Source organism: Cupressus sempervirens, chromosome 3 (assembly GCF_028749045.1).
Source record: "Cupressus sempervirens isolate cs-2001-9-10 chromosome 3, ASM2874904v1, whole genome shotgun sequence".
Taxonomy (NCBI): Eukaryota; Viridiplantae; Streptophyta; class Pinopsida; order Cupressales; family Cupressaceae; genus Cupressus; species Cupressus sempervirens.
In genome coordinates, this window is record NC_143120.1 from 657306513 (window position 1) to 657450691 (window position 144179).

A 144179-nucleotide genomic window follows, 5' to 3' on the forward strand; every position below is an offset into this window, starting at 1 on the left:
AAGAAATTCCAGATGAAGGTAAATGAGAAAATATCTAGTCAAATAGCACTTTATCAAGTAGAACTAGCAAAGAAGGTTGAGAATATATTCTCACTATACTCCAAACCGTGTGATTCTTCATACTTCACACAAGAGACTAGCTAGAGGATATTGAGCTTGGAAAGGAACCTTAAAGTATCTAGCATGTAGCTACCAAAGGATCCAACTCAAACTGAGAAGAATTTTGCCACAACGCTTCACACACAAAAGGAATTAGTTATACTCACGACAAATGAGGCAAACACCAAGGCCAAGCTAATACAAATCTAGTCTGTCATAACCCCTCACATGGAAGTTTTACACAAAGAAATGGCCTATGCAGAGAATGTCTTGAAGAAAGATCCTAATCTTTCTACATTGAAAGGCCTAGTACACCTTGTAGCAAAGACAACCATCCAACTTAAAGCACTGGAAATTGCATTAGACAATTGGGATGTTGCTCTAAAGATCATAATGGAGGTAAAAAAATATTTTTTGGCTAAGTATTCAATTCATTTATAGAACCCTTTGACATAAGTGTCAAAAAGGGGGAGATTTAATAAATTTGGGGAGATAATAAATGAGACCCAAAGGGGGAGATAATAAAATTTTGAGTTTTGAGGAGAGATAAGGAGATAAAGCCAAAAGGATATAAAAACTGCAAGGGAAGATGTGTGAAAGGGGGAGTAAAAATAGGGTAGACATAAAAAAAGTAGAGCATAATGATAAGGTAGTGTGTGGAAATAGCATGAGTCAAATCCAACATAAGGAGTTTTGCATATAGAAATGGCACGTCAGCTCAAGGGGAGTTACAAGTTTTGAGGTATATACTCTTCTACAAAATTTTGAACAAGTTTTTGAAATTTTGTACATATGTTGAACAAGATGTATATTGTACTCATAAAGATCAGATTCATAATGTTTAGTTAAGTTTTTTTGACACTCATGTCAAAGGGGTAGATTGTTGGTCTCAGATTGGTTTTGATAATTGCGTGTCAACACACTTACAAAATTTCTAAGTTGATTGCAAGTATAATATAGATGTCAAGCTATAATATGTGTTCAGTCAAAAATTCAATAGGTGCCGAGTTATTCAAGTGTCCAGTGACAATTGATGTTGAGTTACTATAAGTGTCGAGTGAGACAGAGTTACTATAGGAGTCGAGCAAGACAGAATTCCTATATATGCCAAGCATCAAAAATCAATAAGTGTCGAGTAATATAGAATCAACATATGAGTTTTTGCCTTCACAAACTCAGATGTAAACCATTTTTGAGCTGACTCAAGATGAATCTCAAAGGATCTAAGAGATAAGATTAAATTTGTCACATTTCCTATGTAATCAACATGCAACTAATTAGAAAAATGGAGAAAGCATGCAACCAATTAGGAAGTATGGAAAGAATTGAGTGGGAAAGATGGATGAATATCAATTGTAGATTCATACCTAACCCTAAGTCTCAAAAACCTTTAAAAGGAGGTCGAAACCCTATAATTCAAGAGTGTGTGTAAGAGGTCATGTGGGAATGAATGAGAGAATGCTAGTGAATTTTTGAAGGAAGTTTTAAGGGGTGTAAGGACTTAGAGAAAGAACAACATTGCATAATCAAGTTGATCAGAATAGAGCATCAGCACTACGAACAGAGTTATATTAGATCAGGAAGGATCATATTAGATTGGACAGAACAAGGATATGGAATCAACAATTGAAGATTTTAAGTCATTAGGTCAATACATTCTACTATACTTTCTAGCCATTGTATTAGGAGAATGAAAATCCTATGATGATAGGTTGGTTTACCAGCCATATTGTAAATCCTTAACAGGGTTATAAATCCTTTAACAGGGTGACATTCCAAGTGAATGTTTGTAAATCCTTTAGACATGTCACTTTTAATAGGGTGTAAAGCCTTTAGTAGGGTAGGCCTTGGTTGGTTTACCAGCCATATTGTAAATCCTTAACAGGGTTATAAATCCTTTAACGGGGTGACATTCCAAGTGAATGTTTGTAAATCCTTTAGACATGTCACTTTTAATAGGGTGTAAAGCCTTTAGTAGGGTAAACCATTAATGGTGGTCAAACCTTGTAACCTTAACCAATTACATATTGTTGCAATGATAAGTTGTGGGTGTCATCCCCACCTCAGTTTTACCTTCTCATTTTGGAGGGTTTCTAGGTGATCAAATATTGTGTTATCTATTTTCATGCATGTCTTTACTTTCATGTTTATTAGAAGATGTTAGATGCATGGATTGATTTTGGTTTAAAAGTTTTAGAGGTTAAAGTTTGTTACTTTTGATTCACCCCCCCACCCCACCCCACCCTACCCTCCCCAAGAAGTAAATCTTCCCACTTGTAAATTCCAACAATATGTTGATTCTATTGACAAAATCCAAAGGAATGTTCACTGGTCTAGTTCTAAGGATAAGAAGAGAAAGGCTTTAATTGCTTGAGATCAAATTTGTAAGCCTAAAATGGATGGTGGTACGGGGATCAAGTCTGTTAGAAGTATGAATAAAGCTCTACTTACTAAGCAGGGTTGGAGAGTTTATCATGACAACAAGGAGTGGAGTACTATTTGGAAACATAGATACCTCTTTAATGCTCCTTCTTTATCTAATTTTCTTTCTTATCCTAATTTTTTATCTCCTTTTGCTATATGGGGAGCTCTATAGGGAGCTAAAAATATTTTAATCAAAGGTTATTTTTGGAAAGTGGGTAACAGGTAAAAGATCAAGTTCTGGGAAGATGTATGGATTTTGGATCATTCTCTAATTGAGGATTATGAGGATAGAACTCTTGTTGGCAGATGTAAAAAGACTTTTGGTATTCTTGTGGAGAATTACTAGATTAATAATGAATGGGTTAGCATTGTTGAATGTAATAAGGCTTTTTATAGTATCCGGTTAAGTTTGAATTCCTTTAGCCTTTATCCTCATATTGAAGATAAAATGGTTTTGGGTTTTGAATCAAGAGGTTGTTTTAAAGTCTCCTCTATTTTTATAATTGAGTAAAAGGGATTTAGACCTTTATGGACTAAAGCTTGGATTAAAGGTCTTTTTCCTAAAATAAACATTTTCTTTTGGATCTTGCACCAAAATAAAATTTTAACTTTGGATAATTTGCAAAAAAGAGGGGTTAATGTGGTTAATAGATGCAGCCTATGTAAAGAGGACTTTGAAGACATAAATCATCTTTTCTTAAATTGCAATTATAGTCAAAAAGTATGGAGTTACATCCTTAACTAGTAGAATTTAGATTGGGTACAACAAAATAATATTGATCAATGCTTCCAAAGTTGGACATGTCCGTCTAAGGAGGTTAACATTGGTTTTTTGTGGAAAATTACTCTTCCCCATCTCTGGTGGGGAATTTAGAAAGAAAGAAATAATAGAATTTTTAGAGACAAAGAAATTCCTAAGTGGATTCTTGGTCATAATATAATTAGAGCAATCAAAGAAAACTTCAATTCTCACAAAAAACTAAGTGATGATTTCCAAGTCAATAATCCTATGTAGACTAAAGGCTATAAAATCTAAATTGATGATTAGAGGCAGAATATTAAATGGGAATCTCCTCCTATGGGTTGGATTAAATGTAACTTTGACAATGCTGCTAAAGGCAATCCTGGAAAAGCTGGTTATGGAGGGGTTTCGAGGGGCCATACTAGTAGAATTGTTGATGCTATTGCCATCCCAATTGGTATTTCTACTAGTCATAAAGCTAAAGCAATTACAATGATGTATACTATGAGGTTGGCTGTAGAAACTAGTTATCAAAATCTTTGGATGGAAGTAGATTCGCTTAAAATTATTAAAATGATAACAAGAATCTGGTTACTTGGACTATTGAAGGAAGTATTATGGAAATCAAAAACCTTATTAACAAATTTGATAATGTTATATTCTCCCATTTTTTTGAGAGGGTAATTTAGTTGCCAATTGGATTGCCAACCAAGCTATCTATCGGGAAAGCAAGTTGAGGTGGCATGCTAACCTATGCAAGGATGTGAAGTAGATAGCGATTGTTAATTATGACAGGACACATGCTAGAGAAGGAAAGATTTCCTAAGATTGGAAAATTTATGAAGAAGATTGGTGGGTTTACAAAAGACAGTTCAAGATTCCCTAGAAAGTACCTTTGCGCTATAATGACTTGTGTTTGGCATGTAAGTAAGGTTATTAGCTCCTCGACAATCTTCAATACTTTATTACCTTTTCTAGTTTTTGCTACTATGGTGTTTTATAGAGAAAATTAGGTTTTCAAGATGGGCGAGGAACCAAGAAAGAAAGAGCCGAGCAATTGCAGGGTATGGAAGGCTAAGGCCTTTGTGTGGGAGATTTTTCAAAAAAGTAAAGTGGCGACCTACATTAAGAGACTCCATGGGTATAAACCTCACATTATAGAAGCCTTCTTCAAAAATTGGTTTGAAGATAGGGTTGCTTTGCATGGGGTCATGCTGAAATTGATTGAAGAATTAATTGCTGAGGTTACGAGACTTCCTATGGAAAGGATCAAATCTCCGGTTCAGGAGAAAAGGAAAGGGTCTAGTAGTGAGCTCCACTCTAAGAGAATTAAGGTGGAAGAAGGGGCTAGTGTTAGCAAGAAGGTTTTCAAACATAAGAGAACTAAGAAACATCTTGAGGAAATTACTAAATCTGAGAATTCAGAAAATGATTAGAAAATGGAAATGGGGGATCTTAGTTCTAACCTGGATAGCTACTTTGGGAGTAAAGGGGTGTCTACTAGTAAAGAAAATGTGGAGGGAAGTAAGGATATAAATACAAACTCAAATGTTGGGTTGGGAGCCCTCGGGGAGGATGATGATAAATAAAGTGATCACCTTTCTCATAATGCTAGTGAGGAGAAAATAGAGGAGGATATGGGTAAGAAAATTGAAGATAAAGGCCTTGTGGGTAAGGACAATAGCTAGAGTAAAGAAAAAAACAAGGAAAGGATGAAGAATCTGGACATTAATACTGATACCCAAATCAATACCATGACCACTTCTGAGCCTAGGAATGTGGTTGATAGGAGGGATGACTCTTAGGATGCTAAACTTTCCTTTCTTCACGCTGCTAAGCTTAAAGAAAACACTTCTTTTTAGAGTGATTCTTGGTTTTATAATGAAATAATGGTTCTCAAGAAGGAAATGAGGGTTATGCAAAAAGAATTGGATGTTGAATGCACCAAGAGAACCTAGATGGAAGTGCAAATTGGTAACATTCCTAATAAGCTTAAAGAATATGAGCAAGAGCTTCATTACCTTATAAAGGAAAGTGGTCAAAAAATGGAATAGGTCACTTCTACTCTATGTGTCGTGGTGGCTAGTCTAGGTAAGAAGAGTAATGAGGAGATAATGTCTCCTAGTAATGCAAGGATGGGGAGTCCAAGTGGACCTAGTAAGAGAACTAGGCAGAGAACAAGGAAAAAGATTACAGAGACTCTTGAGGCTCATGTTCTTTCTTCGACTAACATTATCCAAAGTACTACATAAGTAGGTAAAGAGGTGGCAAACATTATCAAAGAGTTGCTATAGGTGTTGGCTATGGAGCGGATGTGTTGGTTGCTGGTCTAGGCAATTTTTCTAGTTTTTTCTTTTTGCTTTCCAACTTGTTTAAATCTAGGTTCTAGGTCCTTGTAAAACTTGGTCATTTTTTATGGTTTAAACTTTTGGTTTCAGGTCCCTATAAAACCTGATTTTGATGTTTTAAACTTTAGGTTTCAGGTTCTTGTAAAACATGGTGGTGCTTTAATGTTTATCTTTAGTTTTTTGTAAAGGGTTTTGGGTCCCTTCAAAACATGCTTTTATCATAATCTAAAACTATGCCATTTTAACCTACCAATTTGTTTTCATCATTTTGTTGAATGAGTGATTGAACTTAAAAATATTTTGCAAAAATCATATCAAAAATAAAAATAAACTTGCAAAATTATTTTGACTATCATCACAATCATTTCAATTTCATTTCTAAGGGGGCATATCATTAATATAATAATGAAAAACATCAGAATCAAGGGAATCAAATAAAATTTTCAAGATAGGGATGTTGGACAGAAAAATTTGAAATCATTACTGGGGTGTGTTAATCAATCAACAAGGTAACATATTAGAAGTTTATCATCAAATCAGTAAAGCATTAGGCTAAACATCAATATCAGTTATTAAGAGTGAATTAGGTATTAGTAAATCAAATGATCATACATTCTTTGAACCAATGTGCTTCACACATCAGTTCAAATTGGGACATTTGTAGAAGACCTAAAACTAGAAAAGTGATCAAATCAAGGCAATATCAAATCAACATGATTAATTCAAAGTCATCAAATCAATCAAATATCAAAAAATTATGAGCAAAATTAGACTTATTGATTATTAAAGCTAAAGGGGATTAAAATTAATCAAAACAATTAAGTAGTTATGTGATTTATTTCAAGTAATTACATAGTTCATGCTTAAAATATTAAACATTAATTCCAACCCATTCCATGGGGGCATTTTCTAAATTAAATCAAGTAAAACATTTAAATTAATCTTAATTTCCATCACCTACCACATGAGACAAAATCATATCAACTGATGGGAATTAAGGAAATGGCTCACATAGATCACTCAAATTCTTTACAATTTATACCATTCAATATGGTTTTGCAATCTTGATCACTCAAATTGTCACATCATCCCCTCATTTGAAACTATTTAAATGTAAGTGAGTAAACAATGTTAACCTAACTCTACCTCCTGCCGTTGGAATTTTCTATAAATAGGGAGGTTATTTTAGTACAGTTCATCCATTATCTAGTGCATTATTACTATAAGAAATTTGCATTCAAATTTAGTTTCAATTTAATAATTTATTATAATTTCCATTGTCCATCATAGATTAAATCTACTTTTTTCTTAATTTCAATCATGAATTAGCTTAATCTTGCATTCTCATTCTAGGAATTGTCACCAAGGATGCTTTATAATATGAGAGCATTTTAGTCTTCCTAGATAGAGACACATGAGACATTCTTGAGAGTTTAATTTGATAGTTTATTTCATGATTCATCTTTAGTATAATGTCCCCACTAGTGAGGACAATAATACCTGTAAATTTAATGTTAGAATTTATACAATAATAAAATATATTTCACTATTCTACCCTCTATCCTAACCCAACCTCAAAGACATCTCCAACATCGGGATCATTAACCCTCTTGAGAATCCTTGGATGCCTAGTTCTTCTCCGTCTTCTATGAAGTGCTTCCTTTAAGGTCCTTGTAAGAAAAGACATTCACTATTTAGGGCCTTGACACCTATGCATATGTTAACATATATGAAAGACCTTATAACCATATTAAGATCACTCTCTTCTCAAAGGGACTCTCTTGATCTAAACTATTAGCCACATTAAGATCAATCTCTTCCCAAAGGGACTCTCTAGATCTTAAGCTATTAACAATATTAAGATCACTATCTTCCCTAAAAATGGACTCTCTTGATCCTAATCCATTAACCATTAAGTCACGTGTGTTATCCATTTCAAATTACACCTTAAAATATACATATTTATATGCATAAATTATCCACAAGTATGATTCATTAATATAAATAAGTTTATAAACATAATTAAACAAATATAATCCATATACATACCTTTCTTACCTTCTTCTTTGCTTGGTACATGTGGCTCTATCATTAGAAAGCCCTTCAATGAATTAGTCCTTCTAGATTATCTCAACTCTATATTTTCTTTCTAAAATTCTTCTTTTTCTAATTATAAGGAAATGATAAAATATATACTTTTTGTTTCTTCTTTTCCAAGAGTCACAACCTTTCATATTACAAATCCTTTGAAAAGTCACAACACTTCATGGTTATAATCCTTTTGAAAAGTCACAACACTTCATAATTAAAATCCTCTAGAAATATCCTAATACTTTATAATTACAACCTTTTTGAAGAGTCTCAACTATTTATAATTATGACCCTTTCGAAGGTTCACATCCTTTCAATATCATAGATACATTTTCAGAAAGTTACTTCCTTATTTTCTTCATATTACTTTCCTCTTCCATTTTCCCCTTTTGAACTCCTATCTCCTCTTTTTTTTTCCTCCTCTCTAAAATAAACTTTCCTCCCTTTTATATCTTAATTTTAAGGAGTTTTGCCTACTTTGTTAAATATCTCGACTTTTCATTAGATTTAATTAATTTATATTATTCTATGTTATATTATTTATTTACTTACTTATTTGTGTTTATTATTATTTATTATTTAATTCTATTTATAAAGTTAAGATACTTTCTACAATATTGTCTCTTGTATTTAATTTTATTTCTTTATTTATTCATTTTGATTATTATTTTTAATTATTTAAAATATCATACTAAATATTATTCCATTGATAATATAGATTAAATAATGATTATTTCCAATTTTTATATTTTAGTATTAGTTTAAATATAACTATTTAATAACATTGTATTATTTAATTATTATTAAAATTCTATCTTAAAATAGGGATATGTCAATCCACCCTTCCTTAAATTTCTTGTCTTCTTTTGAGTTGAAATATATATATTTCTTTTAGTCCAAATTCTTACATTGCTATCATGGATATGTTTGAATCCTTTCCAATAGTCATTAACTTTCTACATTAGTCTTTCATATAATTTATTTTTCTAGATCCTCTTTAACCCTATAGGATGAAAAAATCATGCCTTGATACCACTATAATACCCCCGCTAGTGAGGAAAATAATACATGCAAAACCAATGTTATAATTTACACAATAAAAAAAAATCACTATTCTACCTTATATCCTAACCCAACCTTAAAGACGTCTCCACATTAGGATCAATAAACCTCTTGATGATCCTTGGATCCCTAGTTACTTCTCTGTCTTCTATGAAGTGCTCCCTTTAAGGTCCTTCCTAGAAGAGACATTCTCTATCCAGGGCCCTTGACACATATGCATATGTTAACATCTACAAAATATTTCGGCCTTATAGTCATATTAAGATCACTCTCTTCCCAAAGGAACTCTCTTAATCTTAAGCTATTAGCCACATTAAGATCACTTTCTTCCCAAAGGGACTCTTTTGATCTTAAGCTATTAACAATATTAAGATCACTATCTTCCCTAAAAAGGGACTCTCTTGATCTTAAACCACTAACCATTAAGTCATGTGTGTTATCCAATTCCAATTACACTTTTACATATACATATGTATATGTATAAATTATCCACAAGTATGATTCATTAATATAAACAAATTTATAAATATAATTAAACAAATATAATCCATACACATACCTTTCTTACATTTTTCTTTGCTTGGTCTATGTGGCTCTATCATTAGTCAACCATTCAATGAGTTAGTCCTTCTAGATTATCTCAACTCTATATTTTCTTTCTAAAATTCTTCATTTTCTAATTATAAGGAAATGATAAAATATACTTTTTGTTTTTTCTTTTCCAAGGGTCACAACCTTTCATAATACAAATCTTTTAAAAAATCTGAACACTTCATGGTTATAATCCTTTCAAAAAGTCACAACACCTCATAATTAAAATACTTTGGAAATATCCTAATACTTTATAATTAAAATATTTTTGAAGAGTTTCAATATTTCATAATTATGACCATTTCGAAGGTTCACATCCTTTCAATATCATAGATACATTTTCAAAAAGTTACTTACTTATTTTCTTCATATTAGTTTCCTCTTCAATTTTTCCTTTTTGAATTCCTATCCTCTCCTCTTATTTTTCCTCCTCTCTAAAATAAACTCTCCTCCCTTTTATATCTTAATTTTAAAGAGCTCTATTTGTTAAATATCTCTTGACTTTTCATTAGATGTAGTTAATTTATATTATTTATTTACTTACTTATTTGTGTTTATTATTATTTATTATTAAATTATATTTAAAAGCTTAACATACTTTCTACAATATTGTCTCTTGCATTTAATTTTATTTATTCATTTTAATTTTTTTATTTTTTAACTATTTAAAATATCATACTAAATATTATTCTATTGATAATATAGATTAAATAATGATTATTTCCTATTTTTATATTTTAGTATTAGTTTAAATATAACTTTATTATCATTATTTATTTAATAACATTGCATTGTATAATAATAATTTAAATTCTATCTTAAAACATGGATATGACATTTAGTTTGCAATAAAATAATTAATCTATCTAAAGTTTTATGAATATACTTTCCTTGGTATATAAGAGTATTTTGGGAATAACAACCTTGCCTAGTATAATGTCTGCAAGTTGTCCTAAGACATGCATAGTCTGAGGGTCCTTTCTCTTTCTACCAATCTTCTTTAATAGCTTTACCAGATATAGGCGCATCTTTGATTATTTAAAAAAGTTTAATTTTGACACAAATGTGTTTGAGTTGATCAATGATGTCAAAAGTTGATTCTTTTTTGTCTTTTCTATTTGATCTTGCAATCTTTGTGGAAATAGTGGTTTCGACTTCTTAGGAGGTTCAGATTCCTTAAGAAAATATGTTTGAGCAAGAATAGGAGCTATGTTGCTTGGTTTTGAGTCATCGGGTTGTATCACATTTATAACAAGATAAGTTGGTGTAGGCAATGTGGTTTTATACCTTCGATGAATATCATTGATATTCAAAGCTTAAGCATGGTTTTGATTAGGATATGTAGAGAAAAAAAGGTTTTTTCTTATTTCAAGGCTTATTATTGGGATTTTGATGAGGCTAAACATAAAACTACATTGACATGGATACTTAACATTGGCTATAAGAGGTGGCATAAATGTTGGCTATTATGGTCAAGGGGGTAGCTGAAAGAATCCTTGAGGTTCATTTTTCCTTGGTTGATCTCCTCTTCATTTTATATTTTGTTTCCAATTTCCTTGTGGTGGTTTTCATGACCCTTGAGGTAGTTGCCACTAACTCTGGACGTGTTGTCAGTTCCCTAAAGGATATTTCCATTGAGATGAAGTCTTTCGATAATTTGGCCATTGAGACAAGGAGTTATTTGAAGGTTGGGATGATAATTAGTCATTGATTATTATATGCATTGGAATAAGGACCACTAAAAGTTAAAGGTTCTTTTAGTCTACCTTGTCTTGGAGCCCATGACCTCCTTTGTGCAAAAAATAATACTTGATCATCATCTCCTTCTATTGGCTTGAAGTGATTAGGAAATTTCATAGACCCCAAATTATCCACCATATTTTACATACAATCCTTATTCTTTTGTTTACAATATTGGGGATAGAATTCAATCAACATGATCTCAACTTCCATATGTTTCTTTTTAGCTTTCATGGTGTTCAATTGTGTTTCCATATTGTTTGATAATGTTATATTTAAAACTTGACAGAAGATTGGTTTGAAGAAGGTTGTCATTGATTATTATATGCATTGGAATGAGGACCACTTAAAGTTAAAGGGTCTTTTAGCATATGTTGTCTTGGAGCCCATGACCTCCTTTGTGCAAAAATAACACTTTCTCATCATCTCCTTCTATTAGCTTGAAGTCATTGGGAAATTGCATGGGCCCCAAATTATCCACCATATTGCATATACAATCCTTATTATTTTGTTTACAATATTGGGGATAGAATTCAACCAACATGATATCAAATTCCACTTGTTTCCTTTTAGCTTTCATGGTGTCCAATTGTGTTTCCATGTTGTTTGATAATGCCTTGCTTAAAACTTGACTAAAGATTAGTTATCTATGTCCTTGATACTCCAACACCATTTTATTTACCTATATTATGTATATATCCTCTTCCTTTCTTGACAAAAACTCTTGAATAATTGAGAAATATCTTCTAAATATCATCCCAAGATGATTGAGTGATATCTCCTCCTACCATCAGGTCAAGGCTTTTGTACATCCTTCATTCACTTCTCTTTTTGTGACTCCTTGTTAAGCTCATGACAAACAATATTTTGTAGGCAAAATAAGAATCTTGACATATAATGTTCCGTGCTTTCATCCTCTTTTAGTATCATCTTAAAAATGTCATCTCCGCTTAAATCATTTCCTTTGTAATATTCTTTGTACTTATTTAAGAATGTAGTCTTCATTTCATTCCAATCATGAACAACATATCTTCCTAGGCCCACAAACCATCTCAATATTGACTCTTTAAGAGTTTTAGGAAATAATTTAAACCTATGGGCATCACAATGTAGTCATAGCTTCTAGAAAGGATGCCAAACACAAATAGAAAGGCATCGAGATCCTTTGTTACTAAGTCATAAAACTTGGGAAGAGCTATATAGGGGATATTCTTGAGGTTGTTAATGTCACATGTGTTGATTAGTGATTGGAAATGGTAATTGGGAGGATGATCTTCCATTCTTGATGGACCTCTTGGTTGATATATTACTAGGACTTTCTTATTATGAACTTGATTCCAATTGATAGGAGGATTATTGTGTAGGTTGGCCAAGATTTTAGCAAAAGGATTTAGGTCAATAGGTTCATCAAAGATATTTAGTATTGTGTAGGTTGGCCAAGATTTTAGCAAAAGGATTTAGGTCAATAGGTTCATCAAAGATATTTAGATGAAGAAGTTGGTAAGTCTTGTGCAACATCAATAAAGGCTTCTTCTTCTTTTTCTTCTTCTCCTTTTCCTTCCGCTTCTCCTCCTTCTCCTCCTTCTGCTTCTTCTCCTTCTCCTCCTTCTTCTCCTTCTCCTCCTGATCCTTTTGCTCCCTCTCCTGTTCTCCTTCTCCTTCTTCTTCTCCTCCTCCTCCTCCTCCTGCTCCTGCTCCTTCTCCTTCTCCTCCTTCTCCTACTGCTCCTTCTCCTTCTCCTCCTTCTCCTGCTCCTTCTCCTCCTCCTGCTCCTTCTCATCCTCCTACTACTCCTTCTCCTTCTCCTTCTCCTACTACTCCTCCTCCTCCTCCTCCTCCTCCTTTTCCTTCTTCTCTTCCTCCTCCTCCTCCTCCTCCTCCTCCTCCTCCTCCTCCTCCTTCTCCTTCTCCTCCTTCTCCTACTCCTCCTTCTCCTTCTCCTCCTTCTCCTACTACTCCTTCTCCTTCTCCTCCTTCTCCTACTCCTTCTCCTCCTCTTGCTCCTCCTGATCCTCCTCCTCTTTCTCCTCCTCCTTCTCCTACTGCTCCTCCTCCTCCTCCTCCTCCTCCTAACTAATTGTTGGGGTTATTGGAAATAAATCTTCCCAATGCATCTCTTCCCCTTCTATTCATGTAGGTGAATTGAATGAACTTATCTAAACTTTTGACAATGAATTCTAACTAACTTTAATTTGAAAGGAAAACATGGAACTAACTTAATTTCTATAAATGGTTGTAGTAAGTCCTTAGTTTTACACCATCCTTGATAAATAGTGCAAAAAATAATTGACTTCACAAAGGAATTAATAGCTAGGTTCATAACCAGACTCAAGGATTGAATATCCCATATGATAAACCATCTTTCTCATCATGAAGGCTCATTTAATCTTCAAGCCCAAGGAGATATAATTGAAATGGGATTGTGCAATATATGCATTGAGTGCTAACTAAAGCCATACTATCTTCTACACTATAGGAAATAAATGCTTGAAAGAAACTTTCTCTATAGCCACAATAAAGAAATTATTTGAAAGTAACTTAATTGAAGTATTGTTGCTAAAGGAAATGCTAAAATTGAATTCACTAAACTATCTAGAACAATTCTCAGATTGAATTAGGCATGAACTACTTTGCCTTGTTTAGTTGTAGGAACACCCAAAATACCATACTAAAACCAAAAACTATAGGAAAATAAACTTACACTACTAAAGATTACTCATTTAAGTGTCCCCTTTGAGTGAGTATCCATAACTCAATTATGCAATATAGTTCTTCAAAACCTAATTACTACATTCACGTGGACATAAGTCTAATTACACTCATGAACTTAGATAAAATCATAACATGTTGATCACAAAATTCACTGAGTAGTACTTATTTATGAAGAAAGTTAACTACTAACTCATCACATCAAAGGAATAGATGGATGCACTTATTACATATAAGAAGTAGGAGTAAAATATCCATAAAGAGAGGAACAAGACCAAATTTAATAAAAATATCTAAATCCCACTACTTCCTAGATTTTCTCAACATTAAGGGCATTCATCTTGACTTGGCCTCAATATGGTCATTGCCAACTTTTACTCTCAAACTAGTTCTAAGACTTCTCTTTTAGTTGCAAGATTGAGTCTTCATGTTTGACTGCTTGGGTGCTCTACAAGATCATTCCTCTTTAATGAATATGACATGTTCGGTAATATGTAACTAACATTTTTGCTATTGGTAGCACAACAACAAGTTCTTAGTTCCTTAGATGGACCTCCTTTAACTTATGATGACATAAATCAATGACATGAGGGGCTCCCCTTATAACTTGATCTTTGTAGAATTGGGATTAAATGTTAATGTTTTCTAGGATATAGACAATAATGCACATGCAAATCTTATATAAAAGAACTTAGGAAAGCTATAGTGAAACATTTTAGGGAAAAAAGTTTCATGAATTTCTTAGATTTACAAATCTATGATGCTATATAATGTTATATGTGATGCTTTTAATTCTATATGTAATGTAAAGAAGGGAAACTTTATATTAAATAAATATAAATTTTATCACTATATAAGAAAGCTCTTACAATATTTTATTAATCTTTCTCCACTTATATTTGAAGATAAGAAGTTAATGGGACAATGATCTCTTTCATGTGTGTGCTTACACCCAATATAGATTACCTTGCAAGGGCTTGACATATTTATTTTATATAATATGTGGTTAAACATTTTCTTGTCACAATAGCATGCACTTAATAAAGCTCTTAGTTTTTTTTTGTGGGCCTCCACTAATCTGTGTATCATATTGAGGTAAGTCACTTTCATGGTTTCAACAAGTTTTTTTTAGTATGCATGTGGTTGGATCATTTTTTTGTTATGTTTTATTTCATTCTAAAATAATTATGTTGTTATCCATTAAATGAATGCACAAACCTTGGGAAGCTTGTCCCACACTAGGAAAATCAAATATTAGAGTGTTGAAATATTGTCCTGAAGTCCACTTTCAGTCATGTATTATGAACCAACTTAAGTAGGAATTGTACAAAAAATGGTTACAATTCATCTCATTCTTCTTCTTTTCCTTTTATTTTTGTTGTGGTAATGTTTCTTAAAATTCATGCAAACTCTACCATATTGACATCCACATTGTTGATATCAAGTCACAATTTGTGCAAAATATTGAGGTAAGTTACTTGCCATGGTATATGGTGGCTTTGTTTTTTTCAAATCTGTATTGACTGGCTCTTTTTTTGTTATATTTTATTTCATTTTAAAACAATTCTTTTATTATCCATTAAATGAAGGCATCAATCTTATGAAGGCCTTTCAAATTGTGAAAAGCAAATATTAGAGAGTTGAAATATTGTCCTCAACATGAAAAATGCAATATTTAAGTATATTGTCCTAATTGATTGTCATCCTATTTTCATTGCACCAACAATCTTTACCATGTTATACACAAGAGCAACAACTACAAATTTTAGACCTATTACAAAGTTCTCTACACCTATCACTATTACCACATATTTTGCTGCTAATATTGAAACACTTTTAACTCCAACCATCACGACATTCATGCCCTCCCTCTTTACTTCTCCAAGAAATCTCAACTTGTCTTATGAGAATAATTAGGCACAAACTTCAATTTCTTTTACCTATACTAGAACTCCTTTGCTAGTTAAATTTAATGCCTCACCAAATCAACTAAACAAAAATTAATATCTCTTAAACATACTAAGGGAAAGTCCTTAGTAGTCGCCTAGGCTAATTTCGTGCACCTAGAACTCCTAAGCCATAAGTTAGATTTTGATGATTTTTTTTTGTGTAACTTTATATGTGAGTTAAGAGCTTAATGCTAAGGTTTCAACTTCTAGATATTCACAAATCTCTTTGTAGAAACCGTCAAACACCACATCCTCAAAAATAACATTTCAAAGTGCCACTTGATTCCCACTATGTTCTACACCAATATTTGTTCACTAAAAAATGTTGGCCAAATGTCCTAGTAGTTTTACTGAAATGTCCCAATAGTGGTGCACAAACGACCCAATAACTAACCAAAAATAAAATAAAATGATCGACTACTATTACATATGTGATTGACTATTAATACAAGTATTATAATTCTTGAAACTTCTTTAATGTTAATAATTAGGTCTAAACATGATAAAAACATCAAGATTATCAAACCCCTAATAATTAATGGAGGCTTTCACCTAACTAAAATGTATTTTTCCACAAGCATAACCCTGGCACTCCTTATTCTTAATTTAGCCGATAGGCTATTTGTGGGAACTTTGTTCCCGAAAATTAAATTTTTGACGAAAAATTTGCAAGTTGGCCAAGAAAGTTGTCAGTTTGGCCGAAAAATTGAAAATCCTTCCTATTAATTATTTACCGATCTCCCTCCACTTTTAACTCTTGTTTTGATATTTATTAGTTGTTATCTCCACTTTTAACTATTGTTTTTCTTTTTCTATTTATTAGTTGTGATCTCCATATTAGCTCATGCAGTGATCTATTCATTTAACTTTTGATTTTTGAAATTGATTTAGATTTTAGTTTTAAAATTATTTTCTATATTAGTTTAATTTTTCCTATAAATATTATTTCTTAGTTTTTGTAATTTATTTAGTCAATAGAATATTTGTTAGACATTTTTTTTCGTATTTCTTTTGTTAATTTTTCATAATAGATTTTTTGATGAGTTTTTTTAAATGATTATTTTTTTCATATTTGATAAATTTAATTTAAATAAATAATATTTATTAATCTATTTAAAAGATTTTAGTAAATATTATGTTATTTAAATTAAAAATTACTAATAATCTACTACGGGACCAAACAATTCGTTGATATCTTTGAAAAAGACACCCTTATCCAGTGGGAAGAGTTAAAGAATAAGTTTTAACCTTCCTGATTCTCATAAAAAGACTTATAATATGATTGTTAAGGCTAGTAAGGATATCCCTTCTATTTGTCATGTTGCCTCTAACAGTCATCTGAAAATTAAATGGTTTGGTGGTATCATCATCTCCAAACTCAAAGCCAAGGATATTTACAAAGTTATCAATCACAATGAAGATATTATTAGTCATATTAATAACATTTGGTATACTGATCTAGATACTCTCGCTTAGAAGAAATGGTTTGATTATCTCTGGAAAAGTTCTATTGATCCAAAAATTATATGTTTTAAATGGTCGCTTATTCTTAACAAACTTCCCATTAGAAGCTCTTTCTATGATACTGATTATTGCAGCATTTGCAGAATCTCGGAAATGGGAAGACATATGTTATTTGATTGTAGTTTTGCTAAAGAGGTTTGTTTAATGTTTGGTATATCTATTCCCTCTACCTTTAATATTTTTGAAATTATTATTGGTTTTATTTCTAATGCAAAAAAAGATGTTAACATGTTTTGGGACATTCTCTTAGCTAACATTTTGTGGCAAATCTAGAAGTGTAGAAATGAAGAAAGGTTTCAAAATATACCCAAGTTGCTTACTGAGTCTTTTTGAAGTTTCATTTATTTTAAAATTTTTTCATAGGTCCAAACTACCATGAAAACCAACAATTCAAAGTTTAAAAGGTTGCTTAAAGATGGTCATGCCTCGTTCTTTGCTAATGAGGTAAAGAATAAGCACTTATGGAGGCAACACTTGGATAATATTCACATTTTCAATCAAATAGTTAAGCTCATCAACAAGGAGGTTAAGAGGACTTCCCATAGCTTCATAAGCGAAATGCTCTACATGCTGAATCAAATTCAAGATCAGAAGAACATGGTGTGGATGGAAGGCTCAATGGGTTGGACAGTGTGGATTGATACGTTTGAAGATGTGCTCCATTAATTTCTCTTTCTACTCGTTCTCTTTCTCTTATTCTCGGGTTGTATGTGAGGCTTGTCCTCTGCTCTTTTTTTGATGTGAGGCTTGTCCTCTAATCTTCTAATACTTTGCGAATTTATTGTATGATTTTGAACTTCCTATACTTAATACAAATTTTTTTTTACTAATAATCTAATTTGTTCACATAAGATTATATTTTAAATATCCAATTTAACTGTTGTTTTTGTTAGTGTAGTTTTTTATTTTTTCTATTTTGATAGGTTTTTCCTACACTTTTAATAATCTCGCTTAGGTTAATAAAGCATGTCTTATTAGGTGAATGGTTGTGAGGTGTCACCTTCCTACATGTGAGCATCAATTAGCTATCTTGGGAAGATACTTTGCTATCTTTAGTCCGATAGATGGTTGCTCCTTATTGGTTGGTGTTGCCACCTCCTCCCTCTTCCTAGCCTATATAAGCATGCTACCTGACTTGTATTTGTATCTCTTGTTTTTGCACCCTCTTAATACTATTTTGCTTCCAGCATTTGCATTACTCTCTTGGAGACTAACTCTATGATGCTATTTTGATTTTGTATCATTTGCATTCATAGTTTAGATATTTACTCTTTGCACTAGTTTTCTGGGTTATTAATCTTTTCAGATTCTAACAGTTTTTCTTTTCTTATTTATTTAAAAAAATTTACTTATGATCTCCATTAAACTTTTGACATTTTAAATTGATTTAAGTTTTAATTTTTAAAATTTCTTTAAATTAGTTTATTTTTTTTTAAAATATTTTTTTCTCAGTTTCTATAATTTATTTAGTCAATAGAATATTTGTTAGAGATGATGTTATTTTTCATATTATTTTTTGTATTTCTCTTATTAATTTTTCGTAATAAAATTTTTGATAGACTTTTTTTTTAAATATTTGATAAATTGAATTTAATTGTAAGATTTTGAAATTATTGATCAATTTCTTAAGCAATATTCAAAATTTTTAAATATTATAAATTTTATATCTATGTTTTAATTTTTTATTTTTTAATTTTTATATTTTCATTTAAAAAAAACTTATATTTACATTATTTAATGTTCATTTTACATTTTCTTTTAAATTTCATTTCCTATCGGCACACTTGTTGCATGTACAAAAGCATAGAGTGCTAGTATTAATGTAAGTCTTAATAAGTCTTGATTACTTTTGTCCAAGCTAATTTGTTCCTTTCCTTTGATTATAAATCTTCCATCGAAGGAAAGGTTTATTCCCTAACAGTTAATTTCGCACTTGCATTTATACACCCAGTTAAGAATATGAACTCGGTACTGAACGAGGATGAAGTTGGGGAATATACAGCTCTGTGAAATTGCGGGAGGTTCCACTGAAATTGGAAAATTAAAAGAAGGGAAATTGGTTAAGATACAGCTCCAATTGAAACTATATTCAACAACATCGATGTTTAAAAAACATGGTTCAGTAACAAACTGCTGATGGTTGGCTTGCTAGTAGAAAGATACCAATCCGCTTCGGGCCTGGCATTACGAAATTACATTAATTATACAGCGGAAGCATATTGAACGAGAAGGGCTCAAATGGAAGCAAAATGAAGATAAAATAACGAAGCTGCCTATAACTGGGGTTTTGCAATAATTCTTCTACTGTCGGAAAACAACCAGGAAGTTGTAGATACGGCGAAAACTCCAATTGGGGATGTCTCCGATCACCAAATCCAGCCACCCAAATACCCAGAGTATTCGAAACTGGATGTTGCAATTTATCAAATTTAGGCATCCAGTACTTAGATCACCCAAAAGCAAATGTGCGAGTTTACCAAAACACCAATTTTAAGTGCCCAGCTGAAATTCCATTAACATCCCACTCGCTATTGAGTAACATCTGACAGCTCTAAAATTCTTCTGTCAATTAATTGTAAAAGTTGAACTCAAATCGGTGTGGAATGCAATCTGGCTGTAATAACAGTATTAATCAGAGTAATAGTAGTACTTTAGAAAGGAGGAAGATCGAAGAAGAATCAGCAATAATCTTCATTGTCACCATGACAGGCACTGACAAGGCACCGAGCGGTGAGGAGAATTGTTTGAGTTTTACTGTGAAAGACATTAATCGTAACCCTCTACCTGGGTGTTTCGAACCTTCTTCTATCGCCTTCAGCCCCGATGACAAGCTCATATCTTATCTCTATAGCCCTGACAACACCTTAAATAGAGATATCCTTGCCTTTGATCCTTCCAGTCGCAAGAAACAGATGCTTTTGAGCCTCCCCGGCGGAGGATTTGATGAGAGCGTCTTATCTAATGAAGAGAAGCTGTGGAGGGAGAGGCTCAGAGAGCATGGGCTGGGCATTACATGCTATGAATGGGTCAAGTCTAGTCAGTCTCCTCGCATTATGGTTCCTCTGCCGAATGGGGTAATGTAGTTTTTTGATTTCATATTTATTTTCTCCCATCCTGATTTTTAATTTTATTTTTCAAAATTTGAATTGCGTAGGCTTATCATTATTTGAAGGGCTTATTAGACATTTACAATCAGGAATAATAGCCTTTGTAAAAACGGGTCTGAAAGTAGATTGAAATCGTTGTTTTCCAGTCTATCTCAAAATATTTTTGACAAAACTTTTTTTTCTAAACTTTATGGACCATAAAACTTATAATTAGGTAAATCTGGTAGGATTGGTAAATGAGCCTTATGTTCTCCTTAAACGTCATTGGAGAGTTCAAAGGTAATTGGATTAGAGTTAGACCATCTATTATCCTCAAAACATAATTATTCCATGAGTTGATTTTGAACCAGTTGACACTCATGTTAAATTTTAAAACTATCCATTATGACATATTTAATGACTCCGATATCCTGTTAGAATATAACTAGAACAATTTATTAGTTTTGAGTTCAATGTTTTACAAAATTGGAACATAGAGTCATTTGGATTAAGTGCATATGGTAATCCATTTTTTACTCTAAATCACCTCTAGGCTTGGTAAGAATTCTTTGGTTTGTCTGCCTGTGCCTGGGTTTTAGTCATGAATATATTGTTTAATGATTTATTGAATTGCTTTTGAGCGGTGTAATTGTTAGGTGTGAAGTCCAATGGTCATGGACAATTCAATTTCTTTGTCTTTTCCCTCTCCCAGTTGTCTTTCATTTTCTATTTAGAGACATTCTGAACTAAGTGGATAATATAATATGCATCAGAGTATGCCGCTGTAACTGAGAAAGAGAAACAGGGTTAATAAAATAGAGATTACCCTGCTTTTCCCATGGATTATGCCATTCAAGGTCAACCAAGTAACTTTGTGTGTTGTGTGTTCTCTGTGCAATTATTGATCACTTAAATTTTGAGTTTGTCTATTTGTGTATCTGATCTTGATTATCGACAGTAATTATGTTCTACATCACTAACAGTGATTGGTATTTTGACTTTTGCTATACTGCAAAACCATTGGTTTGAAATTTCACAGGTAAAAAATCCTAACAATTGAAGATGAATCATAATGCTGTCATCCATCTTCTAAGACCAAACCAGTAATTGGATCGATGAAGTCTTCTGTAATTGCCGGTCTTCTGTTTTTAAGTCTTACAGATTGAAACTTTTTCCGAAGAGAACTACAGAAAATTGTTCTACATGTTGTGATTTCTTTCTACATGAGTATTAATTGTTAATTGAATTTTGTAAGGATATATACAGGGTTTTTGGATTGATAAAATATGTAATAACCCCAACCGGTTATAACTTCAACAAACACCAAATTCTATTATAATTCAATCGTTTGACATTTTGTCAAACACTTGGCCATCAATCTTAATAGCCCAGAATGAGTCATAACCAATCCAACCCTATGCAGATAATTTGCAAAATGTATATATCTTCCTTTTTGCTTATACTCATTGATTTTTCACAAAAATGTATAAATGTGAATGAGAGCTATGCTAAATTCGAACAAGCAGCTAAAGACAAAGGAATGAACAAATAGCAAATTCTTATTCAAATTTCACTACCACATGTACAAAGAAATTGGAGTGACCTGAATCTGTAATCATGGACTTGTAAACAATGGTGTCTAGCTTCAAATCACAGCCCAAGGAAAGTTGCAGATAACTGTTTTTCAAGGACTTCACTGAATTACCCAGGTTAGTGTCCAATATTGCCAAACTGAAATGCTGCCCAAATGTATTGCAGGATTTGACATAGGTGACCAAAAATGGTGTCTACAGGTGCTGAATTCACCCTCCCAGAATTTGCAGAACATGCACTTTATTCCCATGCTGACCAGCAACTTCCTAGACGTCTAGAATATAAATAATGTTGCAGCTTGAAGGTGCCAGCAATGGTGCCAAAAGTAACAGAGATATAACAAACCCACGGTGGTAGTTTCCGATCACTCAATGTCCTAGCAAAACCGCATGATGTGCAGCCCCTGAATGCAGATAATCAGACACCAAAGAAATGCCAATTTGCTGGAAAACGTTAATGCCAACAATGCAGATCCACACTATTTTTCCCAACACAAATATCGCCTTCTTAGCACAGAGAAATAAGAAGACACTCTAAGTCAGAATTAATATATGATTCAATTCAACATACATCAGCATTGAACTGAATGCAACTTCCAATATCAAACCTTCAACGTTTATCACTTCTTAGTTACAATGATGAACAATAGAGTTAGGCAATTTTAGCTATACCTCAGCAGCTAACTTGCAAATGCAATTCTCTGAATTTTCAAATCCTTAAATTTCAGCAAGGGTCATAAAAATCAGAACCTCAGGAAAAAGCCACAAAGGCATCAAAAGAAAATAAAATAATCAAGCATGCTTTTTCCAATGAAATGAGCTCATATGTATAATGCTTTTGTTGACAAAAGTTTCCAAAAGAATTCAACTTCTGAAATTGTGAAAGTTTCCCAAAAGAACTCAACTCTTGAAACTTTCCAACTTAACTCTTTTAGCAACATTTAATATTTGAATTGGGCATAATATTAATGAAATAAGTGGCCCCTTCCAATGATGACACAACCCTCAAGTGATATTATAAAGTTAAATCATAACTTTATAATAACTTAAATTATAACTTTATAATAATTCATTTAATGATTTAATAATAATTTGGCCACTAAAAATATTATAACTCCCAAAATACTTATCATTTAAATATGTCGTCTGAAATAGGAGTCACACCTATTATTTCTCCATGTGACCAAATGCACTTTCTAAAAATAGAAAGGGTCCATCCCAATCACCACCCAACTTACCACAAATAGTAAATACACAAAACTAAGCCCAAATGAAGTTTAATCTGAGCCAAACGAAGACCAACCCGTAACTTATTGAATTGTGGAGAAGATAAGACCCTTCAAAGCCAAGCCACTACCTCAAAAGACCCTCTATCCACAATAATTAACCTACAAGGATCACAATAATAGGCTAATCTCTCAAACTTTGATACTGGCAAAAATGGGGACATTACAGTCATCCCTCCCTAAGATTGCTTGTCCTCAAGTAATCCCGGAGCAAAATGAACATCACAGACCACCTGGATCCCAAGGGTAGAACTGTATACTATCACTGCTGTGTACAAGCAACTCCTGTAGCACGAGTACTCAAATAATTGACATCAACATCAGAATCATCTGAAAATTGACTCTAGGCACTGAGGAAGGCACCAACACATCAAAACTCAACCCAACTGAAATACCAACTCTATCCACACCTAAGTCCCCATCAAATTGACACTCATACCCAACTGCACTGCGGGGATGGTAACAACCATAGATACCTGAAACACTAATATCAATTCCAACCTTTGCTAAACTATCTAGAGTATGTAGATACTGGAAGTGGTCTAACTTGCAGTTGTTAATCCCATCTGCAAAAGATGGTGCTAACCCATCCCATAATGGATGGTATGAAATTGGAGCCAACCCCCACCAATGTGAAACCAAATCCTCTACCTGTAGGCCAAAACAAAAATGATGAGCATACTCCACTGTATAATGCCGGTAAGAAGCTCCAATCTCTGTCAATGGCTCATCATTACCAAACTAGGAATCATGATATGGCTCCAATCTCTGACTTTGAACTATTGGTTGGGCAAGATCATGGGCAACCCTCTTAGCAAACCCAACCTTAAAATCTCTATGGGGAAGCATGGTAGACAAAATCTCTACAATCTTTCCCACCAACCTCCAAATAGCACGAGAGCCTCAGATGAGAGTACCCTTAGGCACTCTATATGAATCCTCCCGCACATCCGAAGTCTCCAAAAGATACTCCATGAAAGACTTTGTGTAGTAGAAATTATATGTGGAAGCATCAACCTGCTCCCATGCAACTCACAGCTGATCCCTCTGAAAATGTGGCATTGCCAAGTGTCCAATGCTATCAACTGTATGAGATGAAGAAATAGATTTGCTTCTAGCAGAAGGAAGCAAATCATCATGAGAGTTTGACTCCACTAATACTGTTACCTCATTCATACCTACTACACCCATATCCTGGACATATGCGTCGACCACATCATCACGCCCCACATCCCCAAATGTGGAAGCAAACTCACCACCAACCACAATATGTAATTGAATTGGGTCTGGGGCTGGTGTTGATTGTACCTGCTCTAACTCCACAATAACCTCATCCAACTGTGACTATGACTCCTGAAGCACCAACTGAGTACAGTGAAGAGAGTCCAGAGTCACCTCAAGCTCCTGGGTGAGCTCAACCACCTCCTCCTCTTTCTCTAACAAAGTCTCATAACAGGTGCTACCCCACCCGAGAAGCTAATCCCTATCAGCAACTAACTGTGAATAGCTATGCTTCAAGATATTGACGGCCTTTCGAAGTGCATGGACCTTTGCTAGGGAAAGACTACTATCACTATGCTCATCTGACACAGGAGCACCTCAACCAGATGTAGCTAGCATCTGACGGATAGCATCATAATGCTCAAGAGCTGAAGAAATGTCGCTATCACTTACCTTTAGCTAACAAGTCACATGATGCCTCTGCAACCCTTGACTCCTATGCAAGCTCTTTCTTACTAATAGTACTGCGATAGAAAATTGAATCAAAACTTCCCACCACAAGATCACTCATATGTGTGCTATCGTCCTCGCACAACTCTGCCTCTAAGATATAACTACTATGTACTTTAACCTACTCCTCATCCAAAGAAATGGAAGCCCTCACAATATCAATCTCCTCACATGTCTCAGCTTCCACCTCAATAGTAAGATCGTGCAAACATTGATCCTGGGACCCATCCAAAATCTCCTTGGAGTCATCACCCAAAATTTGACAAGGCGTGTCATACCCAGTGCAGCTCATAGCATCATCAAATGGATCATTAGATGTGTCCATACTATTTGCATCCTCATTTCCCTATAAAGCCTCAGCTACTGACACTTGACATTGCACACATGACTCAACATCAAGCTGTGAATCAATAACGCTAGAGCATTAACCCACATCTACTGACTCTGTTGTAACACCCAAATCACCAACATCATAGCTGAGTGACTCCATACATGCATCGGTCCCACCTGAGGAAGCAACTGCCTCTTGTACTGGAGCAACACTATGATAACTTACATACAAATCCCCAATAATAATCCTCTCCTTGAGAGAGCCAGTAGTATCAATGGTAACAACTGCATCGACTGTCTCTGCACTAACTACGACTCTAGGAGCCTCAACCGGCTGAAGCTTAGTGTCGCTATCCTCCGCTGCCACTGAGACAACCGCATATCCCTATGAAATAAGTCCATCAACATTGCGGATAGGACTAGTAGGTGTTGTACTACATATAAGTACATCTGCATTGTGGACACCTGTCGGGGAAAACTCAAGCCTCCTTTTCGCCGACCTTTTAAAGGTGGAAACCATGTATCTTGCGACTCTCTCAACTGTCTTTGGATTCGACAAGCTCTCCGCCAACCTTTGTTGATGAAGCTTGAGTTTCTCCACACTCTCCCTCAAGGCATTTAATTTCCCTCTATCTTCCTCACTTCTCCGCCAGCTCCTAGAACTACTAGGCCTTTGGTATTTGTCCATAGCTGGAAAAAGCTAGAGTGATGGTCACTCCCAAAACAACAGTAGATCTAAAATAAAAAATATTTTCTTACCTCACAGGATGGCAAAAAACCGCTTTGATACCACTGTAATAACCCAACCGGTTATAACTTCAACAAACACCAAATTCTATTATAATTCAATTGTTTGACAATTTGTCAAACACTTGGCCATCAATCTTAATAGCTCAGAAATGAGTCATAACCAATCTAACCCTATGCAGATAATTTGCAAAATGTATATATCTTCCCTTTTGCTTATACTTATTGATTTTTCACAAAAATGTATAAATGTGAATGAGAGCTATGCTAAATTAGAACAAGCTAAAGACAAAGGAATGAACAATTAGCAAATTCTTATTCAAATTTTACTACACATGTAGAAGGAAATTGGAGTGACTTGAATCTATAATCATGGACTTGTAAAAAATGGTGTCTAGCTTCAAATCGCAGCCCAAGGAAAGTTGCAGATAACTGTATGTCAAGGACTTCACTGAACTACCCAGGTTAGCATCCAATATTGCCAAACTGAAATGCTGCCCAAATGTATTTTAGGAGTTGATGTAGGTGACCAAAAATGGTGTCTACAGGTGCTGAATTCACACTTCCAGAATTTGCAGAACATGCACTTTATTCCCATGCTGACCAGGGGCTTCCTAGACGCCCAAAATATAAATAATGTTGCAGCCTGAAGGTGCCAACAATGGTGCCAAAAGTAAATGAGATATAACATACCCACGGTGGTAGTTTCCGATCACACAATATCCTGGCAAAGCAGCATGATGTACAGCCCCTGAATGCAGATAATCAGACACCAAAGAAATGCCAATTTGCTGGAAAATGTTAATGCCAACAATGCAGATCCACACTATTTTTCCCAACACAAATATCGCCTTCTTAGCACAAAGAAATAAGAAGACTCTCTAAGTCAGTTAATATATGATTCAATTCAACATACATCAGCATTGAACTGAATGCAACTTCCAATATCAAACCTTCAACGTTTATCACTTCTCAGGTACAGTGATGAACAATATAAAAGTTAGGCAATCTTAGTTATAGCTCAGCAACTAAATTGCAAATGCAATTCTTAGAATTTCCAAACCCTCATACTTTTGCAAGGGCCATAAAAATCAGAATCTCAAAAAAAGCCACAAAGGCATCAAAAGCAAATAAAATAATCAAGCATGCTTTTCCCAATGAAATGAGCTCATATTTATATGCCTTTGTTGACAAAAGTTTCCAAAAGAACTCAACTCTTGAAACTTTCCAATTTAACTCTTTTGGCAACATTTAATACTTGGCTTAGGCATAATATTAATGAAATATATTACCCCTTCCAATGATGACTCAACTCTCAACTTAAGTGATATTATAAAGTTAAATTATAACTTTATAATAAGTCATTTAATGATTTAATAATAATTTGGCCACTAAAAATATTATAACTCCCAAAATACTCATCATTTAAATATGCCATCTGAAATAGGAGTCACACCTATTATTTCTCTGTGACCAAATGCACTTTCCAAAAATAGAAAGGGTCCATCTCAATCACCATCCAACTTACCACAAATAGTAAGTACACAAAACTAAGCCCAAATGAAGTCCGATCTGAGCCAAACGAAGACAAACCTGTAACTTACTGAATTGTGGAGAAGATAAGACCCTTCAAAGCTAAGCCGCTACCTCAAAAGACCCTCTATCCACATTAATTAGCGTATGAGGATCACAATAATAGGCTAATCTCTCAAACTCTGGTACTGGCAAAAATGGGGACATTACAAAATATGTACCATATCTTTAGATATATATTTAAAATGGTTTTCATTTTGAATTTCATTTGAAACTAATAGACACATTGAGGTATTTGATTATTGATTAACAACTCTTGCCCACTTGTACAATCACAAATTTTGTATTATAAAACACTATAGGAAAACTCTTGCAATGTGCAGTTTGTTTGTTGGTATTCTTCATGATTGGGGTTGAAGGAGTTTGATTGGTGACTGCCTCTACGTTCAGAGTATCACTCATAGCATTCATCCAATTGGTTTCAATTCTTCAGATATCAAACCTAGAGAATCTAATGCTCCTATATTTTAACAACTTGTTGTGTAGTTTTACATCATCACCCCACTGAATGAGGACCCCCCATTTTTTCATCTAGCTATGAGTAGCAACTTGATTGATGTTTAAGTGTTGAATCGAGTTGGTAAAGCAGGATTTGGTCAAGTCTTCAAGTCTGGGATTAATGCAAGGGAAGCTGAAATAAGTAGGAGCTAGAGTTAAGTGAAGTCAAAGTCAATTTCAATCTAGGGGCATAAGGGAAGGATGAGTTTAACTTATACAATTTGAGTACTCCTCAAGAGAGGGCGGAATCTGCCCTCTCCCGAGGATTAAAATCTCTACACCCCTGAATTTCTGACAAATCCTTTGACTCCATGAAATTCCAAATGCCACACCTTGAAGCCTTGAGAGATTATTTGCGCATAGAAAGTGGGAATCAAATAGCATGGTGAATATGCTTGGGCTTGGGCAAAGGCTCGTGAACCAGAGGAGTTTTTAACAATTGAGGAAGAATCCTCTCACACCACTAGAACTTGCTTTGGTTAGAGCTTTTTATTCTCTCTACTATAATCTCGCCACTTACCCTAGACTTTTTCCTCTTGATACCTGAATCCCTACCTTGATACAAATGGAATTCACTCTTTCTTTGGGGTGATTTTAAGGCAATTAAGTGAGTAGGCACTAAGTCTGAAACTATGCTGATTGGTGAGGAATTGGGCATATGGGCACGCTTATTTTATTAAGTTTAAAATGATAAAAATCCTCCCACATGGTTCGATTTTGCTATGGGGAGAGGATAAATCCTCCCAACTACCAACTTTGTGCCGTAAGTAGCAACAAGCACGACGAACATTGAAATGAAAGAAAACCCTCTCACCATGTCGAAATCCATCCTCCATAGAGGATTTATCCTCTTGAATGGACAAATTCCGCCACCTCTTCTGGGATTACTTAAGCACCAAAACACATGGTATTGAGCTTGGAGGTAGCACATAAATTTTTTTTTTGAAAATATTTTCCAAACCCCTAGTCTAAGTTGGCTTACACAAGTGAAGAATTAATACAGCTAAAATTTGATTGACTTGACTAAATGCCAAGTCAACCTCTTCCTAAGAATGTTTTTTTTGTCCTCGCCTATATAAAGAAGTTAGCCATTCATTTTTACTCCATGTCAAAGGCGATCTTGTCTCTACATGCATAGCAATGGACCCCCATATTTAGAATTTACTGAAAAATTTCATCAACAAGGCAATAAATTGGCCTTTCCAATAGGTTGCAAATTGCCCCAAGGAGATGCCAACAAGATCTTGAAGCATTTTTGATCTTCAATTGCCTTTTCCTCATGATCGAAATTGGAATTCCTTTCTTCCTATAGCAAAATGCCAAACATTATGGTATCAAAAAATTAAGACAAGGAGGATTAAGATAAATTAAGGAAAAATTGGATGCAAATAGTTGAGGGATTATTTAAATTAATTTGAGCTCAATTCATTAGGAGCCTCATTGAAACGAATTGAAAATGTAATTTGGGGGACTTTATTCATCTTGATGGAGGGAGTGAATTAATTGTTATAGACCAAATTGTATATCTTTCTCAATTTTCTTAAATTAAGAGAAGCTCATAAAGTCTTTTCAAATTCAAGAAATGGGAAATCTCACAAGGGCATTAAAGAGGAAGCATTTAAACACCCAGCTTGCTAATTTCAAGTTAAAATCCTAATCCCTACTATTCGATCACAATTTAAACTCCAAGTCATTGAGGATTTATGATGGTAGGAAGGAGGTGACATCTAGAAGAATTTTATTTCTTTAAATTCTAAGTTTCTTTGTTTTGTCTACTTTCATCATCTCACAACTTTAATATGTCTTTATCTTGTTTTGCAAGGTGAATTCAAAAGGGCGAGGGAGGAAGCTAGGAGATCTTCATGATTTCAAGCTATCAAGAGACAAATTTAGATCAAGATCTGGTGCAATTCAAGTTCAAGAGCAGGAAAGAACTGGCTTCATAAAGACCTCAAGGAGTCCAGTCAAGACTACAATTTTAAATTGCAAGTTCAAGTTCGAGGATGAAGATTAAAAGGTTCATGTTCGCAAATTTATATCAAAGCCATGAGGAAAATTTCAAAAGATGGAGAAGATTCAAAAAATGAAGCAATTCGGGAATATGAGCCATTGTAATCATCCTTAGGAGATTGATAGTTTCTGAAGAGTTAATCAAGGTTAAAAATCTTGACGATATTGAGTATCAAGAGATATTTTTTCTTCATCAAAGATTAAATAGATCCACATGATAGGGATGGTGAGGTGGCTGAGTTGTCTCCTCCAATCAAAAAATTTCAATTTCAAGAGCTAGCAATCAAATCACGTCAAGTGTCCAATTTTCTCATTGACTGGAATAGTCATTGTAATTTTCTCATTGGCCCATGATGTGGCATCCTCATGTAACTGGTTGTAAATTTGACAGCTCTAATTAGGGTTTGTGGGATGAAATCTCGACCCTTCATTGTAAATGAACATCTATAAAAGGTCAAGACCTTCTCATATTGTAACTCATTAGTTTAGGAGGTGGAATTAGATAGCTAGAGTAGAGTAGGCTAACTAAGAGAGAGACCTGGTCAAATTGTTTCTATGATGCTTTCAAGTAATGGATAGCTCATTGTTGGTTCTTCTTGATGAATTACTTGTTGTGGCTTTGAAGTGTTGCATGGTTTCCTCAATCTTTCACTTAGAGTAGATTTCTTTTCGTGTTGAAGTAGTTTAGTTAAATGGAAGTTGTTGCGGATGTTTACTTGCTTAACTCAAACAAATCTAGGCCATGAGCCTCTTGCTGATTGTAACAACCCTTTATTCCGAGCCTTAACTAACACTAGCGAATCAATGAAATACAGTTACTAGTTCACATTCATGAGAAGACAATTATAACAGTTATGTTCATGTGAAAGAGATTAATAGTTACAATTGGTTTAACTGAATTATCATAACTAACAATGGAAGGCATCATCAATAAATCTAATAAGCGTATTTAAGTTTTCCATACCCTAATCTTGAAATCAGAATCTGCCTAGGGCAACATTTGCAAAACCTAGGTTAGTCCACATATACCACTTAGGGCACACATAGTTAAACTAATGTATTGTAATGACCAATACCATTTGGGGCATCAAATACCATTGTATCATCCCTTTTCCTACTGCTAGTTATGGCAATAACATATAGTTAAAAGATACGTTCATATTCATAATTCACATAAATGAGAGGCAAATATAACAACCATTTAGTAAGCCTATCTCATGCATGCAAATACATTTCATGATCAATTTGTAAAATCAACGGATTTCCTAATACATTTAAAAGGAAACTGATTTCTAATCATTGTAAGGAAAAATTGATTAAACAATATTAATCATTTAACATTTCTTCAACTTGAGATTTCAAATATTATAAAAGTAAATACTCGTTACCAAAGGATATTGACTGTAGATCATGCCTCTATCTTGTGCAAGCCTTGACATCTGATGGAGACGAGAAGTATTATTAGGGGCTTAGCCTCCCAAATTTGGACCCTTAAATATCCCCACACAATCTTAACCGAGAAAGGCCTTCCCTACTCGGAAATAGACATGGGACACCTTGTCCAGCCACTGAGCATCTTGGTATTAGAGTATCAACCCATCGCTCGACTAGACAACAAGCTCTGAACATTGGACTATCATGAGGTGACTTAGTTATTTAAAATGTTATATTACTGAATTCATGTAGGAGTAATTCCACTATTCATATGCTATCGGTCCACACTCTTCATTTGGATCTTGCTGGTCATCCTTGGTGAATCCCAGTGTGGTTGTCTATAAATCATAACCAAACTCTGTTTACTATAGACAAGTTTTACTTTCCCCTGTCCGCACTTATATTAGATTGATATCAAAAGGATCATTGGCATTTCATTATCATTGTTAACAACTCCCTCTGATTATGCCTATTCTTATCTCAGAGAGATATGAACTATGCCAGTATTTAAAAGTCTCACATAGATGAAGTATTTCTCTTTTATTTATAGATTTTGGAAAAGAAAATACTATACAACAGAGGTATTAGATTTTATTTTATGAATTTAAACAATCAGCTGTGAAGTCTTATCATCCAATCTTGGACCCTAGTTCACCTGGTTATGATATTACCATTTGCTTTCTATATGCTTAAATCAAAAAAATTATAAACATAAATAAAGGAAAGAGATAGTGTGCAGAAGAATGCAGGACCTGGCTCGTAGCAAGGATTTAGTTACCCTCGTATGCTGGTGGTAGCTTATACTGTCTAGTGCAGTTCCCAGACCAGAGTATACCAAGCCTTTTAGCAAATCACAGGTCTCAACATGATGCAATACACAATTACAATCAACAACAATGTTATGCAATTCTCTCATATAAAACTTTAGCAATAAAAGTGCAAATCGCAGGTATGTGTCAATAGCATTATGGATGCAAGGTACTGATATGAACAATGGAAAATGCACTTGCAAGTCTCAAAATAGAGCAATATGCAGATATCAGTTTGAAATCGCAGGTATCATAATGAATAAAAAATATACATTCACCCAGTATGGATGCAATTCTCATTGGTGCATCCATGACTCCTTGAATACAAATCTTCGATAAGAAACAATGATGACTCTCAATGCCATCGCAGGTATGAATCCAATGACAATATGAAGCAAAACGCAGTGAAAAAAGACACAAAACAACCATCATAGGTATAGAATGCGTTTGCTAAAATGAAGGAAAATTGCATTTATAGAGGATGCTTTCCATTTCAATTGCATGTGTGATACAAGAATGGAGTTACGAGCAAAAAAACAAAAAAGGTGGCAGTGTAGAAGTTATAAAGATCAAAGAGCTATCAAAACATGTGGCATATTTAATATTAAAAAAAAGGTCATCGAAAGGACATAAGGCCAACAAAATAATTAACAAGGTGACCGCTCAAGGCAAAAATATTAATCCATAGTCAAGGTGGAAAATAATAATAATGTCTTACTATTAACATCAGGGTATCTATATACCTATATATGTTTGTATACGTATACATGTACATGTGTAAACCCCAATCTTATATTTTTAATGTATACATCAAATATCTAGTATGCGTATATGTTCTTATATATCTTAATTGGTCTACGCATATACATATATAGATGTTTGTGTATGTATAGATATTTAGGTATCATGGTGTTGATATGTTAGGACATGCTTTAACACCGAGGCTTCAACCAAATATAAAGGTGAAACTTGTTCATAGTTCAATTTATGCCTAGTGATTTCTTTTATTATTAAGGGACAAATTTAACTGGTTAGCTCATGGTCGTCCAATGTACACTCTTGCTTGTCTAGCCATTTTCCTTTAGCCATAGTGGTTCACGACTCATACCTATCCCCTTGTGCCTGATTCCCTTCTGGCAATGCTTCCCCCCCTTCAACGTGCTCTTGTAGAAAAGAAATTTTCTACGAGAATATCATATTTCTCAATATAATCATAATTAGTAATTACTATAACAAATTATTATTCATAAATTATCACAACGGCTAACCACCATATTACTTCATCTTTCCAAGATTTCAAATAATAATAACAACGATTAACGATTAACTAACGAGTCATGTTCATATGAAATTATAACAATGAATCAACTTCCCATTTTACATGATCAAAACTAATTTAATTTGTCAACTGACTTCACATGAAATCTTAATGGCTATATGAACATTTTTTTTAAATTGAGCCAAAGATTGGGATGTAACATTGATGGTAGGAGTGCCTTTTGTGGCAAGCTGAAGATTGAATGCACTTAACTTTAATTGATGTCCAATCTTTAGTTTGCATCCATTTGATGGGATTGGAGAGAGGATATTTAATTTGAAAACCATTAGATTGTTCCTTAGAAGCTTGCACTAGGTAGGTGGAGTCATCAACAAAATTACATCTATCAAGTCATCCATGATATTGTGCATTCATAGTTAGGAGTAGATGTTAGCCATTTTTAAGATTGGGTTGAAGTGGAAAGGTTTGAAGATCAAAATTATATTTTCATTGCACATTGTGAAGCCAAATCTATAAGAGAAAGAGTTGATCTCCATTGAATGAATAACGTAAGTCCCTTTGTGATAACCAACATATCATATCATAAAATTGCGTAAGTCCACAATTAAGAAAAAACCTTGAAGTCATTTCATGATCTTACTTTGCAAGCTTAGCATGAGAGATGACCTTATATCAAGAGAGGATTGAGTATTTGGTGTTTCTCCATGGAACATTAAGTGTTTGATTTTGCATGTTGTAGTTGAACAAAACTCACACCAACACAACATAGGGTCGAAGCAATCAACTTAATGAGCAAGGATTTTCTTCACTAGTTTCATTCTTCATAGGTAAAGTCTTTGGTTACATAATTTTATAATTTTAATGTTATTTTGGTTGTTAGTGTACATATGTCTTATGATATATAGTTATTGGGATTATTGTTCAATATGAACTCTTAATGTAGTACCTTCTCACTCTACTTTCACAAGTTAATGTAATTTAAAGTATTGTTTCTACAAGTATATAGCTTTGAAGTAATATCTCAAACTTTGCTTAACACAAACTTTTCATATGCATCACTTCTATTAAAGTATTGTTTTTACGAGTATATAGCTTTTAAATAAAGGTTGCACGGGGACGGGCGTAGAAAATCCGAAACTATGAGTCATGACAATGTTTTTCCTAAACAAGAATAATGATAAAGTTTGCAAAATGTTTTCTTTTCAGTTTCAGATTTGCAATATGTTTGTAATAATAATAAATGATAAATGAGATAGATGCATAACAGAGAGGGCAGACTTTAAACATGAACATGAAGAGCATAAATTATATAACAATGACATATTGCAAATGATAAACTTCTGACTTTAACAATGATAAAATTTACTGTTAATCAATAATGTATCAAAGTTTCAAACAGATTAAGTATTGAATTAAGCTTGATAAACAACAAGCTGATACACAAACAAAAAATTGAAACAACATCAGAAATATTAATCAAGATCTTTAGCTATGATGCTCTCCATTGAGTACCCCATACGTAAGGTATGTGTACCTGGTACTTAGGGTACGTGTACCCGGTACTTGGATATGGGGGTACATGTCCCAGGGGTGTGGGTACATGTACCCATGCAACCTAGTGTTAAAATAATATCTCTAACTTTAAAATAATATCTCTAACTTTGCTTAACACAAACTTTTCATATGCACCCCTTCTACAAAAGATCCTCTTCTTTGTGCTAAATTATTAGTGAGGGATTGTTTAGGAGGTGGGAAAAATTATAATTCACTACGAATTCAAATATTTGAGGTTAAAGTGATTTTAGGACATCATGTGTTTATTTATTTGGAAGATTGGTTGTACAACTCTTCAGTTCAAAAAAAAATATTCCTAATCATCTTAGTTAAGTTTGATTGTGAATGTATGTGTATGTGGCCCTACCATGTGAGGCTTGTTGGAATTTGTATACTGTATCTCTAATAATGATAGACCTTGGCTTTGCATCCACAGCTTCACCAATCTACATCATTTTTCTTGAAAGTATGAATGGCCATGTATTCGTAAAATATTATTAAGGATATTTTAATATCTTTTTCCCATTTAATCTAGCATTGTATTTGACGATGTCATATGCAAACAAATCTTGAAATAATGCGAAATGGTGGACTGCCATTTTTCATGCACATGAAATTGTTCTGCAAACTTTTCCTTCTATTTTCAACTTTAATATTTTGAAGTAACAATGTGAACATTTCAAATTATTGATCTGCACATGAAATATAGCCTCATCAGAGACAGTAGACTTTTTTTCTTCACAAGTAAGTTTAAGAAAAATTCTTATTTTCCAATTTAAGGTAAATGCACACATTTCATAAATGACCAAGTGTAAGTTACCATTTTGACTTTTTCAATTTAGCTATTTTGGTCTCAAAAAATGGTCAACAGCTCTCAGATCCATCTTCAATTGTTATCTGTCTGTTCTTAAATATTACACAATGAAATTCTCGAAAATTTTGACTGTCACAATGTCTTTCTGCACAAGTGTTTATTACATATGAGTTTTGCAGGAACATTTATAGGTTGATTGTGTTGACAATTTATGTTCTGTAATACAGATTTATTTCCTAGATGCTCCAAGTTCTGAACTTCGGTTGCGACTGCCAAGCACGTCATGGTCTCCGATCATCAATCCCCAGCTCTCCCCTGATGGCACCATGATAGCTTTTGTAAGAGATGATGAGATTTGTGTTATGTCTGTATCTCATGGGAAGCCAAAGCAAATAACTAATGGTGCTAGAGGAAATCAGAAGGTGATGACTTTTGATAATTCAGTACCTAATTAATGTATGGATAGACTAGGTCATCTATTAAGAATTTGAATATTTTGACTGTAATTATAGACACATTTGAGGGATGCTTAAAGTCATTAGACCAAAGCTCCATTCAACCTGATCCGTGTGCTGTAGGGTCAAAAATATCACAACAGTTATTGTGTGCAGATTGCTAATGGTTTTCACGCCAAATTGAAAAAAACTACTCTCTTTTTAATCCTTTTTTGTGAACTTGATTTTTCCTTTTCATCTGCTGTGAATTTATAGTCTTTGACAATAAAAAATACCAATTCAAATCCATGTCAAATGCTAAAATTTGTCTGATGATGAATTCGGTACACTTGGAGAGGATACCTATTTCAAATTAAAGATTCAATTTTTAAATGAATATGTGTTTGTATGCTTGGTGGCAATTCTAGGTTGTTTATGTTGGCATGAAATGATTTTAGCTACAATTCCAATAGGGAGTTCAAAAAGGAGGCCAGGTTTTCTCCTTTGAGGTTTATTTGATAGATGATTAGTGTTTCGTCATTTATTGAGAGAAGCTGCTAACCATGTTCTTATATTAAGTAGCACAAGACATGTACAGATCACTTCTAAGTCTATCAAGAAATCCTATTTCAATTTATATCTATTGGTAGTCGTATCATAGGCAGACTAAAACAAGACAGATACAGAAATCTACAGTTTATATCTTGGTATTGTTTATGAGCAAGGTCTAAGAATTGCAATTGATGGTCACACCTCTTCATCTATATTTGTCACTCCTAGCTTTTGTCCTATCATCTTCAAATATTCCAACATGTTCTCTTGTTGCTGCCTATCCTTTCTTTGTTAAGCCAGGTTGTCAAAGCTTATGTCATTGGCATGTGTTTGATGTTCAATCAACTGTAATGCTGTGAGCGATAACCAGTCCCTGGCCTAGTGAACATGCATTATACATCTCCTAGCAACTTGTGGGAGTGGTACTCAATTACAATTCTTCAAGGTTAAGGGACTCCTCTTAGAAACATATTTCGGATTTGTCCTCTATCCCACTCCCAATTTTTTATAATTTTCCCTTGTTATGTTATTCCAATATAGAATATTTGTCTTCTAGGCTCTCCTAAATTAGTTTCAAGATTGCCATAAATAACTTGAATTCCTTTTCCGTTGTCCCTTGTGTCTTTATGCTGACTCGTCCCTCTTAGCTTTGGTACAATTTTATTCAAACAAAAAAATCGTCTGTCATTGACATTGCAAGAATGCTTTCTACCTTAAGTTTCTTGTATACCTTTTTTTTGAAGGCATACAGATAAGGAATGGGTTTGTATATGCGTTCCCTGTTGGATCTTGTTTGGGTATGCCCAAGTATAGTTGGTAAACGCCACCAAAAAAAACTAGCTTTTGGTACATTTAAGCTCTGCAAATTGTCTTTTCATAAAGTGTGTGATTACACCTTACTATTTCCGGCAAGATCTAGTATGAATAACCATAACAATTGATTTTCATGGTGTTTGTAACAACCAGTTTTCTCGGGTCTTAATTGACAACTAACATACTCAAAGAAATACAGTTATTACTTCAATTTCATAGGAAGACAATTAAATCAGTTTCGTTCATATGAAAGAGATTGACGGTTAAAATCAATTAAACAAAATTTCTTAACTAAGAAATTAAAATACCATCAATGAATTTGCTATAGAAATTAAAAATCCACATACCATGGAATTTGAACTGATAAATCATTGTAAGAAGGCTTCTACAATCACCCAAATTAGTCCACAAATACCACTATAACAAAAGCATATAATGACTACCATTCAATACCGCTATATCAAAATCGAATGACGATTACTATTAAATACCACTATATAAAATTAGGGTATCACAAACCACTATATCAATTAGGGCACGATTACTATTGGATCATATAGGGCTTTAGATACCACTATATCACTTAGGGCTTCAATTACCATTGGATTATTTAAGGTATCATATACCACTGTATCACTTAGGGCTTTAGATACCACTGAATTAATTAGGATTTTAGATACCACTGAATTAATTAGGGTTTTAGATACCACTGTATCATTTAGGGCTCCAGATATCACTATACTGTTCCTTTCCTTCTGATTGCTTAACTGTGGCAACAACTCAAGATTAGAAGCTATGCTCATATTCAATATTCATATAAATGAAAAACAATCCATAAATCTATCTCTCGCATCTAAGTGTAAAAGAATTGTAACAATGATATAACTCAATTAATCGTACCTTCTTGCATATACATCATAAAAGTGATAATATTTGTTTCCGACAAACAATTGAATGTATAGCTTATCTTTGTCTGTTGTACGTCCGACAACTTGGGGAGAGGTGAAACGTTGTCAGGGGCTTAACCACCCAACCTCAAATCTTAACTTATTCCCCACACAATCTCCAACGAGAAAGGCCCTTCCTACCCGGAATCGGACTTGAAACATCTATCATCTCCTGAGCATCCTAGTATCTAACCACACTACTAGACTTGACAGTAGGAGTTACAATAACAGGATCATACATGAGCTATTAAATGATATTATTCTAGATTTAATATATCATATTTGACTTTTATTTTATAAGTCATTGCAGACTTCATCTCACCTCTTCACCCTTTTCCATGGCTATACAGTCGGTGAATCTTAGGTATTTGGATCTCAGAGCTATTGGCTCTATCTATTGATTCCCAACAAATTCATGAATAACATATATGTTCTAGCTTATCACAATTTGTGATTTGAAAAGGATATTCTTGAAGATTGCAGAATTTATTGTTTCATTAATTAATTTAATCATATCTAATTTCTCTTCTGCGTTTTTGCAGATTCATTCCACCTCTTCACCATTTTATGGTTTCTTTGCTGGTGAATCCTAGGTGCCTTAAAGATTATGATCATTCTGTTTTATTTATACCTCCTCACCATTTCATGGCTTCATTGCCAGTGAATCCTAGGTGTTGGAGAATTTAAGAGCATTTTGTTCTTTATGTCATGGATCAAGACTAAATGGTTAATGCCATTGATATTCAAAATAATGGTGATGGTTTATATAATCATTACAATACTCTACAGCTATCATTTCGACTTCTTAGTGCTGGTTGTAGTATTCAGTAATTAAAGATCAGCAAAACTATATGGAAATCATGAGAGCCATCAGCAAGTATTCATATTATAATCTCAGGTCTATCGTTAGTCTTTCTTAACCTAGCCAACTACAATCAGAATCATAAATCAGAAAAGATGGGAGTAAAATACATGACAGAAAAATAATAGTAACCTGTTATGTATGCGATTGGGATTTTGATTGGAACTTGGCCTCGTGCCATCCTCTAACCAATATTTTTGCTTGGCTTAGTGCACCACCCGCTCGTAATTCTAATGTGATTTGGATATTTGCAGGGTCCGACGGAAGTGAGGAATAATGGTGATGATGGGTGTAGCAGACTGAATATGCAGTAAACGCAGTAGAAGCATGGGGAGTCAGCCTGAAACAATTCGATTCTTATGACGACTTGGAAAGTATGAACTCGACTTGGAATGTAAAATAAGATACGCAGCAGGAAAAATGACGATGATATTTGAGGTCTTGGTACAACTTCTCTTAAAGAACTAGCTATGGCTTCTCGGCTTCTATCGGTTTAAAAAGATTATAGCTAATTCAAATTCCAAATGTTTTGATTCAAATACCAAGTATTAAATCGATTTATCATGCCAAGTGTTAATCGGTTAAAAACAAAGAATATTAAAAAGGAAAGAAATAGAGTTGGAAGATTATAATTCGAATATTATTATAATTCAAATGTTATTATATTTCAAATATTATTATAATCTTATATTTATACATGTACATGTAAATATGTTAATAGGGTGACATCATTTTATTATTATAATAAAATGGCGTCATCTCATTTTTATATCTATATGTACATATATAGATATATCTATTATAACAATAAGGTGAAGGTCAAATTAAATCCTTTAAGGTATGTTTCATATTTTAACCCAACTATTTATGTTTCTCAATTTATTTATTGAGATAGTGCATGCGGGTCCCATAGATGTATCTTGTTTCAAGTCACTAGGTCCTCAACCCATCTGCCTAGTGATGGTGATGCTCCTATGCCTAACTCTTTTCGGACAATGCTTCCACCCCTTTGATGTGTTTCTTGCAAGGAAATTCCCCACAGTTAAATTATATTATCATTATAAATTATTTAATTATAATTAATCATAACGTTTTCCATCTTCTCAATTCCGTGAATTCATGATAAATGATCAACTAGCTTGTTATCTTCATTTGAAATTATAACGACTAACCATCTTATCATTTTGCAAGATTGTAACAAATTAAACTGCCAACTGACTTCATGTGGACCTCAACGGCTATATTTTAAATTAGGTCAAAAATTGGGATGTAACATACCATTCTCCTTGTGGTTCATCATCCTTGATGAACTTGAAATTGAAACGAACATTATAAAGGAGTATTTAAAATTGGAATGTAACATACGATTCCCCTTTTTGTTTCATCGTCCTCAATGATCTCTGCAAATTAAACACTAATAGAATATTCCAAATACACACACACACACACACACACACACACACATATATATATATAGCATCGTGATATCATTTCTTTTCAAAATCAAAATCATAATCGAAACTCAAGATCCATTTTTACTTCAATGTTTCCAGAAAGATAATTGCATGATATCATAAAATTAAACACGTACTCACCTAAGTTCACCTTACCATACTTGTGGTCATCTTAGCATCAATTGAGTTGATTCTATTTCATATTCCTGTGATACTCATGTAGACACTCACCATATCATTAGTTTGATTCCATATTGAAATCTTCATTTAAGAGAATTTTTAGGGTTCAATAACTCAGAGCAAGATAAGTATTCAAAATTGGAATTCTTCAACTAGCAAGTTCTATATCATAACTTGATCATAATTTAAATCACTTATAGATACATATGACACTTATTAATGGGTAGATCATCCTTGCAAACTTTCAGATCACCTAAAAAAGAGTTTATAGATCCATGTTTTCCATTTATGTAACCTCAGCCTTCTTGCCCATCTTAATCACAATAACATTTCATTAGAGTAATCATCTCATGATAGAATATACACCTCATCTCCAAAACAATACACAACAGTTCAATATGTAAAGTCAACGTCGCATGTGTATTATACATGTATAGTAGTGTGTCAAAGGGTAAAAACAACATCTGAGACAAATTCTCATGAGTAGCTGATCATTCATTTGTTCCATTTGTATGACCTAGGCTTTTATGCCCATCTCGTGAGAAGTTTGCATTTGTAAACAAGCATTGATAGTTTCAATTATTCAAGTGTGTTTACTCCATGCTGGAGCACAAATGATCTTGTCGTTTAATCAACATCAGAAAGGATCATGATTCACTATTTTGTTTTCCTTCAATTCAAGTTCAAAATAGATAACAGTTTATTTCTACCATTTCATAAGAACAAGAATTTCATTGCATAAAGTAAATGCTGAGAACATTCAACTGAAAGGAATTATTTAGCCATCATTAGGGTTTTGATAACATTTTATCAAGATTATAGAAGCTGTTTTGGATTGCACAAGCTTTGGCCTCGGACCATACTTATCCCACACATTCTAACATATTAGAAAGACCCTCCCTACCTTGGGATTGGGCTTGGGATGTTCTTCAGTCCAGCCATCTGAGCTCGTGGGTGATTTGAGTGCCCAATCTGTTATACCCATATAACTGACGTCTACGGACATCAAGTGATCATAGAATGTCACATATACCTATAAACTACCTTGGCCAAGGATTTCTGATGGGTGTATGGACCCGATCACTATTACAATAATAGATAAGTCGTCTATTATTAATTAATGGTTATCTATTGTAAATATCTTAAGCTTTAGTTTGCTTTTGTTCTTTGCTTTCTCTAGAATAGAATGTTTCTATTCTTTACGATCATTTCCTAAGGAAACATCGTCTCATTCTTTTGTATATATTGACCTTTTGGTCTCTGTTAACATCAAGCAAGTATTTTCCAATTACGTCATAATATGGTATTAGAGCAAATACTTCAAATTTTTTTGGAAAAATTATAATTTCTATTGAAATTATTTGTTAAGTTTTTCGAAATTGCTTCTGGATTTTCACAAACAACTTGGCTAGGTTTTCTATTCGTACACCCAATCACGGCTAGGGTTTCTGTTTGGCATCCATTTTTTGAAAAATGCGGGTTGCATCCGTTTTTTGAAAAATGCGGGTTTTGGTGTCTGGTTTTTCTCTGAAAAATCACGACCAACAAATCAGTGGTGGTATTTGTCGTATTTGGGTTTTTCGGCAGATCCAATTTGGAGATAGGTTTGCAGTTTTTGGTACCGTTTTTAAGATCTGTGGCCTACATTTTTTGACCTGCATTTTGACCCGCATTTTGGTGTCGTTTGATGCCTGAACGGAGTTTGGTTTACCACCAATCTTCATTCTCCCCGCTGTCAAAGCCCTAACGCCTATAGTTTGAAACAAATCGAGCATTTTCAGTGCTGCAAACACCATTTTTTTGCAGATTCGACCTCCATGGCCACCGCTTGATTTTTTGTCCAAAACCCTAATTTTTGGGGTCAATTTTTTTTGTTTTTAGATTCTTGATGGGTTTCTCGAGAGCTCAATTGGGTTGTTTGTTTTTTCTGGGTGCCTCATTTTTTGTGCCTCAATTTTCAAGCTAGTGGATCCAGAAACCGACAGCATATTCCTTCTAGATTTTTGAGCACTCTTCTAGGTCACTCTGATTCTTCTGGGTCTTGCGTATTTTTGCTTCGAAGAACACGCCTTCACAAATTTTCACGATTTTCCATTGAAAAATGTGCCATGGCATCTTTGATGAATATTCTGCTCGAGCATAACTCCAAATTCAATGGTCGCAATTATGGAACCTAGAAGCAGCACATCATCGCAATTTTTGAATATCGAAACACCGATCAACTTGTTCTAGGTGTTACAAAGCGTCCGACTTCTCCGGGTCCTGATCAAGATACATGGAATTTGAATAATCGAGAGGCAGTAATGCTTCTCAAATTATCTGTAGCTGATGATCAGCTTTCTCAGATTCCATCCGACAAGATAGCGGCTGAAATCTGGACACATCTCAAAGGTCTTCATGAGACTTCCGACAAGAGCAGAGCCTTCTTTCTGAAAAACACTGTTTTCTATTGTCATGGATGAGTGCATCATGCTCCAGGCACACCTGAATTGGATTCAAGAAATCTGTGATCAGCTACTTGCCATCGAACGCAAGATGGAGGAAGAGGATATTGTGGTTATCACTCTTCAGAGTTTACCAAAATCTTATGAGCATTTTATCAAGACTCTCAACATCACATCTACTGGTGTTGATCTAAAGTTCATTGATCTCTACACCTTACTATAGCAAGATTAGTGGAAACAACAGTTTGGTAGCAGCTCCGTTTCCACCTCCACAGAGCAAGCTTTTGCTATGAAATCCTTTCAGAAGGATAAAGGCAAGTTTCAGCAGCCATCTCAGCAGAAGTCTTTTGCTCCAACTTCCGATGGTTCTAGAAAGAAGAACATTCAATGCAACTACTGCAACAAGTTTGGTCACACGAAGGTTAAATGTTGGAAACGCTTAGCTATACAGTCTAAGCAGTCAGGTTTGTAGCCCAAAGCGAACAGTGTAGAGCACACTAAGTAGGCAAAATTTGCCTTTTACACCTTCATGGCTAAAAGACCTGCAGATCATGTGAAGTCATTTGCCTGGTACATTGATTCAGGTGCCTCTCATTATTTCACTCATCGCCGAGACTGATTTACTGACTACCAGCCTTATTCAAACTTTGTTAATTTTGGTGGTGGAGAAGAGTACAGGGTTGTCGGTAAAGGCGACATTTAGATTCAGTCTGCTGGAAGGAATCTCATATTCCTTGATGTGTACTACGTTCCAGGGATGGAACTAAATATACTCTCAGTTAGTCAGCTATTGCAACATTCTCCACACTTGTCAGTCACCTTCAGTTCACATCTGTGCACCATCACTGATCGGGCGACTAAGTCAACTATTGTAGTGGGTCTTGAGGATCATGGTCTTTTTAGACTTTTTGATTTTGGCGATTCTCAGGACTTAGCTATGGCTGCTCGGCGATCTTCTATCAGCACACTTTGGCATCAACGATATGAGCACTTAAAAGTGCATTCTCTCATGGCTTGCTCGGGATGAGCTTGTTCTTGGATTGCTAGAGATTCAGACTCAATAGCTTGGAGTTTGTGATGCATGCCAGGTTGGGAAGCAACATCACACACCTTTCACGAGTGGCGATTCTTGGCGAGCTTCTTAAGTACTTCAGTTTGTTCATGCCCATATCTGCAGCTGTATGGCCACTCCTATTCTTGGGTCCAAGTATTTTCTATTGTTTGTAGATGATTTCAGTAGAAAAATGTGGTTGTATTTCCTTAAAAAGAAATCAGACGCATTTACTGTATTTCAAAAGTTTAAAGCCTTAGTTGAAAAGGAGTCTGGGAAATCTATTATTACTCTTAAATGAGACAATGGGGGGGAATTTTGTTCTAATGTTTTTTCTAGCTTCTTGGATACACATGGCATCAAATGCCAGTTAACCACACCCCACACCCCACACACCACAATAAAACAATGTAGTTGAACGTCAAAACAGGACAATCACCGAGATGGCTTGTTCCATGCTCGAACATAGACATGTTCCAAAGCAGTTAACAGTGCAGTTTATTTGTTGAACCGGTCACCCACAGTGGTGGTCAAAGGTAAAACTCTGGAAGAGGCCTGGTCAGGTTGCAAGCCCAGAATCAGTCACCTGAAGGTTTTTGGCTCTCTTGCTTTTGTTTGGATCCTTGGTGCTTCACGCACCAAGTTGGATGCCAAGAGTCAAAAACTGATACTCGCTGGATATAGCAATCTTGGCAAAGCCTACCGCCTGATTGATGTTGAGACATGTCGTCTCATCTACAGTTGCAATGTAGTCTTTGATGAGCAGCAAGGGTCATTCATGCCTGTTTCTCCTGTTCCTGATCTAGCAGACCAGCCTATGATGGCTCATGATTTGGGAGTTCGGCTTCCATTAGGTCCACCTGATGAGAGGGCTCCAGTAGCTCTTGTAGCTCTAGTTATTCTAGGGATACCTATACAAACACTTTCATGTAACATACAAATATTCATATCAAATTTTGAACTCTTAATAATCTGAAATAAGTAATTGATTCCATTTCACATGACAATGATTTCTACCAACTGATTATAACTGAAAAGAAACCCTTTCCAATCTAGCTGACTTCACATGAAACAAAAAGAAATAAATAAATAAATAAATAAATAAATAAATATATATATATATATATATATATATATATATGTATATGTATTGTTAACAATTTAACTATTTCTAACTGATAACATATTCAACCGAAAATAAAGTAGCAATTAATTATATCAACTGAAATGCTTATTCAAGCATGAAGATGCCATTGAAGATCATTGGATGAATGCAACAAATGACTACGATGTCCGCATAAGGGATTATTGTAGGATGACTTTGTATTTGGTAGAGAAGGCTTTGAAGATAAAGATTCCATTAAAGATTATGCAACAAGATACAAAAGATCTTCTCGACCTGTTGTTTAATAGAGATAAGATTGGTGATAGACCTATAATGAATGTCAAGATTGATAAAGAAGAAAACTTGGACATTAATCACAAGGCAAGGCACATCATTAAATTGACAAATGAATGGATCAAGAGACCTTTCAAACTTGATCTAATTCCTGAGATAGTGATCTTCCATGCTCAAGCCCACCCAACTAAAGGCGGAGGAGCAAAGGTCATAGTGCATACATTTACTGCCTAGTCACCAGTAAGACCAGAAATGGTGCACCAACTTGACAGACCAATTGGGTATTATCAGGTGCAGAAAGGTAAAGGTAAGGGCAAAAGGAAGAGGAATTCTCCTCAATAAGCCAAGCTAGAAGAGAGAGAAATGCAGGTACCTCCATAGCAAGGAGAAGAAAATGTACAAGGGTCAGAAAATGTTGAAACTACAAAGACCCAAGACAATCCTCAAGTATCACTAGCTGAGCAAGGGCAAGGAGGAGATGAAATGGAAATACAAGAAATACCTTAGCAGTAGGTACAAGCCTCCCCCTTCATGCCTAAGAAGAGAAGAAAGATTAAGACTCTAGTAAAGAGGAGGCAAAAGGTGATCAAGAAAGTGATTCCTTTCCCATCAGTCCCCGTACCTATTCCAGAAGAAGTAGAAGAAGAGGATGATGAGGATGAAGAGGATAATATACCTTTGAATTGGGGAAGTAAATGCTTACTCTATATAGAAATTAAAATGTCTAACTATTCTTCTAAGGGTTAAAAAGAAACATACAATAATAACAAAAGAATCCCTTTACCTCGTTGTCCAAGCCTCGGCATTGGTGAGAGGAGAAGCATTCACATAGGCTTAACCTTCCAACCGTGGACCATTACTTATCCCCATACATCCTAGCTTAATAGAACGACCCTCCCTACCTTGGGATTGGGCTTGGGATGTTCATAAGTCCAGCCATCTGAGTATTCAAGTGGTTTGAGTGTCCCAGCAGTTATTCTCCAAAATAACTGAAGCATCTGGACAAACAACAAAGATCACATGTTCGGCACATTTGCCTATTTCTACCTTGGCCAAGGATTTCAAGTTGGGTTCGTAAGCCTAATCTCCACCACTTGACTTGACAACATAATTCATTCTAGGAACATGCATGAGCTATTATAGTATTTGTCTATTATTCAATAAATCTGATTTCTTTCTTGTTTGTGTAGGCTATCTACACCTCCTCACCATTTCAGGCTACCATGCCGATGATTCCTAGATGTTTGTGAGTTTTATATCCACTATATTTACTTTACACCTCTTCACCTTTGATGGCATCATTGCCGGTGAATTCGTTGGTGTTTAGAGTTCATGATATTACTCTCATCTCTGTATGGTGAAAATAAAAGAAGAAAGTAAATTTGGGCAGGATCTTTTATTCATAAATATCATTATAGTTTCTTTTCCCATACGATGGTTGACACAAATTCATGGTTAAAGATCAACAGTGACATGGAACAGGCTCTACGTATTTAGAAAAAAAAGTAAATATAAAACATTCTCCATTCGGTATATATATAAACTTTCAATAGGATTTAATTTCTCATAATTGTATTAAGGAAAGACACTGACTGGCAAAGTGTTAAGAACTAAACATGACCGGAATCAAACTTGATTGACAGAACACAGAATGCCTTACATGACTTTAACAACTGGTCTTCTTGCTCCCGCAGTTAGAGAAGATAGTCTCTGTCCTCCTTGAGCTGAACCTGGGGTTAAAGAAGCTGGAAAGGGTTGAATGGATACGGAAAGAAATAAGTCATAGAATTGGTAACAAACTCGGATTCTCCTCAAATGTATAGCAGGTGATGGAAAGCCACGAATTGCAGAGAGGAATAGGTTATGGGTTGTAGAGGTATATAAAAAGTTATATATCAATACTGTCGATGAGACTTTATAAAAAGATTGCTTGGCTCTTCGGCTACCTACAGTTACAAGAAGCCATTTGAATGCCAATAAGTCGAGTTTATTAAAAAAAAGAAGAAAAAGAAGGGAAAGAAAATAAGAAGTTAAAATAGTTTTTATTATTATTTTATTATTATTATGCATCCTTATGTACATTCATGTGTATGTATTGATAAAGTGGCATCATTAGATTATAACTTATAATTTATTGGTGTCACCTTATTTTTATATACATATGTTCGTATTTGAGAGTGTATAATAATGATTAAATAATAAATTCATTAATAATTCTTCAAAGGTATGAATTATGTTTAATTTATATTATTTATTATATTGTTTCTCTAATAGCTCATGCGGTTCCACAATGCAACATGTTGTCAAATCCTAGTATCCTTATCAGGGTAGTCTTAGGTCAAACTTGTTGATTCTGAAGACCGGACCATTCGACTATCCCCTTCCAATGATCTCGTTTAACAATGCTTTCCCTCTCTTTAGTCTTCTTCCTGCAATCACTCAAACAAACATTCTCACTAAGACATTAATTCAAAGATACATTAATTGTTAATTCAAAACCATTGCCGATCATCTAGTGACCGTTATAGATTTCATCAACGTCTATAGTAACTAACTCATTTCACATGATTATGAAAATAACTCATTATCAGTTGATACAACGTATATAATTTAACTAACTTACATCACATGATGAGGAAAGAAATAAATTGATACGTCTATAATTAACTAACTCACTTCACATGATTAGGAAAGAAATAAATTGAAGCAATGTCTACAATTAACTAACTCACTTCACCTGAAAATAATTCGTTAAACCAACGGCTATGATCAATTTAAAACTTAAGGCAAAATTTGGGATGTAACATACCCACCTCCTTAGATTTTTCATCGTCCTCAATGAACATAATAGCAAACTTAAGTAGTACTTAGTTATAGAGAAAGAAAAGAAATATTCAGTTTTCAATCTCAGAGAAAAGATAGGGATATCTTTGAAAAATATCATGATAACCCTCCCAGGTGGCATTATCTTTAGCATACTGGTCCCACTGGACCTTGCACTACGTTACTTCCCGATTTCGTAAGCGTAGCTTACGCACCTCGAGTATTCTAAGCGGTTTTACATCTACCTCTACTGAGAATTCTCTGGGTGTTCTTTTGGCATCAGCATAACTTTTCTGTCTGCCATTTGCTTCTTTTAACCTTTGACAAATTTGAATTACCTGTCCCTCCATCTCCTAAAGCATTTTAGGCCCAACAATGATTCTATTTTCCAACTAATTCCAACTCACTAGAGTTCTGCATTTACGACCGTACAAGGCCTCAAAGGGTGCCATTCTAATGGTAGACTAATAGGAGTTATTATATGCAAATTCTACCAGGGGTAAGTATGTTTCCCATTGATATTGTTGGTCCATACAATATACTCTTAAGATATCTTCTAATACTTAATTTACCTGTTCTATCTGACCATCTATCTCAGGATGATAGGCTGAACTAATATTCAATTTAGTGCCCAGCGTTGTAAATAATGTTTGCCAGAATCTGCAAGTTATCCTAGCATCACTATTCGAAATAATTTTCTCTGGAATTCTGTGCAACCTGAAAATCTCTTTTATGAACTTATGGGCAATCTCGGGTCCTCCATCAGATAAATTCCCTATTATGAAATGAGCAACCTTAGTCAATTTGTCAACCGCGACCAAAATAGTGTTGTGTTGATTTCGGGTCATAGGTAACCCTTGTACATAATCCATGGATATCACTTGCCATTTCCACTCGGGTACTTCATTTGGGTGTAATAGGCCTGTTGGGTATCAATGTTCAGCCTTTACTTTCTAGTATTCTAAACACCCTGCTACAAACTCGATTATCTCTCTTTTCATTCACTTTCATAAATATAAAGGTTTTATATTAGATAACATTTTTGTTACTCCTAGATGTCCTAAATATGGGACTGAGTGATATTCACCTAAAATCAGTCTTCGGAGTTCAGGGTTGTTGGGCACATAGATTTTGTGGTGGTATCTTAATAATCCATCCTCTTCTAAGCTAAACTCTAAATACTTAGGATCTTGCGGGTCTCTAATAAGAGCCAAGCTGATTTCTGTATAAAACTCATCATGCTCCAAGTGTCGTAAAATTTGGTCCCTCAACCTAAAGTTTACAGTAGTTATTGCCGAGATGTGTCTTCTCTGGCTTAGAGCATCTGCCACCTTGTTTTCCTTACCTTTAATATAACTTATGTCGAATTCATAACCTACTAGGAATTCCAACCACCTTCTTTGCCTAGCGTTAATATTTGGTTGGGTAAAGTTATACTTCAAACTGTGATGATCAGATCTAAGCTCAAAAGGTTTTCTAATTAAATAATGTCTCCACATTTGTAAGGCATGCACAATTGCTACTAATTCAAGATCATGAGGTGCGTAATTTTGTTCGTAATTTTTCAGTTTTCTAGATTCATAAGCAATGACTTGTTCATCTTGCATTAACACACCCCCTAATCCTTCTTCGGATGCATCTGTTATAACTACAAATTGCTTTTGTGGATCAGGTACCCTCAGAATAGGTGTAGTCGTCAATTTTTCTTTCAAAAATTCAAAGGCTGATTGACACTTCTCTTTCCAAATAAATTTCTTTCCCTTTCTCTGAAGTGAAGTGATTGAATAGGCTATCCTTGAAAATTTTCTGACAAACTTTCTACAGAATCCAACTAATCCCATAAAGCTCCTAACTTCGGATACATTTCTAGGTATGGGCCATCCTTAATCGCTTTTATCTTAGATGGATCCATTGCTATACCCTGAGCTAATATAATGTGCCCTAGATACTGAATTTCCTTTTGGTAAAAAACACACTAGGAGCATTTCCCATATAGTTTGTGTTCTCTTAGTCTTTGCAGAACTATTTCTAAGTGCCTCTAATGTTCTTCTTCGTTCTTAGAATATATTAAAATGTCCTCTATAAAGACCAATACAAACTTGTCTAGACGATCCTAAAATATACTATTCATTAAATTCATGAAAGTTGTTGGGGCATTGGTTAAACTGAAAGGTAACACTGTAAACTCATAATGTCCATACCTGGTTCTGAATGTGGTTTTATGTATATCCTCATCTTTTGTTTGAAGCTGATAGTATCTTGACCTTAAGTCAATTTTTGAAAATACTGTTGCACCCTTCATTTGATCAAAAAGATCATCTATCCTTGGCAATGGGTACCGGTTTTTGATGGTGACTTTATTAAGCATCCTGTAATCTATACATAAGCTCATGGTTCCATCCTTCTTCCTTACAAACAACATTGGGGCTCCCCATGGTGAGACAATAGGCCAAATCATTTTCTTATCTAGCATATCTTGAAGTTGAATCTGTAACTCCATTAACTCTGTAGTTGTCATTCTATATGGGGCTCGGGATATGGGTTCCACTCCTGGTATCAAATCTATGGTAAAATCAAATGCTCGAGAAGGGGGTAGTCCAGGAAGTTCCTTAGGAAACACATCTTGATAATTCTTCAAATAGGAGTATTTTTCTTCGAATGACTCTTTTAACTTTTGTCTGATTTCCCCATCTTCATAAATGTAGTCATCCCCATATGTGGTTATTTTAGTTTCCCTTGTATCCTCAATCCTAACTACGAAAATCTCACAGCCTTTCCTCCCATATCTCTTAAGTTGCATTGCAAAATTTTTTTTTGATCTAATTTCATGTTTAATCCCTAAAATGCTTGTTGGTCTACCTTGATCATCCACACAATTTACAGTTACTTTGGCCTTATGTTCACTGAGCCAATTAATTCCTATGATAATGTTGTATGACCCCAGGGGTGCTACATATAAGTTCAATTCCGTACAGAAATTCGGGAAGTCAACCTGAGCTTCAAATAGGCATTGCTCCACCTTAGCCCTTGACTAGTTTGCATACTCGAGAGTCCATAGTTTTGCCTAAAACTAGATTTTTTCGGAAACCTACTTAACAGCCTAGGTGATATAAAACATTTAGATGCTCTAGTATCAATTAATATGGACACAGAGTTCCCATAAATCTTACCCAAAGTTACAATGGGGCCTAACTGTTGCTCTGCTTGTCTATTATCCAAGGCTGCATGAATCCTTTGCTGAAAGGCTTGTTGTTGCTGTGGTGCTGTGGCTGGCTGATGTTGGGTTTAACTGGGCACTATTTCAAAAAATGATCTCCTCCACAGTTAAAACATTCTCTTGGTGGTCCCTTCTTCTCATTATTCCTATTGTTCTTATTCATATAATAATTGCTTTCGGCATCTCTTGCTCCATTGCTCTTTAACTTAGGTTTGTTGCTTTTGTAGTCCTTAAATTGCTTTTTTTGAGGCCTGAAATCAATACCGTTTGAGTTCCAGGTTGTCTTCTTTTTGTTGTCTCAAATAGAGTCGTCCTTTCTGATCTTGTGTTCTTGTTGAACACCCTTTTCTAGGGCCTCTTCCATGGTTCGGGGAGTGAGAACATGAATAGCTCCTCCTATCTTATTGTTCAATCCCATGATGAATTTCCTCACCTTTAAATTAGTGTCTTGTTGATAGGGTGGTATGTATTTAAGCAATCAGGTGAACCTCTCCCAATACTTATGTACTGACATGTCTCCTTGCCTTAAGTTTTGCAAGTCTAAAAGCTTCTGGTCATAGAGGGTTTAAGGCAACCAATGTTTCCGAAATATGTTCACAAATTTCTCCCAAGTAATTTCAGTAGTCCTTATGTTTTGTTCGACCTTGGAATTTCCCCACCAGGTTGCACCTTCTCCGATAAAATGATATATTCCCCAAACTGCCTTTGAGGTCTCAAAGAAATTCCTAATCTCAAAATATTGTTCCATCTCAGTTAACCATGCTTCTACTTCCTCCCCGGACTTAGAACCGGAAAACTTAGAGGTGGTTTTATTTTCTTTATGTCTGCTGATAAATTAGCCACTATCTCTTTCTTCTTTTGCTTCTCTGATTGCTTGGGAGAGGGAGTTTTGTTACGTTCAAAGACTTCTGTCTCTGCTCTAGGAGATGGTGAGGTTTGGACTTCCTCGCGGTTTTGCCCTATCTGGGCTGCCATTTCACTCATCCTTTTTTGCTATGGTTTCTAATTTTAATTGTGTTTCTTGCAAGATCTAGAGTAGTAGTTCATTAGAAGATTGAGGGTTCTCGCATATTATATCTTGATTTTTTAGTGTTCTCGTTGCTGTTCATTTTTTTTATGTTTAGAGTTTCCACCTATTAGTTTGCAATTGTGTCAACTATGTGGAAAGAAGAGATCTTTTACAATAAAGAAAACATCTTACAAACACATGATTTCAAATAACTTAATTTATTTCATTGCTTCACTAAGCAACCTTATTTACAAAATTTCCTCTATTAAGGAGGTTCACATCAACATAACATTTAATCTTGCTTTGCAACACTAAATTTTGGTTCAAATTGGTACATATCTCGCACCATCCAGGATCTATGAAATTGTAAAAGAGGGTTGCTCTGTTGAGCATTCCAGCTTTGAATTAGCTTGTTTCTATATGCTGCATTGTTAGTAGGAGTCCACCTGACTCTTTCCTTCTTCATCTGCTGAATTGCTTGATTTAGGGTTTCTTTATCACAGGGTATAGAACAATAGGTGTAAGCATATTTAGTCATGTTTCTTATGAGATAGGGAAAGATGGGGTGCCGAGTTTTCTTGCGGGGGGTTTTACGTACTTGCATCCTGTAGTCAATTTAGAATCTTTTAGGTTTCAAGAAGGTAGGGTGCGCTAGGTTCAGTGTCGAACCTAGCGCTCTAATACCATATGTAACATAGGAATTTTCATATCAAATTTGAAACTCCTAATAATCTGAAATAAGTAACTAATTCCATTTCACATGACAATGACTTCTACTAATTGATTATAACTGAAAAGAAACTCTTTCCAATCAAGCTGACTTCACGAGAAACAAAAAGAAATATATATATGTATTGCTAACAATTTAACTATTTCTAACTGATAACATATTCAACTGAAAATAAAGTAACGACTAATTATATAAACTGAAATGCTTATTCAACATAAAAGTAAATGCTTACTCTATATAGAAATTAAAATGTCTAACTATTCTTCTAAGGGTTAAAAAGAAACATACAATAATAACGAAAGAATCCCTTTATCTCGTTGTCCAAGCGTCGGCATTGGTGAGAGGAGAAGCATTGACATAGGCTTAACCTCCAAACTGCGGACCATTACTTATCCCCACACATCCTAACTTAATAGAATGGCCCTTCCTTCCTTGGGATCGAGCTTGGAATGTTGACAAGTCCAGTCATCTGAGTATTTAGGTGGTTTGAGTGTCCCAACAGTTATTCTCCAAAATAACTGAAGCATTTGGACAAACAACAAAGATCACACGTTCGACACATCTGCCTATTTCTACCTTGGCCAAAGATTTTAAGTTGGGTTCGTAAACCCGATCTCCACCACTCGACTTGACAACATAATTCATTTTAAGAACATGCATAAACTATTTAAGTATTTGTCTATTATTCAATAAATCTGATTTCTTTCTTGTTTGTGTAGGCTATCTACACCTCCTCACCATTTCAAGCTACCATGCCGGTGATTCCTAGGTGTTTGTGAGTTTTATATCCACTATATTTACTTTACACCTCTTCACCTTTGATGGCATCATTGCCGGTGAATTCCTCAGTGTTTAGACTTCATGATATTACTCTCATCTTTGTATGGTGAAAATAAAAGAAAGTAAATTTGGGCAGGATCTTTTATTCATAAATATCATTATAGTATCTTTTTCCATACTATGGTTGACACAAATTCATGGTTAAAGATCAACAGCGACATGGAACAGGTTCTATTTATTTAGAAAAAAAAGTAAATATAAAACATTCTCCATTCGGTATGTATATAAACTTTCAACAGGATTTAATTTCTCATAATCATATTGAGTAAGGCAGGACACTGATTGGCAAAGTGTTAAGAAATAAACATAATTAGAATTAGACTTGATTGACAGAATACAGAATGCCTTATGTGACTTTAACAACTGGTCTTCTTGCTTCTGCGGTTAGAGAAGATAGTCTCTGTCCTCCTTAAGCTGAACCCACGGTTAAAGAAGCTGGAAAGGGTTGAATGGATATGGAAAGAAATAAGTCACAGAATTGGTAACAAACTCGGATTCTCCTCGAACGTATAGTAGGTGATGGAAAGCCATGGATTGCAAAGAGGAATAGGTTACGGGTTGTAGAGGTATATAAAAAGAATTATATCAATACAGTTGATGAAACTCTATATAAAAAGATTGCTTGGCTCTTCAACTACCTACAGTTACAAGAAGCCATTCCAATGCTAATAAGTTGAGTTTATAAAAAAGAAAAAAGAAAAAGGAGGGAAAGAAAATAAGAAGTTAAAAAGAGTTTTTATTATTATTTTATTATTATTATTATGCAACCTTATGTACGTCCATGTGTATGTATTGATAAAGTGACATCGTTAGATTATAACTTATAATTTATTGGTGTCACCTTATTTTTATATACATATGTTTGTATTTGAGAGTGTATAATAATGATTAAATAATAAATTCATTAATAATTCTTTGAAGGTATGACTTATCTTTAATTTATATTATTTATTATATTGTTTCTCTAATAGCTCATGCGGTTCCACAATGCCACATGTCAAATCCTAGTATCCTTATCAGGGTAGTCTTAGGTCAAACTTGTCGATTTTGATGACCGGACCATTCGACCATCCCCTTCCAATGATCCCGTTTAGCAATGCATCCCCTCTCTTCAATCTTCTTCCTGCAATCACTCAAACAAACATTCTCACTAAGACATTAATTTAAAGATATATTAATTGTTAATTCAAAACCATTGCTGATCATCTAGTGACTGTTATAGATTTCATCAACGTCTATAATAACTCATTTCACATGATCATAAAAATAACTCATTATTAGTTGATACAACATATATAATTTAACTCACTTCACATGATCGGGAAAGAAATAAATTGATGCAACATCTATAATTAACTAACTCACTTCACATGATCAGGAAAGAAATAAATTGAAGCAATGTCTATAATTAACTAACTCACTTCACATGAAAATAATTTGTTAAACCAATGGCTATGATCAATTTAAAACTTAGGGAAAAATTTGGGATGAAACACTTCGGCTTCTCCTACAGGATCACCTCGTTTTGTAGATGCTTCACATGAGTTTGATCCAGATTCTTTTGATTAAGATCCTGCTGATCAAGCATCTCCTAGTATTCCTGTTGGTCATTCTCCTATCTGGCCTAAATGTGGGCTAAGACACTTGCTGATTATCGTGATGATGAGCTCATTGATGAGAGAACTGCTCAGAAAAAGAGCAAAACTATAGATTCTATTAACTTTGCTCTTATGGCCAACATTCACAGTGTGTTTGAACCTCAAACATATTCCAAGGCTAAAGGAATTCCAGAGTAGGAACAGGTCATGACATTTGAACACCAGAGCCCGTTGAAGAACAACACTTCGGTCCTTTCTGATCTTCCACCAGGGAAGAAACCCATTGGATACAAATGGGTCTACAATATCAAATACAAATCAGATGGTACTTTGGACAAGTACAAAGCTCGTTTAGTGGCGAAGGGCTTTTCTTAGTTTTAGGGCATTGATTATGAGGAGACCTTTGCTCTTATTGCAAAGATGAGCACCATCAGATTAGTTCTAGCCATGGCAGCACAGTTTGGCTGGAAGGTCCATCAGATGGACGTAAAGAGTGCTTTCTTGAATGGTGATCTCCATGAAGAGGTCTACATGATGTTGCCTCCTGGTTTTAAGGTTGCTGGTAAAGACCATCAGTTTCTCAGATTGGTAAAAGCTCTCTATGGCTTGAAGCAAGCCTCTTAGGCATGGTACATCAAGATTGATAAGTATCTCAGTGATCAAGGTTTCAAGAGGAGTTCTTCAAACTCAAATCTGTACATCAAGACCACTAACAATGACATCATCTTTCTGGTTATTTATGCCGATGATTTGATCATCACATGTAGTTCGACATCTTTAATTTAGGGAATCAAACAAAACTTATGCCAGTCTTTTGATATGACTGACCTTCGGCTCATGCATTATTGCTTAGGTGTTGAAGTTTGGCAACAATCTTCTCGTATATTCATCTATCAGTCCAAATATGCCAGGGCCTTGTTAGACAAATTTTGAATGTAGGATTGCAAACCTGCATCTACACCTATGGAGAAAGGTCTCAAGTTATCTTTAAATTTTGATTCTCCTTCCATCGATGATACTACATATAGGCAACTAGTAGGCAGCCTCATCTACCTCTCTGCTACTAGGCCTAATATCAGCGTCGGAGTCAACTATATTTCATGCTTTATGATAGCTCCTAAGGCTGATCATTGGATGGCAGCAAAGCGTGTGCTTCGTTATATGAAGGGCACTTCAGATTATGGACATATGTACTCTCGAAGTTCTAATCCCAAACTCAGTGGGTTCACAGATTCAGATTGGGCAGGCTCTGTTGATGATAAAAAGTCAACATTTGGATGTGTTCAGTTTGGGATCCGGTGCAGTCATGTGGACTAGCAAGAAGCGGCAAGCAGTTTCTCTCTCTTCTACAAAGGCTGAATACAGAGGGACTGTTAAGGCAGGATGTGAAGTTGTTTGGCTTCGTCGGATGCTTGGAGATATGCAAATGTCACCAATAGGACCGACTACTCTGTTTGTTGATAATGAAGGTGTTATCAAGTTAGCATGCAATCCAGTCTTCCATGAACGAACCAAACATGTGAATGTTCACTGTCATTACATACGATAGCTGGTTGAAGACGGGACTATAGATTTGTAGTATGTTCCTACCACAGATCAAATTGTAGACATTCTCACCAAGCCTCTTGGTCCTGATAAGTTTGTCAAATTTAGAGGACAGCTTGGTGTTCTAGATAGATTAACCATTAAGGGAGGGTATTACAATAATAGATAAGTCATCTATTATTAGTTAATTGTTATCTTTGTAAATATCTTAACCTTTAGTTTGCTTTCTCTAGAATAGAATGTTTCTATTCTATACGATCGTTTCCTAAGGAAACATCGTCTCATTCTTTTGTATTTATTGACCTTTCGATCTCTGTTAATATCAAGTGAGTATTTTCCAGTTAATAATAATCACCACCACTCTACTTGCCAGTCATTTCATCTTCTTAATTTTGTTTCATCTTTATAATTTTGCAATTTATACATGTCCATTTTATATCATCTCAGCCTTTTCCAACTATTTTGGATGATTTCCCGGTGTAATTTTCCAGTTTTAATTGCAATTTCCAATTATGCAAAATAAATCTTTTTCAACATTTACATTTTTCAGTTTCTCAAAAAACAGTGTTGAACCCAAGGTTTTAGTGTAGTACCTAGCGCTTTGATACCATATGTAACAACCAATTTCCTTGGGTCTTAATTGACAACTAACATACTCAAAGAAATATAGTTATTACTTCAATTTCATAAGAAAACTGTTAAATCAGTTTTGTTCATATGAAAGAGATTGATGGTTAAAATTAGTTAAACAAAATTTCTTAACTAAGAACTTAAAATGCCGTCAATGAATTTGCTATAGAAATTAAAAACCCACATACCATGGAATTTAAACCGATAAATCATTGTAAGAAGACTTTTGCAATCACCCAGATTAGTCGACAAATACCACTATAACGAAATCATATAACGACTATCATTCAATACCACAATATCAGAATCAAATGACGATTACTATTAAATACCACTATATAGTATTAGGGCATCACAAACCATTGTATCAATTAGGGTATCGATTACCATTGGATCATATAGGGCTTTAGATACCACTGTATCACTTAGGGCTTCAATTACCACTGGATCATTTAGGGCATCATATACCACTATATTTGTCATGTCCTCTCTTTTAGCTCAGTCTAGCAGAGACATGTGAGTCAGCTTATTATGGAGTCTTGTAGGGTGAGAGGGTTGGATAGAGACCTAGTATGGTTATTCAGTGTTGGGGACTTAATGTTCTGGCAGTTATTGATCAGTTGGGAGACATTCTTTATTTTTAGGAGGCAGTTCCTACTTTTTAGGAGGTATGATCTTGCCCAGGGTTGGGTCTCCATGAGATTACTCTTTGGGTTCAGTTTCAGAGGGATAGGGCTTCTTTCCTAAATTTTAGGAGCATCCCTAGATTTTAGGGATGAGACTGCCAGTGGATCCTTGAATTTCAACTTCAGTCATAGACAGGTGACAGGATGATTTTATGGTTTGTGATGTTAGTTGGGCATTTTGTGGCTATTTGGGTTATATTTTTAATATTTTCTAAGTTAGCATTTAATAATTAAATAAGGCTAAGTTATTAGCCATTTTGGAGTAATAAGGGGTTTTTGGCCTCATCTGGATGCGCATCCTATGGTGTGATAGCTCGTTGGAAAGGTCTTGAAATTCTCTAAATCTTTCTCTTTGGTCTCAGGGCAATTCAGTGAACAGATTTCTGTCTCTAAGGAAAAAGGTCATTTTCTAGTAACATGACCACTTTAAAATAAAAAATTATAACACTTTCACTACCCAACGCCACTTGGAGACACTTAGGGTTCGATTTGCAATTGAGAAGGGTTATAAGGAGATAGAAGCTTCATTCTAAGATCATCTTTTGCATATTTGACAACTTGTTTATGAATTTGCTCTGAATGGGCGATTTCTAGGATTGGCTGGGACGTAGCCCTCAACAATCTTTGGCACCGAATCTCTTTGGCATTGTGCGTGGTGATTAAGGACAGAGGCATCAATTCTCATTGGGGTTTCAGCGTGGCATATTATCTTTCCTGTTGGGATGTGGTTCATTGCAGCCTGTGGGACGCCATTTGCAGCAAATACACCACGTGGTGTATAGAGTATTGCTTGTATTCACCTCCAAATGTATGCTGGATTTGAGAACAATCTTCACCTTCCAGTTTGACATCAAATTTGTATGTGAGCTTTGGGAAATACATTGGATTTATTGCTTGGCTCTATAATTCAAACAAATCTGCCTAGTTCATTTTGATTTTTACTGAATACCTTATTTATTTCAGTCTTGTTTCATGGTTGCTGTTCCCTATTCCTTTCTATGTTATAAAACCATCAAAAACAAACAAACCTTTCTGCACTTTTGTCTAGTTCTGCAAGAAAACATAAATAAATAGGAAAACTGATTTAAAAATATAAGATTACAGCAGATCAGCAGAAGAGATCCATTAGGGATCTTTCAGTATCAATTAGGGCTTCAGATACCACTGAATTAATTAGGGTTTCATATACCACTATATCATTTAGGGCTCCAGATATCATTGTATCATTCTTTTCCTTCCAATTGCTTAACTGTGGCAACAACTCAAGATTTTAAGCTATGCTCATATTCGATATTCATATAAATGAAAAACAATCCATAAATCTATCTCTCACATCTAAATGTAAAATAACTATAGCGATGATATAACTCAATTAATCTTACCTTCTTACATATACATCATAAAAGTGATAATACCTATTTCCGACAAACAATTGAATGTATAGCTTATCTTTGTTTGTTGTACACCCGACAACTTGGGCATAGGTGAAACATTGTTAGGGGCTTAACCATCCAACCTTGGACCTTAACTTATTCTCCACACAATCTCCAACAAGAAAGGCCCTCCCTACCCGAAATTGGACTTGGAACATTTGTCATCTGTTGAGCATCTTGGTATTTAACCACACCACTATACTTGACTGTAGGAGTTACAATAACAGGATCATGCATGAGTTATTAAATGATATTATTTTAGATTTAATGTATCATATCTTATTTTTATTTTCTAAATCATTGCAGACTCTGTCTCACCTCTTCACCGTTTTGCATGGCTATACAGTTGGTGAATCTTAGGTGTTCGGATCTCAGAGCAATCAGATTTGTATGTTGATTCTCAACAAATTCATGAATAACATATATGTTCTAGCGTATCACAATTTGTGATTTGAAAAGGTTATTCTTGAAGATTGCAAAATTTATTGTTTCATTAATTAATTTAATCATAACTAATTTATCTTCTGCGTTCTTGCAGATTCATTCCACCTCTTCACCATTTCATGGCTTCTTTGCCAATGAATCCTAGGTGTTTGAAAGATTATGATCTTTTTATTTTATTTACACCTCTTCACCATTTCATGGCTTCATTGCCGGTGAATTCTAGGTGTTAGAGAATTTAAGAGCATTATGTTCTTTTTGCCATGGATCAAGACTACATGGTTAATGCCATTAGAAAGTATTTATATTATAATCTCAGTTCTATTGTTAGTCTTTCTTAACCTAGCTGACTACAATTGGAATCATAAATCAAAAAAGATGGGAGTAAAATACATGACAGAAGAATAACGATAACCTGTTATGTATGCGATTGGGATTTTGATTGGAACTTGGCCTCCTACCATCCTCCAACTAGTATTCTTTCTCGGCTTAGTGCACCACTCACCTGTGATTATAATGTGATCCGGATATTTGCAGGGTCAGGCAGAAGTGAGGAATAATGGTGATGACTAGGTGTAGCAGACTGAATATGCAGTAAACGTAGCAGAAGCATGGTGAGTCAGCCTAAAACAATCCAACTCTTATCACGACTTGGAAAGTATGAACTCGGTTTGGAATGTAAAATAAGATATGTAGTAGGAAAAATGAGGATGATATCTAAGGTCTTGGTTAGGCTTCTCTTAAAGAACTAGCCGTGGCTTCTCGGCTTCTATCGGTTTAAAAAGATTATAGCCGACTCAAATTCTAAATATTTTAATTCAAATACCAAGTATTAAATTGATTTATCATGCCAAGTGTTAATCAGTTAAAAACAAAGAATATTAAAAAGGAAAAATAGAGTTGGAAGATTATAATTCAAATATTATTATTGTTACGCAATTTTTACATATGATCAAATGGAGTAAAACATACATGCTTATCACTTTCAAGTAATACTCAGAATTGCATTAAAGGAAAGCATTTTATTCATATTGAAATAATATACAATGTTTGTATGATAGAACAAATCATGATGGAAAGAAGATGCTGAAAGTAAATTTCTCCCACACATTTGACTATGAGAGTAGTCCCTATTTGCTGATATACATCCATACTCTACTGAAATCAATAACATGAAAGAGGAGTAAAAGGAGAAAAAGGTCATGGGCACCAGTCATTGCCTGTAATGACTGGTTGAATGGCATCCATCCACATCAGTTTTTTGCTGTTCTGGATCTCGCCCTTTCCATGCTTCCAATTTTTGCATCCACAAAAAAGAAAAGGTTAGATCCAATGGATCTAAGCAATGCTGATAACTCACTTCACCTCACATTCATCATCCTACATGCTACTCATCTCAGCAAAATAAAGACATACATCAATAGATAGAGAAGCCAATCATGAAAAATAAAAGTATTAAAGGGACAATTCATTTTGATTTGAAACCTTTTACTTGTAATAATTGGTGAAAATAGGATAAGCGTAGCAAGTGGGATCGGTATGCATACCAGGATCAGAAAAATGAAACATCAAAGGGACAAACTTTAAAGTTTTGAAACCTTTTGTTTCACATATGCAAAAAGAATGAATGCTACAGTGAAAGTATGGCAGAATAATGCAGTGTGAGAAGACAGATTCAGCTATATTTATCAAGGAAAAGGTCAAATAAAACTTTTAGAGAAACAAGCTGCTTCTATGTTAAAGCATCAGAATTGAGTATGAGTACGCTATATGCAGAATGAAGGAAATAATCAGATCTATTTGTTTATTCTTTTCAAAGATGAACAATACTGGAAGATTGAAATATCAAATCTTGATTTCATTACAGTATGGAAATAACAGCAAATGAAACATTAAAGGGACGAACTTTTAAGTTTTGAAACCTTCTATTTCGTAAATGCAAGAAGAATGAAAGCTACAGGAAGAAGTTATTTATTACAAAAATAACCATTTTCAGCCTGCAAATGACTCATGAACCTTCCAGAACCAGTAACAAATATGTTTTATGATGCAGCAAGTACCAGTCTTAGCAATGACAAGAAAAATAATGCTCATTAGTATCAGTAACGAAAGTAAAATACAACATTATATGGAGCTTTGACAATAACTTCTGAATATGTAAAGATAGGGCAGCAAGTTGAAGACACCAGAGATAACAACTGCCCTCAAAATCACAACAGGCAGGTATACTGATACAAGGAAATCTCTAATTTTATGACAGCTTACTGTTTAAATTTTTTTTTTGAAATAAGAGAAATCCCAAATCTGGAATAATAGCAACTCACAGCAGAATAACCTCAGCTAGCATCAGAAATGGAGAACCCAACAGGAGACCTCAGAAAGAGCATGGAGTCATGGTTAAAATACCTGCATGACAGCCCAAAATCAGAATTAAATCATCAACATCAAGGGTGAAGTTCACAACATGTGAAATGGTTGAGATTTTATAACTTTCAAAATAAAATCATTACCTCCAGGCAAGAATAATCTAACGTCGTCTACCTAAAACCCCATAACTTGTGCCAAAGAAGTAGTGGTGGCGTCCAAGGTTCAGCTATAGGAGAAGCCACGAAATGTGAATATGAAAAATCATACAGATGTGACGAGATAAAAGGTACAAAGAGCCTTAATAAAGAGCCATACGTTTACAACAGCAACCAATGGAAAAGAACGAATATGGCGCCCAGATTTTATAACTTTCAGCCAAAAACCACAAGCTCCAGGCGTTCAAATAAGCAGGATAAATTTATGAGTAATTTCAGCACCCACAGTTAGCAAGAAGATCAAGGATATTTGCTTCCAAACAGCAGCAAAAACCACCAAAAGAGCAGATACGTCTTCCAAGGGAAACAAGGAAATAACCAGCCGACATGTTACCTAATCGCATGCCCATGAAGTAAAAGAAATCCAAACAGAAATGAGTAATCTCACTTACAGTAGAGACCAGCAAAGAGAAAACCCACGATTTTTGCTTCCAAACAGCAACAAAAAATAGTCGGTGTCCTCAAAAAATCACCATATTTCATGCAATAAATCCACCATGAATCTCCAGGCGTTTCTAATAGCAAAGATCCAACAATAAATGGTGTCCATCAGCAAGGAAAAGAATCACATGACTTGTAGGCGGCTAGGGTTTGAAAACCCTCAGCCACGTTTTCCTCCCATTTTCTTTTTTATCCAAGGCATTCAAATGACAATATAAGTCAAATGCATAAAAGAGAGTTGGCTTTTATGAGATATTTCATAAGTATTTCAGGTCCACATGGTAATGCAAACCTTAAGTGATGAAAATGTTTTGTTAAAACATTTTTTTTTTTTAACTCACTCTTGACTTTTATTATTTTTTTAATTGCATAGTATTAAAATTGTAATTATTATTTTATAATTGATATTCTACAAGTCAATTATTTAATAATAAAATTCATGCAGTTAAAAAATAATAAGTTAATAATTAAAAGTGATTTAAAAAAAGGGGTTTGCATTGTGATTTTAAAGTTCAACTAGAAGTATCAAACAATTGAAAGGGAGTTAACACTTTTTAATGCCAAATTTCAAGGGGGAGTCTCAGTTGCTATTTTTGGAGGTCTAGTTCAGACTCAGGAGTTTGGAGTCAATTATAGAGTTATTTATGGCATTTTTGGGGTCCTTGTTAGACTTTTTATATGCATGGGTGGTCAAGGCTCAGTTTAAGGCATATGAGACATATTTTTAGAGCTGTTAAAGGATTTTTGTAAGCAGTTAACTGATTATTTCGACCCAGATTTCCTAATTTGATGGAAAGTGGTATTGTTCTGGAGATGGTTATGTACCCCTCTTGTTTTTGAAGAAGGGGTTCAGATTTTGAGAGAAGAGGGATGCTTCTGTGATTTTGTCCTTGGTATCTTTTTCTTGATTATTTTGAGCTATTATGCAGATATATTGTTATTTGGGCCTTTGATTGGAATACAGTTTTCATTGGAATCAGCTTTGGAGTAAAGGACTTGGTTGTATGCTTTAAGGTGATTGACGTTATTCAATTGTGTTTTGTTGATAGACCTTCTAAATTATGTCTTGTCTTGCATCTTCCTTATCTGATATCTGTTTCATAGGTTTTGAGTTGCGTTTTCATTATTGATATATTCGATTGTGAGTATTTTCCTTTCGTATATTTTCAAATTTATAACCTTCTCTTAAAATATTGATATGAATTAGTAGATCCTTCAAGCTAGGGTTTTGTGATTATCTGTCAAAAACTTTCATTGTGTTTAAGGTATAACAGTATTTTACATTATCAATCCTGGTGTATCACCTTATTTTAATTTATTAGCTTTTCATGTTCAAGGTTGTCTTTTACCCTTTTCCATATAAGTTTTTCACGTCTCCATTAGCATAAGTAAGGTATCAGATATATTAGATAGGAACTGGCCTAGAATCCGGAGGTTCAACCAGGTCATAGGTTACCCACAACTTCTGGTTGATCCAATGTTTCTCCAAAATTGCTAAGGGTTGTAGGACTTAAAAGCAAATTAGGGTGCAGATTTTGGAGATAACAATTATAATTCGAATGTTATTATGTTTCGAATATTATAATAATCTTATATTTATATATGTACATGTAAATATATTAATAGGGTGACATCATTTTATTATTATAATAAAATGGCGCCATCTCATTTTTATATCTATATGTACGTATATAGATATATCTATTATAATAATAAGGTGAAAGATCAAATTAAATCCTTTAAGGTATGTTTTATATTTTAACCAATTATTTATGTTTCTCAATTTATTTATTTTAATAGCTCATGCAAGTCCCACAGATGTATCCTGTTTCAAGTCACTAGGTTCTCAATCCATCTACCTAGTGATGGTGATGCTCTTGTGCCTAATTCTTTTTTGACAATGCTTCCACCCCTTCAACGTGTTTCCTACAAGGAAATTCCTTGCAGTTAAATTATATTATCCTAATAAATTATTTAATCATAATTAATCATAGCGGTTAACCATCTTCTCAATTCCATGAATTCGTGATAAATGATCAACTAGCTTGTTATCTTCATTTGAAATTATAACGACTAACAATCTTACCATTTCGCAAGATTATAACAAATAAAACTGCCAATTGACTTCATGTGAACCTCAACGGCTATATTTTAAATTAGGTCAAAAATTGGGATGTAACATACCATTTCCCTTGTGGTTCATCATCCTCAATGAACTTGAAATTGAAACGAACATTATAAAGGAGTATTTAAAATTGGAATGTAATAGTGTCCGCCAAAATCCAGCCCGAAGAATCATGATCAGTTGATTATCAAGTTGTTCGGCAAAATTAGGCCTGAAGTACAATGATAACACTTGCTCCAACACATATTGGTGTTAGGAGATAGATCAACTATTGATTAGGTTGTCACCTTACAGTAGTGACCTCACACATATGAAAGATCGTCACCTTTCATAACACACAATTGCAAAAAATTTCTCTATGAGAAGTTCTAAGTGAAATTTATTGTAATGTGTTCTTCTCTGTGAGAGAGAATTGAGGTGAAAGCCCTTATACCACCCTCTGACTTGGTTCATGGTAGTTACTGTTATCCTTTTGACCTATTAGTTTAAAAAAAAAAAAGGTCGTGCTACTGAAATGATTTATTCTCAAACACTTGGCATTTCATGCCTATAGATTACGTTTTATGACGAAAAAACATTACTTAAAAAAGAAACATATAAAACAAGTATTACATGTTTTTCCGATAATGTAATTTTATTTATTAAATGTCCATAATATTTCACACAAGCCGTGAAACTAACCAGTAAAAAAAAAAAAGTTAGAACCTAATTTTTACACATAAATACAAGTGCAGAAAGAAAGAACAGAAAAGTAAAAAGTTTCATGGGTGCCAACCATTGCTTGCAATGACTGGCTTGTTGCTGGTTGCCCACACACTCACTTCCGCTGCCCTATTTTTCCATGCTCCTGCTCCAAATCCTGCAAAAAAGGAAAAAAAGGAGTTAGATAAAAATAATCTAAGCAATGGCCAAAAACCTCACCCCTTTGCCCTGCACATGCATTTACATCCAAAAAAATCCTAAAATCCTTATCTATTTTTTCTAACATATTTGTTTCCTGTGCAACATCCAATCTCTTAACATGTACGCGGATATAACCGTAGGCTCCCACAAGGGTTATTGAGCCCAGCGTGCTTATAAGAGATTGGATCATTGGAGTTGATCAAAAGTACAATAAGGATATCAAAGGGATGTATTCATTTATGAAACCTTTTATTCTTAATAAAAAAAAAAATACTTCAACAAGTTATTTAGTAAGGAAAAAGGGCATGGTATTTTCTAAGTGTTTAAGGGACATATTTACGTCAGTTTGGAACCTTATAGTTGGTTGCAATATTTTTGCCAAACAGTTACTAGTTCATTCTTGTTTGAAATCAACTTGGAAATGAAGTATATTCATAGTAATAGTAACAAACAAGGAAAAAATGAAGACTGGATTGGCATGAACATTACTGAGTTAACGGATGAAATTGAGAAAATAAAAGCACTGGAAATAGGCTTTTGAAAGAAGGGAAATATGAGCTTGCCGAAGCCATGTATTAAAAGTTGCTGAAGGACTTCAACTATGTGAATCCACAAGATAATAATGAAAGGAGCACTTGTTCATTGTATGTGAACTTCTAAAGGCAAATATATATGAATTTTACAAGTTCAACAGGGAGTTTGGAGGAGAAGCATATTTCACCATGCCAAGATTACAGTCAATTTCTATTCAGTGCTTAGAGGCTTTGCAGTTCCTGCATAATCTTGGTCTTATTCATTGTGATCTGAAGCCTTAGAACATTCTTATGAAAAGCTATAGTAGTTGTGAGGTGAAGGTTATAGATCTTGGTAGTAGCTGTTTTGTCACAGATTATGTCTGCTTAGTTGTGCAGTCCTAATCTTATCAGGCACCTAAGGTTAATCTTGGGCTTCCATATGATAATAAGATAGACATATGGTCTCTTGGATGCATCCTTCCTAAACTTTTTTTGGGCAACGTTCTCTTTCAAAGCGACTCCTCAGCAACCTTGTTAGCTAGCATAATATCAGTGGTTGGGCCAATTGACGAAGAGATGCTTTTCATGGGGTGTGAGACACACAAATACTTCACCAAAAGCTGCACACGTTATGAACGAAATCAAGATATAAATGGAATTGAGTTTTTGACACTAGTCAAACAAAATGGTTTAGAAAAACTAGTCAAACAATCCAGTGGAGCTTCCAATAGGCAACATACTAAATGAAATGAAGGAAGAAAATATCAGTGCTGAAAATGCAAAAAATTAGGAGATTCGAGGTGAGCAATGGAAATATTAACATCAAAACTGGGAGATCCTGAAAATCCTATTGTTGTGTGAAAAAAGTGAACCAGAGAAACAAGATGTAGATATAACTGATGAAAAAGAATGTGAAATCAGAATCTACAATGGAGTGATTGGAAAAGATGAAAGACATCGTGGAACCTGAGTCTGACAAGCTAAATGAGTATAAAAACTCTCTCTCCAGCGGTGAATTTACTTCCAACCAAACTGAAGATAAATCAGATCAGACCTTGCAAAATTCTAATCCTATTAAAGTGGATTCACCTTAGGAATAGGAAGATACATGCAAAGCCTCAAAGGAAATGCAGAGGCAAGACGCGATTGGGGTAGATACCAAGAACAAGAGTGCAGAGAATGGTATGCTCCTAACATTACATAAACAGGTATTGTTTGATTTGACCAAAATTACAATACAAATTAGTCCATTTTCACTTTATCAATGCATTTCAAGCTTAAAATACAGTTAATGATGTGATTAGACGCGGGGAACTTTTGGGCTTAAAATGCGTAAAAAACAGAGGAACCCCTAAAAGTAAAAACTACACGGAGGCCAACAAGCATCATGTGAAGAAAAGATGACATTATATCATCTACTCTGGTAGACTAGAGAATGGTTTCATACAATGGGATCGATTTTGCTTTAGCAAACTACATGATCTGAGTGAAGAATCATTTCTCCTCTTTATGATAATCGTACAGAGATAGTAAAATTCTGTTATCAAATGTTTGGAACTAGGAACACATACTGGTGCTTTTAATGCAATAAGAGTTTTTGACAGCAAAGAGGACCACTTTGCAAAACGTACTTCAAAGGGGAGATCAAGGATTTATTGATTTTGTCACATATCTTCTTGAAATAAATCCTAAGAAATAGCAAACTTCCAACAGCAAGGTGGAAAAATGAAAAAAAACCATTAATGGCGGTAGGAGCTATGAGTTTTTGCTCTCAAAGCCTAACTCGACTTCCCGCTTCAGATTTCCAGAAGGGTCAACAAGTATGAAATGAAAGGTTCCTAAGTTGTTTTCGAACAAAATAAATGATACAATTGCAATGGCAAAACAACATAGAGACAATATCAAGCTCTCGCTCTAGGCTTTCCAATGGCATTTCTAGGAAAATGGCAACAGTAAGAAAACCATCAAACTCATCAATGGCGGCACAAGAACTCCAGATTTCTAAAGCAAAAAACAATGAGAAGATCCAGAAAACCACAGGAGAAATTAGTGAAGTAAACTTACATGTCTCCATTGTGGCAGTTAAGAACCAAAATATATTTAGAAATACATGGAATCGAACTGTAAAAGTTTTCCTCAAACCCTAGCAAAAGAGTTCCTTGTGCTCCCAAACTCTCCAGATTTGCAAGAAGCAAAAATGAAATGAGGTTTGGAATCAAGCATCAATAAAGTATATAACCCCAAATTAAATTTCATGAATTTTGGAATCCTAGAATCTGAGATGGATTGTAAATTTGCCCAGTCCATATTGAAAATATGCCATGATGGGGTGTTTTAAGTCTCTAGGAAATGTGTCTTCTAAACTGTGGGTGTCTCCTCTTAGGCCTTCATATTTGTACTTAAACATTGTAAATAATATTGGTTAAAATGATACTTTTATAAGTCATTTTATGTTAATATTATCTAGTAGTACAAATATGTTAAGTTGGACTTTGTCTTCACAATTGAGTCACTTTGGAAGTGTAATTTTTGATTGCAAAGTCAAAAATTTGTCACGTGTCCAATTTTTAGGGATAACTTACGATTATGAATTTTTTATGCTTGAATAAGTTTGGGAACATGTGGAGGGAATATAAGAGACTGCAGGTCAATTTTGACCTTGTCTTGTCAATTGAGAAGTCTTCATGGCCAGTTGGAGTGTTTTGTGGGTAGTTTGGAGTGAGTCATAGGGGTTTTTATGACTTAGTGGATATTTTTCAGGGGTGGGACTTTATTTTGGAAGTTTTTAGGCGCTCTTTTCTAGGCTATTTTCTTGCATCCGACCCAAGGGGTTGTTTGAGGTGTTTTAAGTGAGATTTTTAACTCATTTTAGTTCAGTTTTGACCAATGACTAGAGGAGACTAAGTGATTTTGTCTTATCCTTTTTTTTTTGGCATTATTGGTCTGTAACTCAGTTGTTTTAAAGTGGAAAATTAATATATTTTGCAAGTTTTATCTCATTTGCAGAGTTCTTCATCTTGCTTATTATTGCAATTCAGTGTGTCAAGTGATTGATAAAGCAAGAAAGACAAAGTGTTTTTTTAAAGACATTTTGTTTCATAGCTTTTGTTTCACATATCTTCATCTTTCTGCAAGTGGCCTTTTGTGCAAGTTGTTAACTGTGTTATAAATGTGTTTCAAGTACTAGTTTGTGAAAAATCATCTTTCCTTATAGTATTTGCATCATTCATGCCTGCTAATGAAATATTTATGCGTTAGGGTCCATAATAGGTTGTGATTTTCTTTTCCTTCGCATTTGGGACTAAGCTCAGGTTTTAAGTTTTAACTTCCTAGTTAAGCTTTATTTTCTCTCTCCCCTTTTCCTAGAAAGTTAAGTAGTTTTACAGTGTGAGAAAGCTAGGAGTAAACGTTAGCTGGAGATTCACTCCTTTTATAGTTCACCCACAGCTTAGGAGTATTTCCATTGTTATCTTGGAATGTTAAATTATTGTTGAATTTGATGAGGGTGTAATTTCAAGTGATAACAGTTACTATTTCGCATATGATACATAATGAAGGTGACAATCTTTCATTGACATATATAAATAGAAGGTAATCATTGTAAGATGAAAATCTTATAAATGGTAGACTTGTTATCATGACAAACTTCATTAATTTGTTGTGCCAGAGTGCTGAAAGTCATGAGAACGAATGTATCATAACGGACTTCATTAAGTTGTTGTCACAGAAAGATTAAATTTTTGCAATTGTGTCTTATGAAAGGTGACGATCTTTCATATGTGTGAGGTCACTATTGTAAGGTGACAACCTTATCAATAGTTTATCTATCTCCTAACACCAAAACGTGTTGGAGCAAGTGTTATCACGGTTCTTCGGGCTGAATTTTGCTGGACACCTTGATAATCTACTCATCATGGTTCTTCGGGCCGGATTTTGGTGGACACCATGAAAATCAATTGTTATGGTTATTTGGGCTGGATCTTGTTGGACACACCATAACTTAAATCTGTCATAGACCACACTTAAAGTGGTGTTCCGATCTTGTATTATAATTGCTTCGATTCTCTTTTTTGCTAAAGAGAGAGTGTTGAGAAATTTAGCCTTATAGTGAATTGAATATCATACTGAGATGATATCCCTTCATATACTTGAGAACATAATGTGTTGTACAAATCCTCCCTAGCTAAGAGGGAGTGTTAAAGTTGTAGCTTCAGTTGGATTGATTCAATTTGATATACATTAATGTTATTGGTAAATCATCATTCGCAATATATACTTTTCCATGTTAAATAATATATATATATATATATATATATATATATATATATATATAGTTATACATATTATATAATAATATATTATATATGGTTGTTTATATTACTAATATATTATTATGTTAACTAGTGATGATTAACCGTATCTCATATTTATAAGCCTTTATTTGGATTTGTAACACAATCAATACAATAGCAATTGTTAGCACATTTGCAACAATCTTAGAAAACAACAGGATCAGCGGCCCTAAGCACCTTGAGACATTGTACCAAGAAAGACTTAAGGGTTTGGATCTGTAAACTTTGAGGGAACACCTATTGAGGATTGGTGTCTAAGCAACTTGATTACACCCAAAGCTTCCTTATTAAACCTAAAATTAATCTCCAACATTATCATTATTTGACTCGTGGGAGGAGGAATCTAGTGCTACCAAGGAGGGGCTTGTATAAATCCAAGCAAATGAATCTTATCCCAATAGAGGGTAGGGGTCAACATTCCATAAATCTTCATGAAACAGACTTTGACCTGTAAACTTTGAGGGAGTCCATAGTTGGTATTTAGGAAACTTGAATAACATCTATATCCCTCGTCCGTAAATCCCAAAAATAATATCATTTGATAATTGAAATGACTATTTTGAACATTATGATTGATTAAATAAGTATCAGTCTTGACCATCCCAAAAAGGGGACATTACAATTTTCTTCTCCATAACAAGTTTAGCAAGCATCATGTGCTTTTCTAAGTCTTTTTCATCATATGTTTCAAACCTTAGAGTGTTTGGATCACTCGGTTGTGACAATACACAGTGAACATAACTTGATTGAACATCACCTTCCATTTCATATCCCATAGGCATCACCGATGATGTCCTCGGTTCCACTACTTTTATTTGACAAGTATCAGTGTGAACCATAAAACAAATTGTATCTTTATACTTTGCCACCACAAATGATGGAATCATTTCTCTTTGGTGTATGCTCTTCTGGATTTCTTTGAAGTGGTCCCAAATGGTGCTTGTAAAAATATTCCCAAACACTGTAATAAAGTTCTTGATTTCACAAGCACCAGAGTGTTTGCCACCCAAGCAATATTTCCACTTCTTGGGAAATAATTCTGAAAGTAGAATACTAAACCAATTAGAATTTCATTGTATTTGAAAGGGCCTTGTTTGTCTTGATCTTTTCCATAATCATGTTCAATTGATCTCTCATTGTCTCACATAGATCGTAATCTGCATCTTCTTTTACCATCTTGTATGTTGTCAGTATAGCACTTGCCAGAACACTATTCGTTTGACTGGATTGAAATACTTTGTAACTGATAACCATTGAAGAAAACTTCACAACAAGGTCTGTGATATCATTAACTATCATTGCTCTCTTGTCCCACTTTGATTTTGTCAACTGGATAATCTCATCATGTTAAGCTTTGAGTTGTTCTTATTGCAGGGACTTCATTGGCAACACAATTGCCAGTAATTGCATGAATGACTTCCTTGGTAATTTTGTATGTTTGGTCCAGCCACATGAACTAACTAGTCATGAACTCAACTCAATACAAACTTGTCTAGTTCTTTCTCGAATTCTCTTAGGAACCTAATAGTGTGTGTCAAACCCTTATTTTCCAACACTTTGAATTCATCTTTCAAAACTAGATTACCATCTCTTGTCTTCTCATATTGCTCAAATATAGAAGATGGTACCAAGTTTTCAATCTTGAAGTGAATGTAAGAATGAATATCTTTAATGTGCATTGCTACGTAAGGTACATTGGATAGGGCACCTATCAGGTTAACCTTAGTGGACTTGTAGGGATGTTTCCTAAAGGTAGGTCATGGTCTCTCGGTGATATCAACTACTATTGGAGTTGCTATTATACCAATTTCAAAATTCAAGCTTTAGACTTTGACAAATACTTCTTTACAATACGAACTAAGGGTTTCTTTGCAAGTTCTTATCACCAAACTAGACTTCCTCTAAATTTCTCTTAGATCCTTCGCTTGATGGTATAGATTACTTTGATTCGTTTTGAAATGCACTTTTGTCACTCGACCAATTAAGTTCTTCTCCTAGGTCCTAAAAACACATATAACTTAAGTTTATTTTAGGGACCACATAGGAACATTTACCACCTTTAGTGGACATATCACAATATCAGATTTCCACCTTTTGTAGTTGATCTGCTATCACCCTATGTATAATGCCATAAGATTAGGACAGTTTTTATAATCTTTGCCTTCATATGATTCTCTTTGGCCTACATAATCAGATGGTCACCATTGTACATGTAATAACCACCCCTATTTTTTTAATACCTTTGAAATAAATGAAACAAGATATAACTAAGGCTGACTACATGTATATACATTAAACCCAATTCCAACCAGTCTCATGGACAACTAACTGATGTGCGGAGGATGTCTGCATCACCTCAATCAATACAATTATATCAAATAACATTAGATTGCAACTATCTAGATTTGTGGGGGTTTGTTGCCATGCTTCTTACCCAAAATAATAAGAAAATGATTTTGCAAGTATTTAAATAACTGGAGGTTCGCCATCATCACTGCTTAATAAACACTTATAATATGCAATGACTATGAAAACTAAAATACAAATTTAACTAGAGATACACCAATGGTAAAACCAATAACACACATGAAACTCACACACCTAATTGTTGATAATGGGAAATAATGGACATACAATAGAAAATGAGGTCTTTATAACCCTAGCTGCCCAAACTAAACACTTACTAGCAAGTGCTTCCAGCAAGAAATAGACTAATCGATAGCTCTAAATAACTTCTCAATCAGCTGTCAAAGTAATCTCTAGCATTGCAGCTCAGAAAATTGAAGAAGATGATATCAGACACTATTGCAGCTTTAGCTGTGATCTTTGTATGAAATCACTAAGTTATTCCTCAAATTGTGTCTTTCAACAACGTGAAGAATGTCGCCAGTATGGTATTTCTTCCTCACAAATCAGCAAGAAGCATAAGCTTCCTCAAAAACAAAAGAATAAACAATAACAGGTTTTCAACAAAAAATGAGAGCTCCAATCCTCATTATTTTTAGCTTCTTTTCCAAAAAAACACCTTTTTCTTTTTCCCTATTCATTCGGGAATGCTTATTTTTGCTCATTCTTTTGGGAATGCATGTCAGCTATCTTTCTAATGAATGCTTTCATTTAATATTTTCCCTTGTCACTTTCAAATAAAAGACCACTTTGAAATTGTACACTTTATTTTAAACATTGGCCTTTCTATAGTCCCCTAAGAAATAAATTAAAATATTGATAAAGTATAATAATAAATCTAACTTTATAAAGCAATAACTTATTAGCAATTTAATTTAATAACTTCAAACTATTTCAACTCTCAGGATAAACATAAAAAACAGCTCCACCAATATTACTAAAAATAGCAACAGACTCTGTGAGTCCTCATCAATGACTTACTAAAAATAGCAAGTATAAGAAAAAGTGTTTGTTGGGTGGATATTTTGCATTTGACAGTTTGTGTAGCTTCTGTTGTAAAATTCCGAGTTTCCAAAATCTATTCGTGTGTTACTATCAAATTTCTATGACAATATTCCAAATATATTTGCAAATTCTGAACATGGATCCTTATAATCTCAATTGTGGTTCATATTGTTTTATACAGGAAATAGTACTCAACGTATATATAGTATATTGAACTCTAAAATTGTATAACCAATCTGTTCAAGAATCTAAAATTTAAATATTACAAGTCAGAATGGCACCTAATAATTACTATTGGAATTTGGAACCTCGCCAATCATACTTTACAATATGCTCTTTGTTTTGCCTTAGAAATGAGCAGACATCTGCATCCAATATCTTTCATTCACATACGTAACTGGGACTAGCCATGCTTGACAATTTAGTTACTATTTGATGTGAATTAAATGTCGTCGGGTACATCCTTGTCTCTTTGTCTCGTTCTCCTATTGCTAGATAACGACAAGATTTATTGTCCTTTTCCAAGTACGCTAGCTGCCGAAAACAAACAATGTAAGCTTATTGATTTTTCACAAATTTTGATTGGCCCCTAATTCAATTTGGATAATCTATGTTGGCACATAATAGATTATTTGTAATTCTGTGACAATTTACCAAATATCATGCATTGCTTCTTCCAGTCTTCGATTCGCATAGAATGAAATTGTTATCACCGTTGACAATTATTTCTAATACTTGCAAATACAAGGAAGTAAGGAAATCCTTACTTTACTCGGCTCCACTAGGTCAAGAAAATCCTGATAGCCAACTACACAGTTCTTTTGTGTCTTTCCTCAATAACTCCAATCCACCTTCGATCCTTCCTTATTCCTCTTCACCTTTTTTAAATTGAAAAATTTGGGTAGGAACACATGAACCACCTTGAAATTGGTTTTTTAAAATAAATGATTATTAACTCAAACAGATTATTTAATTATTTTATCTCCTTATATATTATTAATCAATTTATATTACTCCTTTGGAAATTAAAACTAATATAAAATAATTAAGCTACCATATATATATATGTTTTATTTATTGCCATAGAAATGATTCTGGAGAGACTACAATTCTCCCCTCCCTCATGTTGCTTGCCTACAAGCAACTATAATTCTGGATGTTGGAGTACTTGTTTGCCTTCCCATGTAGCATCATCCACTAGCCCATTGTATTAAATATTCCTTGATGGTTCGATTACGTAACTATTTTTCACGTACATCCAAAATCTTTGCAGGTATGGTTTCTAATTTGCCTTTTGAATCTAAAGGTGGTAATTCTTCAAATAGTGTCACCTGTTTGCCCAATGCCTTCTTGAGGCAAGAAATGTGGAAAACTTTATGTATGTGAGTGCCCTTTGGTACATTCAGTTCATAAGCGACTGCACCAATTTCTCTAATTTGGTAAGGCCCATAGAAACGAGGCTTCAATTTTTTAGCTCCATTGTGTTTGAATGAAGACTGCTAATAGGGTTGTAACCTAAGATACACCAACTCACCTTCATGAAACCTGCACTCTATACGTTTCTTGTTTGCATAAATATTTTTTTGATTTTGTGCAGATTGTAAGTTTTTCTTGAGTGCTTTTAAAATATTTTGACTTTCCTGAAGCCAGTTCTGAGCTTTGGGTACATTACTATTGTCAAAAGCAAGATCAACAATAGATACAACATCATATCCATACAAAGCCTTGAATGGAGTCATACCGATAGACATATGATATATTGTGTTGTAACAATATTCCCCTAAATATAACCACTGGAGCCAAGCCTTTTGATGCCCAACCACATAATTGCGAAGATAACCTTCAATCCATTTGTTCAAAATTTTTGTTTGCCCATATGTTTGTGGATGGTAGCTAGTGTTGTGGTTCAACTCTGTACTCGTTAACCTAAACAATTTCCCTCAAAAGATGCTCAAGAGTTTGGTGTCTCTGTCACTAATTATATTCTTTGGTAAACCATGTAAGCAGAAAACCTCCTTGAAGATAAGTTCAACAATCTGAACCACTATGAATTCTGTAGTGATAGCAAAGAAATGTGCAAATTTTGTTAGTCTGTTAACCACAAAAAAATACAGTCTTTCCCTTGTATCCAGGATAAACCAGTAATGAAATCCATGGAAATGCTCTCCCACTTCTCTTAGGGTCCGTTTGGTTCTTCGAAGATGACAAAAATTGGCTTTTTCAAAACCCGGATTTGAAAATTTGTGCATTTGTTTCAAAATTTGCAAAATGGAATTAGCATATGGGACTTCCAATTTTGCCTCAAAACCAGGTTTTCCAACTTCCTAAAAAAAGTAGGAATTGAAAATCAAAACCTAGTTTTGTTTTTTAGGGAGTGTAAAAACAATAGATTGGACTACTTTTTGAAATTTGCCTTCAACTCCAAGCTTACGCATCAAAATGTGTCTTCACACGCATCTTCCGAGTGAAACAAACGGTTTTAGTAAAATTCCAAAAATCGGAATGAAGATATACAAAACTTTGATTTGGCTAAACCAAGGTTTGTAGAAATTCGAGTTTTCTAAATTCCACGAACCAAACGAACCCTTATGGAATGGGTAATGGCTGGAGTAATCCTGTTGGGTATGAATACTCGGCTTTATTCTACTGACATCTAATGCATTCCTTCACATAGCGTAACGCATCATTCTTAAGCCCTTTCTAGGTGAACAATTCACGGATCTGCCTATAAGTTTTAAAATATCTTGGATGTCCTGCCAAGGGTAAATCATGATTTGTCTGGATAATTCTTAGTTTCAATTTGGAGCTAGGCACAAGAAAGATTCTATCCTTGTAGTAAATAATATCATTCAAAATCTTATACCTATCATCCTGTACATTACCATCCAATAGATCACATGCAAATGCATTCTTAGAATAATCTACTGATAAAAGAGATTTTCAATCAGCTGTCACCCCTGATATAGCATTTATTTCAAGTTTCCTGGATAATGCACCAACAACCACATTGTTCTTATCTTTAACATATTCAATTTTCAAAATCATGCGCTTGGATCTTATTGATCCACTTCTACTACCTGCCATTCAAATCTTCCTAGCTCAAGAAATATTTCAAACTGTTATGATCAATTCTAACCACAAATCTACCACCAACTAAATACTAACAAAATTAAGCCAATGCATGCATAATTGCTAGCATTTCCTTATCATATATTGAATACAATCTTTTAGCAGTATTGAGCTTCCTTCTTTCATAAACTATAGGGTGCTTATTCTACATTAAAAACATTCCTATTTCCTCACCAGAAGCATCACATTCTAATACAAAAGGCTGATTGAAATCTGGAAGTACAAGAACGAAACAAGAGCTCATTACCTCTTTTGAGTTTATCAAAGACTTGTTGTGCTTCTTCAATCCATTTGAACGCTTCCTTTTTGGTAAGATCTATCAATGGTGCCCCAAGCTATGAGAATCCTTTATCAAATCTCCTATAATAGTTGCATAAACCAAAGAAACCCCTAAATCTAAAAGATTTTGTGGAGGTGGCCAATCCAAAATAGCTCTAATCTTCTCCTGATGTACCTGCACACCTTTAGCACTAATCATGTGATCCTGATATAAAATTTCTGTCATACCAATTCACATTTAGAGACTTTTGCATAGAGAGACTGTGATTCCATTATACCTAATATCTCATCAATATGTCTCAAGTGTTTCCCAAGTCTTGCTGTAAATCAGTATATCATCAAAGAAAACTAACAAAAAATTTCTCAATTGTTTATTAAAAATATGATTCATACAAGACTGAAATGTTGCTGGAGCATTTGTTAGTCCAAAAGGCATGACTAAAAATTTATACTGACCATGATGACAATGGAAAGTAATCTTATGAATATCCCGTTCCCATAACTTAATCTGATGGTATCCTGACCTCAAATCAATTTTAGAGAAATATACAACGCCATGTAATTCATCCAACAATTCATCGATGCGGGGAATCAAATACCTATTTGTTATGGTCTTTTTATTGAGGGAACAGTAATCTATATACATGCGTAGTGTCCCATCTTTCTTTTTACCAACACTACTAATGAAGCAAAAGCACTCGAACTAGGCCTGATATGTCCCATATCCAACAACTCCTTAATAGTTTTTACCATCTCATCTCTAAATGCCTTAGGATTTCTATATGGAGTAGTGATAATTGGCTTCGCCCCTTCTTCCAATTCAATAGTATGTTCAAAACCTCTATCCGGAGGTACTCCTGGAGGCATATCATTGAAAACCATACTTTGTGAATCTAAAATCTTCAACAAATCATCTTGATAATGTTTAGATTCAAAACCTATTACTTAGTGGAGATAAGGCATTGTGCTGACCAAGCAGCATCAACATGTCAGAAAATGGCTTCCATCCTATTAGCAAAGATGATCCTGGGTCCACCATTTGACATTCCCCTGAGAATCACCTTTTTCCCATCAATTTTGAAAGAAAACTCGATGTGGTTGAAGCTCTGTGAGTATTTATCCAAGTTTACCAACCATTGAATGCCCAAATTAACCACATAAAAATCATTTGTTACTGTATAATTACCACAAGTAATACTTAGTTGAGGAACCTTATGTGTGCTTACTAACGTAGTACCACCTACCACTCGGACATCAAATCTTTAATATTTTTTCTATATGTAAGCCGCACTTTTTAACAAGGGCACTATTAATGAAATTTTGTAGCACCACTATCTATCATAACAATAACTCGTCCCTGTAATACTCTTACTCTAAAAATACTATAGTGCAAAGTTTCTGTCATAGATGCTATTTCACCTTTCCGTGGTGTATTTTCCTGAGCCTGTTCTGCAGCTTTATAACATTGTTCAGGATTTGGATCTATATTTTCCTCATCTTCACTATTTGATGCTACCTCAATGTAATAAATTTTCTCTTTTCCCAAACTTGTATGACCCGATGCCCATGCCTCTTTACAATTGAACACAACTTTTTCCTTCTAAGTTCATCACGTTCTTTATCTAACCTGACTTTAGGAAGCATGTCTTTATTAAAAGGTTTCTTGTCCTTATTAGGTTTTGGTGGTGGTCCTTTAAAGATTTTCCCTTTCGAAGAGTGTTCCAATTCCCTTGCCCTTTTAATGGTTGTCTGTAAAGGAAGAGGATTTGGGGATTTGACCCAACCTTTAAGAGCATCAAATAACCCATCTATGAATATCATAGTTTTTTGTCTTTTTGTAATCTCAGTTACTAGGATTGCTAATATTTCAAATTCAGAAACATATTGTTTCATTGTCCCTATTTGTTTAAGCTGAGTTAAATCCTTAAGATGAAGTTCAGGATCTTTGGAATCAAACTTGTCAATGAGTCTCTTAGTGAAGGTAGTGTATGAGTTGATTTGATCATGACCCAATGTTATTTGCCCATGGTGCCACCATTCGTGTGCCACCCCTTCTAAATGCAAAGCTGCATATTTGATTGTTTCATCTTCCTTCATAGGATTTAATTGGAAATGAGTGTCAAGCTTTTGCACCCAAGCTCTAGCTGTTGTTTTCCTTGATCCATTAAAATATGGAATAGACATCTTATTGATTTTTCTCAGCAATTCATTGTTATAACCCTGTTGTCCCTTAGGCCTATATTTCATCCTAACATCCAAGCATTCCCTAAAAGTCATTGATGCTCTAAATTCATCCCCTGATTGTAACCAATCCTGATATATTTCTCTTGTAATTCTTTAATGAAAGGCTCTCTTTCAGGCTGAGGATTCCTAGGGGTGAATGTAGGCATGGAAGGCCTTGAGGTTGTACAACCCTCAGGCTAGTTATTTACTGAATGATCCTCCCATCCACTATTTCTCCCTACAGTATTCTGATTTTGATTAAGATTGTGAGTCATAAACTGAATCATCAGATTAGTCCTACAATTTACATTGTTCTGTATATCTTGTTGGCTCCTAAGTAAGGCTGCAATAAGATTCCTAGTATCATCTGCTTTCCCCATGCTATTGTTTTGTTCAAAGATTATTTCTTTGCCTTTCTCAGTATGACTATCTTCAATGTCAACCTCTATGGATGAACTAGATGACTCTATTGAGGTGCTAGGCTCCCTGTTTTGTCTGACTTGGGTTTTACGGAAATTATAGTTTCCTTTTTGCATATGTTTGAATTATTTGATTGTCCCCACAGACTGGCAAGGCTGATGGCTTTGATACCAATTTAAAGTTCCAAGTTTCCAAAATCTATTCTTGTGTGTTACTATCAATTTGCTATGACAACATTCCAAACATATTTGCAAATTCTGAACATGGATCTTTATAATCTCAATTGTGGTTCATACTGTTTTATATAAGTAATAGTACTCAACGTATATATAGTATATTGAACTCTCAAATTGTATAATTGATCTGTTCAAGAATCTAAAATTTAAATATTTTAGTTAGAATAGCACCTGATTATTGGACTTCGGAACCTCGCCAATCATACTTTACAATATCCTCTTTGTTTTTTCTTACAAACAAGCATACATCTACATCCAATAACTTTCATTCATGTACATAACCGAGATTGGCCATGCCTGACAATTTAGTATTTGATGTGAATTGAATGTCGTCAGGTACAAGCCTACCTTGTCTCTTTGTCCCATTCTATTGCTAGATAATGACATGATTTCCTTGTCATTTTCTAAGTATGCTAGCTACTGAAATATACAATGCAAGCTTATTGATTTTTCACAAATTTCGATTGGCCCCGATTCAATTTGGATAATCTCTATTGGCACGTAATAGATTATTTGTAATTTTGTGACAATTTACCAGATATCGTGCACTGCTCCTTCCAATCTTTGTTGGCATAGAATGGAATTGTTGTCATCCTCAACAATTATTACCGATACCTTCAAATACAAGTAAGGAAATCCTTTCTTTACTCTGCAACTCGTTACTTTACTCAACTCCACTAGGCCAAGAAATTCCTGACAAAAGGAATCCAACTGCACAATTCTTCTATGTCTTTCCTCAATAACTCCAATCCACCTTCGATCCCTCCTTATTCCTTTGCACCCTTTTTAAATTGAAGAATTTGTGTAGGACCCTGTGAACCACCTTGAAATTGGTTTTAAAAAAGAAAAAGATTATTAACTCAAACACATTATTTAATTATTTTATCTCCTTATATTGTTAATTAATTTATGTGAGTCCTTTGGAAATTAAAACTAATATAAAATAATTAATCTAACATATATATATATATATATATATATATATATATATATATATATATATATATATATATGTTTTATTTATTGCCATAGAAATGATTCTGGAGAGACGTTACAAACGGATTCTGTGAGTCTTCATCAATGATTTACTAAAAATAGCAAGTATAAGAGAAAGTGTTTGTTGGGCGGATATTTTGCATCTAACAATTTGTATATCTTCTGTTGCAAAATTGGAGTACCAGCCATAACATATGAGACAAAGTCTCTTCTACCTTAAAGGGAAGGCTCCCCTTTCTCACTATTCCTTGGATCAACTCAAGGTAAGCAAAGAGGTTTATGGATAGTTTTAAAGGGTGTTACCAATATTCTTTCCTCTTGTTCCAGGAAAGAATCCACTTACTGGCGGAGTGGGTAATGGACAAGATGGATCTCTTAACTATATTTCTATCTTAAAATTGGAAATTGTGATACCCATGAATTCGCATCAACTCACAGGCTGATTGAAAGCGTACCAGCTTAGATCTATGTCTATTTCTTCTATTCTATGAAAGTAAATCACTACTATTGGGGCACATAGACTTCTAGAAGTAGATGACTTCTAAACTGTAAGCATATAAGTTATTCCAATTCATAGACATGAAAGTAATTCTAATAATATGTGTGAATGTAAGACATCAATACAAACTACAATCACAACATCTAATGTTTATCACCACAATTGCTTCCAAACACAGCTTCAAAATAAATTGTTTCTCTGGCTCACTTTGCTTCAAATACAAACAAGATTAGCATGAAATAAAGATAGCAACACAACTTATAGCAACAACTTCCAATTTGTATCACCACAACTGCTTTGAGTTATACCTTCGAAACTAATTACTTCTTATATTCACCTTTCTTTTAAACTTGTACAACAAATCGCAATTATGCTTGTGCAAATTTTACAAAGCTCTCTTGCATATATGAAAAGATGATTATTTACAATAAAGGGCACTTCATATAGGCAAAGGAGTGAGAAAAAAGGAGAAAAAGGTAGGAGAAACTATACTACCTTGACTAAGTCAAACAAAGAAAGAAGACTTGTTGGACTACATAATTGAAGGTAAGTGTAATCGGGTTGCATGCAAATGGATTACATGCAACATGTCTTTTGAATCTACAAAACTGAAACACATTTAAACAAACTTGAAGAAAATGTTGATTTAATCTTGTAGATTATTAGTGAAGGCCTTGTACTTCGTAATTCAACCATGGATGACTGAAAGATTAGGAGTTCCCATGTTCCACGCCATTGTATTCACCTTGATACCTGTAGCATCGCATTTCTTGACAACTTGGTAATTCTCTTCAATAAACTGCCATAGGTGTTTAGAACTTGTAGGCTGAAAAATTATCCATAGTATGAACCCCAAAATCATTTGCTTAAAATTTCACAATGATCCTTTTGGTGAATTCTACGGTTATGGTTTCATCTGCCAACAACTACTTGGTAATTCTCTTCAATAAACTGCCATAGGTGTTTAGAACTTGTAGGCTGAAAAATTATCCATAGTATGAACCCCAAAATCATTTGCTTAAAATTTCATAGTGATCCTTTTGGTCAATTCTGAGGTTATGGTTTCCTTTGCTAGGAAGTTATTGTCTTCTGTAAACACTTTGTATCCCATCTTCTCAAGATCATCTATTATGTCAATCTCCACAACACTGTAGCTTCTGAGGGCTTCTTGCACCTCTTTTACCAGTCCCTCTATTACCCGCACCTTGTTGACCATGAAACCTTGGTATTCATATAACATCTCTAAGGATGGATGATCTCATATGTGGTCAAGACATAAAGTGTGTTTCTAGCATTTTGTCCCAAATGGTCAAATCTTCGGCCAAGGTTTTTAGTTCTTGATTGAAAGAAGAGTGTGTCCTTGAGTTTTGAAACAATACTTTTGAGACATCCAAGGACTTTATAAGCATCCCTTATGGGTTGAACTCCCTTTGTGACACTTTGTTCAAACCAACTCTTTGTAGCTTTAGCTCTCTAATTCACTTGTTCTGAGCATGGTATGGTGATAATGGATTGCGAAGACTGTTGGAAAATGATCTTGTGGAGGCAAGTATTCTCCAACTTGAGCTGATTCTTTCTTTCATAGAGTTCATCATTGTGCCAGGACAAGGTAGAAACTACATCTTGCGTATCCTCTTGACATCCCAACGTGGATTGTTTACCAAGTTCAATTTTGGTGAACTTGTAATCTAAAGCAAGAAGCTCATCATGCAGTTTGTCTACCAAGGGTTCCACAATCTTAGCATATTTGCTTTTCTCATAGTCAATACATGAGACAGTCTTAGCTCTGTGTACTAGAATCTTGAATTTATTCTTTTTAGGAAAAAGATTGTGAGGTGGTAATCCTATCTTCCTCTTCATGGTAACATTGCTTAACCATGCTAGTAAGCTGAAATCTTCCTCATTAGAGTCTGGGACGGTTGCTATCGCAAACATTGATTCTGATTGTATCTGTGTTGTCGTGGTGCATGCATCTGTCTGCACAATTGGGACCATGGGTGCTCTTTGTGATGATTCTAACATGAACATTTCAAACCCTATAACTAAGGTATCAAGTTGGGAAACTTGCCCCTCTGTGAGAGTCTAGAAAATAAAGAAATTCTCAAACACGTTTTCCAAACTTTCACACTATTTCGTTGTGAGAGCGGAAGGAGCTACAAAAGAGATAAGGACTACTGAAACATTCACCTCTAAGATAGGAGTGGTGGGTACAAAGACTGTAGAAAAGGAATCCACATCGATGTCCAATGTAGACAAGAAAGGCTCATCTAGGATAGATGATTCTTTGGCTTTTGATTGTTGTGGATTTGAAAGGATGACTACCTCTTCTTCATCTGAATTTTGTTCTTCGGGTGAAGCTGTAGAAGAATGACGTGCCTGAAAAATACCCTTTCCTCCCTTAATCTTCAATTTTGACCCCTTCTCTGGTTCTCAAGTAGAGGAACCATCTTTGTTCTTACCCTCAACTTGTGATTTTTGGCCTACAGGACAAAAGTAATTGCAATCTATACTTAGTTTCAGCGTTACCCTTTTTAGACCCTTACTTTTCAGCCATGAATTGCTATTCATGAGGATGGCCTAAAATTTGTCAAATATGGAAGTAGATTCCTTTTATTGCCAGTGGATAGGAGTAGGAAGAAGCTTGGCAATTTGACTACTATGGTATTCTGAATCCAAAGGCATATTGTCATCCTCGACCCCTTATGGAGTAGAATTTAAATTAAGATCTATGATCTGCTGTAGTGTGAGCTGACAATAGTCCATTTTGGTTAGCTCTGTTTCAGTCCAAAGATCTATCCAGACATCCTCCATGCCATAAACATGGGTGAATGTTCTCTTCATCTTAGAGCTCATCCCTCTGTAGTCAAAATCTCCCTTGGATTTGAACTTCTTCAATGTGATTAACTAAAGCTCAAATTCCATAGACTTGGCCTTGTGCACCGTGGAGATCATTGTCTCCAATTTTAAGAGATAAGTATAGTTAAGAGATCCATCTTCCCATTACCCGCTCTGCGATTAAGCAGATACTTTCCTGAAACAAGAGGAAAGAATATTGGTAACACCCTTTAAAAGCATCTCTAAACTTCTTGCTTAACTTGAGTTGATCCAAGGAACAATGAGAAGGGGCCCTTCCCTTTAAGGTAGGAGTGACTATGTCTCACACGTTGTGGTTAGTACTCCTGTTTTGCAACAAAAGCTATACAAATTGTCAATTGTAAACTATCCACCCAACAGTGTCCAAAGAGGCTCCAAAAAGGGTGTTACACTCATTATACCTGTCCGATTAAATTGGTGACATCAAAATACCTCTTTGACCTTGCTGACTCGAACCCTAAAACCAACACCAACTATGGTATATGAGAACCAAAAAATAGGGACATTGCAGTCTTCCCTTCTCAAATATCGCTCATCCTCAAGTAATGTTAGATTAACCCCACAATGATCAAGAATGTAGCCAATAATGATCCTAGGGTCCAAAGTCAACCTAGGAGATCTATAGTACAATGTTCTAAAAACACTTACATGCAAGGTACCCAAATACGTGATCTCGTGGAAATCTTTCAACAAAAGTGCAATCAAATACATGTCTCAACTTTGCATCATGCATTGATAGTTCTACAATTTATTGCTTTTATATTCACAGACTACCATTTGCCAAGAGCAACTCTGCATCACGCAAAGACAATTCTACAATTTATTGTGTGTATATACAAAGACTACCATCTTCCAAGAGCCAATGCGCATGATGTAGAGATTGTTGTACAATTTCTTTCTTGTATATACATAGACTACCATTTGCCAAGAGCTTGGCTCAAGGTTTATTTGTATAGACACTTGCAATCCATTTACTAAACGTGCAGGGATGAACAATTGACATAAGCCATTAGACTTATAATTAGTATAACATCCAAACATAGTATCCGCACATAAAAGTATTTTTTTGTAGAACGCCCAATGACTTGATAACAAGTGTACAAATTAGGTAGAGTAATTCAAGTGGTTAGGTACATGGGAGAGAAACGTGTGGGCCTAAATGAGGATTACTATCTTCAAATTGATTGTAGAAACTATGATTAATTGACATAGTCAAGCAATGTTGCCTAACACCAAAATAAATCCATGTATACGGTATCTAAAATGACTGATTGTCATGATGCATAACATAAATTTTTCTTTATGACCCATCTATTGAGTATCGATCTCTTTTAGAATATATTTCTGATTATTACCACATTCCTAAACTTAGTACTTCAGTACATTGCATAACTAGGCAAAGGAGGCTGATCTTCAAAAGTTGATCTCAGATGAGCGTGGGTATTGTTTGGGTGCTCATCCACAACCTATGGATGCATATCCGTAGGGCATTCAAATGCATTCACCTGTGCATCTGCACCCAAATGCATCTATGCTAGGATGCAGAGGAAGGGGTGGGAATTCGGTAACCAAAATGAAAACTAAAGAAGAAGATGATATCAAACACCATTGAAGCTCAGCTATGATCTCTTTATGAAATCACCAAATTGTTCCTTAGATTGTGTCTTTCAACAATGTCAAGAATGTTTCTTGTAAGGGTTTCATCCTCACAAACTAGTAAGAATAAGCTTCATCAAACATCTGCAAATTGTATAGTTGTAATAATTTAAGTTTTTTTCATCTTTTTAGGTGATAGAACCTTTGGTAAGGGTTCTTTCTTTGACATGACAAACTTGAGACTTCTTTGTCAATGTATATTTGCAAGCTAGCATCTAATCTATTGATTCCACCTATCATCCATTTACCACATTCGGTACACGTAACCTCTCCCTTTTTATCTGCCCGTATCCCATACTTCTATGCTTAGTCTAAAAATTGGCCAATATATCCCAGTTTTATTTTATTTTATTTTTATTTTTATTCAATGGAAAAAAGGAGAAAAATTACTTATTGTTTGCCCCGTAGGGACTCAATTAATGCATACAAGATAATTAGAAATGTCACAAAAGACAAAGAATGTAATGTTTTAGAGAACTCACATGCTCTTTTTTTATTCATCAAATGTTTACAATGTCTACGACAACTTCAAAAATGCCAACAACTACTTCTATATCTCACGGGTGTGATTACATAACATATATAGAGGTTGAAGGGTTACAATGTCAAGTGTCACAACCATCCCAACTACCTATCCCTTTGGCTAACAAATAATTACTAACAATTCATAATTATCTAAGAACACTTATCAACCTCTCTTTTGCCACTCTGATCTTGCCTTCTCACCTTCTTCAATCTCGAGTCCACACCTCAAACCTGTTCTCACCAAAAGAAAGTTCCTAAAATGAAAAAAAAAATCCCCAAAATAACTTGATTGTTGTCTGCCATCTATTTTAAGGGTGTGAGAGTTTGAGGGATGGAATTGCAAGTCTTGATTCTAGATTCATGCAACTCCAAGCCGGTAGACTCTTGAGCCTAGAGCTTGGACTTGGCTCATGAGTCCATGGCAGGTCGAGTTGGCCTGCCACATGGCTCACAAGTCTAGATGAGTCTGTGGTGAGTCACTCAAGTTTGTAAACTATGGAAATTCTCAGAACTACAATTCAACCATCTATTTTCTTGGAGGACTTAACTAGCACATTAGCTGGAAGTAGTGCAAGAGGTATGGCATTGTCAATGGGAATGGTCTCTGCTCTAGAAACATCTTGTGCAACTAGGGAATGGAATGAGCCGCTATCACCATAGACATAGCTTTGGTTGAAGGAGTGTCCATAGGTGTGGTGCCTTGTTTCAATGATGACGAATCAATCAATTCATAATCATCTTCATTACTATCCTCCCCTTATCTTCATGCCTCTTTATGTTTTTGTTTTTTTCGTGTAGTCTTGGTTGCCTCCCCTGATTGAGCTTGTATGCGTAATTCTGTTTGCCTAAAAATCATAGGCCAAGAAGACTTGTGGTTGGAAGCTGGTTGAAACCTGCACAATTTTTCTATAGGAATTGGGTGAACATGGCATCAAGGAATAATGTAATAGCATGTTGTATCATACAAAAGGCCTTATGTTTCAGCAATAAAAGTTCTTTTGTGTTATGACAAAAGCCTCGTCCAATTGTGATTTTTTTCCCAAACTAAGCCATTCATCTAGTCTACCATCCAAATTGCAATATCTTATGCATGACTAGCACTCATCGACTTGCGTTTAACCAAATACACAAGGCATTCCCATTTTGTATTTGTTAGCATGGGCTTGCACAATCCTCAATATCTTGCATGCCAAATAGTGTTTTTCTTGTCATGTCAAATTGGTTCCCTTATGTTTGGGCATTATGCTTTCCAGCAATTTTAGATAAAAGTGCTCTTGAACATGGCAATCAAAAACCTAAAGTTCTATGGAGGTCTGTTGGCTCAAAGGAAATGATTACAAAACAACCCTTATATTCAATTACTAATTTATTTCCACGAGGAAGACTTTTGGCAATCTTAAATTTTAATAAGTTTTTATTCCCGATAGTGAAAATCATAGAAGTAGAAATCTGGAATAAATCGTCCTTGATTGACCATTTTGTTGATTCTATTCCTCAAAAAGTCGAGGGTTTTTGGTTGAGTTTGGTCTTGTTTTTAATGGGGATTTTTGGCAACTAATCAATGAAAATTGTCGATTACTCGTTGTAGGAAGTTGCAATAAATCCATGTGAAGTTTTTTCTGGGAAAACAACTCTACACCATGCCAAAAATTGCCCAATGTTTTGATTTATTCATTGCACCCTAAATTCCTAAACCCTGAACTGTATATTCGAACTTTCCTAGATATTTTGCTAATTTTTTCTTTATTTTTTCAACAAATCCTCCTCCTTTGGTTCGCTGATTTATTCCCCACACAATATACACTCCTATGGTTAGAATACCTTGGGTATCCTTCGCAACATGAGCATGCTGTAAGGCAACCTTTAGCCGATTATTGGCTAAATTTTTGAGCCACCATGTATGCTACTCATTGGTTGTGAGGCTTTCCTTGGATATATAGTCGACTAATTTTCTTCCTCATTTCCATTCCTCCTTAATGAAATCATTAGCCTATTATGATCCATTGCTCTCTTTCCCTTCTTGCTATCCATAGTTATTTCTGAATGTTGTTGCTAGATTTCATGAATGAAGTAGTTAACTTGTTCTCCTTGATTGCCTCCCTTAGAACAATTGAAACAATTACTTGGATATTTGGATGGCTGTACAATGCACGAGGGCCACACTAGCTAGAGGACGTTTGATGCAAGAAGGTTGTATACTATAGGCCAACAGTATCGTTTGTATTTGTCTTAGACAAGCCACCTTCAAATTTCATACAACTGCAGTCACAAAAAATGCCAAACGTTTTCCTGAAAATGGACCCTTGTGTGGTGCAAAGGAGTGAGTAGTCAGAAGTGCCAATGGAAGTCATCACCCAATTATACACTGTACTCGAGGAGTCTTCTCAAGAGCCGTACGATGGAAGTTGATGCTAGCATTCACATAATGGAAATAGATACCCAAGGACATAATACACTGGAAAAAAAGAGATCATTGTATAGTGTGAAACTGTCGCTACCATACTATTTGTTTTATATTTTATCTAAAGGGAGACATAATTGCCACTTTCCAACCACGATCCATCACTTTAGGTTTATGCTATCTTTTATAGTCAATTGATCAAAAATTTCATACTTGATTTGCACCAAGCTAGATATTGTCTATGTTGTCAATAATCTTTGGAGGTTCATATAGGAACCTAAGGTTTCATATTGAAAACCAAAAGCAGAGGTACATCCATAGCATAGTGATATGGCTTGAAACAGAAGTAAAGTGAGCATATATCATTTTTCAAGGTGCGGGCTCTGCAGCATCTTTGGATGCAAAGAAGTTTACTTGAGACTTTGTTTCCTTTTGGGATCTAATAAGATACATTATAGATTCCTCTTCCTATCTTCTAGAAAAGCATAATATCACACCACAAGTGGTGTTGCCTATGTAGTCATATGTTACATTATGTCTTAACAAAAATGGGTATTCCTAAGATGTAACATACAAATTTGTTTTGTGATAATTAGGGAGTTATGAAGCTTATTCATAAATCCATTTTTCATGACTCACTAAAGACATCGAGGTTCAGTGCCCCTACATCTGTGACCATGTGCAATATTATTGATTATTTTGTAAGTTTTCTGCAAATTCTGAACAACCAAAACTGATATAATGCCTTTAATCTTGCTGAAGATGGTCTTTAAATATACCAGACCAGTATATTAAGCATTGCTTGGAGTATGATGATTATTCTGAAAATGTTTTTGTCCCTGCTATAAATCACATAATGCAGCAATGCTAGAGGAGCAGACTTATTGTATTTGTGTGTCCTTCATCCACATTCTTACCTCTTATGTATATAGCACCCAAGAGGCATGTCCTTAGAAAGGATATGACTCTTTCTAGGTTGGTCCTATATATAAACTAATAATTATATTGCCAAGATCTACGTCTATTAGGATTTACAATTAGTTAGTAATTATACTAACTATAACTATGCAAATAGAACATTATTAAATGCTCCCAAGGAAGGCATCAATTAGATTAATCAATATTAGGTCTTTAAGAGGCCAATCCACTTAAGGATCTTCATGCTTTACTATATCTATACGATTTGCAGTTCAAATCAGTATGATATTAGAGTTATATAGAATTAACACTCCCTCTTAACTTGATAATCATACTAAGAGATAACATATCTAGCACCATCAATTAAGATGCATAAGCATAGAGTGATACTCTAAATCTATCTAAATCTTCTAAGCATGTGGTATCGTTGAACACATGATACTGTCATATTACTATACCTGTGATATGACTTATACTTGTGATAACAGTATTGCATGGAATGCAATATACAAGATAAAATCCAGAGAGTGATTATATTCTTCCTTTATCCAAGTTGTGACTCATAGGTACTAGCAGGCCTATACCACAATATGATCTTGAGTTAAGATCTACCAGTACATAAGATAAAATCCAGAGAATGATTAAATTCTTCCTTTATCCAAGTTGTGACTCATAGGTATGGAAATGTCTACATCACAATGTGATCTTGAACTCATCCAGATCTGACAGTAGTTCTTTACTGTTCAGTACATTATCTTAGAGATTGTCATCTCTCATAATGTCTTTTATACAAGTGTTCATTATCTCAGGGATCGTCACCTCTTAGATAATGAATACAAATTGTGAAGCCCATAACAGTCAATAGCCTAACAATAATTATTTTAACACAAAAATATTTTATTAATAATTAAAGAATACAAATGTATTATAATTCAACCATACCAAGCCTTTTTCTAAAGTGATTTATCTTCACATGAGAGAGAGGTTTGGTAAGAATATTTGTTGTCTAATCTATAGTGCAAATGTATTCTAACTTGACAGTTTTCCTGTCCACCATATCTCTTACATAATGGTAAGGAATTTCAATATGCTTGTACCTATCATAAAAAACTGGATTTATAGAAAGCTTGATGGAACTTTGATTATCATAGTGAATAATAGTGGGACCCATGGGTTGACCAAATAATCCCACAAGTAACTTTCTAAACCAAACTGCTTCTCGAGAGGCCATTGTTGCGGCAATGTATTTAGCTTCTGTGGAACTCTGTGCTATTGATGCTTGCTTTCTGCATATCCATGATATCATCGATGAGCCTAAACTGAAACACCATCCAAAAGTGTTTTTCCTATTATTAACACTTCGAATCCAATCTAAGTCTGTGAACCCATGTGAGTCCAAGTCAACTTTCTCATACTTGAGCCCAAGGTTAAGAGTGCCTTGTAAGTATCTCATAATGTGTTTGACTGCAACTAGGTGAATTGCCTTTGGCTCACACATAAACTGACTTAGGGCATTAACAACATAGCAAATATTAGGTCTTGTATTTACCAAGTACATAAGAGACCCAATCATTTGTCTCTAAAGAGTAGAATCTATGGAAGGTGATTCTGTTGCTGTTACTTAAGTTTGTGTAGATTAGTCTCCATTGGAGAAGACATAGGTCTGCAGTTCCACATTCCAAATCTCTTCAAGATGTTTAATGTATACTTTCTTTGATTAAGTATGATGTTGTCAGTGCCATACTTCCAGTCCTAGGAAGTAATGAGTCCTAAATCTTTTATATCAAATTCTTTGATTAGATCTTTCTTGCATTGATCTATAAGATGATCATCACTTGTTATTACTAAATCATCAACATATAGTATCAAAATTATCATATCATCTTTATTCCTTTTATAATGGAGATTTGGATTAGCTTCATTCTTAGAGAATCCTAAACTGGTGAGATATGTATCGGTTCTTTCATACCATGCCCTGGGAGCCTGTTTAAGCCCATAGAGAGCTTTCTTGAGTCTGCAAACAAAGATTTTAGGATTATAGTTTCAAATCCTTCAAGTTGTTCCAAATAGACCTCTTCTATAATCTTTCCATTCAAAAATGTTGTTTTCACATCCATTTGATGTACCTTCCATCCCTTCGATGCTGCAATAACTAGGTCTGCTCTTACAGAAGTGTATCTGGCAATTGGAGCAAATGTTTCTTCATAATCAATTCCCTCCTAAGAGAATCCTCTGGCTACAAATCTGCCTTTATATTTTTCAATGCTACCATTAGCAACACACTTGATTTTAAATATCCACTTAGAAAAAACAACAGATTTTCCTTCAGGCCTAGGAACAATTCCCCACACATCATTCTTAATAATGGATTGGTATTCTTCCATTATAGCATCCTTCCAAGCTGTATGTTTAATAGCATCTGAAACATTGGTTGATTCTGATTTAGATAAATCTCTCATGTTTGCTGTATAGCTAGAAAATCTTTGGGTCTTTTTCTTTCTCTAAAGGTTCCAGATGGTACAACAAAGTCTTGTGCTTCCTCTATAGTCTTAATAGCCCAAAGTGGTCTTTTCTCAAGATTTTGAGTTTCCTCAAGATTAAGATTTTGAATTTCACCTTCAATTTCTTCAATGTTGTCCCTCTGAAACTCATATTCATGATTTTCTTTAGAACTAGGTATATGTGTAGGATCTTCAAAACTTAGGGCTCTTTTGAATGCTAAATCTTCTTCAAATGTTACGTCCCTACTAAGTTCAATATTTTTCTGACTAGGTATGTAAACTCTATATGCTTTAGATGTTTTATTATACCCGACAAAAATACCTTGCCTCCTGGAGGATTCTTGTGGAACATGTATGTACACTGGGCACCCAAATATCCTAAGATGACTTATATTTGGTTTAACCTTAGAAAAGACTTCTTTAGGAGATTTATCATTAAGGTGGGAGTGTGGACTTCTGTTTCGAATATAGACAATAGTACATGCGGCTTCTGGCCAAAGATAATATTCTAAATTTTGATCCAATATCATAGCTCTTGCTGCTTCTATAATTGTTCTATTCTTCTTTTTTGTTACCTTGTTTTGCTGCGGGTTATAAGGAACAATATACTCCCTCTTACTTCCTGCTTCTTTACAAAAATCTTTAAACAAATCTAAAGTCTATTCCCCTCCATGATTAGTCCTAAGAATTTTAATTTTGTGTCCGAATAGGTTTTCAGTTAAGGATTTGAGTTCTTTAAATCTCTTAAGGATTTCTTTAGATTCTTTACATTTTAAGAAGTAAATTCATGTTTTCCTAGAGCAATCATCTATAAAAAAGTATATAGTATCAGAATCCTCCAAAAGAAGGAACATACATAGGTCCACAAATCTGAGTGGACTAATTCTAAAATATTGTTAGTTTTTCTAGTGCTATATTGAAATGGACTTTTGGCGTTCTTACCTAGAACCCATCCTTTGCATATGCTCGAATGATCTTTATTCAATTTAGGTAAACCAATAACCATCTTTTCCATAGTCGATAAGGGTTTGAAGTTTAGATGTCCTAACCTTCTATGCTACATTTTGTTTATATCAACAGATTTATGAATTAAGGCTTGAATAGGTTCTATATTTAATTCATGCAAGTATCCCTTTCTTTGACCAATCAACTTTGATTTCTTAAATGAAGAGTTTTTAGACCAGGTTATTACTTTAGCGTCCATGAATGCAATCTTATGTCCATCATCTTCAAGTGTTGTGACAGAAATTTGATTCCTCTTGATTCCTGGTACATAAGAGTACTCTTTTGAGACGAAGAAAAATACCCAACTTCAGTTTCAAGGTGTAGTTCCCAATTCCTTTGACAGAATGAGTGGAATTATCACCTATGCTAACTTCGTCATTAACTTCTTCTTTTATCGAGTCTAGTACTTCTTTGTATTCTGTAATGGGTTGAGATGATCCACTATCAATTACCCATGCTTTGCTTGATACTTCATTTGATAGCACTGTATACAATACACGTTTCTCAGGATCATAGTTTTCCCCTTTCCTAGTAATGTTTGTACAGTTTACTTGCTCCTTTGTATTCTCAAGGCAATTAGATTTATAGTATCCAAATTTTTCACATTTGAAGCATTTTATTTTGGATAGATCTCTTTTAGGTTTGTCATTTCTTTGATTACCTTTCTTCTTCTTGCCTTTATAGGAAATTGTGTTGAGGACATGAAGTTCTTCATCTTCAGTCTTTTATTTCCTTCCTTTTTTAAGTTGCCTAGATTCTTCTTGAAGGCAATCTCCTTTAAGTCTATTGAAGTCTAGAAGTTTGTCTCTAGCACTTACTCCTTGTGAGAATGTTTCCCATGAATCTAGTAACCCATCTATAGCCATAAGTGATAACTCTTTGTCTTCAATTATGGTCCCTATACTTGCAAGTTCATCTCTTAGACTAGCCACCCTTAGGAAGTATGAATTCATAGATTCTCCTTTCCTTATCTTTATATGATTTAGTTGCCTTTTTAGTGCAAGGGTTCTAGTTGCATTGTTAATCTCATATACATTTAATAATGCACTCGTCATGTTAAATGATGTCTGATATTTCATTAGCATAGGTACTATTTCATTTTTCACTCCATCTAATATGATTTGCATGGCTTTCCTATTTCCTTTAATCTAGATAGTATTATGAGGATCAGCATCAGGTTGGTTGCATTCCTTATCAACAAACTGTATTACATCATTGTCTTCAAGAATCATCATAATTTTGAATTTCCAAGCAACGAAGTGTTCTTTTCCATCAAACCTATCTTCGGGTCTGATTGTACTAGCCATTGAAGGTAGAAGGATGTTGCTAGATATTTAAATCTGATTGTCAATTTGTAGAGCCTAGGTTCGACTACCAAAGCTCTGATACCATGTAAGTTTTCCGCAAATTCTGAACAACCAAAACTGATATAATGCCTTTCGTCTTGCTGAAGATGATCTTTAAATATACCATACCTGTATATTAAGTGTTGCTTGGAGTATGACAATTATTCTGAAAATGTTTTTATCCCTGCTATAAATCACATAAGGCAGCAATGCTAGAGGAGCAGACTTATTGTATTTGTGTGTCGTTTATCCACATTCTCACCTCTTATGTATATAGCACCCAAGAGGCATGTCCTTAGAAACTGCATGACTCTTTCTAGGTTGGCCCTATAGATAAACTAATAATTATATCGCCAAGATTGGCGTCTGCCAGGATTTACAATTAGTTAGTAACTATACTAACTATAACTATAAAAATAAACATTATTTAATGCTCCCAAAGAAGGTGCCGATTAGGTTAATCATATTAGGTCTTTAAGAGGCCAATCCACTTAATGATCTTCATGCTTTACTAGATCTGTATGATCTGCAGTTCAGATCAGTATGATATCAGAGTTTTAACTGTTTTATAGAATTAACATATATAACTCCGAATAATTGTTTGATTTAAGATAATGTGCTATTATTTTCACAAAATCTCTTGGCACAGTACACCTTGAAGCTTTCCGAAGCTTTTTGCTTTGTACTCCTGAGAAAATGATGTAATAAGCAGGGGATAGCAAGAATATTTATATTACTAGAATATTGCATTGTTGTAATAATTGACAATATTAATATACCTTATTATTATAATTTATTGGTAATAATATATTCAGTTTTGGTTTGTTGGTGGGTTTTCCATTTTAACTAGCAATCTCACTTTATACATATTTCTTTTCTGAAACTTACAAATTGATCGTTGATTCTCCAAAATTCATTTCAACTTTAGAAAGGCACCTATGATTTGTAATCATAAATTATGCTCCAATGTTTGAAAACCAGAGCAGGTAATCAGAAATTTCTGTCAAGAAAGGTCACCTGTAATAATTTGTCATAGGTTTACAAGGACAATAAAAAAAATCAGATGGTATTCAGGTTGACTAGGTCATATGATTAAAGTCGTATTATTTGTCAGGAAATTTACAACATCAAAAACAAGGTGAAAGATACCTTATTGAAACTTAATACTTATTTTAACTTTTTATAAACAGTAAACATTATGTATTGCACTTTCAAGTCTAACACAAAAGGGAATTCATGGACATAGATGAAAATTTAATAATATAATGATATTCCTCATTGTTTCTGTATCTTCATAAGATTGAAAAATATCTTGAGATTTTTGGTACCGTCAGGATGGTTTTTAAGGATCATATACTATTTCTTTTTTAATATAGAAACAAATTTTCCTGTAGTGCTGAGACATAGGAGATGTGCCATGAGTGCAATTATTTAAAAGCAAGGAATGTTTTGATGTGCCTTTGACAATTTGTTGAATCAATGCAGTGCAGAAGCATATTCTATGCATCTTGTTTGACTGTATTGCTGAATTAGCTGTTGATTTATATTGGACTCCATTGGACAACTTAATTTGACATTTGGGTTGGTTTGTTGATGTGCCGCAGAGACATGGCCTTGCTGAATATATTGCACAGGTATTTTATTTCAATTCTTAATTGAGTTGTAGAATATCATACAGTTACCTGGTAGTCTAGAAACTAATTTTTTTGGTCTGCATTCCAGGAAGAGATGGAAAGGAAAAATGGATTTTGGTGGTCAGCAGATAGTAGCTATATAGCATTTACACAGGTAGATACCACTGAGATACCTATTTTCCGAATCATGCACCAGGGCAAATCTACAATTGGTGCTAATGCACGAGAAGACCATCACTATCCCTTTGCAGGAAATGCAAATGCTAAGGTGCGTCTTGGTGTTGCTCCTGCATTTGGGGGAGGAATTACTTGGATGGATGTGAACTGTGGAATAAAAGGTAAAGGTAATGATGATGAGGAATATCTGGCCAGGGTTTCATGGATGCCAGAAAATGTACTTATTGCTCAAGTCTTGAACAGGGCACATTCCAGGTTGAAGCTCCTTAAGTTTGATATAAGAAGTGGTAAACGGGAGGTTTTGTTGGTGGAGGAAAATGATATATGGATAAATTTGCATGATTGCTTTGCTCCCTTGAATAAAGGTATCGATAGGTTTGCAGGGGGCTTCATTTGGGCCAGTGAGAGATCTGGGTTCAGACATTTGTATCTTTATGATCAAACGGGCACTTTCTTGGGCCCTATCACAGAAGGTAACTGGATGGTTGATCAACTAATAGGTGTAAATGAACATATGAGTCTTGTATATTTTACCGGAACAGTGGATAGTCCACTGGAGACCAATTTGTATAGCACAAAACTCTTTCCAGATTGGAGATTTCCTCTGCAAAAGCCGAAAAGGTTGACTCAAGGGAGGGGGAGCCATGTGGTGATTCTGGATCATCAGATGAAGCGATTTGTTGATATTCATCATTCTCTATGTAGTCCACCTAGGGTCTGGCTCTGCTCTTTAGAAGATGGCAGTTTATTAATGCCCATATATGAACAACCTGTCCCAACACCTCACACAAGAAGCTGGCAACTTTCACCACCAGATCTAGTTCAGATAGTAGCAAGGGATGGTACCGTACTGTATGGAGCTCTATACAAGCCAGATATTAATCGGTTTGGGCCACCTCCGTACAGGACTATGATCTCTGTCTATGGCGGACCCAATGTTCAAATTGTTTATGATTCATGGACGAACACAGTTGATATGAGGGCACAGTATTTATGCAGCAAGGGGATCTTAGTTTGGAAGGTTAGTGGTCTATCTTGAAGAAGATATGTTTATACCATCACCTACATTTAATGAAAGGTCTGTATTCTGCTTCTATTACTATTGATCTTCTGATCCCATCTGGATTTTAAAAAGACTAAAGTGTGTCAATTTCATTAATATTGTAAAGTAACCCGTGAATTTTGGTCATTACACTCAAATTAGATAGGCTTAATGAATTTGTATCTAAAGTGGTATGCATAATGACTGTAATTTGGTGGACATCAACATGAACGTACAGATAATCATTCCTTTTAAAGTTTGAAAGTATACTAGGCAAATAGCTATGACTCTGTTTGTGGCTTTATTCTTGAAATCTACGTTCTAGATTATTTTGTTCAATCCTTCTACATTCTTTTCTCATGGCATGTCATCTTCCATTACATGGATTAGGTCTCAATGTTGGTCCCCTCGTGAATATCAAATGACTTTTTTAGGCTGTGGGTGGCCATTATGGCATTTGTACTCCAGTAAAATAGCCACGATGAGTATTAATGGAGAGGGATTATGTGCTCATTTGATAGGCTTATTACTTTTGATTTACATTGTTCATTGAGTTGCAGGTTGTGCATAATGGTTTAGGTGGAACAATGGTCCATTTGGCTCTTCTGTCCTTAGCATAAGGTTTTGTAATCATTCATAATGACTGCTAATTTGATATTATGTGCATGTGTGAATGAGCTTGTGTGTATGTATGCATGCTCCAAATAAACCCACTAAGCACCAAAGTGTATACTTCAACACATGACACTCAGATACCAAGGACAACACTGCATAATTAAAGGGAACATACTTGCATGTATGAACCCAAGTTATCATGGTGATAAGCACTCCCACTCACTGCTACACCGCAAGCCTTCAGACATTGTGATATAGATATTCCTTTGGCCAATATTTCAAATTTTGGTACAACGAACACAGTTTATGGTTTTGATCAATGCTTTCATAAAATACTATCCTTATGTTGTAATTTCTCTTTGCTTTGCAGCTTGACAATCGGGGAAGTGCACGGCGAGGATTGAAGTTTGAAGGTGTATTGAAGTATAATTTGGGACTTACTGATATTGAGGATCAAGAGACAGGAGCAAAGTGGTTAATTGAGCAGGGTCTAGCAAAACCTGGAAGAATAGGACTTTATGGATGGAGTTATGGGGGCTACTTGGCAGCTATGGCTATGGGTCGCTGTCCTGATACTTTTAAGTGTGCTATAGCTGGTGCCCCCGTGACAGCATGGGATGGATATGACACCTTTTACACTGAAAAATACATGGGTATGCCTTCATATAATCCTGCAGGTTATGAATACAGCTCTGTAATGCATCATGTACATGGAATCAAAGGGAAGTTGCTGCTCATACATGGCATGATTGATGAGAATGTTCACTTCAGGCACACAGCAAGACTAGTTAATGCATTAATAGCAGCTGGAAAAACACATGAACTTCTGTTGTTCCCAGATGAGAGGCACACAGTTCGGCAATATCGCATGTACTTAGAAGAGAGAATATGGGAATTTATAGATAGGAACTTATGATTTCATCCTGAATAAGACTTTTTGTGTATCATCATTACAATAATTTTGTTCATTCTGGAACCTTCTCTGTTAGTGCAGTGTATTTGTGTTTTGGTGTCTATACAGAATTTTTTTCCAATAAATTACTATCTTCAGACACAGGGCCCATTCGAAACTAACTTTTTTGCAAACAAAGGTGACATGTTGAGGAAATTTTCTAATTCCTTATAACCAAACTTTGCTAGTCTTCCTTCTGGTTTGTGTAAAATGGCAAATTGTGTTTTCCTTGGGTTCAATTGGTGATTTTTATTAAGAGGGTTCCTGAGGTTGTAAAATCTTTATATAATGTTCTGGACAAAATGGAACCTTGAATGTAATTGCACTCACACTGGTTCTTAACAGTGGCCATTTGTCATCCTCTGATGTAACACGGTTCATTATTTCATTTCTTTGCTAAGGCAATCACCTCCATCCCTACTTAGTGCTGAAAGATCCTTGCAATGTTGGGCAGCAAAAAAGCATGCACATCGTGTGTTGTGGAAATAGCACCATCAAGCATAAAATCTGAAACGTTTTGAGTAGTCAATTATTTGGATTATGTGCACTACCCTTTAAAGCTTAGTTACCCAGTTCACCCACCAACCCTTCGAACCAGTCCTTGGTTCTGGTCCTGGTTCCCTTTTGGGTTGCACTTGGGTTCAAACCTAGGCAGGCTGGTTCCTCTAGGCTGAACCTAGGTCAAACCATAGTTGAACCAAGGCAGACCCAGGCAAACCGAGTGTGAACCAGATACAGTTCCCTTGAGAAAGATTCTGTAATTTAGTGCAGAAAATGATTATTACATAATCTGAATAAAGATTTTTAACATTACAAAACAAAATTTGCCGTGAAGTTCAGATATTTGTTACATGAACATCAAATTAAACCAGCACTCAAGATATCTTCAAATGAAATTTTTATATCCAATTGCTGATAATGAGCCATCCAATTAATTGGAAGTTTTATATCGTGATAAATCATATTTTAAACATTAAACGTCTTCAATAGGTTAAGGGAGTTGCAAGCTACGTACATAGCATGTTTCAAGTAGGATGTTAATTACAAACTAACAGACTCTTTGTACAATGAGAAAGTAATAAGCATTTGACAAATTAGAAAGCAGGAATGTTTTTGAATCAACCATTGCCTTTGATGATGAGAAGAGGAGGATGAAGATTCATATAATCCTTTAGATGATTGAAACTTAGTATATAAGTTCTAATTGTTGAAAGTCAAAATAATGATACTTAGACTCAATATATTTAATATTTTGGTGTTCAAAATAGATACGAAGTTTAAAGTGTTTTTAATGTTCTTATGATACTATGTGGCATTTTAATCTTAATTCGTTCTTCTTGGCTGCATGCATATGCATATGTATTGTACTAATAAACCCAACGCCATTTCAAAATTTTATTGTACGATCAGACGTGTTCTTCGATCTCAAACTTGAACCCTAACTCGAACCAGTAGCATAACTTAAAAATATTGTATCTACTATGTGCTAGTAAGACATTGTCTACATGGACTATGGAGATGGCGATAGAATTTGAGAGATCTTGTGAGACGGATATATTGTATTTCTCTTCGATTTAAACATCTATTTATATTCTATATTTAAAACTTATGCTATTTTTGTATCTAGGTTGATTTGAAATTAGGATCAATTTGCAGTATTAAAATGACAATTCATCATCACATCAATATCAACTGGTCAAAATATTTGATAATTCATTATATCTAATGTGGTACAACTCCATCAACGTTCACACCCATGAACAATCATGTTCCTCTGTAGCACTTGTAAGAAAATGAAACAACAAAAGAGACTTTTCTTGCTTTTCTTGTTTGTGTCAAGCCATTCTTTTGCTTCTTAACTATTATATCAATGTATACTGGTAATTCATTGGACAACAAGCTATATAGTTAAGCCTTTATCGATAAGTTAATCTCCAATCCTTGTATAAAATTTTGTAAATTTTTGAATTCTATAATCTCGTTTTATAATGCTAGCATGGTTTTTTGATGTTTGTCTCTTTGATACACCCTTGACATATCACTTTTTACTTTCTTTTGCTAGTTATTGCATAAATTGATTATGCTCATAGCACATTTAGAATTTGTTTTTATGTGGTATGTTTCCATTTGTCTGAAATTAGTGATATTGGTCTCATTCAAATGTATTGGGCCGTGCAAGTTTGTTCTTGATTTTTTGTCTCCTCTCACCTTATCTTGGTAGTTTCTTTCCATGACCCTACCAAGTAATAGACAACAAATACCAAAGATGTTGGACTTGAAATAGTTCCCAAAGATGATAAAAAATATTCTACAACAACAAATAGATAACATTGAACACAAACATCCACATGAAAAGCTAGAATAGTTAATCAATTTGTTGACTCTTACAACTCACTCATACATGGTTTGATGATTTTCTTATAGAAAGTTGGCTCTCAAAACATGTGACCACTCACCTAACCTTCCTTGTTGCTTTCCACAACCCTACCATGTGGTAGAGAGATTGATATATAGAAACTTGACTTGGCATAGTTCTAGAAGATCATGAAAGATGCTTTATATCAACAAATATATGTTTTTTGAGGACCATGTGTATAGGAAAATCCTACGAAATTACTTAGATGGCCTTAGATGTGCATCCACATCTTATGGATGTGCACCCTCAACACATCCCATGTGCACTCGGGTGTGCAACACCCAAAAAGTGACTTTCGGTAACCTAAAAATCAATTTTATATGCATTTCTAATATTTGTTTTGCCTCAAAACCCTAAAATGGCCCAATTTGAGACCATTCATGGTTAAAACAACTCATTTTGTTTGTTGTTTTGCACTCTTCTATTTTGGTCTCCATTTTCACATTTCAAAAGGTAGGTGAATATTTTCAAAGGGGATCATTCATAGGGTGCCAAATAGCTTGCACAAGAGATCTAGGTGTTAAAGGTAAGCATTTGACCCTATTCTTGAGTCTTAATGAATTGTTTTTACATTTTGATGGTTTTCTCAAGTGTGTGATGGAGATGTTCAAGTTTTTTCTTCCAACCATTTTGAAGAACTAAAGAAACATGTTTAGCACTATTGTAGTGTGTTTGTATATTCATTTTGCTCTTGTGTGCTTGTATTTATTAGTTTTTTTTTTTGTACTTTAGATCTATGTAGTTTATCAAAATAGCAAGAAATCAGATTTGCAAAAATGGCTAGTAGTGAAAATTAAGTGGGTGGGAAGCCAAACAATGAATTCAACACTAATAGGATCTCCTTTAGGGAGACATACTACAAGGATTCTACAAGTTCTCGAAGGTTGGGTATACATTTGGAGGTTTAATTTCTATAAACAACTAAAAAATAGCTTGTATTCTAGTGTAAAACTTCATTTTATGAGCCCTTCTAGTAAAGGGATGTGAATGTGTTGAGGCCCAGATAAGAAGGGGTTGTCTTCCACACATGTATCAAGGTTTGTAAAAGAACAAGAAGAGACTGATCAATTGGTTCAACAATCAAAACTAAGTGCTTATACTAGTGAAGCTGAAAAGTGAAAAAAGGAAGAATGTACCCATTCATTTAGTTGCAACTTCTAGACATCCCTTCTTGTATATATATGGGAAGAAGTACAAACTACCACCTCCAAAAGAGCCCTATTGGACAACAAATTTAAAATAGATGCAAGAGACATTGTTGACCAAAAAATTGCATGTTGCCTTTATGCCAATGGTCTTCTATTTAGCTTAGCAAGATCATCATATTGGTGGCAAATGGTGTCCACAATCATTAGTGCACCTATCGGTTTCATAAAAGGTGTGTACCAACTTATTGTAAAGAGATGAATGTTATAAAGACCACCCTTCAACCAATCATAGATTCTTGGATTGAATCAAGTGTTTCTATTGTTTCTCATTGATGACAAGATACGAGAAACTGTCCATTGATAAATACTATTTTAAAATCCTCCAAATGGGTGATAGTTCTAGGGGTAGTTGATTATGAAGGGGAACTAAAAGTTGTAGAGTTCATTTCCAGGATCCTCATTGAGTCCATAGAGCTAGTGGGTAATGAGAATATGGCTCAAATTATTGCAGACGATGCAAAAAAATGTAAGGTTATAGGTGTATTGATTGAAGCATGATACGAGCATATTTTTGGACACCATGTACAATACAGTCTCTCAACTTGGTGATGCAAGAAATTGTCTCTCAAATAGAGTGGGTGAGACAAGTATTTTAGTGTAAATAATTAATTATTATTACACTTAACTTTACTTAGGATAATGCATTTTTATATTAGTTGTCATGTAGACACTTAGGAATATGCATAGACATATGAGTTGTCTTGTTGACAACACATGAGTTAGCAACTTATTAGAGCACATGGTGTCTACAACATCTCTTTATGAGATACACCTATGTAAACTTATCCTCTCATAATCACACAAACTCCTATGCTCAATGGAGGATAATCCACCTTTGGTGGACATGTTGAGTTGTAATCCTTATATCTTTGCTGACTCCTAGTCATTCTAGTTGCCTTTATATACAAGGCACTTCTAGTGTGTATTCATCTCATATCCAATTATCTGATATCCAATCATCTGATATCCATTCTCATTTGATCATATCTTGTCTCTCTTGTGCTATTTGTTGAGCTTCTAGATCTTGGCATTTCATTCTTGCCTTAGGCAAATTCTTACATGGTATTAGAGCTATACCAAATTTTTACAAAGTATATGATAGAGTGAGGAGGTACAAATGTTTGTGAGGAACCACCAAATGTCACAAGCAATGTTCAAATCTTTCTTAAGATTGGAGTTATTGAACATGATTTATTTATTTATTTATGTAATGTTCAATATGAATATGTATGTAAATTTTCTTTATATATATATATATCCAATTATATATATTTTTCACTTAACCATATGCATGCTTAAGTAAATATACTGAAATGTAAATTTCTCAACACATTGAAACTCATAACATCATGATTGTTAACTAGGGAAATCCTGGCCAAGGGAAAACACTAATAGGGATGGTACCCACAAAATATTGCAATAATATGAAAATACTTTGTAAGGAGTGTTGACCCTTATTAGGAGTCTTTTAGATATATTTAGTACACGAGTCCTTGTTAGAGGACTAGACCTTGTTAAAGGTCTCAACCCTTTTAGAAGTTGTATTACAATTGAGCTCACTGCTCATATAATGATATATAATCTATATGAGAATTATGAATACTATACCAAAAATGACTATGCTGATATCTTCAATATATGATTAGTCCTTTTGTGTTTCTTGCATCTAGTCATTTCCATACAACATTTGATCGCTTGTAAGGATTAAAATACCAATATACTATCATACATAAAGCTCGCATAACATAATCATAAAGTGACATACTTCGCTTGACCAAAATTCCTTACATATATACCCTTGTATGTCAATTGATTCATTGATCAAAACTAAGTGTTTATACTAGTGGAGTGGAAAAGGAAAAAAAGAAAGAATGTAAGCATTAATTTAGTTGGAACTTCCAAACATCCCTTCTTGTGTATATTGGAAGAAGTACAAAGTACCACCCGCAAAAGAAACCTATTGGACAACACATTTAAAATGGAAGCAAGAGACATTGTTGATCAAAAAATTGAATGTTGCCTTTATGCTAATGGTCTTCTTTTCAGCTTAGTGAGATCATCATATTGGTGGAAAATGGTGTCCACAATCAATAGTTCACCTATTGGTTTCATAAAAGGTGTGTACCACCTTATTGCAAAGAGAGGAATGTTATAAAGACCACCCTTCAACCAATCACAAATTCTTGGATTGAATTAAATGTTTCTATTATTTCTCATGGATGACAAGACACTAGAAATTGTCCATTGATAAACATTATTGCAGTGTCCTCCAAAGGGGCAATATTCTTGAGGGTAGTTGATTATGAAGGGCACTTGAGAGTTGTAGAGTTCATTTCCAGAATCCTCATTGAGTCCATAGAACTAGTGGGTAATGAGAATGTGGCTCAAATAATTATGAACGATGTAAAAAATTGTAGGGCTATAGGCGCATTGGTTGAGGCATGATATGAACATAGTTTTTGGACACCATGTACTATACACTTTCTCAACTTGGTGATGCAAGAAATTGTCTCTCAAATAAAGTGCATGAGACAACTATATGAGAGAGTGAGGAGATACAAATGTTTGTGACAAACCACCAAATGTCACAAGCAATGTTCAAATCTTACTTGAGATTGGAGTTTTTGAACATGAATTTAATTAATTTATTTTATTTTATTTATGTAATGTTCAATATGAATATGTATGTAAATTTTATATATATATATATATATATATATATATATATATATATATATATATATATATATATATATATATATATATATATATATATATATATATATATATATATATAGTTAGAAGTGGGGAATACTAGTGGGGGTCAATTTTAATCCAATTATATACATTTTCACTTAACCATATGCATGCTTAAGTAAATAAACTGAAATGTAAAGTTCTCAACACATCGAAACTCATAACACCATGATTGTTAACTAGAGAAACCCTGGCCAAGGGAAAAAACTAGCGGGGACGGTACCCACAAAATATTGCACTAATACAAAAATACTTTGTAAGGTGTGTTGACCCTATTATGAGTCTTTTAGATACATTTAGTACATGAGTCCTTTTTAGAGGACTATACCTTGTTAAAGGTATCAACCCTTTTAGGAGTTGTATTAAAATTGAGCTCACTTTTCACACAATGATATATAATATGTACAACAATTATGAACACTACACCAAAACTAACTATGCTGATATCTTCAATAAATGATTAGTTCTTTTGTGTTTCTTGCATCTAATCATGCCCATACAATATATGATCACTTGTAAGGATTAAAATATCAATATACTATCATATATAAAGCTCACATAACATAATCATAAAGTGACAGACTTGTCTTAAACCAAACATCCTTATATATATACCCTTGTAATTCAATTGGTTCATCGATCAAAACTAAGTGTTTATACTAGTGGAGTGGAAAAAGAAAAAGAAAAAAGAATGTACCCATTAATTTAGTTGCAACTTCCAAACATCCCTTCTTGTGTATATTGGAAGAAGTACAAAGTACCACCCACAAAAGAGATCTATTGGACAACACATTTGAAATGGAAGCAAGAGACATTGTTGATAAAAAAAATTGCATGTTTCCTCTATGCTAATGTTCTTTTCAGCTTAGTGAGATCATTGTATTGGTGTCAAATGGTGTCCACAGTCAATAGTTCACCTATTGGTTTCATCAAAGGTGTGTACCACCTTATTGCAAAGAGATGAATCTTATAAAGACCACCATTAAACCAATTATAGATTCTTGGATTGAATCAAGTGTTTCTATTGTTTCTTGTGGATGACAACATACTATAAACTATCCATTGATAAACATTATTGCAGTGTCCTATAAAGGGGAAATCATTTTGAGGGTAGCTGATTATGAAGGGGAATTGTAATTTGTAGAGTTCATTTCCAAAATCATCATTGAGTCCATAGAGCTAGTGGGTAATGAGATTGTGGTTCAAATAATTATGGAGGATGCGAAAAATTGTAAGGCTATAGGTGCATTGTTTGAGGCATGATATGCGCTTTTTTTTGGACACCATGTATATATACTCTCTCAACTTGGTGATGCAAGAAAATGTCTCTCAAATAGAGTGCATGAGACAACTATATGATAGAGTAAAGAGATACAAATGTTTGTGAGGAACCACCAAATTTCACAAACAATGTTCAAATCATTCTTTATTTATGTAATGTTCAATATTAAAATGTATGTAAATTTTCTTTATATATATTGTTAGAAGTAGGGAATACTAGGGGGGGATCAATTTGAATCCAATTATATATTTCTTCACTTAACCACATGCATGCTTAAGTAAATAAAGTAAAATGTAAAGTTCTCAACACATTGAAACTCATAACACCATGATTATTAACTAGGGAAACCCTGGCCAAGGGAAAACACCAATGGGGATGGTGCTCGCAAAATGTTGCACTAATATGAATAATCTGTAAGGAGTTTTGATTTTAGATACATTCAGTACATGAGTCCTTGTTAGAGGACTAGACCTTGTTAAAGGTCTCAACCCTTTTAGGAGTTTTATTACAATTGAGCTCACTACTCATACAATGATATACAATCTATATAATAATTATTATTACTATACCAAAAATAACTATGTTGATATCTTCAATATATGATTAGTCCTTTTGTGTTTCATGTATCTGATCATGCCCATACAACATCTAATCACTTGTAAGGATTAAAATACCAATATGCTATAATACATAAAGTTAGCATAACTTAATCATAAAGTGACATACTTCACTTGACCAAATTTCCTTACATATATGCCCTTGTTATTTACTTGTCTTGTTAGCCTTCATTATGTAACATGTAAACACTTGTTCCAGACATATGATCAAAACATGCTAACTAAATGTTAACATCTAGGATGTTGTCCCTACATTGCCAAGTAATTGAATTGATAGGATAATTCAATTCCTTAGCCAAATGACCCAATCTTTGCCTTATACCTTGTACTTTGTGATAAAAAATTGTCTTCACATTTTCCATTCAAAACATTGCCACTATAGACTTAATACCAACAAACATACTTTCATTATCTATTACTAATATCCAAAATTGTGGCAATATATATTACTTCAGCGAAGTTCTCTGACTAAAATTATACATCTGTTGTTTGAATTCTTAATTTATACTTAGTCAATTTTCTCATCAAACAAAACCTAAACTAAACTATAAGTCCATGCAACCTTACTTTATAGTAGTATTTCCATAAATGAAATATATGGATCTATACTTGTCAACTTACCAACAATGTCCTCCATTGACATTGATGCCAACACTTAATGACAAATTAACTATGTGTTAAAACCATGAAAATTTTGAAACTTATCCAAAAACTTTAGTGAACCAAAAACTTCTACCTGTATTCATGACTAAGATATTTCTGTACCACACTCCCTGTAATGCCCCACCAAGGGATCCGAAGAATTAACCTAGAATTTTTCACTAAGTATGGTAACTCTTTTTTTTTCCATGAAAGTAAATACCACATAAAACTTATGCACAATAACGAAAGCAATAGCAATGACCATCTAAAGAGTAAACATAACATACACAACAGATTACATTCTTTAAGATCCCTTAACGTTAATTACATACATGTTTACAACATCCACATGAAATAATAATGATAAGTCCAATGTTCAATTATTACATTTCCAACTGCTCAATCATCCACTGTACATGTCACAGGGTATGAAGACTTAAAAGTATATACATATGTAGAATAAGGTACATCATCCTATTCTAATCCATGATACATCAAGGTAAAGATAATCACATGATACTCATGATACATCATCATAAAAGTCATATACATCCATCATAAAGATCAACAAAATAAACTAAGTGCACGGTTCCTCCCAACCATTAATAGTATCATTAGACCATCGTGGGCCCTAGCCATCCCTCCGTGCGTAACATCCCAAATCACCGAAGAGATCATCGGTATTAACATAGTAGGAATGTCACTCCTAGTAAATACCACATCATATGTAGAAGTAATCTAACATGCAAATATAAGCATAAGATAACATCATCTGGCATATGCTAATCATCAATGAAAGGATACATATCCACCATCACGAAGGACGCATCAACCACGATGTCTCAATGAATCTCAAATGATAAGAGTGGAAAATAAACTACCACCCGACCGCGTGGTACCTAAGTGGTCCACTCCCACCGTGCTGAGGAGATAATCTCAAGTCCCAAACAGGCTATCAAAACCACATAGCACAAATCTCTAAAGTCCAGGAATCCTAAAAGTATACTAACTCAAAGGTTCCAATCACCAAAACAGACATCTACTTCCCAGAGGCACACAATGACATGTAAGAACCTACTATGCAAGCGGGAAAGTGTCATCGCATTTATCTCGTACAAGTTACCCTGGCAGTTAGCTAAACTCCACGGGTCCATACAGATCTCATGCGGCCACTAGTATCCTTTCATACTGACAAGGCATACTATGGAATGCAAGGTCGCAACCATGTGTTCTCTCTACTCCCATCCTAGCCTATACAAGCACTCAAGGCATGGGCGAGAACCAAAACTCTTATCTTTTTAGGTTCATTCAGTTAGTATTAAGTGTGAATGTTATCACTTATTAAACCAACTTACAATGAGTTATCCTGGCAGCCTCTTAGGGCCCCGACCCCCATTGCAAGCCACTTCCTGACACTACATGCAGATATCCTACCCTAATGCTCATGGTATCATAATCATAAAGAAAGTCCATAAAATCATCAAATATCCACAATAAGAATCATCAAATATCCATGATAAAATCATCAAATATGCATAAAAGCATCAAATCACCATGAGCAAACATCCATAGAGAATCATGAACACAACAGCTCTCTATTGGCAACTGAAGTATCACTGATAATCAAAATATCCATTGGCAAGCCACTTCCCGACACTACATGCAGATATCCTACCCTAATGCTCATGGTATCATAATCATAAAGAAAGTCCATAAAATCATCAAATATCCACAATAAGAATCATCAAATATCCATGATAAAATCATCAAATATGCATAAAAGCATCAAATCACCATGAGAAAACATCCATAGAGAATCATGAACACAACAGCTCTCTATTGGCAACTGAAGTATCACTGATAATCAAAATATATCTCAAAATAAATCACCATATCCATTGGTTCTCAACAAGCCACCAAGAATATCTCAAAATCATACTGATCGAAGACTCCAAAATGGTTGAGTCATACGTGTCACAACATGACATCATCAAGAATAAATCCACATATTAGTCCCATCATGGCGACTAGAATATATCCAAGGATAACTGATCGATGACCAAAAATAATGGTTAAGTCAAGTATCTCAAACATAATAATTTCAACTATAACAATCAGTATTCACAACCAATACATAGAGCATTCCATCACATAATCATGGTTGGGTTTATAAAGATCGAAAAATAAAACATCATCATGACATCACAATCACATAACCCCCAAGCCTCTGGTAGACGTCCTAAAACTGGTCAACACTAGTCAACCCAAAATCTCAAAACATTAACATAAGGAATACACAATGTAGACACATGTTTTGGTTTCGCTAAGTTTCAAATTTAAATTCAAATGCCAAGTCTCAGTTTATGTTTCCAAGTTTAAAGGAACATATTATAAGTTTTTTTTCCATGTGCTATTTTTGGAAGGATTAAAAGTTCTCTCTAAACTTTAATCTCCGATTATAACATTTAAAAAAAACGTTTCCACCAACTTTAATTTTCACATACTTTATACATTTTATAATCTTAAACTATTAATTAATTCTTAACAGTTAAAGTTATAAAATTACAAAACTATTCATCATTATAAAAGATGAATTCATAAATCTTTTATCAACAATTTAAATCCTTTAATAACATATATATATATATATTACATATATATATATATATATATATATTACATATATATATATATATATATATATATATATATATATATATATATTACATATATATATATATATATTTAAATATATACATACATACATATATAGTATATAATATTTTTTTTTTTTTCATTTTATAAAAATCGAATATTAATTTCAAAATTTATTATATAACAATAAAAATTAAATAACAAACTTTAAAACAAAATCGAAATTAAACACGCCGTTGGCCATCACCGAAGTGACCCCGACCGCGGCACGCAGGGTTCTGCGATCACAGGCCTGCGGCGGTAGCGGGTACGTAGTACCTGTCGACGTCGCAATACCTACGACAGCAGGCACTCCGCGCCCAGAAAAGCGCGTGGGGTACAGTCCGTCCCACTGCGCATTCATATATATGTTTTCCCCAATGCGATTTTAAATAATTTTTGTATAAACTTTCTCATGCGATATTAACATGAATCTTTACTACGATTCGATAATCGATTCACCAATTAAATACACACACACACACACACACACACACACACACACACACACACACACACATATGTATATATATACGAATTTGTATCACGGTATTTGTGTAAATAATGCATATATATACAATATTTATGTATGCAGATTTCAAAATCATATATACACAATATATTTTAACTCTCAAAATTTTCTTATAAACTTTTAACTCCCAAATTTATCCAATAATCTAATGGATTTTTGGTCATGAGTTTAAACCCTAGCCCCGTTATCTTATCAGAACTATGCATATAAAATTCTCAAATAACCTTATTTGCCCATATTGAGAATGCATGCAATAGAAATATGTAATTTCTCAGAAGACATAAGGAAGACACGAAGAAGACAGGGAATGCATGATGCAAAAATAGCATAAGTAAAATCACAAGAATCTACCCAGATTTTGATGCTAATTCACTCTTCCTCAGAAAACCCGCAGAGCAAGCTCCATTCTTCAGAGTTCTCGAATCTTCCAATGCTCCAATTGCTCTCCACACTATCCACGCTACCCACGCTCTCCACGCTATCTCCAAGCTTCTAAGGAATGCCCGAATATAAAGAGCTCTCAGGGTAACCCTAGAATGCTTCTAGAACCAGCTGGAAGATGTTGCCAACTAAGCATGGGCCTTTTTCCAACCCTTTTTGATAAGCCCTAGGGTTGTAGACACCATGTGCTCAATTGATACACTAACCCCCGTGTTGTTGACACATGAAAAATGGAGAACTGCATTAATTTCCAAGCAAGTTTATAATTCCAATTATTTTTAACTAATTTCCATTTGAATATTTATAACTCCCATTTTAATTTAGTAACTTTTATTTTAATTTTTATAACTTTTATTATTATTATTTGTTTATTAATTTATTAGTATTTTATAATTATTATTTATTTTAATTTTCTAATTTTCTTTTTGTTTAATTCTTTTCTCCCAATTAATTCTCCTTGAATTAATTATAATCAAAATGTCAAAAATCATGATATTTAATCTTCTCAAATAATTAATTTTATTAATTAAATCTATTTGTTAAGATTTAATTAACAGAAAATTCACCATAGACCTTCACAACAAAATATGAAAATCCATCATAGGTCAATTCATACAAAACCAGTCTAAAGGATTAAAAATCATGAAATATGTCATCTGACACATTTAGTGGGTGCTCAACTCTGATACTTGTCCCAACTCACTAGGACAATTGGTTTTAGGGTTTGGGATTTGGACTTGAGAACTTATCTCCCTTCTCTTATCATTGAGATAGTATAATAGGGTACGCTCATCCTGGCAATTCAGGGAAGTCGATACCCGGTACCTGCAGAAAAACCATGCATGTACATACAATATATATAGTGCTAAGCTAAATAGGCAATGACAGGAAGTGGTGCATCGTGTAGATCCCGACTAAGCAGGTGACTACGACTCCCTTCCTTAACCACATCAAAAATGCCATACAATAAGAAAACACGCACACCATACACATGCAAGTATGGGGTAAGTATCCATAGTAAAACACATGAAATAATAACCATCTAACTAATCATCAACAATAACTAAAAACAATATAATGATCATCATACATACATGAAATGTAGTCTAAATGATCCCATCATATAACAACTGAATCCATAACATAATGTCTGATAGTGTAAAAACCATACCTACTAATCCCTCAACATAATACTAGTCCATCAAAGTCTGATAATAATAGCAACAATGAGTCTAGAAAAGATGTGAACGAGGGTAGGCACTACACTCCCCCTTTCACCATACTATACTTTCTTTTGTATTACTAGCTTATATATAAGCTAGTGGCAATCGCGACGCAATAGGAAAAATATTTTTAAATTTTTGTCTTTTTTTTAAAGGTAAGTGCTGAATTATTTATTTCTTTTTAAATACAATTGTATAAACTTACTATAAAATTATTCTTGAATATTTTTTTTTTAAATTCTATATATGGTGTTTATTTGCATCACTTTAATTTAGTTTTATTTTAAGCATATTGTTACGTAAAATGTTATATTGAAGAGTAGAGTTATAGTTAGGGTTAGGGTTAGTGTTAGGGTTGGGGCTATTGTTAGGGTTTGAGTTATGGATAGGGTTAGAGTTACGGTTAGGAATAGAGTTACAATTAGAGTCAGTATTAGCATTAGGGTTAGGGCTAGGGTTATTTTTAGGATTATGAATCTTGTTAGGGTTATAGTTAAGGTTAGGTTTAGAATTAGAGTTAGAGTTAATGTTAGGATTAGGGTTAGAATTTGGGTTACAAATATAGTTAGGGTTAGAATTAGAGTTAGGGTTAGGGTTAAGGAAAGGGCAAGGGTAAGAATAAGGGTTTAGGTTAAACATATAGTTAGGGTTAGGATTATAATTAAAGTTAGGGTTTGAGTTAGAGGTAGAGTTAGAATTGGAGCTCAAATAAGGGCTAGAGTTAGAGTTTAAATTAGGGTTATAATTAGGCTTAGGGTTAGGGTTAAAATTAGATTTATGGTTAGAGTTAGAGAAAGGGGTAGAGAAAGGGTTAGTTTTAGGGTGATGGTTAAGGTTAGGTTTATATTTTGAGTTAGGTTGTATATAGAGTTACATCAGGGTTAAGGTTAGGGTAAGGGTTTGAGTTGGGGATAAGGTTAGGGCTATGGTTTTCATCTAGATTAAAGTAAGGGTTAAGGTTAGAGTTAGAGTTTTGAGTCAGGGTTAAGGTTAGAGTTAGGGTTAGGTTACAATTTTAGTGAAGGTTAAACTAAGGATTAGGGTTAGGATTAGAGTCTAATTATGGTAGAGTTAGATTTACAATTAGGGTTATATTTAGGGTTAGAGTTAGGGGTAGGATTATGGTTTAAAAAAAGTAATTTTCTTTTTGGCATATTATAATGTAAAATGTTATAGTCAAACATAGATATATGGTTAGGGACAAAGTTACCATTACAATTAATGTTAACCTTAGGGATAGAATAAGGGTTAGGGTTAGCATTAGGGTTAGGGCTAGAGTTAGGGTTAGGGTTTGAGTTATGGTTAAGGTTAGGGTTAGAGTTACGGTTATGGTTACTGTTAGAGTTATGGTTAAGGTTTGGGTTAGAGTTATGTTTATGGTTAAGGTTAGGGTTAGAGTTATGGTTATGGTTAAGGTTTGGATTAGAGTTATGTTTATGGTTAAGGTTAGGGTTAGAGTTATGGTCATAGTTAAGGTTAGGGTTAGAGTTATGGTTATGGTTAGGGTTAGTGTTATAGTAAGGCTAGGGTTAGTGTTTGAGTCAAGGTTAAGGTTAGAGTGAAGGTTAGGGTTTGAGTCAAGATTAAAGTAAGGGTTAGGGTTAGGGTTAGAGTCCAATTATGGTAGTGTTAGATTTAGGGTTAGAGTTATGCTCATGGTTAAGGTTAGGGTTAGGGTTAGGGTTATTATAGGGCTCAAGTTAGGGTTATTGTAGGGATATGGATAGGGTTTGAGTCAGGGTTAAGGTTAGGTTTAGGATTAGGGTTAGGGTTTTAGTTAGGATTAAAGTTAGGGTTAGGGTTAGGTTTAGAGTCTAGTTATGGTAGAGTTAGATTTAGGGTTAGAGTTAGGCATAAAGTTATGTTTATGGTTAAGTTTAGGGTTAGAGTTATGCTCATGGTTAAGGTTAGGGTTAGACTTATGGTTATGGTTAGGGTTAGGGTTATAGTAGGGCCAGGGTTAGGGTTAGGGCTTGAGTAAGGGTTAAGGTTCTAGAGTTATGGTTAGGAAAAAATTTTAAGCCAAGATTAAAGTTAGGGTTAGGGTTATGGTTAGAGTCCAATTATGGTAGAGTTAGATTTAGGGTTAGAGTTAGGGACAAATTAATGTTTATGGTTAAGGTTAGGGTTAAAGTTAGGGTTAGGGTTAGTGTTAGAGTTAAGGTTAGAATTAAGGTTAGGGTTAGTGTTAAGGTTAGGGTTAGGGTTAGAGTTAAAGTTAGAGTTAGCATTAGGATGAAAATTAGGGTAAGGGATAGGGTTTGAATTAGAATTAGGGTTCTTGTTGGGGTTAGAGTTATAGTTAGGGTTAGAGTTAGAGTTAGGGTTAGGGTTAAGTTTAAAATTAGAGTTAGAGTTGGGATTAGGGCCAGGGTTAGAATTAGGGTTAGAAATATAGTTAGGAATAGAGATAGAGTTAGGGTTAGGATAAGGGTAAGAATTAGGGTGAGGGTTAGAATTAGGGTTACAAATATAGTTAGAGTTAGTGTTATGGTTAGAATAAGAGTTAGGGTTAGGGTTAGAGATAGAGTTAGAATTAGAGTTCAAATAAGGGTTGGAGTTAGAGTTAGAGTTAGAGTTAGGGTTATATTTAGGGTTAGAATTAAGGTTAGGATTAGAATTAGTGTTAGAGATAGGGTTATGGTTAGGGTTAGCATTAGGGTTAGGGTTAGTGTTAGGGTTATGGTTAGGATAAGCATTAGGGTTAGGGTTACAATTAGAGTTAGAGTTAAAATTAGAGGTAGTGTTAGTGTTAGTGTTCATATAAGAGTTAGAGTTAGGGTTCAAGTTAGAGTTAGAGTTAAACTTAGAGATAGAGTTGTGATCAGGGTTAGATTAGGGTTAAGGTTAAAGTTACTTGATTAGATTTAGGGTTAGGGTAAGAGTTAGGGCTAGGATTAGGATTAGATTTAGGGTTAGGGTTAGAATTAGCATTAGATTTAGGATTATAAAGGGTTAAGGTTAGGGTTAGGGGGAGAATTAAAGTTAGAGATAGAGTTAGAGTTAGAGTTAGGGTTAAGGTTAGGGTTAAAATTAGAGTTATCTAGTTAGAGTTAGAGTTAGAGTTAGGGTTTGTGTTATTATTGCTGTTAAGATAATTTTTGGGTTACTAATCATATTATAGCTAATAAAAGTATAATTAATAAATATTATTACTCTAAATTATAATTATAATTTAGATTTAGGGTTATGGTTAGGGTTAATTGTAATCACTCTCTCTCTCTCTCTCTCTCACTCACTCACTCACTCACTCACTCACTCACTCATGGACTCTCTCTCTCTCCACCATCTCCATCTCCATCTATTTTGGACCCTTCTTATGCTTTTTCTCTCCATGGCTCATCTCTCCCCCTCTCCCCTTTTCCTTCTACCCCCTCTAAGATTATCCTCTCTCTCTCTCTCTCTCTCTCTCTCTCTCACACACACACACACACACACACACACACACACACACACACACACACACACACACACACACACACACACACACACACATTGCATCATGTTATTTATCTCACTCTTTCTCTGTATCACATCGCCTCATGTTAATATTCTCTCTCTCTCTCTCTCTCTCACACACACACACACACACACACACACACACACACACACACACACACACCATCTTCATGTTTATATATCTCTAAAATGCTCTATGTATGTCTACCTCATCTCTCTCTCTCTCTCTCTCTCTCTCTCTCTCTCGCTCGCTCTCAGTCACTCACTCATGGCCTCTCTCTCTCCACCATCTCCACCTCCATCTATTTTGGACCCTTCATATGCTTTTTCTCTCCATGGCTCATCTCTCCCCCTCTCCCCTTTTCCTTCTACCCCCTCTAAGATTATCCTCTCTCTCTCTCTCTCTCTCTCTCACACACACACACACACACACACACACACACACACATTGCATCATGTTATTTATCTCACTCTTTCTCTGTATCACATTGCCTCATGTTAACTCTCTCTCTCTCTCTCTCTCTCTCTCACACACACACACACACACACACACACACACACACACACACACACACACACACGTCACCTCATGTTATTTTTCTCTCTTTAAATTTGACTTCATTTCTAAAGTTTGTCCCAATTTATAATTTTTGTTTGTATTTCTATAATATAAAATCAAGTACATTTAATAGAACTTAATTATCTTTAATAGTTTTTTATACAATTAATAAATTTAGGTAAAATTTTATAATTTTTATATTTGATTTAAGTAACAATTTTATTATCTTTTCTTTCTTTAATATAAATATTATGTTAAAATTAATTTGTAAAATCTAAAATAATTTCTAAACTTCAATATTTTACAACCTCCAAAATCTTATTATTTTAATAATAAAATAAAATTACATATAAAAAAAAAATTATTTTTAAGATTTGAAAAAATAATAAACTTTCATATAAAAATGAAAATTGCAAGCAAAACAGTAACCAAAAAAGATTTACAGAAAGTTTTTCCTTTCTACTTTACAATTCATTACCAAAATAATAGCAGATTTTCAAAAGAAAGAGAATATTTGTGAAAATAAAAACTTTTTGCAATTATCTCAAACTATTATTACTAAGTTTTTCTAGATTTAGTACTATTCTCTGGATGAACTCAGAGATATTAATAATCAATATTTGTAATAATAAAATTAAAAACAACATCAAGATTAACAATAATTATAAAAAAATTAAAAATAGCAGCAACAATAATAATAAGAAAAGAGTAATTTCTTTCAGTGTTTTGTGTCTTCCATGCACCATTTAATCTAATAGTCATGCACCAATTCACTGAATAAGGAAGAGAATGTAACATGCAGTTTGAACTTTGAGTTTTTAGAATCATGAATTTACGCATGAAATACGGAGAATCAAGTAGTTATAAATTATTAATCACAAGTTCTACAGTTGTCTATGTTTGTTATAACAACAGTTAAATAGGAATCTTGGGCCAGTCTCATTCGATAAAATTAGATTAAGTACAAAGTTAGTCTTGATTGTAGTGTAGTTAAATAAGCATGTGAAATTCCATATGAGACATTTCTCAATATAAAATATGGCAATTGTAATATATTTTAAGCAGACGAATTAATACAAAAATTGAAGTTTTTTCTCCATTCTTGTTTTGCTGTAGCAATTGTGTTTTTGATATTTTTGATAAGTGTTGTAGCATGTTATATTTAACATTAAATTAATCTTTATTATTATATTTAATAGTAGTTTCAAAAATTATTAAAAAGACTCTAAATACAACCAAATCACATAATCTAAGAACTAAAACATAAGTACCCATCACAGGAACAGTTAGAATGCCCAAAATTGCTAAAATAATTGCACCTACAACTGTCATTACAGAAGCAAGTTGTTACTCCAATCTATTATCTTTCTTAGACTAAAGGAGCACAAGAAAAAGTGAGATTGATATTATGAGTTAGAAAAGAAATTTGAATGTATTTATAAGCATTTCTGCTTAGAGATTTCCTATAACATTGTGTTAATACCAGATTTCCCTTTTTTTCAATTGCATTGCTAAGAAAATCACCATGGCCGCATTCTATATCTAGAGCAATTATCACATTGGACAAGTCGTTCATCATTGACATAATTATTCGCACCATTTTCCAATGAAGAATCCCATTAGAATGCCACACGCTAGAGATCGTGACAAAATTACAAACCAGTGGGAATGAGCAAGAACCTCTCAATCCGCACTTAACCAGATTAAACCACCAAAAGAATAGGTAGCAGGAAGGAACCTATAAATTGGAGCTGCAACAGAGCCAATTCCAAATGCATATCCAGATCCAGAGTCAGTCATTTATCTTTAATCCATTCCCATTCAGTCCCAGCAACGCGCTAATAGCGTCAGGAAGCTCCATGCATGAATCAGAACAAAATGGATAGATTTGGTTAGGAAAGTACATATTGGACCAAAATATTTCAGAAATAGAAAAGAAGACACCCCTAAAACACTCCCATCAAGCACCATTAACAATGAAAAGTATTATAAAATATATATATCAAATAGATTTTGAATACAAATCTAAATCTAAATCAAACATGCAAGACTAAACTATTAAATGCAAGCCTAAATAGTTATGAACAGAATTCTAAATCTAAATGAAATTAATTAAAATTGAAATCTAAATCAAAGTAGAATATTATAACTAATTTTGAATTTCAATTTACATCTACATCTAAATCTAAATGAAAATGTAAATAAAAAATAGAAATCTCACCTGCAAAAATGTTACTCCAAAACTTCAATTTACTCCTATTCAAAAACTCCAATCTAATCCTCCAATAACCTCCACCTCTTCCTTCCTGCAAAAACATAAAATGAAAATGAAATGAGGAGCCTTGGTTTTATAACTTTTGAGAGGCTCCTCATATCCCCCAACAGACGTCTCTTCACATTCCACGAATTTGTTTCAAATTCCCCCACTCCCCGCAAAAAATAAGCATGAATGTGCATGCAAAATTATATTTAACAAAAAAAAAATCATATTGAAATTATTTTGCCCCTATTTTTTTGGGCCCTATTTTTTCGGGTCCTACTTTTTTGGGCCCTACTTTTTCGGGCCTATTATTTTGGCCTCCATTTGGCTTCCTATTATTTCGGCCAGCTATAATTTTCAAAATTCTTTTTTAATATTTAACTTGGAAGTTTGTAACCGCTCCCAATTCTTTTTTATTGACAAAGAATCTTGGCATATTCCTATGCTGGGCATTTGTGCTGCAATTGTATAGAACGCCTCTCGGCGTAATTACATACATTTTTTTCACTGCTATAAACTGCACCTTTGACATCAATGGAAAAAGTGATTGAACTATATATGAGTCAAAAATGTAGTGCTTCCAACATATCTAAACAAACCTTGTCACATTTGAAAATCTTCTCCTCAAATTCTCAAACTCTTTATCCCAAGTTTTCTTCACTTTTTTTGCGTATGATGCCACAAATAACATATGTTGTAATTTCTGCTCTATATAAGTCAAGTGGTCTGAATACTTCATGTGTCTTCTTATAAGACTCCAATAATTATTTTTCTTCTATATCATCTCAAGCTTGGTGGTCAAAAGACTTCAAAATAGTGCATATATTCCCAGTACTCGATCCTTTTTCTTTCGTAAAACATTGATGGCATCAAAGGTTTTTCTTACTACTTTGTTCATGTCTACTACACATAATTCTTTCTTTTTGAATTCATTAGCTAGCTTCTCTAGCTATTCCTCATCCTCTCTAATGCATTTAGTAGCATCTTCAAAATGCTTAATAATTTTGTACAAGCTATGTACATTTTCTTTCCTTCTTCAACACATTATTTTATGTCCTTAATGCATTCATCAATAACTTGAACATCATTAGAAATGTTATTAGATTCCTTATGAAATTGTTATGCTTGATTTCAACCCTTACCTTAGGATTCTCCACAAATGATGAATGGTGGTATCGAATTCTTCTCACTCTTGTCAAATCTTCTACAAAATTGTTTCTTTCTAGTGCATTTGTATTGGTAGAATCTTCTAAAGTCTATCAAGTGCTTTATCTAATATCCTAGTATGCTTCTCAACTTCTTTTCTCATCTCTCTTTTTTATTTAGAAAAATATATTAATGATATTGTTATCAAATCATCTGCATCTAAGTCTTCCTTGACTATGATTGAAACATTTTGACTGAAATGACTTGGCAACAATGATTTGAGAGAAGAAGTGGGTGTAATAATATTTTTGTAGTACCTTCTCTCTTACCTCTATCACAACTGTGATGTTCCCTTGTGTAATTATAATATATTCTAAAGGTAAAATTGATTGGTTTATATCTTTTGCACTAGCATCTTCTATGATAAATGAAGGTTTATCATCATTCATCATAGATCTAATCTCTAACTCAATAACAATCTCATCCCTTTGTCCCTATTCCTTTTCTTTTTTGTATTTGTAAAAATCATCATCGATTTTTTTTTATTACTATACAACCTCTATCATAATGTCTTGAATATTTTTAGTATTCATTAAATTATCCACAAATGTAGCTTGATCTACTTCTATTTCCTCAAGCTTAGTATCAAGAGTAATTGGGATGCCAGAAACATAAATCTAGTTTCTTAATAGTACTATAAAATTAACTTACATCATTAGTTCCCTTAGTAGGTTTGACTAATTTCTCTCTTATGGTAATTCCAACTGACTTTTGTATAGACATGCTTTGTGCTAGAACTAGGCTCATTCAAAACCTTAGTTAAAGCTTTCTCTATTTCATCTACTATCTCATCATATAAACCTATCATTATCTGAACTAACCGCATCTTAGTTCTCATCTTTGGATTGACCTTTTCTAGAATTCTTTTAATTTTTTAAAAGAAAAAGTGTACATAGCTAACACAAATTATCCTTTCTTGTCTTCTTATCTTCCTCTAAGGCACATTGCCTTCTTACATCTAACTTAACAAATAAAGGGTCTCGAATGCTACCTCGATCTCTTCAAGATTCCTCTTGAAATAAAAAAAGTACTTAATAATCAAAGTTTCAATAATTGGTTGAATATTCTCACTATACCTTATGTAGTAATTCTTGAATTGATATATATTTTCCCCCAATCTTGATCCCTATAGTGATCTTCTTGATGTATGGCTTCCATTTATTCCTTTCTTCTTCAATATTAACCTCTTCTAAATCAAGAGTTTTCATAGTCTTTGACTCATCCATTATGTTATCTATTTTCTTACCTTTACCAGTCTTATTCTTTTTTGTTACCTTGGATTTCTTGGGACTTGGGCCTTGGGCCTTTGCCTTCTACCTTTTGGCTCTAGTAAATGTCTTCTCAATATGCTTATTTGACTTTTCTACAAGAAGAGTCTTTGTAGACCTTCTTGTGGCTTGAAGAGGTTGAGGCACGACCTCAGATTTTGTCATCTATATGTCAAGTGTATCTAGCACCTCAACTATCTATGCAACTATGTCATTGATAGGTTCTAAACATGTGCTCTCTAACATATCCCTTAAGGGAACTTTTCTTCCCTTCTTTATCTCATCCCATTCATCTTTACTTATGCCTTATTTTATTGCAATCTCCTCCACTAATTTCTCAATTTTCCTCTTTCTTATTCTTTTGTAAAGTTCCTCTCTAACTTGACTTACCTTTTCTTTACAACTACCCCATTGGTTAGCTTCCATGTCTCTAGGTGATGCAAGAATCACTTCTACATATTTCTCTAAAACTCTATGTTCTACCTTATAACCAAGTGTATTAATAAAGATCTCTCTAGGTTCAACAACCTCCATGCAACTAACATCTATCTCTAACATAAAAAAAAATGGTTTATTTATACTATTCAGCCACTAACCTAGGAATTCTACATCTTTGTTTCATTTCAAAGGATTGTCTATATTTTTGTTCATTTCTCTCTAAAATATTTTGAACATTCCAAGGAGATCTAAAGTAATATCTCCTCTATACTACATGTTATAGTTTCAGCTATCAATGTCATGGTTAGTTTATCATCTGTCCATGCATGTGGTTACTTATTGGGAAACTTGTGCATGATATGGAAGAATATGAAAAATATTAGTGAGCCAAATCAAAATGGATGACTCTTATCATATTTACCTTTTCTCAAGTTCTCAAGTAGTTGTTGCCTTAGAATCTCACAAATTTCAAAATGTTCCTTCTCTACCAAGTTCCTTCAACATGGTTTTCTCATGTGCCCTTGTATACTCTACCACTAAAATTTTATAAGCTATCTGTATAACACCAATAGAAGTTGAGTTGATTCTTGTACTATAGTGGATCTTTTACCCTAGGATTTTAGCAATTACTCTCCCATCTTGTTGTCTTATGTCTAAAAAAATCAATTTCTCTCTTGTCCCATTTTGTACCAATGTTTACTTCTTCTTTATTTACTATTTTAGTGGTAATAGGTATTATGCCAACATTATCTAAACTAGTGACAAGGTGAATTAGTTCCTTTATAATCATAATTGGCTTATCTCCTATCTAGAAGAATTGATCATGAGTTTTGTAAGAATTTGCCTTAGGGAAAAATCACCCAAGATCAAGAAGCTCAAGCACTAGCACAATATGGGCCAATAAAGTGTGATCAAAATAATAATATGAAAATGAATTGATGTACATAAAAACTAGGAGTTCCTGAATATAAAGTCCTCTAGAATGATTAGGAGTCAACAAAATGATAAGACTCACAACTATGCACATGTCCACCAAGAGTGGATTATCCTCCATTGAGCACAGAAGTTAGTGCGATGATGAGAGGATAACCTTACATAGGTGTGTCATGTAAAAGATGTTGTAGACACCATGTGCTTAATTATAGTGCAAATAATTGTGTTGTCTACATGAAAACTCAGATAAATATGAAAACTCCTATGTTGTAGACACCATTTGCTAAATAATAGATGCTAACTCCTGTGTTGTCAACAAGACAACTCATATGAGTATGCATACTCCTAGGTGTCTAATTAATAATAATAATAAATGCATTAACCTAAATGAACTTAAGTAAAGTGTAATAATAATTAATTATTTACACTAACATCCCCCCTTAAGTGTAACTTAGGGGAATGCACTTATGCTCACAAAAGCTATAATGAAAATGCATGATGGGTCCCGGCTATTAGGCCATGTTAGATACCCATGTACAAATGCAATGCAATCTCTCTAAAAATGAAGAAAGAGGGAAAACCTCATGGGAAAAACCCTCCCCCAAAAAGAGAGATGAAAAAATAAGATGCATGGATGGATGGAGTAATTAAGACCCCCCATTAAACCATACATCATGTATATACAATAGAGAAGTATGAGAAGGATAAAACCCTATAAGAGGAAAAAGTCTCCCCCATAAGAGAGAAGAAGAAGAAGAAGAATAAAAAGAAAGGAGATAAGGTTGTCCCCCCCAATGTAGAATGCCCATCAGTGATAGCTACTCCAAGATGAATGTAGAAGTTGATCCATGACTACTGAATAATGTTCCTCCCTTTAGGAAGAAACAATGTCATAGGTACATATGAGATGCTTCCCCAATGTGTAGAAAGAATCTTGAAGATGAATGGTGTCTTTGAAAATTACTCAATTGTCCCTATGTCGATACTGACGGTCGCCCCTTACAATACTGCTGAAAAGAACATGGTTAGATCTAGCAAGGATGGATGTAGAACTGATCCCAAAGAATGATCTGTCTCCTCAAATGATAAAGATATATCCTAAAACTCCTATACATAAGGATCCATAATGATATCAACCTTGTAAGAATAATCATGTAGAGAATGGACAAGAGGTTCAGAGTGTTCCCTCACAAAAAATGAAGAAGGATTGTCTTTATCAAAGAGAAGATGTATATCATCAATGATGTCTCCCAGATCTACTATGTAGGACTCCACAAACAAACCTAAAATATTTTTCATGTAGTCATCTATTGATTTTGGAACTAGAAGACAAGGTGTACCCAATTGTACTGAATTACATGGACCTATCATTATAGCAATGTATGCATGTGGAATTTTCTGATGTTGTGACCTCATCCTACATCTATCAATAGGATCCCCAATATCTGAACCAATTGAATCACTATCACTGTTGTAACTATCAGCTTCCACAATGTATGAAGTATGGAGAGGATTAGAGGATAAGCTAGGTAAAATTTCCTCAAAGTGAACATTCCTCTTTATGAATATCTCATGAGTCTTAGGATCCATAAGTCTATATGTCTTAACACTTTTGTCATGTTCAATGAAAGTACAAGGCCTTGGTGGTGCTACCTTTCATTCCCTTGAAGATATGTGTGCCCATACTGGAAAACCAAAATTTTTGAAGTGTTTCAAAACTATTTTTCTTCTGCACAATGTCTTAAAAGGAATCATTCCATCTAAGACATTATGAGGAGACCTATTAAGGATGTGATTAGCAATACTTATAGCTTCAACTTCAAGTGATGGATCAAGAGACTTAGCTTGAATTATACAACTTGCCATTGACTTAAGAGTTATAATCCTCATTGTTGGAACACTTGTCTTTTGTAGACTAAATGCTACATGATTCTGAAGATCAATACCCTCAAGTTCACAAAAGTCTCTAAGTCTTGAGTTCACATATCTACTTTCATTGTCCATATGAAGAACCTTGATGACTTTAATTGATTTCTTCTCGACATGACTCTTGAAGGCTAGAAACTTATCAAACACTTACATTCTTGTGATTATGAAAGTAGACCCATGTGTAGCATGAAAATTCATCAATGAAAGTGAGGACATAGTGACCCTTGCTAATTGATGTCACTAAAAAAGGGCTTGCTAGAACTGTGCAAACCAACTCAAGAACAACTGATGCTCTCCAAGACTTCCTTTTGTCATACTTTTCTTCTAGATGCATATCCATCGAACAAGTTGAATGTTCACCTATAGAAAATTTGATTGTACGTAGACCTTTGACCATATTTTTTGAGCTAAGTTGATGAAGATAATAGAAGGCAAGATGCCCATATTGCTTATGCCATAATTTACTTTGTGATTGTGAATGTGTCAATAAGGCATATGAAGTAGAATTAGGCACAAAGTAGGAAAAAGAATAAAGCCTCATGTCATGATTGACTTTACCCACTACAACCAATGAATCATCCTTAAGATTTTTCACCATTACTAAATTAGGAAGAAACTCAACTTTATTGCCACTTCTATAGTGAGTGATTTGGTAAATTGAAAGGAGATTAGTGCTAAGGTTAGGAACGTAGAGAACAAATTTGAACTCTTCATTTTCCATCTCAACTTATCCTTTCCCTTCAACTTCCACTTGTGTATCATTCCCTAAAAAGATGTGAGGTAGCTTAGACTGCTTCAATGAAGAAAAATGTCCTTTTGAAGAACCCATATGATATGAGGCACCCGAGTCAAGAACCCATTCTCCTAAAGAACTTGAACTTGCCATATATGTTTTCCCTTTTCCCTGTGAAATGGATGGATTTGAACCCTTGGAAGTATTTGGCACAATGATTTTGTTCTTCCTAAGTAAGTTTTCCAACTCGTCTATTCTCTTAGTCTTGCAATGATGCTCATCATGATTCAGTTTCTTGCAATATGCACAAAATTGTTTATCCTTCTTCTTGTTGTTTCCCTTCTTGTTGAAAGAATAATTGCCTTGTTGTGAGGAGGAAGATTGTTGTGTCTTTGATTGTGATTTTTTCTTCCACTTCTTTTTCTTATTGTTGGTGAAACCTTTGCCACCTTGATTTGTTTGATTCTCATTACTAGCCACCAATGTTATAGACTTGAATGACTTGAGAATTCTCATATCTATCAACTTGGATTGTTCCAACATCAATATTTTTGCAAATGCATCAAATGAAGGTTTAGTGAAGGCACTTCCCATGGTCAACTTGTGAGTGTTGTAACTAAAAACAAAAGATGCATACTCTGAAGGTAGCCTCTTCAATATGTGATGAATCAATCTATCATCCTTCATGGGATTACCACAATCTTTAAGTAGTGGTCTCAATTCATTGGTTTTGTTGACATAGTATTGAATTGTATCAAAATTATTAGGATCCAATAGAATTAGATCATCCTCAATTTGGAATCCCTTTTCCTCATCCACCTTACCATGCAAACCTTCAAGTTTCTCCCATGCACCCTTGGCATCCTTAAAGCTAGAAATGTGGAAGAAGAGATCTCTATGAACACAAATCCTAATAATTCCTAAAGCTTGGTTGTCTTTAACTTTCCAATCAACTAGTGCAACAACATTAGTGGGTTTTAAAATTGTACCATCAACATATAAATTTAAACCTTTTTCCATCAGTCTACTCCATACAATATCTTTTCATGTAGTATAATTGTGTGATGTTAAAAGTGGAGTTTTAGGTGAACCCATGATGCAAAGAATTAAAAGAGCACAAGAGAGAAAGAGAGACACAAGAACACAAGACACACTCATTTTCACTCAATCAAAGAACCCCCCCAAAAGTGATGCTTTTGGCACTTTATATGTAGTGCATTTATAATAGGTCACTTGTCAAAATGGACAAAAGTGGGCTTCCAATTTTTCTATTTACAACCTCCTTTTGGAGTTCAAATCTAGTACTTAGCATTGTAGCTTAGATATTCAACAACTTGAAGTTTAATCAAAGCAATACGATGCAAAAAAGGACCTATTTCTAAAAGTAGTATTTCTATCCACACAAGCCTATAATATGATTGAAGATCTATAAAGTAGATAAAAAATTAAACACTTTAAAAAAAATGGAACTTGAAAATGCATCCAGATGAGCTTGAACTAAGCCTTTGAAGTTGCAAAAATTAGGATTTGTGATTTGCAAAAAAATCTAGGAATAGAGATCTCAAATATCTTGCACCAATGTGTAGATCACAAAATTCTACCTCAAAACAAAAAAAAAATTGCTCAGAAAAAGGAGTCCATGTGTAGGAAATATCGCTATTTGAAAATCCTTTCTACAATTATTTGTCCTAAATTGCCGCCGTTGCACCTCCAAAAATCAATTGACTCTAGATTTCACCTCAAATGTCCAATTTTGATGAAACAAAAGTCAATTTGGGAGTTTTTTTACCTTTTGAATATGATGCCAATATCTGATTTTCACCAGCAAGCTCCAATCTTATCTTGCAAAAAAGCTCTTCTACTAGCCTAAAAGACCAATTTTTTTCATAGAATTTCAAAAATAAAATGAAAATCCAAAAAGAAAAAATGTAAAGATGCAAACATATTTAGATCTGAAAAATTAATTGCATAGATCTAAAGAGATCATACCAATTTCACAAATCAGGTCTTCGGTTGCCAGTTTGCAAAAAAAATTGCCTCAAATTTGACTATAGCTTAGGGTAGGCAAAATTATTGTCAAAATTCACTGAATTGATGCTCTAAACGTAATGGTGAGGTCAGTTTTGGCTTTAGATGCTCCCAATGACTGTGATACTCTAGATCTTAGTAGAGGTCCTCCGAGAGGCAAAGCAAAAAAAAGGTCTCCAATGGCTATGTGAGGAGAAGCTCCCTAAGCTCTGATACCATGTAAGAATTTTTCTTAGGGAAAAATCACCCAAGATCAAGAAGCTCAAGCACTAGCATAATATGGACTAATAAAGTATGATCAAAGTAACAATATGAAAATGAATTGATGTACATACACACTAGGAGTTCCTGAATATAAAGGCCTCTAGAATGACTAAGAGTCAGCAAAATGATAAGACTCGCAACTAATCACATTTCCACCAAGAGTGGATTATCCTCCATTGAGCATAGAAGTTAGTGCGATGATGAGAGGATAAGCTTACATAGGTGTGTCACGTAAAAAGATGTTGTAGACACTATGTGCTTAATTAAGTATGAACAACTGTGTTGTCTACATGAAAACTTAGATAAATATGCAAACTCTTGTGTTGTAGACACCATGTGCTAAATTAGAGATGCTAACTCTTGTGTTGTCAACAAGAAAAATCATGAGTACACATACTCCTAGGTGTCTAATTAATAAATAATAAAATAATGCCTTAGAGCACCTATATGGGCTCCAAAATAGGGTTGACTAGACCTTATGTCAGATATGCCATGTAGGCCAGAAGCCAACGATTCTAGAATAGGGTTATAATAGTCAATTAGAGCAATGCTTCATGAGTTATGGTCTTCCAAAGTTGGTCCAACCAAAATTTACAAAATAAACGTCATAATTGAATTGGGCCAACTCCATATGTATTTCTAGGGTTCATCGGTGTCGAGGGTTAGGGTTTGATGTCTAGAAACAACTTGGGCGGCATAAAATGTCCTATATAAGCTAGGACCATAGATTGTCTAGGAAAACTCTAGGTTACAGTTTGCAACTTTGTCTTGCAAATTATTGTAAGGAAAGTCCTTGTGTGGGTTTGCATATATATTTCAAAATTCTATAATTCTACATTTGTGATGATAAGAAGAAGCCCATTTTTTTTTCCACAAATTATTGTTGTTTCCAAGGATAACTTTAAGAAACCCCTCCAAAAAAAAAAACCTAAAATGTTGGTGAATCCAACATTTTGTGGGTAGGAAAATTTTAATGTCAAGGGTGATTGTTTTGTTCTATATAGGAAAATAATATATTATATGTTGGCAACCATTTTCTTGCCCTAGAAAAAATAATTTTAAATGTGGCGAATTAATATTTTTTTCTTGCTGACAGATAAATAAATGATGGCTATTTTTCTCTTGTCAAAAATGAATTAATAATGTCAAAGAAAAATTACTTGTTTTATAGAAAAATGAATAATAATGGTTTTGGCTAATCTTTAGTGGTAAACTAAAAAATTGTTTAATCTGAAAGTGAATTTGCACATGTATTAGCTAGTGACTGTACTGACTACTAATTAGTCACTTCAAGTTTCAACTTTTATATTGTCTTAAGTCTATTATTAATAATTTCATAACATCATTACGTCAATGCCACTATTACCAAGTTGGCTACCATCACTTTTGTAGTGTTAATACAATAGTTTTATCAATCATTGATTAATTAGAGATCAACAATAGAAGATGCATTTTGGGGCCACTCGCTTGAAAAGACTTGGAGTCGTATGAAATTCTCTAAAATGGAGACACGTAGAAAATTTTGCATGGAAACCATTAATTGGAATGTACTCAATGTAGTGAAAATCAGATCAAGATTAAAATCATAAATGTGGTACTGACAATTAAAATTATTAAATTCTATTTATAGCCACTTGGTAGACACTTTCGACTGTCTGACATTAATGCAAGTACATTTTGCACATTTAAAAATTAATAGAAGTATTAAAAAATAAGATATGGAAGATTGTGAATGCCAAATAATTTAATGCTACTGCCATTAAATAGCCTCTTCAATTCCTCTTTCATTATCATTTCTCAAATTCTTGAATCTGAATTTAGTTTGTAAAGTTTCTTGAATCTTAGTCATGGATACGACAATTTTCTTGAAACACACTACAATGACTCTACGAAATCCCTTTTTGGACATGATTCCTAATGATGTCCTTGCCATGGTTTGCAAGCAAGATGTCCAAGGTCCTTTTATCCACCATGCTTTATTCATGTTCCTTGGCTATGAATTCTTAAGAAACAATAAGAGGTACTATGTGTCCACAGATATTACCTCTCGCTTCCTTATGTCTCTTCTCAACCTTGGAGGCCGTCAAGTAGACATTCTGATGCTTCTGCATAATATTTTTAGAAGACGACGTCAAAATTCTTATATTGGTCGAGTAGGTACCAGGGCCAAGCATTGGCATCTCTTTTGCAAACAAGTGGTGGGAGCAAGGCAGAGGGAGCATTGTACAAAAGCATCCCTTCCTTCTTAGCATGAATGAATGACAATTGACTTGCCATTGGAAGTGGGCATGGCTTCGAAGGGATTTTCTATGGAAGTGGTTGTTGTTGGATGATGTCAATGAGACTGACTTCACATGGCTAGACGAGTTCAGTGACATCATCTTCTCCAATAGACTCCTTGCAAAGCGACTTGAAGACCTTTTTAATTGAAGGCTTCAAGCCCTCGGCCTCTCAGCCCACTGATGCTTCCAACCTCCTTATTCCTTGGTTCCCTATTCCTTGTTTCCTAAATCCTATTTCCTTAATCCTTGTCATTTGGGAAAAAATATATTTTTAAGATATCTATTTTTCTTTGGATTGGGCCTTTTCCTTTAATGTAAATCATGAAATGGTAAAACCAGGCTGATTTAATCAATTATTTTGGATATCTATGCTATGAATCAATATTATGTACATTGGACACTCTAAAATATTATCAATAAAAATAATAATTTTTGGCCTCTCAAATCATTGTTCCTGTTAGTCTACGACTTTTTTTTTGGCGTATCAATGCATTATTGAAATGTTAGTTTGTGAATTTGTTATAAAAATTTAACTATTAATAGTTATAAAGTTAGAAACAAAAAAAGGGTTTCAACAATTCTTTTATGGTTTCATATTTGATTAATGATTTATAGTAAAAAAATTATTCAATTCAAAAATTATCCAATGAAAATTTGTAAATTTGTAATATGTATATGTATAACCTTTAAATTCAAAACTTGTAAAATTCAATAATATATGAACGTAGGGGCCAGGGCCATGCAAGTTAATAGTTATTAGTTATAATAGTTTTAACTATTATTAATTTATTTAAAAATATTAAATAAATAAATAAATAGTTTGTTAAAGTTAAACTTAAATAAAAAAAGTCGATGTCTATATATAACTTTTATATATAACAAAATGACAAATACTTCAACAATAAAAAAAGAAATTGTTGTTATAAAAATAACACATTATTATATAAAATACAACCTATAACCAACACAAAGGTTTAAGGGATCATTAGTTGAACATTAAAAGTTTTTGACAATCTCACACATTTCATAAGAAAATACAAAACATTTATTAGTATTCATCTTTTATATTTGTGAGACATATTATTGATATGATTTACTATATGCATATATATTTCTACCCCAATAGTTGTACACATAAGAGTAGTATTTTTACACTATTACTAAGATATCAATGTTTATTTAATTGAGCATATTATGTTTTGAGTGACACACATATATGAAATAGCTATAATATTTTTATTTTTATTTGAGACAACAAGTTATTTATTTTTTCTATAACATTTATAAGTTTTCATGTTTTCAAGTATTGGTATATTTTTTATCAACGTTTGAATTTTTTTATTTGTACAAATAGTTCAATTAATTACAATATATAATATAATAGTAAAAATTTGTTCAAAGATTGGACTCTATGTTCACAATAGGGTGATCATAATTAGTTCGTGTCATAGGCTATAAAACTATAGGCATCAACTTTTTTTAATTATCGATTAAAGTATTGAAAATCAATCAATCAATTTTCATATTTTTTCTTCTACATATCAAATTTTCATATTTGATAAAGTAAAATGCACAATTTTTAATTTTTGTAATTTCTAAAACTATTTATCTTTAATCTATTTGGTTAAAACAAATGAAGCGATAAGAGCAGATTTCAAGGAAAACTAAAAGATTATAACCTTAATAAAGTTAAATATAATTTTGATAATTTATGTGTCAATTTTTTTTTCCTCATACCTATCTTGTCACCTAACTTTTTTTCATTAAATATTTTAAATGATGAAGAATAGTTTATAAACAATTATCACATGCAAATTTTCCATATATGTTAATAATTTATACATAATTATATTATATTATATTTTAATTTTGAAACTAATTAATAAATATGAATAAAAATATAACATTTGTAATTATATTTTTTAATTTTAATTATTTTATTTAAATTAAACTATTGTCATTATTATTTCATATCTTGCATCAATTTTATTATATAAAATTTAATATATCTTCATTGAATTTTTTATATCATCTTTACAATAAAAAGTTTATGATAGAAAAGAAAATCATTTCTATAATAGAAAAGAAAATCATTTCTATAATAGAAAAGAAATTTTTTTGTTTATATTATGTTATAACTATTATAATAATTATTATAAATTATATTATATATATAATATTTAATATAAATAATTAAATTAACATCATGATTTTGACATGTTCAAACTTAAAAATAAAATAATAATAATTAATAACAATTTATTTAACAATATCTATTTCAATATTTTTCTCTATATTAATTAATATGCTATTAAAATTTTTTCATGCTAATATTTTTTTAAATCAAATTTTTTACTAATTTTATCAAATTTTTTTCCATGAACTTAGTTGCTATGGAACCTTGGTTAAATAATAAATATTAGTTATTCAAAAGTTTTAAGTTTTAACGATTCACAATTTGATTTGGACTATTGAATGATCGATAGATCACTGTAGCTTTATTTGGGGCCAAATTTTAAACAATTGAAGTTAAATTCTATTTCTACCCAAAATCAGAAAATGTGTTGTCAAAGATTCTTTCTTATAAGTTATAGTTATGTTTGACTCAGCGACTCCTGACTCTGGAACATTGACTAAAAGAAAGATTGATAGCTTGAGATGAATTTTGAGCCGATTTGGGGAATGTTTTTCCATGTGCCTAGATTCATCTAGAATTGCAACACATGTTCAATTATTGCAAAGCTCAATTAAGTTTTAGGACTTGGTTAATACTAATAATAATTATGTTTAGTTTTCTAAAAAATTTATTACTTAATCCTAACTCGGCAATGCCATGATTGTTAAGTAAAAGATAGATCAACACCAATGGCCCAAGATGAATTTTAGGTAAATTTTAGGTCCACTATCCTTGTTGTCAAGAAACATCCAGAATCATGACACGTGTCCTTGACAAGTGTCACAATTTTGCATGACTCTTGACAACAGCGATAGCATTCCACAAATTACCCTAAAAATCATATTGATAATTGAGTTCAATTTTTATTAATTTATTTATTTAAAATGAAATTTTTTTAAAATTCAAATGTATATTAATGTAATAAATTTTTACTTTTTATTATTATAGTTATGTACATTACTACATTATTTTATCTTTATGTTGTTTACATGTACATTATACATAGTATTAGTAAAGTACCTAAAACCATTAATTACTTAATACTTACATTTTAACTTTTAACTATTTACCTTTTATGTTTTTAGAGTACGAAGTTGAAAGTTCTCCATGTCGAAAGTCTGATACAATAGGGTTTTCAAAATTCAACTTTTCAAAGATTGACTGAATTCCATTTTGTGTTTTGAAGACTGAAAGTGTGAAACTTGAGTATCACAGGACAACACTAATTATCTGAGTATCTGCTAGCACCAATATTGTCAAATCTCGAATCTCGATTTTGGGTATTAAAATTTTTAAATATTTTTTTTCATTGTAGTTTGTAGCAATAAAAATATTGATTTTTATTGTCTTAGGTTTACACTTTACAATTTTTTTAAATAGGGCTTGAAGAAGAATTTTGTGTAATAACCAGTACTAGGCATGGGCAAAAAAAAGTAAAAAATCTCTAGTATGAGTGCAAGCATTTAAAGGAAAAGAAAGACATTATAGAACTTAGGCAAGTGCTACAAACCCCAGGTTTCATTGATGAATGCTATGATATTTTTGATCCTGTTATCTATGGAGATTTTGGAATCATGGGAATTAAACATTCATTGTTTAATAAGTGGAAAGGTCCACAAAAAGGGAGAAATTATTACAAATATAACAATAATATTTGTGTACATACAAATAAACTAGTTGGTTTGGTTACTAGATTAGCAAACCTCACTGTACCCAAAGTATCCCCTTGCCCTGAAATTGTAATGCTATGCACTTAGAATTATGATGAAAATAGAAAGGAAAATTGTAAACCAAAACATTGAGAAGGAAATTTTATCCATAACTGAGAGTGAATTTTTCACTCTGTTAGACCTGGGGCTAGGGTTTAAACTAGAAAACTTTAATGAGCTCATTGACTTGGATAAGCTAGCATAGGCTTATGACAAACTAGAAATTTTTTTTCAAGATTCATGTATTAAGGGTTTAATAAACTCAGAGTCATCTACTAGTGTTACACTAGAAATAGACCATCAGCCTCCTTATCAATATGATATTTTTGTGCCATAGGTTCAGAATACTATTTCTTTGTTATCATTTTGTTTGGGATTGGATAGTAACAAGGCATTGGGGGCCAGTGTTCTTGAAATGATTTATAATATCCATTCTCAACATCAGTTAATTGAGAAGGTAGATGTAAGATATAATTTTGTTCAACACATTATTGAATCTATGCAACAACAATTACTAATGATTAAACAAAGTACAACTATAGGAAAGACAAAGATATTTAGGTTCACAAGTCACTTGTGCTACCTTCTTTTAGCAAAGCATCGCCCAATATTTGAGACAAAGAACAACAAGCTTGATATTGAGGTCTATAAGTTTGATGAGAAAAATCAAAAGAAATCAGAGACTCCAAGTCCAGTATATGAGTGGACAAATAAGATGAGGATGACTGCTAACAATAATAACTACAATGATTTTGTAGACTTCTTTTTGGCACCTATTTACCAAAAAATCATAGGCACTTCAAAGCCTAAATTGCTTGTTTCTTGTAAAGATTGCATTCAACTGGGAAGTCAAATTCAATTGGTTGACTGGTTCTTCATGAAAGAGTACGCTATCTTAAGGTTTTATGGTTTAGTAGTTGAATCATGCAAACTTTTAATGCATGTTATAGAAAGGGTTTTTGAACTAGAATATGTACAATAGATGGAAAGCATAGATAAACTTTTTACTAGACAATAAAAGAAAACAATGTTTCCTTCCTTGCCTTTCACAATTAGAGGCCTCACATTTGAGAGAAAGGCTTTCAAAGTGGCAAATAAATTGGTAACTTTTTTTGTCTTTCATTTTGTCAGTCACTAGAATTATAATCCACTAAACATAATAAAAAAAAGACTAATTGCCAATGGGAAGTCTGTGAGCAAATATCAACATGAGGAGATGACATTGATATAAAAGTTTAAAAAGCAAGGATTACTGGGATGAGGTTAAGAAAGAGATGGAGAAACATGTAACAGAGAATAATATTTCAATACAAGAATTTTCATCCCAAATTATGACATTGCACATATCAGAGTCACACAAGTCAAAGCTTCTAACATACTTAAATTTCTACAAGAAAACATCTCAACCTTCTAAGAGGTCTATGTTGAAAGCAATTAGAGAGGCATGCACATCTGAATTGTGGTGTTAAACTAAGATGAATGATTTTTAGAAAATGAGGCAAAATTTGGGTAACCAAAGACATCAAAAGGTTTTGAGGAAATTGAGGAGGATGAACTTTTCAGCAATTATTGGAATAAAGAGCATCCAACTGTACTATATGATTTTGGCAATTGTAGTTATAGTGATATTCAGAGACAAAAGGACCTTGAGTCTGAAGGAGACATTCAAAGTATTCAAGATTCTGGGTCAAATAGGGGTAGACATATTGTTAATCTTCAAATGATTGATTCTATTAAACAAACTTATAGTAAATGGGTAACTATGATACAAAAAATGGGTTATGCAGGTATAGGGCCCATTGGTGCAAGTGGTGAAGGGATTTGGAATCCAATTCCACTACTAGACCCACCCAAAAGAGGAAGTAAACCAATCAATTGACTCTCCAACAAGATTGAAGATGATTCATCTAAAAAAGGAAAAAAATATTATATTTCTGCTTCTGAAGCTCACCTCAACACACTATTTGTTAAATCTTCAAATCTAGTTGTAGTTGATCTCACTAACACTAGCATTAGCACTAGCACTAGCACTAGCATGGATGAACCTTGTGCAAAAAAGAAAAAAATTATGAGAATTAAAACATAAGCAATGTTAGCAATTAATTCACAAATGTATGCACTAGTAGCTTTTGTACAAAACCTTTTAAAAAGTCATAAAATGCTAGGATTTGGAATGGGCCATCATTAATATGTTGGCAATCTTGAAGATACAATTGTAGGTGGAGTAAGTTTAACTGGAGTTGGAGGAGCATACAACAATACTATTGATAATTCACCTTTCAAACACTCAATTGTGTTAGCAAACCTAGATTTAGTTTGAAAGAATTTGCATCAAAGCTTGATTAGACAAGCAAAAGAAATAGGCAAATTATGAAGACTTTCAAAAGTGATTTAGTTTCTAAATGTCAGGAATCTACTAACAGTATATTTCCAACAAATGATCCAAACATCGAAATGATGAACTTTATGTTTGTTATGGCCTGGCTAGAGATAATAATCCACTAGAAAATTTAATAAATCATAATGACGTACAAGTTACCAGTCTTCAAATGGATTTGTTAAAAGTGAAAATATTGACAAAATCAATATATCAAAAGAGAGCAACAAAATGGTCTACTCTACACTTTTGAAAGCATAGAGGGAAAACAAAAGGCTTACAAAAAAAATAGAAAAGTTACAGGTAGACCTCGATAATGTGAAGACCAAGGAGAAAATAATAGACAATAGGTTCAAAAAATTGCAAAATAGGATAAAGAATTCTTCTCCTATAGAGGAAATTGTCCAGCAAGAAAAGATGAATGAACAACTGCAAAATTTGACTAAAGAATTGGATTAGTGCAAAAAAAGAATTCAACATGAAAAAGCCTCTACTAAATAGTTATTCAAGTCTATAAAGAGTAGTGAACAAGTCAAAAATAAATTGAAAACTACCTTGGACTCTATTGTTAAGGAAAATAATAATTTGAAGCTTGAATTGGAGAATGAAAAGAAAAAAAGGAGTCTAAGACAAGGATAATTGATAATTTTTATAAGGAATTGGAGAATGAGAAGAAAAAAGAGGAGTCTAGTGCAAACACAATCCACAATTTGAAGAAGCAATTGGAGAATATGAAGAAAAAAGAGTAGTCAACTTCAAAAGAAATCCTTGACTTAAAGAAGGAATTGGAGAATGTGAAGAAAATGGAGTCTAGTGCTATTGCAAAAAGTAACACAATCCACCATATGAAGAAGGAATTGGAGAATGTAAAGAAAAAAGAGGAGTCAACTGCAAAGAAAATCTTGGATTTGAAGAAGGAATTAGAGAATGTAAAGAAAGAGAAGTATACTCAAACACTCCATATTTGAAGAAGGAATTGGACAATGCGAAGAAAAAGGAGGAGTCCACTACGAAGACAATCCATGATTTGAAAAGGGAACTCAAGGATGAGAAGAAAAAAGAGGTAAATACTACAAAGATAATCCAAGATTTGAAGAAGAAATTTGAGGATGAGAGGAAGAGAGCAACTAATTGGCAAAGGCAACTAGAGGAAACACAAAAAAAGAGTGAAATAGAGATGTTTGAAATAAAGAAAAAGATGGAGAATGTAATTGCACAAAACATAATGATATCTTCTAAAGACCATCATGTCAAAGATACAATAATAAACATGGTTAAGCTTATCAAACAAGAAATTTGGGACAAAATAATGAAAAATGGTGATAGTTTGTTTGAATGACTTGATTTAAATAACAATCTCAGACTTGTCTTTGAAAATGTAAAAAAATATGTTGAGGGTAAAAGAAGTATCATCACCAATTGCTTAAAAATCTTGCTAAACAAATTTTGTTTAAAGTAGAAAGATCGAGTGATAGGGATTTGGTAAACCAAGGAATAAACAACCACTTGGATGCCTCTATAATGATCTTTGTTGTCTGTCACAATTGAGAACTAGTAATGGAAATAGACAAATCTCTCAAATCTACTTCCAGAGACTTGATGAAGATGAACCACAACATACTGAACTAGCTAAATGTTGGATTACCAAATCCAACTTACTCAGACAACAAATTCATTGGAAAAGAAGATTACATGAGAAAGTTGCAAAACACCATGAATTCTGATTTACGCAACCTGCCTGAGGAAACTACTCCAGAAAGAATTGCAAAGTGACATGAAACAACTATCAACAATGAATGCAGTTATAGATAAATTTCTCAATTCATGTAAAACTATCTCTTTGAAGTATTCATTGTTGACGAGGTTACAACTATTTAGCTACAATCTCAAACAAATAGAGCTTCCAAATGATGTAGAATGGAGCACCCTAAAGAACATCATTGGAGTTGGGTCATCTTTTCAAACTATTACTGTTGCTATTAGTGGTAGTCATAGTTGATAGCACTGAGAAGTAACAACTTAGTAAATGATAGTAATATAATCATTTTGTTACTTGTTGCTCTTTAATTTCAACTTTGTTTAATGTTAATTGTTACAGGAATCAAGAGCCAACATATTAGGATAGTTAGAAAGCTAGGCACTAGCATACTATTACTACACAGAGAAAATGGAAAAAATTTCCCTACTCCTACTTGAAAAAATTGTACAATTGGCAATGTGATTGTACAAACATAATGTATTATGTAGTAACAATCTGGTTATATATACAATTACAAACCAACCTACAACTATTGTTGCTCCCTTGTATCTATAATAGGGGATTTAGGGTCATTTGACATTGAGTCATTTGCAAAGGCTATAATTGTTTGTAATTGTTAAGTATATTATGTTATAGGCTAATTTATAATTATAAATTATAATAAAATTTTGTTTAAATAAAGCTTATTCTGTTAAATGCATTATGTTATAATTTTTTAAATAAACTAGAATAAATGAAAATTGAAAAGTAAAAATGTCTAAAAACTAGAATTAATGAAAATATCAACATGTTTAAAAAATACAATCAATGAAAATCTCAACATGTGTAGACTCTAAAAGTAAAAACTAGTTTCAATGAAAATCTCAACATGTAAGTTTGTAACATCAACATGTTTTTAAAAAAAATTAAGCATCTATAAAAGGACAGTGAATGAAGGCTATAAATTAACTTCTACAAACATAATTAATTAGTAGATAGATTCTTAGATCAGAGCTACTAGTCTACTACTTGACTCATGTAGAAGCTAGAACTTGAAGTTGAGAAGCTACTATAGTTGCCACTCCACCTAGACTAGCTCAACATCACTATCATCAGAATCCTCCTCATTTATTGCATATAACATTTCATTGTCTATTGTGTTTTCTTCATATTCACTATCAATGTCAATATGCTTGCCAAAGTCAACATCATCTTCATTGCTTTGTATATCAGGACATGAACCACTACCACTACCACTGCCATTGCCATGGCCACTACCACTACCACCACCAGTACCACTACTATCAATGTCAATATGCATGCCAAAGTCAACATCATCTTCATTGCTTTGTATATCAGGACATGAACCACTACCACTACCACTGCCATTGGCATGGCCACTACCACTACCACCACCAGTACCACTGTCACTTGGGTTTGAAATGTTGGTCATCCCTCTTCTTTGAAATTTGTTTCTCCGAATGATAAGAGCCCTATTATAAGGGAAATGATCTACATCATACCTAGAATTATAGAGTCTCAAATAATTATCCAAATTTTAGTCTAATTTGTTTCTAATCTTTGACTTCAAGAAGCCCAAAGTACCTGAAAACTCTCTCATCCTCCACTGAACCCAATATCATTGTCAAACATAAATTGGTAAGCTTAAAATATTGTGGTATTGACTCTCTCAACTGATTGCTCTCACCAAGGTTTTTCCAAGGCTTTGTTATCACTCCCTCTTCATTTGGATTCTCCATAAGATCACATTGTTCCCTCATTATGTTTGCAAAATAATATGATTGATCTCTTAGTCAAGATTCATCTGAAATTCTATTTATAGTTACTTCATTGATTACTTTAGGTTTACAAAAATGTTGAATCAAAATCATCATCCTTCTTTGAAAATCAGTCAGATAGTTTAGAGACCAATATTGAGGAAAAATAATTGACATTGCTTCGAGTAGTTCCTCTAGAGGGAATTTGAATCTAATTTCTAACAAAAGATTGTAGGAACCCTACTTGATAGAGTCAAGTACAAAGTCTTTGATCTTCTTGAAGTCTTCACTTGTAACACGTGAAAGTACCTTCTCTATTTCAGATTCTACTTCACTTTCTACCTCATTGGGGTTGGAGTCAGGGTTGATGTGGGCATAGTACTGCATTTGTATGTCAAATCCACATACCCTAGCACATACCTCATCATTTTCACCAATTTGTAAAAAGTTCTCAGTTCAAATTTGTGATTTCTATTCAGTTTGTAAACTTTGATTCATCTAATGGTAGTAATCAATACAGAGTATCCAGGCTATTACATGCCATTTTACACATTTTATTATATTCTACAATGTACATAGCTCTTTGTTGAACCTTTTTTTATAATATTTCTCATGTCCTATAACATGGGGAGAATAGCTACTAAATTTAAGAGTATCTTAACATTAGTTAGACTTGAATATAGTTGAGGGAATTTGTCTCACACAAAGTGGATTAGTCCAAGCAATAATGGATATGCAAATAATACTCGATGTGCTGGTCCATCTAAAGAGATCTATCTAGTATCATTGTCTTTAAGAAGCTTTCTCCCATCAGTAATTCCTTGAGCAAAGTGTTGAAATTTCTAGACTCATTTTGGACCTCAACAAAAGTATTGGTAAATCTCTTTAATTAGAAATTCCACTTTACTTACACAACCAAAATTGATGACAATTCCAAAAGCTAGATTCATTTGATGAGCCATGCAATGAATGGGAATAGCGTAGGGTGCCAAATCATTTTTGATCTTTTTGCAAAGATCGCCTTTATGACCTTGCATAACCAAACCTCCATCTGCTTCAACACACACCAAATTTTTTGGCAATCTCTATGTTATCCAAACCTCCACATTCAATTAGAGTACTCTTTAATAAATTATATAAATTTTCAGCTGTCGCACTATAATTCAATTTAGCAATAGATAGTAGAAAGGGTTGACGAAAAAGATCGTTTACAGTATAAACATGCATGCACACCTAGGAAGTATTATCAATTGTTGTAACTTCATCTAGAGATAATGAAATGAAATTTGAGTATTTTATTTTTTCCTTCATATCTTCTTTTTCAACCTGTGCAAGACATCTAGCCCATTCCCACTCACTGTTTACTAACCAGTGACTATTCAAATAGTTTTAAATTTTTAAAAGTACAATAAGGCAGTAATTAAAGGATAGTCCATCATAGGATGTCCTCTACTCAAAATATAAAAGACCACACTTAATTGAACTACTATTCCCATATTTTGCACTTCCAATATTTTTCTAATGAAATCTTCAATGGAACCTTTTACGATAGAATGCTTCTCCCATAATTTCTTGTGTAACTCGTATATTTTGGCATTCTTGATATGTAGATAGTTGTCCTTTGTTTTCCTAGTTAGCACAGATTTTTCAACTCCATCTATAGTTTATTTTTTGTAAACTTTACTAACATGTTTTTCTATGGTATCAATTTTAAGTTGTAACCTCTTCTCATTCTTTCTTATCTCTGTGCAAATCTTAATCTGCATTCTACAAGAGGCTCACCATCAATTAGATTGGCCATTGGTTCAATGAACTAGTACTTTTTCACCCATTCTAATCAAAAATTTCTTTTGGATAGATCCTAGTGAGATCGATCTTTTTTTATTCCAATTTTCTTTTCTCCTATTGTGCATGAACATGATTTATGGAATCACTTTTGGTTTTCTCACCTGACTCGTCATTAATCGACTCCAACTCTATAGTATCAATTTTTGACTCCATACTTAGGGGAAGTGCCTCCAAATCATGTTCAAGTATTTCCTCGACTGAGATATTAGGTTCACCAACTTGAACTTCTTCAATATGGTGTCCAACTTGTGATGAATCTCCTTTTTCAATAAGCACTAGATATCTAACTTGTGAATCTTCTAGGTTGCCAACATTTTCACCACCAAAATATGCCAATATGGTTCTATATTTTTCTAGTGGTGGCCTCTCTTGGCTTTTAGGGATCCTACCGAAACCCTTATTACCCCTCTTGTTTGGCATTGCAAACCTATAAAGGCTACAAAAAATAAATCAACTTAGTTGTTGAACAAAAGACTCGAATAGTGATGAGTCAAA

General features: G+C 33.9%; 1 protein-coding gene and 1 pseudogene across 1 annotated transcript; both read left to right on the forward strand.

Annotated features, from left to right (window-relative positions):
• The first annotated feature begins 19139 nt into the window (after window positions 1–19139).
• On the forward strand, window positions 19140–100989 carry LOC149568418 (uncharacterized). The gene is made up of 5 exons (XM_089821337.1): window positions 19140–20353; window positions 36270–36464; window positions 98072–98101; window positions 98190–99299; window positions 100306–100989. Exons 1-5 carry the CDS (start codon window positions 19883–19885, stop codon window positions 100849–100851), a joined length of 2352 nt encoding a protein of 783 aa, XP_089677463.1. The 5' UTR covers window positions 19140–19882; the 3' UTR covers window positions 100852–100989.
• Window positions 42785–69425, forward strand: LOC149568419 (serine/threonine-protein kinase ppk15-like; annotated as a pseudogene).
• Window positions 100990–144179: the final 43190 nt, after the last annotated feature.

Coding starts and splice junctions, on each gene's coding strand:
- LOC149568418 (XM_089821337.1), top strand. CDS start 19,883: ATGCAATCTGGCTGTAATAACAGTATTAATCAGAGTAATAGTAGTACT. Junction 36,465..98,071: donor GTGCTAGAGGAAATCAGAAG/GTGATGACTTTT, acceptor GATGTGCCGCAG/AGACATGGCCTTGCTGAATA. Junction 98,102..98,189: donor TTGCTGAATATATTGCACAG/GTATTTTATTTC, acceptor TCTGCATTCCAG/GAAGAGATGGAAAGGAAAAA.